The following is a 129068-nucleotide window of genomic DNA, read 5'->3' as shown; positions in this document are numbered from 1 at the left end:
GGTATGAATCACGTTCGTTCTCAGGAGTGCCTAATTAATAGCCAAATTTCCACCCTTTGTCACCTTCCATTCATATCCTAAGTCATTCCCGGAGTTGTAGATCGCATACCTGAGGGCTTTGTTGGATTCACGGGAGTCTCTCCCACGTGACATGAGTATAGAGGAACTCGTTCTGGTGGGGGGGGGGGGGGGGGGGGAGGGGCGGTTGCCGAACTACCCTGGTATAGTCAGTGATCCGCTCCTTACAATACGCGTCATGAGCTTTAAGCACATCGCTCTCCAAGAAACACGCCATTCCTTCTTTCCCCCTCCCCCCGCTTCCTCCCCCACTCTTCACACACCCACACACATACACACCATTTCTCTTCTGCTCTTTCCTTCTCTCCCCCTCCCTCTCACACACTGTCTCTGCCTCTCCCTTTCAATCTTTCTACTCACTGATCTTCCTTTTAGTCTTCATTCATTCAATCACATTATATTCACCTATTTTCGTTTGTAACAGTGTTTGATGAGTTAACAACATTTAACGTGGTTTATTAACGTCATTCAACCAATATCTGCGTATGTGTGATCATGTATTTCAATCTGACTACTTATATCTGAGTGTACAATAAAAAAAAACCCCTATGTGATTAAACTACAACGAATGAACAGTGTGAACGACAAAAGCACCAACTATGGTTGAATTGAGACAAATTGAGTGTAGTATAATGATATTCAGCAATCTGACATATCATTATGAATAGATATTTGGAGTGAAGCTTACAATTAATTATTTTACTGCAACCTAAATCTTATTCGACCAAAATCTCTTATTTCCTGAACTTGTGCTTCACTGTGTTACAAGGAAAAACAATCGGCTGGGTTAACCAACCAATATTATCTGGCAAGACACCAAAGATAGATCGCGTGTGGAAGTCCGGAAGAGTTGTAGAATCTCAATACACAATTCATCCATACAACTCTCTAACACAAAACACTTGAAAGCTTTCTTGCTCTTCTCTTTTTTCTTATTTTGCCAAGCATCCCTTAAAAAGAGCAAATGGCATTTTGCCCATAAGCCAGTGCGAAAGAAGGAAAATGTAGTACGAGATGAAATCTGAGATGCGCTCGAGTATGAATCCTTTATTCATAAGTTCCGTTTAGCACTAAAGACAAAAAAGGTATAAAAAAAGGAGGATTGTATTCAAGTGTTTGTCGGATCCGAGCTCTCCGGAGCAAATCGGAAAGCAAGAGGAAAAATACTCCACTATCCTGGCTATTGAATTTGCCGCCAATGCTGAAACCTACCGGTGTGAAAAAGGAGGACCCATTAAACCTTAGATTCGATATGCGAAGCTATCCGTCCCCTGTTCCCCGCCCCGCCCCCTTCTAGCTTTATTTTGTGATTACAAACCCTGTGAAATGTTAACCCACTCTACATCTCATGCGCGACAAATGAATTTAGATATATCCAAAAAAAAAAAATCTGGAAAACATACATTTCAGAATAATTAGACAAGTTATCAGTTTGACAAATGGCATCCTATATTTTCAAATCGTATTTTATGTTCTAAACAAGAATGACTCGCAGTAATGTCAGTCACTTGTGCCGGTAACTGAGTTTTCTGTGCTGGTTTCAGGCATGTTTGGAAGCGACATACAGACATACGAAACAAGACAAGGTGACATCTCAATTCAGCAGAAAATAATGTACGCTGTACATTGATGTGTCCTCCCCCCCCCCCCCCCCCCAATGTCTTATGTGATTATATGGCTGGAACAATGAATTTGACTGCATGAGCTAGAGTAAAGGCGTAAAATGTTCAGCTCTATAAGTAAATTGATGGTCATTAACAGTTGATGTTTTCATGTAGTTTAGAAGATTAGGAGGAAATTATATCTTTGAGTACACTATTTGCAATGATTTACCAGTGTTCGAACGTCACCTTTTCTCCATCGTTCCTGTGCTTTTGTCTGTTCATGCACAAAATAAAATGAAACTACGTCTCGTGGATGTCTGACCTGGAAATGATGATTTTGCAGAAATCAGAATGATGTACTTCTTCTAGAACTGAACAGGTGCTCTCTGATGCAGATATCAACACGCTGACAGTGCATGTGACGTGCTCGTAACAACACCGGGGGACGGCGGGCATCGGACATGGCTAGGAGCTGGAGAGGCGACAGGGGATGTCAGCTAGGATGATGGAAAAGAAGAACAGGGGTGTAATGACCCCATTTGGGCATCTTGATAGGTATCTTGATCAGGGATTGCGGGGGGGGGGGAGGAGGGAAGGAAGAGTTGTGAGAAAGTAGAGCGGGAAAAGAGGGAGCAGTTACTTTCATCACCTGGATCGCTAAAAATCGTGGACTTCTGCACCCCTCGATAAGTATCGCAGGGAAGATCAAGATAGCGTGCACTTTGTGATGTGGGGTGAAAGAGGTGTTACGAAAGAACGAGAGTAATATAGGTAAAAGGTCATCGTTTGACCCGTGGGGTCCTTTTAGCCAAAAGCAAGTGAGGTAGGACATGTGGATGGGGAGAGGAGTACTTTTGTATTCGAACATTTCTTGAACAAAATCTCTCCATTCAAATAAATTTGTGTTCATCCCCCAGTCAAACTCGTAGAAAGTGTAAATCTCCTAGTGTGCTCGAAAATTGTATTTATAATGTAGTTACTGTCGAGCTGAGACCCTTTCGTCTCCTAGGAAAACATGAAAAGATTTTTCTACTCTCTGTTTTCTCTTTTGACATTTTGTATCGTTTGCCTTTCTAATGATGTCGCATTGGCCATTGGTACGGGAATCTGGGTAAGTGCGTGAGTATGTGTGTTCATGAAAGCATGTGTATGTTCTCTTTTTCAGTGTTTCGTAAGGGATGGTAAAATTCATGCGAAAGAAGCAACTGAGAGAACAAAAAGTAATAAGGAGAAACCTAAATCGAATTCGGGTTTTGATAGGATGATATTGTTCTTCAGATCAGAGTACGTCATACAAACGATAACAGTGGTGTTGACGTCTATATCAAGGTCCATATTTTGGTGAAAGATTTCGTCTGCTCTAAAAGTGAATATTTTCGGGTGAGTAATTTTCGCGCTCGACCAGTCGAGATGAGTTTCGCGTGTTTTTATTCCGCGGAATAAAGACATGAACTACTGAAACATATAGCAAGCAAATAAACATTCGTATGCTTTTTGGGGTGGGTGGGAGCTGGTTTCTGGTCGTGGGACATGCGCAAAGATTTCAACACCGCGAAAATCTCCCCTTTTACAGTAAGCAGAAATGACAGGTTTGAGAAGATCGCTGTCTCCTATTCATGTTTGTCAACAGACATCATCGTGTGTCGGAGTCGTTTGCTCAGGCTCAGTACTAAAGCAACACGTTGTACTTGGTTCCAAGATGTGATGAATGGGGAAGATGGCATAGCATTACAGGATCTCGGAATTGAGACATATCCGGCACTTCTTGACACAATTTTCGTGTCCCGCTCGCTCTGCATTTAGCAGTGCGGCGGGCTGTTGTTATATGGCCCATGGTCCGGAAAGTACAGTGAAAGTAAGCTAATCTGCCGGCATGCATGCCGCGCTCTATATACCTTTCGAGAACAAGTTGTTTGGGTCCGTCTTCATTTACGATCTCCTCTCTCTCTCTCCCTATTTCTGTCCCTCACTCTCTCTTACTTTCATTCTGTTTATTTCTCTCTCCAATACGTCTGGCCTTTTAACTATATTGTGTGTTTGGACTAACCTTTTACTCCTTGCCCAACTCATTGCTGACGACAAAAAAAGGTCGTCTTTATCCAGGGTAGCCTCTTCAGTGTTGTCACTGCTCTGCCAGAGGGCCCTCCCATTATTATTACCCTAGCGTTGTCAGGTACCCATTTATATACCTGGGTCGAGAGGGACGTGGTGGGTAAAAACATCTTGTCCAAATACATAAGCAATGGGCGGGAATCGAACTCGGGTTCTCCGATAGGGAGTCGGGAGTCTTATCCACTACGGCACAGCGCCCCCACAAAACAAGACCTTGTTGCCTCTCTATGTCTTCTAGAGTTAACATTAATCACAGTGTTACTTTAGGTAAAACACAGCGATTAAAACTTTGTCTCTCCATGGACAGTATTTAAAAGAAATATTAGCATTATACGCTTTCATCGGCACGTTTCATGTGAAGAATATGTGCCCACACACAGACCCATACAGATACACACAGTGTATAATAATGTAAGTGGGATATGTGTAGACAATGAAAGAACATAATCGTGTGTACGTATGTGCGTTTGTATGTGTGTATGTATAGGAAGATAAGTATGGATATGGATAACGAACCAGGGTGAGCTAGGGTGAAAGAGAGAGAAAGCGGGCATAAAAATAATGAAAAATAATGTTGTTTTTTTTTCTTGATATACGACAAACATACATTTAGAAGAAACTTGGTATAATTCATAGGCATCATAAAAATACAAAGTGTCAATTACTACCCCAGATCACTCATCAAGTTTTAATTGACAGCTCAGACGTTTTCGTTTAAAGTATGACAGTTTGATGCTGAATTAATTTAGATGGATTGCCACGTGAGCAGAAAATGTTCTCATGAAACTGATGTCTTCATGTTGTAGTTCATCTTCTCTGACAGGTGAAATGACTTTGTACCATCTCTGAGAAGTGACGGGCCCGGAGGAGACGGGGTAGAGTTCCGGCCCTCGAGGTGGGGCACACAGTCATGATAAATGAATGAAAGATGTCATACCTGTGATTAAACGCTGTCTAGCATTACAATAAACCACTTAATCCTCAATTCTTCAGCGGGATTCCTTAACTAGGTGAAAGATATTTTATGCAAATGTTTTATAAAACAGATACTACATCACCACCTCATCACCCAGAAGGACCTCTACATGCGTGGCCTAGATTCGCACAAATTCATCTGACAAGCAGGTATTATGTGGAGTATTGTTGCTCATTCTGGAAGATTAAACGATGTCGTACAAAGACTTGCTGACCCATAGCCATGCATTTCTGGCTGAAACCCGACACGGGGATTCTTTGGTATGTATACACACCGGGGCTGTAAAGCTACTTGTAGGCGTGAAGTTAGGAGTGTCAGAGAGCCCGCCGCTTCGAGTACCCAGACAGCCTGGCGACAGTCGCCATGACAACCCATCATCCTGAGAAGAGCATTTTGCGCCTGAGCCTCCTCTTCCAGCTGCTTATGTGAAATATTGTATTATAAGATGTGCTAATTATGGAGAAAAATACACCTGGCTTTACCGTGATATGCGCCACAAGTGTTGAAGATGTTAGGTAGACGAGGACGCTCGTCAGTTCGCACTTTAAGTCAAGCCCGCCCCCGTGCGACGTGGCACACTTTGACAATCAGCGTGACAGGAGGGAATATGTTGCGTGATGATGAGTCCCAGCCCCAGTTTTGAGGAGGTGATAACTTACAACAGCTAGAGTAAAGACGCACATTAGGCGCTTTAGCCTACACGCACCAGGTAGGCTCGAGTGTAAGGCAAGAACTCGTCAGACATGCCGGAGCCAGCCGTTTCAACACGACCATCATGACTAACAGAACACCGCTCTGACGTAGAGTGGCGTGGAGAAGAGCCTGAAACATGCCTTGAACACTGCCTGATGTCACAGCGCATTGCGTCTCCCTACTCATCAGCCCATTTTCCACCGCCACTTCACGGCCGACTCCCAATAACTGCACCACTCATAAACCAAAAGCCGACACTTCCCTGCGGATTGATTGCGCGCGTAAATGTTGGTTCGTTTCTGACCAAGGCGATCGATTTCCTTAGCAAACACGAACGCGGTACGACATGCATCTACAAGAGATGTGATACATCTATTCATATTACAAAGAGAGAGTGAAAAAAAAATCGCAGCAGAACAAAACTAGAAAGGAGAGTTCTTCTGGCTGTGATGAGTATTATATTTCTGTTAATAGCATTTTAGCATGACGTTGGGAGTGTTCTGAATTCATCGATGAGTGTAAGACAATCATAATGCTCTATGCTTTAGATTATATTTCACCTACTAATGCATTCATCCATTTTTGTTCATCTATTCATTACTTTTTCTTCACACTAAATGCATGACATTTTCCCAAATATCTTCACTATCTCTAGAAAGACTCAAATCTTTCTCTGCCTCATTGCCTTTTGTCTCCCGAGGTGTCTGAAATCTGAGAGAGTTGTAATTCGAGAACACGCTTCGCCGATATTTCCACCTTTATTGGCCATTTAATTTCAGTGCTTATTGAGCTCAGCAAGTCCTACTTATGACATCATCACGCGCAAATAGTGATGGTTTCAAACCCCATCAGATGAATCCACCTGTTGATGCGCTGGTTTGACAAAGAGTTCCTTTTCCTGCATCCTTCGAACGTGTTGCATGTCTAGTGCTTCCAGGTAGGGCGGAATCGGTAAGAGACGACGGGGCAGATTTAGAAAACCAAAAATTAGATAGATGGAGAAGAAAAAAGCTGAAGAACAAAATTAGGAGAAAGGAGAAAAAATAAACATGACGAAGAAGTAGAAGAGGGAAATATAGCTAGTGAAAGTCTAGATGAAATATTTGTGAAAGTGAAAGCGTTAATAGAGGTAATTTAAGTGCAACTTTTGTAAACATTTATACTGCTGGCATAAGCCGTATTAGTCTTGAAATTGACATAAGAATCAATTGTACCAGCCTTTTTATTTAGAATATCCAAATGGCGGCAGTAGTTCTACCGATAACAATAACACGAAAGTTTACATCAAGGTTACAGCTCGTTATTCCGAAGGTTCGTTATTCCGAAGGCTCTTAAGTCCGAAGATTCGTTATTCCAAAGAGGTATGCAGCCAGTCTCGGATAGAAATTGTATTTTTATGCTAACAAAATACACACAGTTGAACGTCAACGGAACATTATTATAAGAACAATGGTGAGAGTGGTGTAACTCTCCCGATACAAGAAGTTTATAATTGACTGTGATGGATGAGCAGTAAGAACACGTGGCTGACGACGTCACGGGAATTCCCCGAGTCAGTCAGTTTCAACGGTTTCAACAGTATCCCACACAATATACGGCAAAAAAAACAACAACAAAACCATCAAACAAAGACAACAACACAAATGCGCAATAGTTGCTTCATCTCTCGTGTATGAGTGTTATCGTCTGAAATTACCAAATAAACCATGATGATTGACATTCCATCAATCGAAGTGATGTAATCTTTGCACATCTCCGCAAAGATGGTAACGATGTGTTTATTCTCTCATGGTTCAACGCTGCTGGAGTGGCCCGAACTAATAAGTGGTCATTTATTGTGGCAATTCGTTTAAAATAACATCGCTTAAATGAAATTTGTGACATCTTAGGAACCAAAATTGTTACTTTTTGTATTCATTTTTATACTTTGTGTGTTCTATGATAAATTCGAATTATAGCAGAGAACCATTGTGTCGTTTAGAAATTCTATTCAATTCTATAACAGATTATTGAATTCTGATAATTCTTGAATATATGGACAGAACGCAAGAGGACTATTTTCATTTTATTTACAAATAAAAAATAGTTAAAGTTAATGATTAATTTACCTAGTGACACAATCAAAAGTCTCAGTTCAAAATGATCGCAGAAATTTGTTCAGCAATATACATCGCAAAATCCTGTATCACATCATAATTATATTTTGTGTAACGATGTGTACCCATTATCTATATCATTGTTGTGGGTTTGTTAACTTTTCAACTTGGTCACTTCAAGTCGTGAGACGGCTTCGCAGATCATGTTATAACAACGCCCTCACTAGGCTAGGTTGGTGTAATGACGGAGACGTCTGACGTAATACTAGTAACATGCAAGTGTCTGATGTATTCATATCTAACGCTGATAGCACGTGATGTCAACCAGCAGCGTACAGTACTGAAGGGGGGCGCAGCAAGAAACCGGTGATAACAGATTCATCTTGTCCGTCAGCTCATCTCTAAACGTACAAATACAGATCGGTCAGACTCAGAGGTTAATAATTGGCCATACTAAGATGTGGGATTGTGTTTTATCTCCCACATAAGTCCAGGGACCTGTTTCATAAAGATTGAGCGTAAGTTGCGATCAATCGCAAATTGCGTTCCATAAACAACTTTGTGAGTGATCGCAAGTGACGCTCAATCTACTGAAAGTTATGCTTGATTTTTCTTGAAATCAAGAGTAAGTGTCTCTATGAAACCGGACTTACGCTCAATATCGAACTTACTCTCAATTCACTAAGTTACTCTCAGTAAATCGAGCGTAAGATGAATCGCAACTCTTTATGAAACAGGCCCCTGGTTAGGGTGGAGGCAGGGACACAGTTGGGCTACTTGGGTTTACTTTAGTTTTGTTTGTTAGGTCATGGTTCAAAGGAAGGAAGTAAAACTATCAATCGTTAAAATTTTCTGTATCTGCAAAAGCGTCAAATTGTTATTTCTATTCTAAAAGAGAACAATTGCCTTGCAACACACACACCACACACAAAGACATTGAACATGCACTCAATTGCCTGTAATTTCGTGAGGATTAAAGATAGAGCAATTCTACTAGATACTGCAAATGTAACTTTCAGATATTCTCTCCTCCTTTTTTTTTTAGCCCTGATTCTTTTTTGCCCAATTCTAAGGTGTCCTAATTTCAATTCTTTAATTGCAATCAATATGAAAAATTAGACTTTCATACATGTTCTGCAAAAAGGAGGAGTGAGTGATAGAATCGATGAGCCTTTGGAATTGCGTCCCACTGGCCGCAATAAACATTATAGGCTAGGCCCTAGAAAACCTAATAAACATTCTCTTTACCCCCTGTGGATACCATTATTTCCACCATTAAGTATGTTTATTACCGATATGCACACTGACTTTTTCCTACCGCTAATGTCATGATTTTTTTCCCACCACTTTGTTAACTCCTTCAGTGCAGGTTGTTTTTTATGTTTTTTGACAGTGTGTACAAAGCTGTGGGGTCTTCTGTACCATTCGGCACCCAAGGCGCACAAAGAGGTAACAACGACAAAGAGGGAAACACACTTACACAAAAACACACATATACACACAAACTCACTCAAACACACATACAGAGGAAATTTAGGAAACGCCATAACGTTGGTTGGCTTGATGGGCTCATTCTGTACCATCTGTGTCTGATAGGCAGTTCAATAAACTTGAGCCATAATGCTTGCTCCAGCACGTCAAGGCAAACATATTGGCTCCATAGCCACTAGAAATTCTCAAGTACCCGCTAGGTGTCTTACACCCACTTGATCTATTAAAAATCTCCGCCCCTCCCCCGACACACTCTCTCCCTTGTTTCTTCTTCACGTCAGCATAAAAAGCTTACACAAGATAATATGTTTGAACAACAGAGACAGAAAAGAAAAGGTGCCGGAAGAAGCGGTTGGAAAATACACAGGCATCTCTAAAGAGACGTTATCACGATGTTCCGAGTTAATCAACAATGTTACCATTGTCTCCGCTTCTGCAGATAAAACCAGTTTAAATCTTATCCAGCTCATAGAAAACAGCAAAGAGACAAAATTAATGATAATTTCCAAAGCTCAAGATCCTTACATTTATTTATCACAATATGATAATACCTTGCAAAATACGAGATAGCTGTTTCAGAATAGGTTTGTTGTTGTTTTAAAGAAGAAAGAGAAAGGGGAGAAAAATTGGGGCCCTATAATTCAGAATAGGAGGCCAAGATGAGGGGAACTTAGAAAAAAAGTTTCTTAAAGAAATCAATTGTCCTCCTTCGTTGTTTTGTACATTAGCGTTTTGTGAAACATTAACATAATACACTTACAACACTGATTGGTGGTGTTATAACACAACAGTGATGCTGATATAACCTGATCGATCATCTTCTACTTGTCTTCAGTTACTACAAACTGACCAGTACTGAAAAGAAAAATAACTGTCTGCCCCCAAAGCACACAACAACAACACAAAATGCAAACTTCCAGTGTTATCACGTCTCTACCTACTCCATCAGGAAATGAACCCCTCCCCATCTCCATCAGATTTGCCCTTTAACCCATTAAGTCGGGGGACCACTGGCGCCAAAAAATAACAGGCAGCCATTTGGATGCAATAACACAGGAGGACAAACATCGCACACACGCACACACTGAGTCTGATATCGCCCACAGAGATGCCAGCTAAAATGTGTACCTGGCTCGATAAAGTACAGGAGTGTTTGATGACCAGGGGGTGGGTTGTTGGACAACATCCGTTCGTCAATAGCCCCCTCTTAGGGAAGATGGGAGGGAAGAAACAGATTAACAGCCAGGGACGTTCAGCAACAGTGCTTCGGGAAAACGCAGTGAACGGCACCCATGGGAGTCCACACAGATATATAATGTTGGCCTCTCTATAGAGACATAAAAAAATCAAAATGCTCCTAAACAAGCTTAACCTACAAATTCAAGTAAACCAGATTTTCCGCTATGTATGTAAAGGAGGTATAGAACAAAAACTTGAGGTTCCCGCGCCCCAATTTGCAGACAGATATAGACGTAGAGTGTGAAGATTACAAGTCGATTGCAAATTCGTTGGTTACTCCGTTTTGCAGAAATATTCTGGTGCAAAAGGGACAACATCAAAAGAAATCTACTAAATTTTGAATAATCCGTCGTCATTGTGAGAAGTAAAGAAAACGGTTGATTGACAAACTGCTTTATTTTCAGTTTGATAGAACGGAAATCTGACATTCATGAAATGCGTTCTACAATTACGTTTTACTTTGAATCATTGCATAATACAAACTCATCCAAATAATCTAGTGCTCATTCTACACGACATCTTTTCATACTTATTTAATGATTCCCTTGAACTTATATTCCGTGCAGGCCAACCTATGACAATCTGTCGAAATACTATAAACTACATTGTAGAATATGGTAGGGATAACAGCACGCGTACAAGGACAGTAAATTCACCGATAACTTGCATTTTACTCAAACTATCACTCTCGGAATGTAGTCTGTGCTCACCCGAAAGTGTGCCCATAACTGCCCCCAACAAAAATACATTGACTAACAGCATCATGTAAATTCACACGAAAACTTGGAATGAATAGAGCTCCTGGAATTTATGATCTTACTTTTAGGGCTCTGTCGTTACTAATTCTTTCAAACAGTGACATGTATAAATCGAGTATTTCATGCACTGCAACAGCACACGTCTACAAACATAGTGTGAATGTGGATTTCTTTTACGAGAACAAAACAACTTCATGAATTCAAATTGGCAAATGGCATTTAGCGGGACACAGCAATACTGAAACCATTACGATGCTGTGATTCAAACTAAGGCCCAGGTAAAAACAGACGAAGGTAAGCGACCGCTGGAGGAGTGAATCCTTCACGACATGAGTGTGTGCTATCCTGAGGCGATAGGGGGCGGCAGACAGGGTTGATGTGCAATCCTCCACAGATTGACTTCACTTCAATTTCCGCTTAGAGGAATAGTATACCTGTTGTCCAAAAGAGGGGAAGTTTGGGGAAAATCGATCCCCTCCTAAGCTCCTCCCTCTCCTCCTCCATACTGGAAAATATCAGACACGATAAGCCTACCCCCATAAAAAATAAGAAAAAATCACAATCTGGAGTGAACATAGACAATATTACTTTAGTTTTGGAGAAAGGGTGCAATCAGAAACAAATGTTTTTAGCGATTGCTCGGCGCAAGTTAGATCGTCTGTTCAATATATATTCGATTAGGCCTAGACTTCCTTTGGCTTTAACAACAAGATCCTGCACTCTGTACGAATTCTTAGAATTTGAAGTTTCCATCAAATTTTCCCAATCATCTTTAAGAAGCATCATTAATAGTAAACAAAAGTAAGGAGGCTCGTGTTGCAGAAAACCTACTGCTTCGCCTTTGCCTTAACTATCTATAAAGATACAGATGCTTGATCCTAAAACGTTTCGATTTTGTTCGATAGCATGACTTGATTGGTTCACCATCAATTATAGTTAGAAGAACTTCACCTTGCTACAGTGGCGATGACATACACACTGTATATTTTTTTGTGTAAACATCCACAAACATTTCGCACATTACTTTCACTCGAACGTGAGTTGGCGGTGAGTTGGCTCAGTCGGTATATAGCGCGTCTGCCTCACGATCACGCGGCCCGGGTTCGAACCCGAGTCTGGACTGAGCAATGCTGTGTGTAAGCATACCGTCCCCTCTAGCAAGAGGCAAAACACTCTGTCTCTCGGATAGGACATAAATGGGAGGTCCCGTGTATGAGAGAGTAACAACTCATGTACGTAAAAGATCCCGCTTCATTCATTCATCGCAAAGAGCAGGGTGTTTAACCCGGTGAAGTGGTCCCACCTCACATCCAACTGGACCCCATGGAAGACCAGCTTAGCGTAGCTGAATATGGCCTATCCAGTCATCTTCTGAGATGGAAAATGAACAAACAAACAAACAAACAAACAAACAAACAAACAAACAAACAAACAACCTGACCATACGGAAACGCGTTCAGCGGCCATTACATCCTGATCACATCACGTCAAGTTGTTATGGTAACGGCATACTTACAGTTTATTCGCACTGATAGGAGATGAACTGTATATCTTATGCTTTCAATTCGAAGGTACACGGTTCGAGCTTAACTGCGCTAATTGTGACTTTTTAAAGTGAGGTCCACAAGACTATTATTCCCTACACAGGCGTAGAAAACAAGGGTAAAATTGGGTAGGGGTAAGATAATAAGCAAGTTAACAGTGTGAAGTTGTGAATTGGTATAGCCAGGCTGGTAAACCCTTCTCGTGGTGAAGATAGCGCCCTGTAGGGCAAATTTTGCAACAAATTGCAACGAATTGCAGCAACAAAACGAACTGCCTTTGATGAATCATCCTTGAAATAGCTGAAGTCAGAATATCAGAAAACCATTCGTTGTTTATGAAGCCTAAGATGTTAAGCAGGAAAAAAAAAACACGTATAATTTGAACAATTTAAACAGTGTCAAGGTGAGTGTAATACATTGTCAAGATATGCTTCACTCTCATTTTTTTTTTTTTTGTTACAGGCATATCATTTAATGTCGTAGTTGATTTCTATTTCATAACATTTTTGTCCCGCAGCAGTCAAGATGGAAGCTCGCTGTGGAATACATTCTATACGGCCCGACACCGAAAGGTCAAAAGGCAGCTAGGAGAATAAAATTTCACACGCCCTAGAAACCAAACATTTCGTGTTATCAGACAGGTACAGAGAAATATACACCTGATTTAATTCTTTGTATCTTCATCACTGAAATTTTGAAGAGATTAAAAACAAACAAATCAACAAAACGGAAAGCTCCCCTTTCAACGGGTAAATGGGGCCCCATCCATTTTCAGCCTAATCGCTTGCCATGGCGGTTTCCTGCATTTAGTCATCTCTCTTATTTCCTGAAAAAAAAAAAATTAATAAGTACCTCTTATCTTATTTTGAATAATTCTATGGCAATATATTTTTCTTTTTTTTTCATCTTAATTGTGTCATATTTTTCAAACATTGTAATCATTTCATTTCTCTTGGTTTGTATACTATTGTGACATTTGAGCTTGAATTTGTAGGCCCCTATAATATGTTTGAATGCAGAATAAACCAATCCAAACCAAACCAAATACTTTGACGCACAGAAAATAATGCCTCTACTTTTCTGATAACATGGTTTAGTCTCGATAGCTGATGATATTTGCCATTGTAGGCAATGTTTCCGGACAGATAGATTTAGAGAGACAACCACACACATTTTTTTCTTCCCCCGAAATTGCATTTTGAAAATCTTTCATCCCAATGCCATCTATGAACCTGAAAAACAACAACAACAAATAAATGAATAAAAACGCGGCATGTGCAAACTCTGATGATTTCAAGGGGAATCAGTTGTGTATATTGTAACCAGTGTATATACAAACCTATTTTATCATGACAGTGATTACCTATATTCATACAAAAAAAAAGAGGTAAACAATCTATTCAACTGACAAACAATAAAGATTAAGCTTAGATATACATGTCATTCTCATTACATGAATCAGATGTGGTCAACAAATTGAGTATAGTGAAAAAAAAAAGAATATTTAAAATGTAACTATCAAATGTTTCTGAACGTAGCAAGACAAATATGAGAACCTCAGAATCTTGCAGATCATTCTTACTCTCACGGGCAGTTTGTACACAGTCATAACAAGTCAATCATGTTTCACTTGTGCGTGCTGTTCGTCCGTGCAATCACATCTCATCAAAAAATAAATAGAATGAAAACAGATGACAAAACATGAAACGCAATAGCACAGCATTGCTTTAAACAGTTTCAATTTAGAGCCGCGGTAGCCCAGCCACGATGTCTATCTGAAGAAAGCAGATACTTAGAGGGTGCCTTCATTAGGGTTTAGGGACGTGTTGTTGTTGACTAGAGCGATGGAAATCGCACGCAATACCTCAAAATATCGGATGCCTTTCACTTTATCAAGGAGCCGGATCAAATGAAAGGAATCCTGCCCTAAAGTCCTCTAGCTGGTTCATTTTGAGGAGAAAAACAAGAAGGAAGTTGGAGTACCTTTGAAGAGAGCAAGCGGGAGAAGGAACAAATAGCCAGGCAGTCAACACTGGACTGAGAGCCATGCAGAATAGAACGTTTGAACATAACCTTATTTGACTTATATATGGTCATGATACAATGTAAATGAACGGTTTTTTTTTTTTTTTTTTTTTTGGCTTGCCACTCGTATAATGCTTCATCTATAGCTGAGACATAGAACCCCCCCCCCCCACTTTGTGAATCCTCGGATGATCATAGGTTTTGTCATATTTTTGTTTCCGAAGAGCCCAAAGTGTATGTGTGTGTGTGTGTGTGTGTGTGTGTGTGTGCGTGTGCGTGTGTGTGTGTGTGTGTGTGCATGCATGTTTTACCAGAAAATCGTTTACTCGTGTGTTAGCGCTTTATGCTCTGTAGCACTTCAGCATGTTAGCCGGTCTTGTACGGGTTAATCACTGAGTGGTAGTGTATTGGCCTAAAGAATGACATGCACGTCCCGTATTCCAAGTTCAACCTGCAGAGTGTGTTTACACCCAGTAATTAAGGGTCGTGCTGTATTAAGCCTATGGGTGTTTGGAATCCCAGAGATCGTGCCATGAATTTATGTAGAATGCGGTGAAATTTGGAAGTGTAAAGCTGTTTTTGGCAGCACCAAATGGATTCACATGGGAGCATAGGTATAATTAGGATGGTGTGGGTGCCAATAAAGGTTAAGCCGCAAGGAAACTATCTCAGCAGATCAGTTTCAGGCTAAATTCAGAAAAGCATTAGAATGCGTTCCTCGTATTGCCGAAAGCAGACAAACAATGAAATAAAATTCGTTAGAACCCGATAAAAAGCTTACCCGATAAAACCCCGATATGCGAGCAACTGAAGTCCCGAGAAGAAATCGACGCATTTTGGGTTAAGTTAGTGGCTCTTTGGTTTTAAAGACGGAGCATTAGTTAATGAAATCTTTATTTCCGTCTACGGTGTCCTTGGGACCATTGACGTTTAAAGCAAACTTCAGACATTAAAGAATAAGTTCACTCCACGTCATCCCCCCAAAAAACAAACAAACAAACACACACAAGTTGGGAAATGATTGTCAAACAATGTACGTTCCGTCCGAAAAAACAAACAAACAAACAAAAAGCACACACAAATAAAACTCTCAGTCTCCATGATATTTTGTCACACCATACAACTTTTCTTGAACGATACAATGATATTAAAACAACCTGTATTCCTCGCTTCCCATTTCGATCAACTAAAGACTCCTTCCCACATGGACGCGTCGATGCGGACTTATGTAAAAACAAAAGAGTTAGATTAGCACAATTAAACTGGAGGGGGGGGGGGTACGCTTTTCCTACCCCAGCTCAACCGAGACGCAGTGACAAGCACGAAATGACAAGTGAAGAGAGGCAGAGTTTCCACTTCGGAGATTGATGTTGATGAGACATGTAATTGATACAAGAACGGTTTTACGAGACCTTTGATAATGCAGGACCTGATAGAAAATGTGCTTTTATACCGTAGAAAATTGAGTATGAAACCAAAAAAAAAAAAAGAAAAAATAAGAGGCAATTTCGCGGCCTAGAGTACAAGTCACACCAGATGCATTTTAGGCGATTACTAGACAGGCATCTTCATTCACTATATTTGTGCAAAGACAGACTCATAATCGTGGGCATAGAGAGATGATAATCTTGACTTTTCCTTGGATTTGAAGGACCTATATATGCTATGCAAATGCATACTGACTTATTACACCCTGATCATCATCACTACGATGCGACAAGAAGAATATCTAAATATGTGTCATACATCTTATCATAATCTTTCGATTTTTTCCTCCAATCTATTAGACGATCCTACCTGGATCCCCCCCCCCCCCCCCAGAAACGTATAAGGAACAGAGACTACGAAATATCCAACTTGTTCCGTCTTTTTTGGTTGTTTAACAGCAGGGGCGGATCTAGCTTTTTGCAAAGGGGGGGGGGGGGGCGGGTGATTCGATGACGATGACCTTTTTTCTGCTAATAGTTTGAGCAATTTCACATGATATTAAAATTAAATGAGTGAATGAATGATGGCGGGCAATATGCCAGAAGTGTCACAAAAACGGGAAGTCAGATAAAGAATTAACGTGTTTGAAATTGGAAAGTTTTACATATTTTTACTGAATTGGTTTATTTTAATTCAGACTTTATAATGTCTTTTCATTAGTCTAATTTTAACCTATCGATTAAAAAAAAAAAACCCTTCAGCATGGATGATGTTGCAGTCATAATTTTTCATCCTGGTGCGGAAATAGTGAGAAAGGAAGGACTATAATTTAACTCTTCTTGTTGTGCAGAGCAATATGCAAAACTGCCTCGAACAGTGTTAGTACTCACACGGTTCGACGGGGTGTTTCTTTCTTTGCCGTGACTTCAACTGCGCAAGAGAGATCGATTACGCTATAAAAACGCCATTTAGAAGACAAGTGGTTGTCAATCACCCTCATGAAACCCTATCAATGGGACCAAGGCCTGTGGCTGTGAACTTAACGTTGAAAACTTCTGACCACAGCGGCCATTCCTGGGCCGGGGCAGGTCACTGCGCCATTTCGCTTGCTGTCTTGAGGCGTAACAACCTCACGTTGATTATTCAGATCTGTCGTCTTTCATTCTACTTAATGTTCAGGCTAACCGCAGCCCCAGCTCAAGCCCAACAACATTAATAATCCATTTGATCTTAAGTCCACATCGTCATCAAATGTATGCGTGATCGCACGCATACACAAATACCACATACACATACAAATACTCCAAAAGCAACCTGAAATATTTATTTATGGAAAGCGACTTCAGCTGAGGCAAAGAACAAAGTGTGCTATTTGCAGAAGTCTACATCTACTGAAGACAAGTATTACATAACTCTTGGTGCACAGCGGTTTAATGACGATAGACGTTAAAACCGAGGGGGTATGTACAGGAGTGGAATCTCTTCCGAATTGGTGCAAATTTATGCATCTAGGTTTTAAAGCCCGACAATGGTATGCCAAACATTCCTCTATAGTTCTGATGCTCAATGCTCCAAGCCACTCCTCCAGAAAGTTTTGATAAGGCGACTTAAGAAGTGGTTCTTAATTTTAATAACTTTAACCCCTAGGCCCCTTTTCAGAGGAAATATTTAAAATTCTGTATAAAATCTAATTTGTGGCAATATTGTACGGAACAAATCATTCTTTTTTTTCAGAAAATGAAATTGAATTTGTTATTTTGACAGTGAAGGTTTGTTTATCCAGAAATGAAATAAGGTTCGTTATTCCGAAGGTTCGTTTATTCGAAAACGAAATAAGGTTCGTAATTTCGAAGGTTCGTCAGTACACACCATCTTTTTATTTTCGGAATAACGATCTTTTGGAATAACGAACAATACCCGTTGTGATTTAGCAATTCTTTAACACCTACCATAGAGCGCATAACTTCTCCGCAGCAATGAGCATGGGTACACAGGAGAGATTCTTGTTTCTTTTCCTCCTTTAAAACCTCCCTGATTCTAGTATCACTTATAGCGTATTCCCATTAAGTTTTCGTTAAGGCAAAGATACCACGGAATTATCATAGAACGCACTTTGTGTTCAATCTCGGTGTTTGTTTTTTTTTTTTTTCACTTGCACTGTCCCTGACTTGTGAGGAAAGTAGTTAAGACAAAATAATAGAGAGAACAGAAGGAGAAGACAAAAACAGAAAGACCAGGAAGAACAAAATTAGTGAGTTGTCGTGAGAGAGTGAGTAAGTTGACAATTTACAGAGATATCCCAGAGAAGGAAATATGAGAGGGAGAGAGAGAGAGAGAGAGAGAGAGGGGGGGGGGGGAGAGAAGGTCGGGGTGGTGGGTGCGTTTTTTTAATGCATCGGACACGTTGCGACATTGTGACCGGAATGTATTTTTTAGACTTATCGTCTGTCTTATGTTGTTCTGTTTCGATTAAAGTTATTTCAGGACACAAGCAAAAGATCCATGAAGTTTTGAACGAAATGTGTCAAATTCTTGAAAGAAGCCATAACATTGCACGAGGCCTCCCGCCAAGAGACCTACCATGACGTCTGTAATAATTGGCACAGCGGGATTGTCGTGTAAGTCACGTGACTTCGATGCTGCCGAGGTCTCCTCTCTAAACAGCTATCAGTGATGTCTGATTGGTCAGTCTGCTACTTGACATCTTGTGTCCGCTTTTCGTGTTGCTGAAAACACACTTAAAATGGAGAAGTTTGTAGAAATTGCGCTTAAAATTGCATGAAATGCAAGATTGGATGACGATGTTACCGTCCTAACAATATCTCTTACTACTGGTTTACGTGGAGAAAAAAGAAAATAGCATGAGAATCGTTTTATGGTCGATACTTCACCAACTATAACGCCTTTCCCATTAAGATTATAATTGCAAATTTATCACACCTGTGTCGTGATGATTGACGATTTTGATGCCATAGATATGAAAAAAAAATTGTTTGTTTGTTTTTCTTTTAAATGCCAGTAAAAGAATTAGGGAAGGCTGTGTGCAGGTGAATGAGAGACTGTCCAAGCCGAATCATCATCACTTTTTTCCCCGATATGCTTATAATCATAACTGATGTGAAAATTTTGTGTGAACACTTGAATTTTTTAAATCTATTTTTGCTTTGAAATCTTACTTTATACATTCCAGCCTTTTCACTTGTAGTTCGCAGAAGTTCGCAGAACCCTTCACTGCTCTGATCGTTCCACTGAAGGTTCACATGTAGGCCACTATACGTGTATATGTCTATATACCGACGTGAAGCCGACACGTGGAGCCTGGGGGTTTGCCATTTAAGACAGATAACATTGATTAATTTTGATTAGATTTCATACTTCATAGAACGTTACCTTACGAGTCCCCCCCCCCCCCCCCAAAAAAAAAAAAAAAAGAAGAAAACTACCGACCTTCCACGAATGAATGTAGGGCCTAGATAAGCTGGCACCACGGTGAAGCAAACCGTATGGAATATGATTATTGATGTGGTTTATAGGGCATCAAAAGAAACATGCATGTTGAAAATGACCTTACTTGGTTATCGATTAAATCGATCAACTTCGGCACGGCTTGGAAGTGTGAATGAAACTTATCTCCGTATTACCTAAAGCGGCATTTAAATCCATAATGAACGACTCAAGTTTAAGCTTCTGTTTGTTGTTGTTTTTTTCCTTTCCAACTAAAACATAATTCGTGTAGGGCTAATTTTGCACGAAACTGTATCGATATAAGGGCCTATATACCGCATGTTCCTGTTCTTGCTCCTATATACATGGAATTATGTATGACGAAAAAAGAAAGAAGGAATGAAATAAATGAAATGAAATTGTTTCGATGTTAAACTTTAATGCGCAACTGACTGAGAAACTAACGGTGTTCCAGTTTTGAACGCGTGAACAGTTGCGCAAAGTGTAGACACACTACACAGAAAGTAGATACACTCGTTTCTATTTACACAAAGTGTAGAGTTTAGACGGGAGTTTAGACAAGGTGTAGATTTACACAGAGTGTAATGGCCTCAGGGGGCTGCTGCAGAAGAGAGCAAAGCTATCCCAATCACACGCCGCGTCTAGCCTGCCCCGCGGGGAGAGAGAGGGTCTGTGTTTGCTAGAAGGAGCCCGGGTGCCTGCGGGTCTGGAACGGCAAGAAATCCTAGAGCACAAACACAACAAGTTGAGAGCAGTATATTACATTGTCGCGAGCTGACGCCGTTTCGAGTGATAGTTACACAATTACGTCTGCATGTAGGAGAAACAAACAGAGCTAAAATTCGCCCTGCAGAGCAAAGAGCGACTAGCATTACACGTGTGTTCCTGGGTGATCGTGACAAGTGCGGGAGCGAGAATAACTTCCTGAAACAAGTGCTGTATGAGAATGGTATTACAGCCTCCCCGAAACCCTCGTGCGTGACATTTCGGTATTTACACTCCCTCCTGAAATAATTCTTTGAAGAATCTTGTCGTCTGCGCCGACGCTAGGGTGGAGGACACAGCTTTATCATTCGGCTCGATCTGAGGGGAACTTTCACTGATACACATGTTTGTTTTGTTTTGTTTTTGTTTTTTCATTTTTGTTCGCATGGATGAAAACATCTCATCCTTTCCGTTTCATTTGTATAGAAATTGTTATGGTTCATCCACCGAGTTCATTGCTTAAAGTCACAGTTACAAATGCCAGATTGCAGTCGTTATCGGGGTAAGATATGGCAGCATGAAATAAACTGCTTTTATGCAGAGTAAAACATGCAATTCAGGGGGTGACCTCCAAATAAAGGCAGTGTAAAAACAAAAAATATTTTGACAAATCATTTTGAAATTGTATAATTGATTGAATATCAGTATATAATAGATCTGAAGAGGATATAGTTGCGGAGACGTAGTTCAAAGAGATATGTATTCTTGCTTGCTTTGATGGCACTTTCATCATTTCATCATCATAATCAATGGATACAGACTTTTTAGATGACAGGCCTTCCATTATCAAGGTACATGTATATTATTCATACATACATACAAACATACACACAAACACAAACACAAAATCACATGCAAATTATGCACATGCCTGAGTTTATGGACTATCTGAGGGGTTCTTAACACCGTGTCGATGGTTTAACAAAGAGCTTTCCAAAATGCATGATAGAACCTAGTTCCCGCGAGTATTTTCCCTTCAAATGATACCGAGAGCGCATTTTCGCGCGATTTGCCAATAATTCCGAAAACCTAGTTCTTCTCGGTGATAAACTTATAGTTTATAGCAAAAAACCCCTCAGTTTACCAGTCGATAGAAAATGTAGGATGTGGATTAAGTTTGAACAAGACTTCATCTTCATTCAAAAATACTTCGTTCAGTGAGTTGTTACTTTACTTTGCACTGATACCTCAAGTTTAATCACGAACATCATACAATACCTTGTACATTCCGTAAACTTTATTATATTCTCGACATGCATTCTTGCATGTATCGTCAATTTGACATGGAAATATTGTACTAAAAGCATATATCTTTGGAACCTTTTTTTAGTAGGTTCCACATATTACACATCATTTTTCATATGTCCTTACGCATTTGTGCAATTTTGTTTCAGATTGACTGTTGTGTTTAACACATTTTTTTTTTCTGAAATCAAAAGGAATGTAAAACTTGTATGAAGTGTGGAATATGAAACATGAATGAAAAAAAAAATGAATCTTTAAAGTCTTAGTGCCCCCTACGGCTGGATGAGAAGGCTACTATAGCTCGAGGCATTACACCAAGACAATGATATTAAGAAGATATAAAGAGGATTTTCCCATTTCTTCCTACAAAAAAGTTTACGTTCCTTTGACATGCTGTCAGCATACAAGAACATTAAGATTAATAGTATTCCCTTGCTTTCTAAAAGAGGTAAGTCAACAGCACTTTCATTATGGTAGAAAATGAAATATTGTGAAACTCTCATTTACATCTTCTTTATATCTTTTATGTTTTGGTCTGATGTCAAAAGCTTATAGTAACCTTATCATTCAACAGTAACGACAATAAAACCGTATAATACTTTATAACTTTAGAAAGGATTGTCCGATTTCTCTCAAACTTTCATTGATGTGATCTTCTAATATCGCTGTCCTCACTCAAGCCAAGCGTAGCTTTGGGTAAAATTCCCCTCTAAGAAGGGCACATTGAGGACGTAGGTATACATTGTATATCTGTGAAAGGCGTGTATCTAGGAGTTCGGGGGGGGGGGTGGAGGGATGAATAGAAAATATAGTAGACCTTTGATTCCGGGGAAAAGGAAGTCACCGAGCGGGATAAAGTCTCGAAGGGGAATGGCCGTACGGACGAATGAGAGCAAACTTTGGGGTGAACATGCAAGCGATGAGGTGGGACGCCCTCTCGTGAGAGGAGATAATCACGCCACCACACATATGAAAAATCGTCTCCATACTAAGCGTTGATATTCAACGACCTGCTGCTTACTTTTGGCAAAATATAAAAAAAAAAAAAACACATTCACGATTGTAAAATGAAATGTTCATAGAGTTAATAAAAAAAAATATAGACAATAGTAATACATTGTGTATTGTGAAAATGTGTATGGTGCAAAAATCACAATATCGGTAGCCAACCAAAGAACCTTTAATCGTCACTCGACCAAAACTATCGGGATACTTGCGTTTCTCTGCAGTTTGGTTAGTTTCTTAGATCAACATCTTTGTTATGCAAGGGCTAGCTTCTCACCTGAAATAAGCAGGGGAAATAAAGTACGGACAAAAATACGCTACAGTAACACATTAGATAAAAATTTGAATTTTTAAATAGTCATAATGGAATCATTAGTATAATGGTATACGAGACGCACTTGTAGAATAAAATAATGAGGACATAATTATAATTATTATAGAGACAGCATTAAATGAACGTTTTTCTTTTTGGGGGTGGGGGGGGGGAGGTGGGGAGGGAATTGATATCTGATGATATCATTGATCATACCCAATACCATCCACTTAATCCATTACTTAGGTAAAGCGGACACACCACTCACACTAGTATCACTCCAGTGTGAAATGACAATGTATCGAAAGCAACGGGTTAATATAGGTCTAGTTGAACACGGTTGATGATAAAGCTAATTAATTTTTTCTCAGGCGGCATTTACTGAAGGAAAAGAATGCTGTTAAGTTTCAGTACTTTGGAATATATGGTGAATATTAAAAAAAATGAAGACTGTGAAAGCAGCTGTGACACATACATAACACAGGGAAAGGAAAGGAACTGTTGACTATTGAATGAAATCTAAAGATCAAATCCTTAATTATACTCACTATTTGGATATCTAGCTTTTCATTTTTTTTTTCCATCGAAAATTTTGAATTATCATGAGCAGATTATCATCCTGTAATTGCATTAAACAGGAAAGAGGTCATATGTGCTACCCATATATTTGTTTACATTTTTGACTACAGAAAAAAAAAAGCAAGACAGACAGACACCGTATGCACACGGACATGGAAAAAAAAAAGAAAGTAAAAAAAAAAAAGGAAAACAACTAAAATTATTACACAATCTTACAAAGTTGATGACAGCGGATATACAAAGTTGGTGTAACTATTCAAAATAAAATCAAGCGAGCAAAATATCTCACCTGTGGTGACACAACATAATTTCGTTTTCCAGCCGCTTTGGAGTCGGGCCCAAAATCGCCGAGCGCGAGCACGAACTTGGTAAATTGCTAAGAGCACACCATCAGATGCGTTTGAACAGCACGGAGGAAGTACAATGTACTAGGAATAAACCACTTGAAAAAGCACCGTTGTTATGTAAACAAAAATGTTACGAAGTTTCATTATTACGTCACAGATCCTGAAAACAGCTGTACGCGCACTGGGTTGATGAGGACAAACGCAACGCACATATTATTATTACGTCTCTGCGCATAGTAGGATGAAGTTCGCGTCATTACGCGCATGTGCATAAGTGACGCCCTGATATGCGCGTTGATCAGACAGTGCGTGACCATGGTAAAGACGTGTGTACGTACATTTGTGTACGTTCGTTCGTAACAAACAATTCAGCAGCGTACATTCTTTGTGCTTCTTTCGATCGAAAGTGTGTTATCACGAAAGCTCCCGAAGTTTTCCCACTTTTGCGACTTGAGAGACAGTAAATCGTATTTTGTCAGGTCAGTATTGATCATCTACAATCTTTTACATGAGTATTCCTAATTTTGTTCAATAATTTCAACGGATATCAAGGATTTACAACTACTTTTAAAAATACTTTGTACTGGCATTCGTCAAGGTCAAGTGAAGGTCATGCATTCAACCATATTAGGTCTATACATAATCAATAGGGGACGCTTCATACACTACCAAGAGGATAGGCCTTATCATTATCATTCAAAATCTTCAATCTTGCTTATATGCAGATATTGAGATCTAGTCTGACTCCGACGCCATGGAGGTGTATTCCAAATCCCAAATTCACGTCCCCGTGCCATGGGAGTTACAGAAGAGGCCACGGTGTTTCGATCCCTACTCTAGGGTCCGGGCCACAGCAGGGTTACCCGCGAACAGCTCGCCTAATGTAAGCAAGAACTATACTCCTCACATTCCCTTATTCTACATCGCATGTTTCAAATAAGCATGAAACATATCTATGAGATAAGAAAATATATATTCACACATTTTCAGAGTCATACTGTCTGGAAATTATACGAAAGACTGTTTGATTAAATGAATTGAAAGTGATGATAAGATCATAAGACCTATTGTGACCAACGTGACTATAGATTTTTGGTTTACTGTAGTCTACATGAGCTGTCGTACAGCTGCCCTACTGAGGTTGTGAAGAAGCATTGTCATATTCCTACACAGCAGTGTTTAAGTCTGTAGCATCATGTCAGATTTCCGTTAAAAAGCAACATCCTGATTCTTAAAGATTTGAAATCAGCACTGAGAACTATTAAAAAATGCAGTTTGCAAGTTGAAGACTAAGTGTTATGCAGCCACAGTAAATGGTGGACTTAGATGCAAAGTCAGATGTTTACATTACTAAAGTGAGTTTATTAAAACTTAGTAGCATTTTACAATCTCTTCATTTTTCATTGTGTGCCAAGCTGGTTGAGACAGCCCGTCGAATGCCATCGCCGCCAGTGTACCTGGCGGGTAATCTTCTTCTCCAACGGCTGAAACAGTCCCTTCAAAACGAGGAGCTGAAGGAACAACTTGGCGTACGTTAGAACTGTCCCTTTCTTTGTCGTTCAATCAAAAGATCCACATGAACACACGGTTCGCAATGTAGGCCTAGGCCTACGACCCGGGAATACGGTGAACTCACAGTTTTAAGAAATAGCTTTAGAAAATGAAGAAGTAAACACACAGACACCTCCCTCTCCCCCCCCCCCACACACACACGAACAAATCAAAAACAAAAAGAAAAGACACCATCCATGATCTTAGTGAAGACGAGAAACTATTCTACCAGTCTACTGAGGCATCAAACCGCCACTGACTCTAACGTTACAAGTGGTTATGACTTCAGTTGAAATGACCTGATGAAAGTGAATGGAAATTCTATATAATATGTACACGATGTTTATTTTTGTGCTATATGATACAATTATTATCGACAATAAGCTTGTTCTTTCTCCTCAATTCTAACAGGTTTTGTCCAGCAAAGTACACCTTGCCGAAAGAAAGGCAAAGCGAGCTGAGCGCACAGCCGGTCTCATCGGAGGCATGGCAAACTACTCCCTTCAGAAGGTGGCTCGCGCTCAGGAGAAGTCTCGAAGGGCCGAGGCTAGGGTAAGGCAGGAGGAAGAAAGGGCACGACAAGCAGAAGACCGTGCTTGTCGTGCCGAGGAAAGGGCAAATATCGCTGAGAAACGGTTGACAGTAATAGAGGAGGACATCAGAGGAGCCGAGGACAACGCGCGGCTGATCAGCCAGAAGGCAAAGGTTGCTGAAGAGATTGCGGCGAAAGCTCAGCAAAGGGCGATATCTGCAGAACAGAAACTAGCTCTGGCAGAAGAAGGCACTAACATCGCAGAGGAGAAATCTCGGCTCGCCGAGGAGAGAGCGAAACGAACCGAAGATAAGCTGAGCATCGCAGAGGAGAAATTTCGGCTTGCCGAGGAGAGAGCGAAACGAACCGAAGATAAGCTGAGCATCGCCGAGGAGAACGTGAGGCAGGCCGAAGAGAAGGCGATCATTGCCGAAGAACGAGCGAGGCGGGCCGAAATGAAGGCAACAATGGCCGAAGAGAGAGCGAGGAAGACTCAAGAGGAGGCCCTCATCGTCGGTAATAGGGCAAAGCAGGCTGAGGAGAAGACGAGACGGTTCATGGACAAGTATCTCGATGCAACATCACAGATCGAGATCTTGAAGATGGAGTTGGCTTTGGCCAAACATAAGAAAGATCCTTCGAAGGACCATCTTCAGGTAAGTAGGCCCTACTCTGATCGGGTGTTAGAAAAAAAAATACAAATGAGAAGATAAATCCGTGGATTATGAAAATCACTTGATAAAGATGACAACCCAGAATAGATTGAATGAAGTAACAGAGATTCAGATTATTACGATTAATCAAGTTTATTCAGAAATGATCACAAAAAAGCAAATAGACTACCTCTATTTCCATATCTCCATGAGCACCGAAAGGTGGACTTGTGCGCTATACAAATAACCACTATTTTTCTTCTTCTTTTTCTTCTTCTTATTATTATCATCATCATTATTATTATCATCATCATAATTAATCATCATTATCGTTATTATTATCATCATTATTTTCAATCTTCAGGTTGACGTGACTGCCTCCTCTTCGGGTGTTTCTATCTCCCCAACTCTGCCTGCATGGTGAGAAGACTTTGGATATTATTTTAGAATAATTTGAACGCAGTCTTTATAAATGGTTGATAGCCTTCAATCTGTAATAAGAGGACAGAATGTAAACTGCACAAATCACGGAAGATTGAATTAAAAAATTATATATCATAACCCTTTCAGTGTTTCATTCTTAAAAAAAAAAAACACACACACACGTTTAAACTTGTGCAATCGGTAACAATTTCATTTAAAGATAGATGTAGAGAAAAATGATATTGTCAAAACTTAATTCTATTATGCTCTTTGTAAATCAGTACGCCATATCAAGCCGCAGCCTCAGCACCTCCTAACACCCTCCGATCCCCATCCTCACACGGCTCGTCACCAATCAGTACCACTGGTCATTCGTCACCCAACACCTCTTCTGTTTCAAACTCCCAATCCCTTGTGTAAGATTATCTATTAGTGTTCCTTTTTCTTTTAAGTGTGATTTCTTTAAATAAAGGAATATAATGCACCATAACTATACGTTTTACTTGATAACCAGAACCATTTCACATGAGATGATAATTGTTTAACAGAACTTCCGCACTGAAATCATATGTATACATAGAGTCGCGATTGCAAATATATACCGCCAAGTTTTAACCTCAGTCCATGACAACAAAATTATTTTGATCCGTATAAAAAAAAAAATGATAACAAGCAAGTTAAGCGTCTTCTCTCACATTTTGGAAGGCTTTTCGCCAAGTGCGTACAAAAAGAAAAGGAATAGAGTTCTAATAGGACAATTACCCCAGACCCTTACACTAATCCTCTCCTGAATCTAATCCTAACCCCTACCCAAACTCTAACTCTAACCCTAACCCTAATCTTTACTCTTACCATATCACTAACCAGTATTTAGCCGGAGATGATTGTCCTGATACGATCCTACCGTATTCCCCTCCCCTCTCTCTCTTCTTCAAGACAGAAAGAAAAAGAATCATACCTTATCCCCCTCTCTCTTCTTCTTCTTCTTCCAGACATACGCCCCTTATATCCCCACTACCATCTTCCAGCCAGATGTCGGCAAGCCCCACTCCTAGGTAAGAACTACTAAATCATCAACTTAAGTAGAACGTATGGCATTTATGTTTGATGATTATACATTTTTAATCAACTTACAAAAGTAAAATTCTTTGATAATGGAAGGTTGACATTGATATTGTGCTTATGATGATAAAACATTTTAACTATGAGTCGTTAAGTATTAAGAACACAATATTACGACAGCGTGATTATTTTTGTATGATTGTAATTCTCCATGACAGGCCTACCAACACTCCATCTCAGGTAGGCACGACGACTGGTGGGGCAGCTGCCAAAAGCAACACCATGGCGAGAGCACCCAGCCCGCCTGGTGCTGCAGCTGCATCATCTTCATCATCCGCTCCAAGCTCATACGTTTGGACCATAACAGACCTTAAGGACTTCGACCCCGCCAGAGGTTCTATCGTCCTAGGACAGGGTTCCTATGGCACGGTGTACCTCTGTCGGCATCGCGTCACAGATCGACCCATTGCCCTGAAGACCTTCATGCTGCCTTCGTCTATTAACCAGATGACCACGAAGGTAACGTCTCATCCTTGTTTTACTGTTTATTTATATTGCATTAGAAGTGAATCATGCAAGGTTTCTTTACCGACTTTTTCTTCGTGAGGTCAAAAGTAAATAGTAAATTTTTTAATGACGATTTGTATGATATAATGACAATTACCTATAGAATCAAAATGATAGTTATGGACAGAGTGACTAGTAAACATGTTGGCATAGTAATGATAATGACGACGATAAGAATAAAAAAAAACAACAACCAAGGATCCAAGGCAAGGTGTGAACACTACTATTTATGCTCTTCATCCATCTCAACTTGCTTTACACTTTAGGTAGCTGAGATCCAGGAGGAAGCCGCCGTATTGGACTTATTTGGCAGAGAGGCGTGTTTCCCAACGTACCTTGGATGCCTTGAGGTCAGCACTGGGTGTATCGGCCTCGCAATGGAATTCATCGGTAAGTTGACTAATGTACCTAGGATACTTTGTCATTTCTCACACAAACAAATAAGTATTGAAGAAAACAAAACACATCACTTTGTGACAAAGAATATGACACTTGATCGACTGATGTTTGGAACTCAACTAACAGTCACTAGTTGTGACAGTGACGTATTATGTAGACGTATAAAAAAAAAAAAAATGCGTTGTGCTACCGATTCGTGGTTCTTAGCAGGTACATAGTCCTGCTGTTTTCAATGTATCTCACTGAAGAATCTATGAATTCGTATTGGTGAAATCTTAACTGAAAGCTTGAAACTTGTCAAGAAAGTATCTTCACAATATTTGTGTCATCTGAAAGACGAATTCCAGCTTAAAACTATTACCAGCGCTTATCTAATTGTTACCAGGTGACGCGATAACGGGAGAGACCGTGACTCTGGACAAGGCCATCCGGGGCGGGGTTCCTACCATCACCCACACCAACTGGCTCCAGCTTGCCTTGGATATCTGCAAGGGTCTTGACCTCATTCATCAGAGAGGATATCTGATGAATGATTTAAAAGAGGACAATGTCCTCTTAGACAAGTCCTCTTCAGGTGAGTTCAAGTTCGTCATACCCAAATACTTGCTAAACACTCTAGTTTTCCTTCTCCTCTTTCTATTACCTTTTTGAACAAAGAAAAGATATTCTAATCCATCTAGTAACACATATCTTACACATCGACAGATGTTTACTCAAATGAAAGCACTTTAAGATAATGCATTACACAAGTGAGGTCAAAGATTGTCTTTCATCTATTCATCTTTATATTTTTGAGCCTTTATTACCGTCCCACTAGAATTCATAGTACATGTATCTGTTTGTCATCCCTCCCTACCCTTCTATACACACGCAAAAACACATGGTATTTATTTTCATTTTGCCCATGTATGTTCATCAACAACAGGTCTATGGCAGGCCAGAGTAATAGATCTAGGCTTGGTCTCCAATCAGTCATGTTCAACCCACTACTACTTCACCCCCGACGAGAAGGCCCGATATCTTAGGGGCGAGTTATATCAACACATCGCCCCAGAGGTCGCCCTTCAGGATCAGGCTACTGACGTCCACAGCGATGTCTATCAGGTGGGTCGGCTGATGAACATGATGGGGCAAGCTGCTGGTGATGGGAGTCTAATGCTCATTGGTGCGCTCTGCGGTAATCCCAACCGAGCTTCCCGGCCAGCCCTAGGAGCTGTGGTCCAAGAGCTGGAAAGGATGATATAGGTGATGTGATGCATCGAAGCCCGAAAAGATATCAATATCTGTTTTTGGTCACAGCTAAATTTGAAATCAAACCCATATATTTTGCAAGCAAAAACGACAACAGTATCCTTTGGCGTACTCGGTTTACATATTGAAAATAACAAAACCAGAGATAACGAAGTTTTGTCAACTTTTTAATCTAGAACACCAAAAGCACCCTGATATCGAAAAGCTTACGAAGACAGAGTGTAGTCTCTGTCTCGAGCACCAAATCTTATCCTTTGAAAAAAAAAAAAGCTGAAATAAAAATATCTTTGAATCAACCGCGCTTGAACAGTGAGTTCAATCAAAATCCAAAGCTGGTTAGTTTACTGCTACAAAATATGTAATCTGAACCTGGCATTGCTCAAAACGTCTTTTCGGATTTCGATGCAAAGGTGAGTATATTTGTATATATTCCTATCATTTTCAAAGTTATTTTTAGGATTTGTTACTACCTTGCAGCAGTGATGGTGCCCAGCAAAAAGGAAAACAGTAGATAAATATGTAAATGTATAAAGGGTATGTGATACCAACCGTTGATGCTGCCTGGTAAAGTCTATATTGCCGAAAAACAAAGATGTTGTAGAGGGCTACTTGCTGGTAAAGAAGAAAAATACTCTAATGCTGGAACGAGCAAAAGATAATAATTCACTGATACAGTGGTTTCCGTCTTTATAAAAATGTGGGTAGTAAGCAAAAAGGACATTAAACCGACCAAAATTGTTTTTCACTCAAACAAGTGCAAATAGTCAATGTTTTGTGCGATGTCACAGCTTGATCAAATCAAATCGAATGACAATCGAAAGAAAATAGTATTGTCTCTTCAAGTTTACAACGTTTTCATTAGCATGCCCTGCAGTGCCGGTGTAATCTGACAAATATTGCATGATGGGAACGATGATGGAACGTGATCCAAGGTTGTCCATCACACCTATTGTGGGGCAAGGTGGTGCCTCTGTACAAGGTAACAACAATAAAACGACAGGTAAGTTGTACCATGGTTGTACGGAGCTGGGATACTAAGGGGCTGTCCATCACATACAGTCTCTCCAGCTGAGTGGGGGCTCTTCACAAACAACAACAATAGCAGTAGCAGCAACAACAGCAGCAGCAACGGCAACAACAAAACCCGACAGGTAAGTTGTAAGGAGATGGAATATTGAGGGGTTGTCCATCACAGTGTAGAGCGAGGTGGGGCTCTGCACAAAACTTCAACAGCAGCAACAGTAATAAAGGGTAAGGTATAAGGAGGTGGAATACTACGAGGTTGTCCATCACAGTGCAGAGCGAGGTGGGGCTCTGCACAGACAACAGTATTCAGCATCACAAACAACAGATTACCGAGAGGTTGTCCATCATAATGGGTTTCTTAAAGAACAGGCGATACTAAGGGGATGATCATTATAGTATATAGAGCGATGTGGGGATCGATGTACAAACAATATCAACAACACAAACAACAGTTTAAAGCTATATGAACATGATTGTGAATTACTAAGGGGATGTCCATCACAGAGTAGAGCGACCAGGGTTCATCACGAAATAGCAATATAGCGGCAAAACAAACCACAGGTGGGTCGTGCGGAGATGGAATATTAGTTTAAGGTGGGGCTCTTCACCAACATGGACTATAATAAAACCAACAACAACAACAACAACAGCAAAATGATAAGTCAGTTTTGAGGAGATAAAATACTGTGAGTCACCAAAATCAGCCCTCGTGGTGAATATTGGAAAGCTTAAGACGTATTTCACTCTCTGTCTTGAGCACCAAATCTTATCCTTTGAAAAAATGCTGCAATACAATATCATGGTTGACATCGAATCAACGCTTGAACAGTGAGTTCAATCAAAATCCAAAGCTGGTTAGTTTACCGCCATACACAAAATATGCAATCTCAACCTGGTATAGCTCATAATTTTTTTTTTTTCGGATTTCGATGCAGAGGTGAGTATATTTGTATATATTCCTATCATTTTCAAAGTCATTCTTCAAAGTTGAGACTGCATCGCAGCAATGATCGATGGTGGTCAGCAAAAAGACGGACAATAGATAATTATCGAAATAGATAAATGGAACATGATACCAAACTGTCCATGCTGCCTATAAGTAAAGTCTATAATTGTCGAAAACAAAGATGCTATGTACTGATATAATCATAAGTCTACTTGGTGGTAGGAGAGAAATGCTGTAATACTGGAACGAGTAGAATAAAATTTTATTGACACAGTCATTTCCATGGAAATGAAAACATTGAAAAATGTGGATAGTTAAAGCAAAAGGACTTTTAACCGACAGAAAATGATGTCGTTCTTTTTTTAGCTTTTTTTCTCTCTGACAAATGCAAATAGTCAAAGTTCATGTGCGATATAACAGCTTGATCAAATGAAATGACAATGATATTTTCTCTTCAAGTTGCATTGTTTTTCAGTAGAATGCCCTGGTGCCGTTGTAATCTCACAAATATTTCATGGTGGAAATGGAAATCGAACGTGATCCAAGGTTGTCCATCACAATGTAGGGCGAGGTGGTGCTTTGCACATGGTAACAACAATAAAACGACAGGTAAGTTGTACTAAGAGGCTGTCCATCACATTCTCTCGAGCTGGGTGGGGGTTCTTCACAAACGACAACAATAGCAACAACAACAACAACAACAACAGCAACAGCAAAACCCGACAGGTAAGTTGTAAGGAGATGGAATATTAACGGGTTGTCCATCACAGTGTAGAGCGAGGTGGGGATCCGCACAAAACTTCAACAGCAGCAACATTAATAAAGGGTAAGTTATAAGGAGGTGGAATACTACGAGGTTGTCCATCACAGTGTAGAGCGAGGTGGGGCTCTTCACAAAACTTCAACAGCAGCAATATTTTATAAAGGGGGAATGTCATAAGGAGATGGAATACTATATAAGGTTGTCCATCACAGTGTAGAGCGAGGTGGGGCTCTGCACAAACAACAGTATTCAACAACACAAACAACGATTTAAGATGTAAGGAGATCTGAGAGGCTATCCATTACAGTGGGTTTTTAAACCAATAATAACAGCAACACAAACAACCGGTAGTAAGGGGGTGACCATTATAGTGCACAGAGCGATGTGGGGCTTGTTTCTATTCATAAACAACAATATCAGCAACACAAACAGCGGTTTAAAGTTACATGTATATGGATATATGGATTACTAAGGGGATGTCCATCGCAGTGTAGAGCGACATGGGGCTCTTCGCGAAATAACAATTGGCAGCAGCACCAACCACAGGAAAGTTCATTCATTCATGTTTTTATTTTCATTTCCAATCAATATACATATGTAATACAAACGTCAAATGATAGCATATCTTGTAACATAAATCTTGTTTCCTAAAGGACTTGGTGGAAATGAAAATTGAGGGGCTGCTAATACGCGAACTTGTATAGTGCAGTCCCCTCACTTACTCACGTTACATTACTACAATACATTAATACATAGCTTACAAAACCATAATGTATGTATAAAGTATACACTTTTCATTACATCGATGGTAACATGAAGCATAGGCATTCACACACACACACACACACACACACACACACACTCACACGTACACACATATATACACACACAGAAGAGATGAGAGAGGAGAGAGGGGGAGTAGAGAGAACGAAGGGCAGGTCAGTATTCTCGATGCAGGGCGAAGAAAATAGAACAATTCCAAATCAGGCAAACCAATCATGGGGTACATATAAACTAATCAGATATTTCTTTAAATTACTAGAAAATTATTTCAAAACAAGTAGAATCTTTTATATTTTTCTCGAGGGAATTCCATAATTTTGGGCCACTGTAAATAAACGTAGATTTTGTAAAAAGAGTTCGAGTAAGGTACGTAATGATACTCATCTGTTTGACGAGTGGGGTATTTATGAATATTTTCATTCTTATTAAACATATTTTCAAAAACTAAAGGAAGTGAATTGATATGTAAACTATAAATGAATTGACCAGGATAATGATGATACAAATCCCTAACTTCCAAAACCTTATTCTCCAGAAATAAATCGTCAGTATGGGAAAATCTGGAGGTATTGCATATTACTCGAAGTGCTTTTTTGTAACAAAAATTGTAAGGAGATGGAATACTAGTTTACAGCGAGGTGGAGCTCTTCACAAACATCGATAATAATAAAACCAGCACCACCAACAACAACAGCAACAACAACAGCAGAACGATAAGTCAGTTGTGAAGATATGGAATACTGTGAGTTTAGAGGTTGTCCATCACAGTGTGAAGTTAAGTGGGCCTCGTCACAAAACAATAGGAACAAAACACACAATAGGGAAGTTGTATAAGGAGGTGGAATTTTGAGTACTTGAGTATTGTTATCAAAGCACAGTGCACAGCGAGATGGGGTTCTTCACAAGTGCAAAACAACAGCAGCAACAACAACAAAACACAATACGTAAGTTGTGGCGGTGGGGTAGAGATAATCGTTTGTATTCGTCCGCAGCAGCGAGTTAAATGTCGTACGAAATATATACTACCTGCCCTACGATTTCTGTGCGAGACATACAAGTATCTCTATCCTCTGCCATGAAATACAAAAAGGATAACGTTTTCAGAAACATTAAGTTGTATCAGTATGGAGATGGACATAGAAGGGTTGTCTGTCACAACGTAAAGAGCCAGGCAAGGCTCTGCACGAAACAGCAACAATTAGAATCTGCAAGCAAATTGTAAAACAAACAGCAATAAGCTGCAAGGAGATGGAATATTGTAGAGAGTGTCCATTACATTGGAGAGCAAAAAAAAAAAAAAAAAAAAAAAAAAAAAGTGGGCTTGTCCATCCAAAAAACTATCTACCGCTTGAATTTAGGCAAACTGGTCTCGGAATAAAAAAGAAAAAGAAAACAAATAAGATCGTTCATGCACCTTATGTCAAGGAGCAGATCATCTAAGCAGCAGTGATAATCGGTTATACACAATGTATTATCATGCATGCAGAGAAGCTATAAGGAGATTAGTGAGAGGAATCTATGGGAATAATATCATGGACAGATTCTCATATTGAAATGAATTTGATATTATAATGAAAACTCAGGCTGTCAGGAGTGGCATTTCTAAACAACAGTTTATGAAACATGCCGATTAAGATACAGGCTTAAGAGAAATCTGATGACGGAAAAAAAAAATGAAAAAAGAGCCATCTGATGAGATTTGATATCAAGAAGAAGCTGAATAAAATGAATAGTGTGTGTCATATCGCATGTAAGAGTTTACATCTATACCCAGCAAACACAGAACGTTTTCAGAACGTTTCATAACGTTTTTTTTTTTTTTTTTGAGGTTCCGTACAAATTACGTATAAAATGGACGTTTTTAAAACGTAAATACAACGTCAAATTGGGGACTTAGCATTTACCGCAAAGCACAGGTTTTTTGGAAAACGTTTTAGAAACGTCAATGGACGTTACAAAAGTTTTTTGTCGATTCCACCGGAGGTGTGGGGAGACTAAGGGATCACCTGCGGCGTCTGTCCGTCCGTCGTCCGTCCGTCCGTCGTCTGTCCGTAACGCTACAAAAACTTGAATAACTCTCTACTGAGGATTTCAATTTCAATCAAACTTGGAGGGAAGATTTGATATATAAAGTTACACATTTTACCAAACATGAAGGGCACCTCAAGGTCAAAGGTCACGGGCAGAGGTCAATGAACTTTAGGGCCCAATGAGTAAGTTTTTAGGGCGCGTTTCGTTTATTGCTCGTAACTTTTGATGTATCTGTCTGTTTGTGACCAAACTTAGATGGTAGATGTCTCTTGGGAAGTTGTAGGTTACCACAAGGTCAAAGGTCACAGACAGGGGTCAACGAACTTTTAGGGCCCAATGTTAAGTTTTTATGGCGTGTTTTGATTATGGCTCATAACTTTTGATCCCTTTGTCCGTTTGTGACCACACTTGGATGGTAGATGTCCCTAGGGAAGGTGAAGGTCATCACAAGGTCAAAGGTTACAGACAAGGGTCAACGAACTTTTAGGGCCCAATGTTAAGTTTTTAGGGCGCGTTTCGATTGTGGCTAATAACTTTTGATCCCTTTGTCCGTTTGTGACCAAACATGGATGGTAGATGTCCCTTGGGGAGGTGAAGGTCATCACAAGGTCAAAGGTCACAAAAAGGGGTCAACAAACTTTTAGGGCCCAATGTTAAGTTTTTATGGCGCGTTTCAATTGTGGCTCATAACTTTTGATCCCTAAGTCCGTTTCTGACCAAACTTGGACCGTACATGTCCCTTAGGGAATTAAAGGTCATCACAAGGTCAAAGGTCACAGAAAGGGGTCAACAATTCTTAGGGCCCATTGTTATGTTTTTATGGCGCGTTTCGATCATGGCTCAAAACTTTTGATCCCTTTGTCCATTTGTGACCATACTTGGATGGTAAATGTCCCTTGGGGAGTTGAAGGTCACAAGGTCAAAGGTCATAGGCGGGTCAATGAACTTCTGGGAGTTAGAAAAATATTAACCTCTTGTACGCGAATGGGCGAGACACAATTTTGCACTTGCCTTGTTATTATGTCTGCAATGTCTTCGTTTGTAAACGTCCACAAAACGTTTTTATTAGGTCTGCTACGTCGACTTCGTCTTTAATGAACGTTTAAAAAACGTTTTTATTTCGTCCTCTGTACGTCTCTTTATTATGAATATTCATGCTTAATTATGAATATTCAAATCAAGGTGTATGTGATCTAATTTTAGTAACCATGTCTTCATGCATCACAACATTTTGGTGGTATATAAACGAATGTGATACAGATTCATAAATTGGGAATAGGGTGTAGTATAGGTGGTAGGACATTAGGAATAGGTTAGGATAGGATTATAAAGGATTAGAATTAGGATACATTAATGTCAGAGTGCGTCTATATTCTCATAAGTATATATTTTTTTAAATACCTTATAAAAAATAAACAGACATTCTTAAAAGGGTTTCTGGACGTTCTAGACGGAAATGAAATGTTCTCTGAACGTTCTGGAAAGGGTCATACGACTTTTTAGACGTTCTTAAAACGTTTTTTGAACGTTCTAGACGGTTTTCAAAGGTTTTCTGGACGTCCGCAAAACGTCCACACAACGTTTTGAATATTTTCAAAAGGTTTCAATGACGTCCACAACGTTCAAAAGGTTTTCTGCTGGTCCTTAAAAATTCCGAAAGGTTTTTTTTTATTGGTTTTCTAAAAGTTTAAAGAAACGTTTTTATAACGTCCATTTGAAACGTTTGAAATACGTCGAAAAACTTCCACAAAAAGACGTTCTGAAAATGTTTTGACAAAACGTCCTTGTGTTAGCTGGGTAATGACTGAATGCTGAGACGTATAAAAATGATAATTTTTGGGAATTCGGGAAAAAGAAAAAGTATATATTGTTCATTATTGTAAATTACCTTTTTCAAAATCTAATAAACATTTGGTCTCCTACCAGGAATGCAATTTATATAGCTATAATGCCTCACTGGTTATGTGCAAATTATCTTTTTCATCATTGTTAAAACATTACCCAGCCCAATCCAATTAAACATACTTCAGGCTTCTCGGAGACGCACGTGGATTCGAGTCGACTAATATTATCTTAATTGATTTTTATGCCCTACTATATTTTGAAGTAGATGTCAAGCACTAATTACATTTAACGAGATTTGATGGTTTTTGCTAACTTTCTCACACTCAATATTATCTTGCTTTTATTTTACTAATTTCATCCACAGCTTCTTCCGTTTTTTTTTTTCTTTTTTGGAAAGTAACTGTGACCACAGAAACAGTGCTGTAAGTGAAATAGTTTATTAATTTCATACCAAAATCTACGTGACGAAAGAGGGTTGCAGATGGATGCGCATGAACATTCTCCATACATGTCGTCAAATTAAGGCCTGCGGGCGAGGATAATAATTGTCAATACGTTAACATGGGGGACAACAATCTACGTGGATATAAAATAGTAACATAAAGTTTAAAGATCGGATGACGATCACCTTCAGTTTCACCCATAGAGTTATCACTTCAGCTGTATGAATCAAAGACTGTAGAACAGGACCTATGATAACTGCTTTCATTTGTGATCATCACTGTTTGCAATAAACTCCACTATAATGGAAAGTCTCTCAAATCATAATATGCATCTGTCTCTGTGTGAAGTTCTTTCATTCCGCCATTTTGTGGTAGATTGTAGTCTTTGTGTTTAAAAGATAGAGAGCCATCGGTGAATGTCCGAAGGCATGTTTGTAGTTATCAATGATGACTCCACAGTTATGATGGAGTAATGATTATTATTCAAGGCAACAGCGAGAGAGAAGTATATACATTGAAGGAGGAAATTCATCAAATACTGAAGAGATGCTGAAGTCTAAAATGAAATGATATTTGGATTGTTATTATTTTATTACACAAACTTACAAAGTTGATGACATCGGCTGTACCGGGTTGGTGTAACGATTCAAAATATTATCAAACCAACAAATATCTCACCTGTGGTGGCACAAAATAATTTCCTTTGCCAGCCGCTTCGGAGTCGGGTCCAAAATTGCCGATCACGAACTTGGTAAATCCAGGCATTGCTAAGAGCACACCATCAGATGCGTATGAGCAAGGACCTTTAGGATCTTTGGTATGAACAGCACAGGAGAAATCACTAGGCATAAACCACTTGAAAAAGCACCGTTGTTATGTAAACAAAAATGTAACAAAGTTTCATTATTACGTCACAGATACTGAAAAGGGCTGTACGCGCAATGGGTTGATGAAGACAAACGCAACGCCCATATTCTTATTACGTCACTGCGCATATTAGGATGATGTTCGCGTCATTACGCGCATGTTATTGTGCACAAAGTGACGCCCTGATATGCGCGTTGATCAGGCAACGGGACCATGGTTACGTGTGTACTTACACGTTCGTACATAACAACAATTCAACAGTGTACTATCTCTGTGCTTCTTTCTATCGAAAGTGTGTTATCACGAAAGCTCCCGAAGTTTTCCCACTTTTGCGACTTGAGAGACAGTAAATCGTATTTTGTCAGGTCAGTATTGATTATCTACAATCTTTTACATGAGTATTCCTAATTTTGCTCATATATTTCAACGGATTTAAGGATTTATAATTACTTAAAAGATACTTTGTACAGTACTGGCATTCCTCAAGGTCAAGTGAAGGTCATTTATTCAACCAGAAGGTCTATACACAATCAATAGTGGGACACTTCATACAGTACCAATAGGCCTTATCATTATCATTCAAATCTTCAATCTTGCTTCTATGCAGATATAAAGATCTAGTCTGACTACGACGCTATGGAGGTGTATTCCAAATCCCCAATTCACGTCCCCGTGCCATGGGAGTTACAGAAGAGGTCACGGTGTGACGATCCGTACCCTTGGGTCCGGGCCACCGCAGGGTTACCCGCGAACAGCTCCCCTGATGTAAGCAAGAACTATACTCCCGACATTCTCTTATTCTATGTCGCATGTTTCAAATAAGCAGGAAAAACGTATATACGAGAAAATAAAATCACTATTATTATTATTATTATTATTATTATTATTATTGTTATTATTATTATTATTATCACAATAAAATGTATTATTATACACATTAATCAGAGTCATATTCACTGAAAATATACGAAAAAGTGTTTGATACAATAAAAGTGATAATAAGATTATAAGACCTATTGTGAACAATGTTACTACAGATAATGGGTTTGCCGTACAGTACATGAGCTGTCGTGCAGCTGCCCTACTGAGGTCGTGAAGAAGCATTATTATATTCCTACACAGCAGTGTTTAAGTCTGTAGCATCATATCAGATTTCCCTTAAAAAGCAGCAGCCTGATTCACTTTGAGAACTATTTTTAAAGATGTATTTGCAAGTTTTGTTGGTGATGAAAAAATGAATGAATGAAGACTAAGTGTTATGCAGCCACAGTAAATGGTGGAAATAGATGCAAAGTGAGATGTTTACATTACGAAGGTCAGATTATTGAATAAAAACTTAGTACCGATCCGAGGTACAGGTGTATTGCATTTTACAATCTCTTCATTTCTCATTTACCAAGCTTGCTGAGACAGCCCGTCGAATGCCATCGCCGCCAGTGTACCTGGCGGGTAATCTTCTTCTCCAACGGCTCCAAGAGTCCCTTCAAAACAAGGAGCTGAAGGAACAGATTGGTGTACGTTATAATGCCCCATTTCTTTGATAATCAATTAAGATCCACATGAACACAGGTGTAAGACCCGAGAATACGGTGAACTCACAGTTGTCATAAATATCTTTGGAAGACGATGAAAAAAACATAGAGAAGCCCCCACCCCCACAGACACAAACAAAACAGATATAAATAAAAACAAAAGACATTATCCATGATCTTAGTGAAGACGAGACACTATTCTATCATCGTGTAATGAAGCGTCAACCGGCCATTGACTCCACAAGTGTTTATGACTTCAACAAAATGACCTGATGGAATTGAATGTTCATTCTGTGTAATAATAATAATAATAATAATAATAATAATAATAATATTAATAATAATCCTCATCATAATGATAATGATAATGATAATGATAACAATAATAACAACAAATATACTAGTATTGATAATAATAATAATACAGTGTACTTATAATGCGCCAATTCAACATGACTAGCGTGCTCAAGGCGAAGTAGGAAAAGTGAATTTTTAGGTACAAAAATCATTACACACTCATGTACCTTAAAATGAATGAAACAATGATGAAAAAATACATAATATACAATGCTACTGTAAAGCGATTACGAACAATGAGTCTTGATATACTAAAAGTAATATACACGTAATCTTTATTTCTGTGCTATCTGGTACCACTATTATTGACAATAAGCTTGATCTTTCTTCTCAATTCTAACAGGTTTTGTCCAGCAAAGTACACCTTGCCGAAAGAAAGGCAAAGCGAGCTGAGCGCACAGCCGGTCTCATCGGAGGCATGGCAAACTACTCCCTTCAGAAGGTGGCTCGCGCTCAGGAGAAGTCTCGAAGGGCCGAGGCTAGGGTACGGCAGGAGGAAGAAAGGGCACGACAAGCAGAAGACCGTGCTTGTCGTGCAGAGGAAAGGGCGAACATCGCTGAGACACGGTTGACAGCAATAAAGGAAGACATCAGAGGAGCCGAGGACAACGCGCGGCTGATCAGCCAGAAGGTAAAGGTTGCTGAAGAGATTGCGGCGAAGGCTCAGCAAAGGGCGATATCTGCAGAACAGAAACTAGCATTGGCAGAAGAAGGCATTAACATCGCAGAGGAGAAATCTCGGCTCGTCGAGGAGAGAGCGAAACGAACCGAAGATAAGCTGAGCATCGCCGAGGAGAAATTTCGGCTTGCCGAGGAGAGAGCGAAACGAACCGAAGATAAGCTGAGCATCGCCGAGGAGAACGTGAGGCAGGCAGAAGAGAAGGCGATCATTGCCGAAGAACGAGCGAGGCAGGCGGAAATGAAGGCGACAATGGCCGAAGAGAGAGCGAGGAAAACTCAGGAGGAGGCCCTCATCGTCGGTGATAGGGCGAAGCAGGCTGAGGAGAAGACGAGACGGTTCATGGACAAGTATCTCGATGCAACATCACAGATCGAGATCTTGAAGATGGAGTTGGCTTTGGCCAAACATAAGAAAGATCCTTCGAAGGACCATCTTCAGGTAAGTAGGCCCTACTCTGATCGGGTGTTAGAAAAAAAAAATACAAATGAGAAGATAAATCCGTGGATTATGAAAATCACTTGATAAAGATGGCAACCCAGAATGAATTGAATGAAGTAACAGAGATTCAGATTATTACGATTAATCAGGTTTATTCAGAAATGATCACAAAAAAAGCAAATAAATTGCCTCTATTTCCATATCTCCATGAGCACCGAAAGGTGGACTTGTGCGCTATACAAATAACCACTATTCTTCTTCTTCTTTTTTTCTTCTTATTGTTATCATCATCATTATTATTATCATCATCATAATTAATCATCATTATCGTTATTACTATCATCATTATTTTCAATCTTCAGGTTGACGTGACTGCCTCCTCTTCGGGTGTTTCTATCTCCCCAACTCAGCCTGCATGGTGAGAAGACTTTGGATATCATTTTAGAATAATTTGAACGCAGTCTTTATAGATGGTTGATAGCCCTTCAATCTGTAATAAGAGGACAGAATGTAAACTGCACAAATCACGGAAGATTGAATTAAAAAATTATATATCATAACCCTTTCAGTGTTTCATTCTTAAAAAAAACACACACACACACGTTTAAACTTGTGCAATCGGTAACAATTTCATTTAAAGATAGATGTAGAGAAAAATGATATTGTCAAAACCTAATTCTATTATGCTCTTTGTAAATCAGCACGCCATATCAAGCCGCAGCCTCGGCACCTCCTAGCACCCTCCGATCCCCATCCTCACACGGCTCGTCACCAATCAGTACCACTGGTCATTCCTCACCAAACACCTCTGCTGTTTCAAACTCCCCATCCCCTGTGTAAGATTATCTATCAGTGTTCCTTTTTTCTTTTAAGTGTGATTTCTTTAAATAAAGGAATATAATGCACCATATATTCGATACGTTTTACTTGATAACCAGAACCATTTCACATGAGATGATAATTGTTTAACAGAACTTCCGCTCTGAAATCATATGTAAAGAGTCGCGATTGCAAATATATACCGCCAAGTTTTAACCTCAGTCCAAGACAACAAAATCATTTTGATCCGTATTTAAAAAAAAAAAAAAAGATAACAAGTAAGTTAAGCGTCTTCTCTCACATTTTTGAAGGCTTTTCGACAAGTGCGTACAAAAAGAAAAGGAATAGAATTCTAATTTTACAATTACCCCAGACCCTTACACTAATCCTCTCCTGAATCTAATCCTAACCCCTACCCAAACTCTAACCCTAACCCTAACACTAACCCTAATCTTTACTCTTACCATATCACTAACCAGTATTTAGCCGGAGATGATTGTCGTGATACGATCCTACCGTATTCCCCTCCCCTCTCTCTCTTCTTCAAGACAGAAAGAAAAAGAATCATACCTTATCCCCCTCTCTCTTCTTCTTCTTCTTCCAGACATACGCCCCTTATATCCCCACTACCATCTTCCAGCCAGATGTCGGCAAGCCCCACTCCTAGGTAAGAACTACTAAATCATCAACTTAAGTAGAACGTATGGCATTTATGTTTGATGATTATACATTTTTAATCAACTTACAAAAGTAAAATTCTTTGACAATTGAAGGTTGACATTGATGTTGTGCTTATGATGATAAAACATTTTATCCATAAACTATGAGTCGCATTAAGAACACAATATTACGACAGCGTGATTATTTTTATATGATTGTGATTCTCTATGACAGGCCTACCAACACTCCATCTCAGGTGGGCACGACGACTGGTGGGGCAGCTGCCAAAAGCAACACCATGGCGAGAGCACCCAGCCCGCCTGGTGCTGCAGCTGCATCATCTTCATCATCCGCTCCAAGCTCATACGTTTGGACCATAACAGACCTTAAGGACTTCGACCCCGCCAAAGGTTCTATCGTCCTAGGACAGGGGTCCTATGGCACGGTGTACCTCTGTCGGCATCGCGTCACAGATCGACCCATTGCCCTGAAGACCTTCATGCTGCCTTCGTCTATTAACCAGATGACCAAGAAGGTAACGTCTCATCCTTGTTTTACTGTTTATTTATATTGCATTAGAAGTGAATCATGCAAGGTTTCTTTACCGACTTTTTCTTCGTGAGGTCAAAAGTAAATAGTAAATTTTTTAGGACGATTTGTATGATATAATGACAATTACCTATAGAATCAAAATAATAGTTATGGACAGAGTGACTAGTAAACATGTTGGCATAGTAATGATAATGACGACGATAAGAATAAAAAAAAAACAACAACAACCAAGGATCCAAGGCAAGGAGTGAACACTACTATTTATGCTCTTCATCCATCTCAACTTACTTTACACTTTAGGTAGCTGAGATCCAGGAGGAAGCCGCCGTATTGGACTTATTTGGCAGAGAGGCGTGTTTCCCAACGTACCTTGGATGCCTTGAGGTCAGCACTGGGTGTATCGGCCTCGCAATGGAATTCATCGGTAAGTTGACTAATGTACCTAGGATACTTTGTCATTTCTCACACAAACAAATAAGTATTGAAGAAAACAAAACACATCATTTTGTGACAAGGAATATGACACTTCATCGACTGATGTTTGGAACTCAACTTACAGTCACTAGTTGTGACAGTGACGTATTATGTAGACGTATAAAAAAAAATGCGTTGTGCTACCGATTCGTGGTTCTTAGCAGGTACATAGTCCTGCTGTTTTCAATGCATCTCACTGAAGAATCTATGAATTCGTATTGGTGAAATCTTAACTGAAAGCTTGAAACTTGTCAAGAGAGTATCTTCACAATATTTGTGTCATGTGAAAGACGAATTCCAGCTTAAAACTATTACCAGCGCTTATCTAATTGTTACCAGGTGACGCGATAACGGGAGAGACCGTGACTCTGGACAAGGCCATCCGGGGCGGGGTTCCTACCATCACCCACACCAACTGGCTCCAGCTTGCCTTGGATATCTGCAAGGGTCTTGACCTCATTCATCAGAGAGGATATCTGATGAATGATTTAAAAGAGGACAATGTCCTCTTAGACAAGTCCTCTTCAGGTGAGTTCAAGTTCGTCATACCCAAATACTTGCTAAACACTCTAGTTTTCCTTCTCCTCTTTCTATTACCTTTTTGAACAAAGAAAAGATATTCTAATCCATCTAGTAACACATATCTTACACATCGACAGATGTTTACTCAAATGAAAGCACTTTAAGATAATGCATTACACAAGTGAGGTCAAAGATTGTCTTTCATCTATTCATCTTTATATTTTTGAGCCTTTATTACCGTCCCACTAGAATTCATAGTACATGTATCTGTTTGTCATCCCTCCCTACCCTTCTATACACACGCAAAAACACATGGTATTTATTTTCATTTTGCCCATGTATGTTCATCAACAACAGGTCTATGGCAGGCCAGAGTAATAGATCTAGGCTTGGTCTCCAATCAGTCATGTTCAACCCACTACTACTTCACCCCCGACGAGAAGGCCCGATATCTCAGGGGCGAGTTATATCAACACATCGCCCCAGAGGTCGCCCTTCAAGATCAGGCTACTGACGTCCATAGCGATGTCTATCAGGTGGGTCGGCTGATGAACATGATGGGGCAAGCTGCTGGTGATGGGAGTCTAATGCTCATTGGTGCGCTCTGCGGTAATCCCAACCGAGCTTCCCGGCCAGCCCTAGGAGCTGTGGTCCAAGAGCTGGAAAGGATGATATAGGTGATGTGATGCATCGAAGCCCGAAAAGATATCAATATCTGTTTTTGGTCACAGCTAAATTTGAAATCAAACCCATATATTTTGCAAGCAAAAACGACAACAGTATCCTTTGGCGTACTCGGTTTACATATTGAAAATAACAAAACCAGAGATAACGAAGTTTTGTCAACTTTTTAATCTAGAACACCAAAAGCACCCTAATATCGAAAAGCTTAAGAAGACAGAGTGTAGTCTCTGTCTTGAGCACCAAATCTTATCCTTTGAAAAAAAAAGAAGCTTGAAATAAAAATATCTTTGAATCAACCGCGCTTGAACAGTGAGTTCAATCAAAATCCAAAGCTGGTTAGTTTACTGCTACAAAATATGCAATCTGAACCTGGCATTGCTCAAAACGTCTTTTCGGATTTCGATGCAAAGGTGAGTATATTTGTATATATTCCTATCATTTTCAAAGTTATTTTTAAAATTTGTTACTACCTTGCAGCAGTGATGGTGCCCAGCAAAAAGGAAAACAGTAGATAAATATATAAATGTATAAAGGGTATGTGATACCAGCCGTTGATGCTGCCTAGTAAAGTCTATATTGCCGAAAAACAAAGATGTTGTATAGGGCTACTTGCTGGTAAAGAAGAAAAATACTCTAACGCTGGAACGAGCGAAAGATAATAATTCACTGATACAGTGGTTTCCGTCTTAATAAAAATGTGGGTAGTAAGCAAACAGGACATTAAACCGACCAAAATTGTTTTTCACTCAAACAAGTGCAAATAGTCAAAGTTTCGTGCGATGTCACAGCTTGATCAAATCAAATCGAATGACAATCGAATGAAAATAGTATTGTCTCTTCAAATTGACAACGTTTTCATTAGCATGCCCTGCAGTGCCGTTGTAATCTGACAAATATTGCATGATGGGAACGGAGATTGAACGTGATCCAAGGTTGTCCATCACACCTATTGTGGGGCAAGGTGGTGCATCTGTACAAGGTAACAACAATAAAACGACAGATAAGTTGTACCATTAGGTTGTACGGAGCTGGGATACTAAGAGGCTGTCCATCAGATACAGTCTCTCGAGCTGAGTGGGGGCTCTTCACAAACAACAACAATAGCAGTAGCAGCAACAACAGCAGCAGCAACAGCAACAACAAAACCCGACAGGTAAGTTGTAAGGAGATGGAATATTGAGGGGTTGTCCATCACAGTGCAGAGCGAGGTGGGGCTCTGCACAAAACTTCAACATAAGCAACATTAATAAAGGGTAAGGTATAAGGAGATGGAATACTACGAGGTTGTCCATCACAGTGTAGAGCGAGGTGGGGCTCTGCACAGACAACAGTATTCAGCAACACAAACAACAGGTGATACTAAGGGGATGACCATTATAGTGTATAGAGCGAGGTGGGAATCGACGCACAAACAATATCAACAACACAAACAACAGTTTAAAGTATATGGATATATGAATTACTAAGGGGATGTCCATCACAGAGTAGAGCGACACGGATTTCATCACGAAATAGCAATAGCGGCAAAACAAAGCACAGGTGAGTCGTACGGAGATGGAATACTAGTTTGAGGTGGGGCTCTTCACAAACATGGACAATTAAACCAACAATAACAACAACAGCAAAACGATAGGTTAGTTGTAAAGAGATCGAATGCATTGAGTCACCAAAATCAGCCCTCGAAAAACTTAAGACGTAGTTTACTTTCTGTCTTGAGCACCAAATCTTATGAATCCTTTGAAAAAAAATGCTGAAATAAAATATCATGGTTGACATCGAATCAACGCTTGAACTTGCTGGTAAATTTCGGTACGAGAAATGCTCTAATACTGGAACGAACAAAATAACTATTCACTGATACAGTAATTTCAATCGAAATGAAAACATTGGAAAATATGGGTATTGTAAAGACAAAAGGACATTTTGAGCGACAGAAAATTATGTCGTTTTTTCACTGTGACAAATGGAAATATCCAAAGTTTTGTGCGATGTCACAGCTTGATCACACGTAAAGTAAGTATATTTGTATATATTCTCATCGTTTTCAAAGTTATTCTTCAGATTTGTGACTACATCGCAGTAATGATGTGGCCAGCAAAAAAAAAAAAGAAAAAAAAAAGAGGAAAATAATAGATAAATATTCAAATAAACAAATAAAGGGTGCGTTATACTACCCGTCGATCCAGCCTAGTTAAGCCTCATATTTCCGAAAAACAGAGATGACATATCGGCTTATTCGCTGGTAAGGAGGAGAAATGGTGTAATACATGAACAAGCAAAAATTCTAGTCAACTCATACAGTGGTTTCCATCCTAATGAAAAAGTGGGTAGTAAAAAAAAATTACATTAAACCGACAGAAATTTATGTTTAAAAAAAATGCCAATGGAAATAGTTCTGTGCAGTGTCACAGCTTGATTAAATCGAATCGAATGACAATGGTATTGTCTCTTCAAGTTGACAACGTTTCATTAGCATGCCCTGCAGTGCCGGTGTAATCTGACAAATATTGCATGATGGGAACGGAGATGGAACGTGATCCAAGGTTGTCCATCACACCTATTGTGGGGCAAGGTGGTGCCTCCTGTACAAGGAAACAACAATAAAACGACAGATAATGTTGTACCATGGTTGTACGGAGCTGGGATACTAAAAGGCTGTCCATCGCATACAGTCTCTCGAGCTAAGTGGGGGCTCTTCACAAACAACAACAATAACAATAACAGCAACAGAAACAACGATAACAACAGCAACAGCAACAGCAACAACAAAACCCGACAGGTAAGTTGTAAGGAGATGGAATATTAACGGGTTGTCCATCACAGTGTAGAGCGATCGAGGTGGGGCTCTGCACAAAACTTTAACAGCAGCAACATTACATAGCGGGTAAGGTACAAGGAGGTGGAATACTACGAGGTTGTCCATCACAGTGCAGAGCGAGGTGGGGCTCTGAACAGATAATAGTATTTGGCAACACATACAACAGATTAAGTCAAGGAGATGGAATACTAAGAGGTTGTCCATCATAATGGGTTCTTAAACCAATAATAACATCAACACAAACAACAGGTGATACTATAAGGGGATTACCATTGTGTATAGACCGAGATGGGGATCGATGCACAAACTACAATATCAGCAATACGAACAACCTTGGATGTCCATCACAGTGTATAATAAGATCGACATTGGGCTCTTCATGAAATAGCAATAACGGCAAGACAAACCACAGGTAAGTTGTAAGGAAATAGAATACTGATTTACAGCAAGATGGGCTCTTCGCAGATCGGACAATAATAAAACCACCACCACCAACAACAACAACAAAACAATACGTCAGTTTTCAGGGGATAGAATGTTGTAAGTCATGAGGTTGTCCATTACAGTGTGAAGAGAAGTGGGACTCGTCACAAAACAATAGCAACAAAACGCACAATAGGTAAGTTGTAAGGAGATGGAATTCATAGTAGGGTTGTCCAGCCCAGTGCACGGCGAGATATAAGGTTCTTCACAAGTCAAAACAACTGCAGCAACAACAAAAACAATGTGTGAGTTGTGGCAGTGAGGTAGAGATAATAATTCGTCCGCAGCAGCGAGTAAAATGTCGTGCGCAATACTTGACCTACGATATCTTTGCGAGACAAACAATTATCTATACCCTCCACCATGGAATTCAACATTAAGTTTTATGTGGAGATGGATCTAAAACGGTTGTCTGTCAAACGGAAAGGGCAAGGCAGGGCTGTGCACGAAACAGCTGCAATCGGAAGCTGCAAGTAAATCGTAAAAAAAAACAAACAAAAAAAAAAAACCTCAGCAATTATTTGCAAGGAGATGGAATATTGTAAAAAGAGTCCATCACTTTGGAGAGCAAGAATGGGGTTGTTCATCGAACAAAATGGTCACCGCTTGAATTTAGGCAAATAGGTCTCAGAATAACAAAAAAAAAAAAAAAAGAGAGAGGGAGAGAGAGAAAAAATGAGATAGTTCACTTCATGACAAGGAGCAGGTCATTTAAACAGCAGCGATAATCGGTTGTACACAATGTATTACTAGTATCATGCATGCAGTGTAGCTAAGGAGATTGAATAGGGAGAGGAATCTCGATGATGTCTTGGACGGACTCTCATATCATGATAAAAACTCAGGCTGTCAGGAGTGATACTTTTAAAAGATAGCTTATGGAACATGTGGATGATACAACATTCTGAGAAATCTGATGACGTGAAAAAGGGAAAAAGGCTATCTGATCAAATATGATAATATCGAGATGAAACTTAATGAAATGAAAATTGTGTCGCATATCGCATGTAAGAAGTTGACATATAAAATGACTGAATACTGAGACGTAACAAAAATAATTTTGGGGAATTCGGGGGAAAAAGGTATTCTCCTTTATTGAAAATGATCCTTTTCAAAATCTAATTCTCAAGCGTCCATTTACTGTAGGAAAAATGTTGTTTAATTTCAGTGCTTTAGAATAATATGATGAATATGAAAATTGAAGACTGTGGCAACAGCAGGGACACATGTAGGGAGGGGGCAAGAACCTTTGAATATTTACTGAAAAACAACAGGTCAAATCCTGAATTATATTCACAATTCTGATATCCTGGAGACTCAACAGAGCCTCTTGCTTTTAAGTCCTTTTGCCATCGGAACCTGTAACACGAAAGAGAACGTATTTACTATCTTTGTGTATCGTTACATAACAAATAAATAGATAAAGAAAGCAAGCCAGAAAGAAGGAAAACGTCTACACAGGCACAGGAAATTCAAGTGAAAGAGAAAATAACTCAAATCACTACACGAATTTTATGACACTGGCTGCACGGGCTTGATGTAACGATTCAAAAGAAAACCAAAGAAACAGAGTATCTCACCTGTGACGACACAACACAGTTTCCTTACAGACTTTGCCAGACTCTTGCGGAGTCGGGCCCAAAATCGCCTACCACGAGATAACTTGCTAAATCTAGGCATTTTGATCGGAAGCTAAGAGCACACCATCAAACCTAATGCGTATGAAGAGCAAGGAGGAATTCATATGGAATGAACCACTGACAAGAATGTCGTTGTTATGTAAACAAAATTGTTGCAAAGTTTCATTATTACGACACAGATCTTGAAATGAGGTGTACGCGCAGCGCGTTGATGACGCCGCTTAGTTCGGTGGTTGATGAGGAGAAAGGCGAGGTGAACATTATTACGTCACGTCTACCATCTTGATATGCATTACAAGTACTGTATTATCTATTCTTGATGTTGTCTTTGTGGGTCTCTACAGAGTTTGAACTGTAGAATACACCACGTTCTACCTCTCTTCACTTTTATACAAAACTTGTACTTTGAAAGATTCTCATACCACAGTAATCAATAGCTCGAAGAGATGATAAGAATGAAAACATATCATTCCACCAATGAGCCGATGTCCTGTCGAGTACATAGTTTCGCATGGGGTAATTGAAATAATGACTTCATCAAGAAGGGCTCATCATCAAATATTACAACCGTTTAGCATTTAATGAATCAAAATGATCCTCACATTGTGTAAATGTGTATAACGAATGATTGTAGTGCCGACATACTGTCCACTGAAAGTTTCAGACGTTGATTTACTATTGTAATTACGTGTTTTATATGCATGTGTGGCTTTACTAGTTCGACGTTTTTTTGATTATGTCGATCAACAATGTAATTTGCAAAGTCCTTTTCAAGGTTGTTACCTCGAATGAGCAAGAGACACCAGGCTCAGACACACACACACACACACACACACACACACACAGCACACACACACTTTTTTTTTTCAATGATATTTTATTGATTTCATTCAAATCATTCATAAATCAACCCATTCTGGGTGTAACATGAACATAAAAACGGTACAAATGCCATTCAAAAGACAAATCCATTACCAACTTATACAACCCACTGCCACTCATTTCCCTTCAACATAACAAACACACACACACACACACACACAACCAGAGACGATTCCGTGATAAATTTCTTAAAACTGACCATTTTAAATTGGTCATATTACTTCATCATCTGTTTACTTGTGAAATAAATGGCTGGCAAATGGTATTCAACATTTTGTGCGTACTACAATCATGGTGAAAAATCAGAACTTTGGCAACCTATACCTACTATCTAAATTTGCCAATTGTGGCGTGAATTTTTCCTTTTGTACTAAAATCATTCTCACATCTAATACACGTATCAATGCGCATCAGGGGAAGGTTGTGGGGGTATCCTCCTTTACAAATGGCGGAGCTTTTGGATTTCTGGGTATTGAATTTCAACGATGTGATGAACACTTTGGGTGGGATATTTATGACATTTTCACTTGAAAAAGGAATATGATATGTCGATTGTATTTCATTTATGTTACAAAACACAAAAACCAACCCTGAACCAAAGTCAATCTGAATGGTTTAATTGTAGCATGAACTTCGTATTTTTAACCATCAGAATTATTATAAAAATCTACTCTCCGAGTCCGAGGGGAAAAAAAATGGTGAAAATATATTGGGGGGGGGGGGGGGGGGTGGACACCTGCATCCACCTGTCCCCGCTGCATACTGCCATGGAGAGGGGTTTATCTTTGATAATAAAGACCCAGTTTGTCCCAGGGAATGATGCCAACCAGCAAGAGGGTGGGGGGGGGGTCATCGACATCCCCTCTCCCCATAGTAATGGGCGGGATGTAAAAAGATGGCGGCAGTCTGCTCGTAAAAGAATTGACCAGTACAATTTGAAATGCTTTGAAAGATTAAATGGATGGTACAGTTCAGTAATGCTAACAAGAGAAGCGTTTCATGGATTTCTCTCATTACTCTTATCCTTACAGTCACGATTAATGCATGTCATTGCATTGTATCTTAATGATACTGATGCAAATTATATGCCACTTGTAGTAAAAAGATTTTGAATCTTCTCATACACTAAAGCAACCTGGAGCACCCTGTGCTATTGACCAATTTTGTTTCCAAGGGTCTCCATGTTCCTCTCCTCTAATCTATTAGAAAATTAGAAATCATCCTTCCTCTTTGTGGTTTAGAGGGGGGGGGGGGACAGATGAAACAAGCTCAATTTAGATGTACATGTCTCCATATTCACTGACTGAATGACAGACAATTACATTTGGGCATATTGTCAAAATCAAATTTTATTTCTTGTAAGATCTACAAAAGTACACACAAAAACACAAATACATGGAATAGCAAAAAGTGTCAAATTGCTGCTGAAAATAGGAGAAAATCTGAATAAAATAATACATCTTGACTTTTCTATCAATCTATATACATGTCACAATAATTTACAAAAGGAAAAATCACTGATTTATTTTCCACACAATTCTCTGAGATACAAAGTATGAAAATAGCATAGAATATTATGAACATGATAGACATCTTTGTGAAATTGAAAGACTTTGAAAGATAGCGAGTATGATTCTACCCGACTGCATAAACTTGCTGATAATTTACAATACAGTATCTTATCATATTCACATAAGATAAATTCTTCAAAAAATCACATAGAATCACATGAATTAAAAAAAAGAATGGATTGATATCATATTCACATAAAATAAATTCTTCAAAAAATCACATAGAATCACTCACATAAATAAAAAATGAACAGATTGAAAAAGCTGCAATTCAAGGTGATGTTTATCATCATATAATTGATTTCCTTTTCAAGATGTTGATAACGATTATATTTGTCCGATACCGAATTGGAAATACAAATGCATAGAATTAAGAATCAAGGCAGTATTCAAACATCAAGGTGAATGAATGGATGGAATATCATGTACTCTGTAAGGTATATGAACATGGCACATACAAGAAACTCTCCACTACAACAGAGTGACACAGTGGACGGACAGCGGTGCTCTGCCTTACAACAGTCAAAATGTAATACTTAACTTTCTATACACTGACTCCATGCTTCTAACTTGTGCACTTGTTACTTAATTTGATCATAATTGGCAGTAATGGATGGTACTTTGATTTTTTTTTCTTTTATCATATCTTTGTTTTATCTCACAATCTCCTTATCTCTCATGTGGAGGAAAGTTAACCATGATTAATGATGAATCAGTGTGTATGTTTTTGAACGTGATTTGCTGATTAATTGTACCATGCATAAACAATACATGAAATGAACTGAAATGAAATATCATTATTATTATGGTTGTAAAGTGCATATGGAACAATTCTGATATGCGCTTTCCACCGGTAAGCTTGAGGCAGCACTACCGTTGTTACTTGATATAAAAAGGCTACCTAAAGTAATAGGTTTTGTTTCACCAGGGTAAACTTTACAGATATTTAGGGCTTAGGAATATTCATGTATAGAGAATCAAAGTGTTCTTGGGTAAACTACATCAACAGCAAAAATGTGGACGGATCAGGAAAATTGGGTTAATATATGCTTAACGGACAAACAACACTTTCTCTTAAATTCCTGTAAAAACACAAAACTAACACACATTTATATGTACAAATACTTATTTTTATAAAGGCACATCTGCATGACGTATCTGCTTTACATCTAAAAAAAAAACATTCAACTGCAAAAAAACAAACAAACAACACAATTCTATGCTTTTCCCTACTTCAGGTGAGGATAATTCTTGCAAGGAGGAAGTCAGTTCTGACAATGCAGGAATAAATCCTGGCAGCAGAAAGAACAAAGAAGCACACCCAGACAATACTGTATATTCTACACATGTACAGAGACATATTTCAAATTTCCTTGATAAATTACATCATAATTTTACAAATTAAATACATCAAATCAGAATAAGAATTGATCGCAAACTCGAATTGACAATCACATATACATCTTGAGTACCTGTATAATGCATTATGGAGTTGCTCAGAAAACTATTTCCGTGGTCCAAAGTAGGTGCAAAACACTTTGGACAGTGATGCTGCAAAACATAATGCCACTGCTATGTTTTTAATTCAGCTGAAAACTAAAACAGTCATTAAATTCCTAATCTGTCACTACATTGTGTAAAACTACTTGGGCGTGATATATTTTTCATTTTGTTCTTGCGTCCGAGATGGGTTAACACTTAAGGGGCGCTCCATCGTGCGGGAGATGGGGGCGACAACATCACTTCTTGTCCTTGCGTCTGAGGATGGTCTGTAGCTGCTGCTGTCTCTCCTCCAAGAGCTGGGTGTAGGAGGTGATCTTCTGGGAGAGTGTCTCCCTCTTCATCCTCAGGTCGGTCAGGTTGTTCTGGGCGTCGCTAAGGAGCTTGGTGGTGTCCATCATCAGTTTCTCCTGGATTGGGGGGGGGGGGGGAATGCAAGACACAGATAGTGATTTAACCAGGAAAAGCCTGACATTGTGTACCCTTGTATTTTGTTTCTTTTGTTTGTTTATCTCTTTTCACTTGTACTGTCTTGCAAATGCCAAAAAAAAAAAAATGATGATGATGATGATGATGATGATGATGATAATAATAATAATGATAATAATAATAACAATAACAATAATAATAATAATAACAATAACAACAACAACAATAATAATAATAATAATAATAATAATAATAATAATAATGATAATAATAATAATAATAACAACAACAACAATAATAATGATAATAATAACAATAATAATAATTATAAACTGGTCCTAAATAGATCAATGTTTATCTTTTGCTTCTCTCACCTTTTCCTCGGACTTCTCTTCCTCTACGAGTGTCTTCTGGGAGTTGAGTTCCTCGTAGAGGGCGCTAATCCCCTCCTGCGTCCTGACGTACTCGGTGCTGAGCTCTGAGAAGGTTGCATTCATCCTGTCCAGCTTCTCCTCCAGTGATTTGACCTCATCCTACGGAGCGAAGGAAAACGAGGAGGGAAGACTGGTAAGCCCAGGAACAGATGGACCAGGCTACTTTTAACCCTTTACGTGATTTGAGTGCCGATTGGCACAGATAACCCTATAGCATTGAATACACTGTCTAACATGTCCCAGCAGAGAACGGGTTGAGCACAATCCAGTGATTAGGAATAATATTGAATTGAATTACTGAAACTCCACTGGTCTTACACTCGAGACACAGTGAACAGTTCCAGCGATTTATTTTTATAATTCACATCACATCTGTACATGTACTTAACAAAAAAGAAACAAAAATACACACAAGGAATTCAATCCATTCACTCTAACCCATGTATATATACATGTATATATCTATGCCTTTGGAATTATTATAAAAAAGATGTGCTAAGAGTAAAGGAAGTGCTAAGACCAACACTAACCTGGAGGAAGTGTTTCTGTAGGTCTTTATCCTTGGCCTTACTAGCCGCCAGCTTGATACGTCCTCCTTGGCTCTGCTTGGCTGATGATTCCTTGGCCACACTCTGCCATAACGCTGTGCCACTCAGCTCATCAGGGAGCTGCTCCATGGCACCTTTCATCTGGTGAGTCCAGAAAAACAAGAGTGTGCATTCCCCATTTATCACAAAATCTTTACTCATCAAATATTCATTACTCTCAGAAAAAAGCAGCATTAACACTACGGTATTGATGTTTGTTTAGAGTAGTGTGTCATAATGTAGAAGTGGAAATTTTCGCGGTGTTGAAATTTTTGCACATTTCGCACAACCAGAAACTAGAGCAAAAATAGGACACGAAAATTTTTGCTTGCTATATGCTCCAGTAGTTGATGTCTAGATTCCACGGGATTACAAACACGCGAAACTCATCTCATCCAGCTGAGCACAAGAATTACTCACATGAAAATATCCACTTTTACAGTATTCAATCAATAACTTTGAGTTGCTATTCTAAACTATATCCATTTCAAACCTCTTAAAGTGTCCTACACTAGACTGAAAATACCAGGCTGAAAAACAGGCATTCAATGTAAAAGAAGAAACTAATGTGCAATTAAAAATGTTTTTGCACTGAGATGATTACATTCAACTTCGCTTGTCTATATTTTTACAACTGAACATATTACATTTTGTACAATATTTCCCAAAAATTGATACATGTTTGGATTTTTCCTCCAAGTTAGCTGAGTGCAAAATGTAAAAAAAAAAAAATGTTGAGGCCGTGATTACATTACATTTGAACAGTACACCAGAGACACCTTAATAGAGGAAAGAAGCAAAAAATGGGCAGGACTTACCGAAGGGTGTGCCTTGGATGTGAAGGCTGTTCCTGTCATCTTGGTCAGTCTCTTGTCAACGTCGTCATGGCTGCCATGTTGCCGCGCCAACGCCACCTTGTCCTCCACGTTGCCAAGGAAGTGGCGCATCTTGTCGTTGAGGCTGAAGTTGCTATAGGAGCTCAGTCTGAGGAGAAAACAACAGGTCTTTAGCTTTCTCACAAAGATACGTCATCAAAACACTTCCTTATCAGTCAGACAATATCATACATTGTATAATCAAAATATACATTGGTTCACAAGTTCCATCCCTTATGAAATAAGGCACTATTTCTTAAATGAAGAACCACTTTTTGAAATGACCCTGGGATCATAAGCTTTAAACACTTAACTTTGATTTGACTCCACAAGCGTGAAGCAAAATTACAAATAGACAAATAGTTGGATTTTGAACTCTGCATGTTCACATATAACAATATACTTAGTTGTCACATATATTTCATCAGTGAATTTAAGACAGCTTGAAATCTTGTGACACATTTTAGCAAAACTTATTCCATATCTGGCACTTGCATACAGAAAAAAGCAAAACCAGAAACATCCTGTATGTATCTAGAGGAGAGACATGTGAGAACCAACTTGATAGCATTCAACTTTGATCCTGCTTTCCTGAAACAGAAAGAAATGAAAATACAAATGAAATAAGAGTCCGAGAGAGATCATAAGTGAATATAAGACACACCTCTCCTTGAGGATCTCCTTGTTGAAATGTACACCATCTCCATCGGTGCCGTGGAGGAGCTTGACGTCCAGCAGTCTCTCCACCGCATCCTCCTTCTCCGTCTCCAGCTGCTCGGTGCCAAACATGGCCTGGAGGAGGGCCTGTGACTGGCTGGGGTCCAGTGCCGGTTCCTCCACAGTGCTGCTGGTGGCGGTGGTGGTGCCGGCACCATTGGCGGCGTCTTGGTCGCCATCGGTGCCCTTGGGTGCGTTCTTACTGCGGTAGCGGGCGAAGAAGAGGTCGTTACAGACCACGGACAGGGCGAGGTGGAACTCCCGCATGAAGTCCACGTTGGTGTCATCTCGCATGTCACCTGAAGGAAGAGGATGAAGAGTACATGAGAACACCAATAAATGGGAATCTGATCCACCATGACACCAACAATGTATATCTCTCCAACACAACTGCCAGTGCTACAATAATTACTAATGGTTGTATCTATCACAAATACTACCACTTCTGCTGTTTCTATAAATTGTTACTACTACCACTACTACTAGCACTATTACTTCCACATCTTTTATTACTACCTCTAGTTATACTACTCCAACCACTTCTCAAGCTTCTAGTTGAGAGGGTAGGTCTTGGGTTTGTCTATTTCTAGAGGAGAGCCCAAAAATGTGTAACACCATTTAAGACTACTATCAGACTGCATATATCTTTTTTCTGTTTTTTTTTTTTTTTGGGGGGGGGGGGGAGAGGGGTTGGGAATCTCCTGGCAGGGAAGACTTGTAACAGAAATAGAGCAGTACATTTCATATCTAAAATGTTTACTACTTCAACTATGGATCAACTGATGCATGCAGGTCAAATAAACAGTTGTAGTCTTGCAAATAAATATGAAATATGTAATGTTATTGGCATACAAAACTGACACCATGTGCAATATATGACTAATAACTGTGTGTATTTCATAGAGATTCATACAGATTCATTAAAACATTGGTAATAAATTGGATTGCAGCCAAGTACAATGTATGTGTGCCAAGTTTAACTTGATTACTTGAGTAATGATATACTCTGTGTCCTGAATTGAGACTATCCACCTAATCATCATCTGAGCAGGATTGGGATACCAACCTGCTTTGATGTGAGCCAGGGCATGGATGAGAACCAGCATGAACTCTCCCACACTACTCAGCCTCTCCTGCCTCACGTAGAGGACGCGGTTGAGGTCGTCGTAGTGGAACGAGTTCCGGTAGGCATTGCGCACCAGCTTCTCGTTCACAGGGATCTTTTCAGCAACAAGGAGCGACACGGGGTCGTGGCCGCAGTGGGTGGCCACCAGCCGCACCACGAAGCAGCCGAAGCGGTATGCCACAAAGCTGCGCGGACTCAGCGTGTTCAGGTCTATGGGTACGAGCTTGTCGTCCTTGGTCCACTCGGCATCGCACTTGTCCAGGAAGATTTCTGGGTAAACGGAGAGGAAAGGAACATCATAGAGTGTTCTGTGAGGATCACATCATCACTGACACTGCAGCCTTATAGATACCATGGTAACATTGTAAGACCACAACCAACATTAACGAGAATGGTGGAAACGATTATAAGCACAGAATATCAAAAGCTTGTATGCCTCGAAATGGAAATAAATGAATGGATGAATGCAACACAGAGCTCTGAAGACACAACTAGAACTTCATAGCAGGTCACCGTCAAGATTTACAGAGCAACAAGCTGATCGTGACTGAGATTACAAATATCTTAAGGCAACTAACATTCACATATCAAAAATCAGGAAAGTTTCAAAGAGCAATCACAGAGACATTATGCATCTTAATAGCCAAAAACAATTTGCCAAATCTGGGAGGCTTTTTAATCTTCTTGTCAAGACAGGCTGATGATGATCCAAAAGGAGTGTTTCTGAAGATCTCCATCCTGCAGTATCATCAATTACAGACTTTAAAGGACTGCTATCTTTTGCCAATTTATCCTAAGCGTGTGTTCGAGCACTCTCCTAAGTGTACCCTACCCCGTCAGAGGAGCAGTCAGATGCTAGCACAGTGCACTGTACTGTACCATACTAAGCCAAAAGTGGACTATTTCCCAATGTGTTCCAACAGCGTACCATACTGTATCAGAAGTTTGCATGAGAAGAATGCGTGTAACACGCCCTCCATCATAACACTAACAGTTTATTTTCTTTGTCAGGGACACCTGTATGTAGCGTAGGCATGCGAGGTGAATGTGTTCATCCCTGCAAAATGTGTGATCCTTCTCACTCGAGTCCAAAATTAGCTCAGGAGGTACACTTTCCCCACAGAGCACTGAAAAGCTCCCAATCACATATGGTATGGTCCAGTAAAGTATGGTTTGGTTTGGTTCAATTTTATGCACTCAAACGTGGTTATGGATTCCATTTTACTGTCAAACGTCTCTCACCTTCGCCTCGCTTGCGTTGTGGCAGAGTGCCATCCTGCATGGTGCGTTTGATCTCCTCCAGCTTGCGATAGAGAGGAGACGCCATTAGCAGGTTGGCCAAGTCCTTGTCACTGAGGGCAGCAGCCATGGCGTAGTCTGCTGGGAAGGCCTGGCTCTGCTGGGCCGGGGCGTCTGACAGGAGGTACTCTGACTCCACGCTGTTTCGCAGCAAGATGACCTGGTACATGGCACAGAGCAAACATGAAAAAAAAAATGTCATATAAACAAAGAGGGAATTCACCTATAAAAGGTAGCAGAGAGAGTCGTTTTTATCAGTCTATGAATATAGGAAGACAATGTCAGATGTTACGATATAATTGAAAGATATCACATGACACCAATTAATCCTGATTCTATACTCGATGAAAATCAATGGAACAGTTTCTGAGGCATATGATGGGCTGCTGAAAAATGGCTGTCTCTAATAAGATACACTCGGAGCACCATTCATTAGTTTGTATACAGAGTGCTGCATAATGGTCATTTTTCTAAGATTAATGTGATATCAGATAATTCATACTACAAGAAAATATCTTTTTCTAAAAGGTTACAATATCAGTCAGAATTGTTGTGAATCTAACAGATCTGGAAGGCTCAATTACTTGCCACAATGTCCTCACTATAGAACAATGTTGTGCTCAATGGTACTATGATATCCTCTCTGAGGAATTAAAATGATTTGTGTACATTCCACGAACTATGGTGGAATTAAAATACTTACGTACATTCCACATTAATCTGCTGCCACCTACAATGTGGTAAATACACATGCACACACTGGAGCTAGATGAGGCATCCACGTCATCATTATCCCATTTCTCACCTCCTCAGCTTTCATCCTCTCCTCCTCAGACTTCAGCTCCTCTTCCTTCTCCCGGATGTTCTCCTCCACTGTAGCCTGCACCTGCTCAGTCTTGGCCTTGCGTCTCTCCTCCTTGCGCTTGCGGATGCGCTCCTGGAATGAAGATTCACAGATAGAAAGTGGAATATCAAATCGGAGAACAGATAAAGAGTGGCTTCCTTCACCAACCTTAGAAACCTTTCTCAATGGATCTCTCACAAACAGGCAACCTGCTGTAATGGCTAAGGAATGAGACTTGACCAGTCAAGAAATTCACCTTTGCCTGAAAACAACATATGTCTGCAAAGACCACCATTATGCACTCCTTTTGGAATAGCTTTAACCATGTATGCAGTGTTGGTTTATCTGACCTTTAATGAGTGGTGGCAAATCAAATATATAGCATGTTAGTGGTGCATTAGAATTTTATGACAGTCACACATCAGGTTCATTCCACAAATGGCTAACACTGGCGATACACCCTGGTTATAATAAGCACGCATGTAACATTACCTGACCTTCAGTAACATTTATACACTTTACACTGAGTCAAACAAACACTGATAGTACCATAAAAGACACTATCCCAGAGATGACTCCTCCTCTTCCTCCCTTCTCCCCTCCTCCTCACCCCCCCCCTCCATCCCCCTCCTCCTACCCCTCTGCAATTCCTCCTCCTCCTCCCATCTCACCTCCAGTTCACTCTGCATCCTCATCCTGTCTGCATCCATCTGGTTCTGTACCTTGGCCATGTCCTTCTCAAACTCAGCTATCAGTTTCTCCTGGTCCTCTTTACTGGCTCCTTGGTCCTTCAGGGCTGCCAGTTTCTCCTGCACAGTGGGTGAGCACAGAAGTTCACATGATTTGATTGACATCTTGTATAATGTTTGTATTTTTCCTCTTTTACCTAGCCTTTCTTTTTGACTATCATTACTACTACTACTACTACTACTACTACTACTGCTACTGCTACTGCTACTGCTACTACTGCTGCTGCTACTACTGCTACTGCTGCTGCTGCTACTGCTGCTGCTGCTACTGCTACTGCTGCTACTACTGCTGCTGCTACTGCTACTACTACTACTACCGCTACTACCGCTACTACCGCTACTACCGCTACTACCGCTGCCGCTGCCGCTGCCGCTGCCGCTGCCGCTGCCGCTGCCACTGCCACTACGACTACTGCTGCTACTGCTACTGCTACTTCTACTGCTACTGCTACTGCTGCTGCTGCTGCTGCTGCTGCTACTGCTGCTGCTGCTGCTGCTGCTGCTGCTGCTGCTGCTGCTGCTGCTGCTGCTGCTGCTGCTGCTACTGCTACTGCTACTGCTACTGCTACTGCTACTGCTACTGCTACTGCTACTGCTACTGCTACTGCTACTGCTACTGCTACTGCTACTGCTACTGCTACTGCTACTGCTACTGCTACTGCTACTGCTACTGCTACTGCTACTGCTACTGCTACTACTACTACTACTACTACTACTACTACTACTACTACTGCTACTACTACTACTACTACTACTACCACGGTGCACTCCCGTTATAACGAACACGGTCATAACGAAATTCCGGTTACAACGAAGTAAAAATTCAGGCCCCAACATCATCTTCTCCATGTTTTTTTATTGTTTATTTGTTCGCTTATAACGAAATTTCAATATAACGACAGAAAACTGCCGGTTCCGAGGACTTCGTTAAAACGAGAGTCCACTGTACTAGTACTAATAGCAATAATGCATGTGCTTCCATCACATCCTCCTTCACTCTTCTCTCACCTCTTGTTTCTTCTTCTTATCCTTGATCATGTCCTCTCTCCTCTTGTTGAGGGCAGCGATCCTCTTGTCGTTCTTCTCTCTGTCCTTCTTCTCCTCTTCCATCAGTTTGCGTTCGTAATCTGCCAACTCCTTCTCCATCTTCTTCTTTTCTTCACCTTCAAAGTCTGTGAAAAACAAACAAACATATAGAGAAAAACAAATTAAGTACAAACCTGAAAAGTAAATCTTCCATCAGTCACTAAATAAAAGCACTGCTAGAATATGAAAGGAGTGATCATCTTAGATGCAACAAATTGATAGAAACAACAAGCTCTGAATTCTGCTTTAAACCTATAGAGGGCCGGGCTTTTTTGGCTATGCTCAGACCGGGGGGATGGATTTTGCATGCATGAGACCCATGTCATAATCTACAAGATTGTGTCATAAGATTTTCTGAAACAATCAATTTCTAATTCTAATTAATTAATTATGCAAATTAAGCTCAAGATCATATTTTAGTCTAATTAAAAGCATTGAGAGACTTAATTTTTGATCTGTAACTCTGTTTTAGCATATTCAACAATTGTACATCACAAAAACTTCCAAAACTCATTTCAATTCTTATGTATTTTATTATTTCAGAATTTCTTATGTATTTCTTTGTTTTTCAACTGTTGTTTTTCATTGGAAATTGTCACTGACCACTTTTCTACCATAATTAGCACAAAATTAATCAATGAAAGTGATTAATTGTAAAAAATAATCAGGTTTGTATGACTTTCATGACAGAGCACAGTTTTCCATAGGAAATGTACACAAAATCACAAAATTGTGCCCGTTTTGGGGCGACATTCCGTTACAAAAATGGGCGTGGCTTCCCAAAAGTATGCGCGGACGTTGCAAATTTGGTCTCCAAAGTTGCGCAAGACTCGAACGAACAAAGTCAAGAAACCTCGCGATGAGGCCTTCTCGCGTTACAGAATTAAAGCGCGAAACGTCGAGGGGGCGGATTCCGCCCCCCCCCAAAAAAAACTAAGACAGTAATCTTGCTGATTTTTACTAGTAGGGTAGTTCAAATGATCAGTCTTTATGTCGAAATGATTGAGCTTGTTAGAAAAATGTTACACTTAGTTATTGAAAACATGGGCAAATATCACTGCCTTCAGACTGTAGTACATGACATAACAGAATGACAACAAGCCCCCTTGTTTGTCACTTTGACCTTTCACCATCATCCCCACTAGACTCACATTCTGCAGGTCATCAGTTCAGTGTTACAGAGAAATCTTTGTTCATAAAGTATCGTGTCCTTCTTGACACCATAGTGTACAAATAACTACAATAGTCACCATCCAGTGAGTAGGAATCCAACACTACACCACAACACCTGACACCTCATACTTACACCAGGATTGAGGTATAAGGGGTGGTAGTGCGCATCTGTTTAAGGAGTGTCTGTATATCACCTAAACTGTTCATATATCAATTCTCTACCCTGCTGGAGGACCAATTCTACTGGTGAACATTCACTGCAAGGGGATGAATACAAGAAGGAGACTTTGTCCCTTCGTACCTTCTCTCTCCTTCTTCAGTCTCTCCTCATTGGCTAGCCGCTCCTTCTCAAGTTTCTGTCTGACCTCTTCCAGCTCTTGGGCCGCCTTGGCTGCCTGCTCAGCATTCACCACCTGGTTGGCATCCTGCTCTGAGCTCAGCTCACGCAGGGCATCGGCATACTCCTACACAAACACCAGACGGAATACACAACAGTGTAACTAGGTTTTGATATGAGGTAGTTAAATGACAGATACCACAGATCAATGGCATACTCCTACACCAGATGGAAAACACAGTGCAGGTTTCAAATATCAGGTATCTAATGACACATACCACAGATCAACAACATATCCCTACACCCACACCAGACAGAAAACACAGTGTGTAAATATTAGGTATTTGATTATTATTATTATTCAATTACAGAGCAACAACATACTGCTATTACATATACACTAACACATAACACAGATTGTACACATGAAGACATAATAAGTTAATGACAAACACCATAGGGAGCTTCCTCATGGCACCAGCATACTCAATGGTTCTAATTGAGCTATTTTGAGCTATTGGTTTACTTCTTGGAAAACATCAAACAATAACTCAACATGAAGTAACAGCAGTGGCTGAAAGTTTGATTTGAAACTTTTTACAGCTGCCATAAACTTCATTCATCCTTGGGCAAAACTGAAGTTTGGTAGAGATGTAAGATATCTGGTTAGGGGCATATCAGCCCATTGTAGACAGGCTCATTTTGCTTCAACATTTCCCATAGACACTTGCCCGAGTATACTCGGGACTTGTCCTCAGCGGGTTAAGGGCAGGAAGGGATCCATGCCATGATATTCTTCTACGCCAAGCTCTGATTTCAGACATACCTGGTAGTGTCTCTCCTTCAGCTCAAGCTTGGCGCGGGCATAGCGCAGCTCCCAGTCACTGAGGGCGCCCTTCTCTATACCCTTCTTTTCCTCGGCTAGCTCCCTCTCCAGTTTGTTGAGTTCGATCTGCTGCTTGTTGAGCAGTGCTGCCCTGCGCTGCTGGCGCTGCTCGGCCGTCAGGTCCTCCTTGGCGAGGTCTGCCAGCTCCTTCTCGTGGCGCTGCAGCATCGAGTCGCGGCGGGCGTTGTACTTGTCGTGCAGCTTGGCCAGGGCTCCCTCTACGGCCACCTGGCGCTCAGCAGCAAACTGGGCATCGAGGTCTCTGGCTTCCTGGGCTTGTCGCTTGGCGAGTACCTGAATGAAAGGTTCAATGTTTGCTTGGTCAACTAGAAATAGCTGAAACTCACACTACTACTATGAGTGACTGAAGCATTATATAGATATATTAAATACATACCCTGTCCAGCACACTGCATGGCATATTTCCTTATCTAATTACCACCAATTTCCCATTCCTACAGTTATGCAGCTTTGAAACACTCTACTGAAAACTCATCTACAGACTGCACACAGAACAAGATTTAACATAGTGACAATATAAATACACATAGATTACAATGCATCTTCGTTCTAGCATTCCAAAGGCTTTATCAAATTTTTAAGGGCAATCATCTGTCCCTCCTTCAAAATGTTCACCAACACCATCTTCATCATCATCATCACCATCATCATCACCATAATCATCACCATCATCATCATCATCATCATCACCATCATCACCATCATCATCATCATCATCATCATCACCATCATCATCACCACAATTATCGCCATTAACATCATTGCTGTCACTATTGCTACCATCAACATTACCATCATCATTACCATCATCATTACCATCATCATCATTACCACCATCATCATCACCATCATCATCACTATCTACATCATCATTGTCACCAAATCATTGTCATCATCACTGCCATCAAGACCACCATATCTCCACTCACCTCCTTGATGACCTTGTCAGTGTTCTGGCTGCCAGCCTGCTGGATGCCCTCCACCATCTCCTTGCGCTCGGCCTCCTTCACCACCTTGCCGTGGACCTCCCTCAGCTCCTTTTTCTGCTCGATGGACTCCTTGGCCAGCTCCAGGCCCTGCTTCCTCTTCTGGTCCTCCAGGAGGCGCTTCTTGCGCTCCGCCAGCCGGTCCCGCAGTGACAGCTGCTGGCGGGTGCGCTCGCTCTCCAGCCGGTCCTCAATGTCCTCCAGCTCGCGGGCGTGTGTCATCAGGAGCTGGGGTGCAAGAATATGGGACAACAGCTTGGGTTTTATTACATTCTTGCACTTTGCACATTACATTTATCTCATGCACATTCTGGGGGGTGTTTCATCAACGTTTGTCAGCGCAAAAAGTTATCATCGCTGACAATCACCATAGTAACAGTCAGTGACCAGAGCATCCCAGCCAATCAAAACCAAGGATTTTACTGAAATTGTCAGCGCTGACAACTTGTCAGCGCTGACAAACGTTGATGAAACACCCCCCCCCCCAGATGTTCAAAGGGATAGAAATTTGTTGCTCTATTACACTCCAATTGTGAATGATATTGTGTTCATACTTCCCTTTGCAAAGAAAAAGGCACTAAACGACAGTAATCTTATCTTATTCCTAACAAAACACTACATCATGATGTAAAATGTGTCTAACACATTTGTAATGGGTGTCATCAACCAAAGATATAAGTATCTGGAGTCTGTGTGGGCTCATCTACATGATATATTTTAGCTGCACATTAAAAATGTGTGTACACTTGCTACATGAATGAACTCATATTACAAGCGCTTACACTTACTATAAGTGCAAGTCACAGCTTTGTAAAGCGTCCACCTTAAATTCTATTCACTGCGTTTTCCAGCTCTACATGCCTTCTCTAGATAATGATTTAACATACTAAACCATATTGGATGGTCTTATTTCATGGACTAACTGGGAATACTGCACTCATTAGCGGCAATATTCCCTGGGCCCTGTCTTATGAAGAGTTATAACTGATTATATAGTTGATTTCTATCACAAGTCTATGGCAACCTGTGTGGTAAGGAAATTTATAATTGATTGTATCTTTTGATAAAACGGGGCCCTGATTTCCATTCATTGCCATCTTCGACACATGCAATATTGGCCTACCCTTGTGCAATATTTCCTGTTATAAAATGGGTTCAAGAATGTAGCCAATAGGAAGCGCTGAAATGAGTCACGTGTGCTTCCTTTATTCTAGTCCCATTGCACTGCGTGTTAAACCCTATTGCCCATCGTCTGTGCGCGCGGCGGCTCCTTTGAATTGCATGCATACGCGCTGTCAATCCTGTAAACAACTTCTAGTTCGGGCTGCCGGCCGGCCGGCCTTTCTTCCCTTGTGCATCAGTGTGGCGTACGTATACTCTACTATGTACGTACACTTTGTACAGTACAGTACTAGTAGACCAAGCACTGTGGGACCGGACGCGTACATGGAGTCACTTTGAAGGGCAAATCCAACGATTTAGCAGGTTAATTCTCACGCCGTTTTCAGAGTATGTTGTCTAGTAGGCCTATATGAGGAGTCTATATCAAGTCTTTAAGGTAAAGGGTGCATATTCTATGTAAAATAAGTAAGTTTTCATGCGGGAACTTAAGTGTCCGGAAACCCAACCCCCCATCATACTTACTGTATGTGCGGGATTTCCGAGTGCGACGTGCGTAAATGTTTGGGACGAACATCTTTGGACGTCTTGACCCACAAAGGTACGTGAAAAACGCTGAAAAATGCTGTTAGTTTTCTAATTTTCGACCCATTTTATAAAACAAATGATGCACAGGATTATTTCGTGGCGTTAGTGGAGGCGTAGCTCACTCTCGGGTATTTACAATGTAGTGCAACATGCACTCGGCTTCGCCTCGTGCATGTTTCACAACTGTAAATACCCTCGAGTGCACTATACGCCTACACTAACGCACTCTATCCTGTGCATCATTTGTATATTATTCCACTCACTGCCGTGCAATAAGATATAAATGTTTTCTCACCTGTTTCATCTCCTCCTCAGAGAGATCCTGCCTGGCGGCCAGCTCGGCGGCATGCTTGTTCCTGGTCTCGGAGAGCACCTTGGACTTCTCCCGCTCCAGCCGCCGGACCTCGTCCTCCTCCTTGGTCTTGGCGTCCTCCGCCACCTTCTTGGCGAGGTCTTCCTTCTCCTCTTGGTGGCGCTGTTTCATCTCCTCCTGCACTCGCTGGTGCTCTCTCACCACAGCCTAGGGGTCAAGAGGTCATGGCATGCTTTTGTTAGCTTCATTTCACTCGAGGCCCAGTCGGGGATTTCCCACTCATAGACTAGAAACAAGTTTGAAACTAGTGTCTCACATATAAATGAAAGAATAAGCCTTCTCTCTAACTATGAGACTAGATGATTTCATACTCTGACTTGGGCCAGAGTTACATTCATATGCAACAATACTGGCTGTACAGATTATCTGAGACTTTCAAAAGACATCCATCATCAAATATTCATATAGGACTAATAACAATGTTAACATACATGCTAGCATGGTGACTGTTCATAAAAGAAGTCAACTGCATTTCGGACAGATACTGTAAAATATCCCTTTGACTTGGAGCAAATTCATAACTGTATTTTCTCAATTTAATTAATGTTGTGTAATGGAGGCAAATTTAATGTTTGATTTTCAAAAAGAGACGTATGTTTGTTTTGTGGTATTCTGCAATCATTCCATACCTTTATCAGTGTGTATACTCACAACAGCATGGGTTTCTTGATGAAACAAACAGAGACAATAAAAGGTGAGACCACAAAGGCATACAAACCTGTTCTTCCATGGAGAGTTCTGCCATGTTGATGGGCGTGTCCTCAGCCACACCCATGATGCTGAAACCTCCTCCATCGCCTGTCTCCTTGCCGACGGATTTCTCCTGCTCCTTCAGGATGCGCTGCGCGGCCGCCTCCTCCGCCACGCGCTGCATGTCCTGCTTGCGCTTGTTGCGGCGTGCGGCCAGCTTGGCGTTCATGTTAGAGGACTGCTGGTCGCGCTGGACGCTCAGCTCGTAGTCGATGTTCTCGTTGTCTCGCCGCAGCTGACCCATGAGACGCTGACGGGTGACCTGGTCCAAGTCGTTGGACTCAGACAACTAACAAAACAAAAGAGACGATTTATAAGATCTTGTTACTATTTCTCACCTTACTTCATCATAATCACTGTTAACATCATTACCATCATCACCAATATCAATATCATCTCCGGGTAGTATCGCTGCCCAGAAAGCAGTAGATGACAGGTTCGAGTTCCATGGTTCCTTTTTCCAACATGTCTGTTAAATTACAGATCAGCAGTACGAACTTATCAATTTAATTTGTAAAGGGCGACAAAAATTCACACCTCAACATCATCTTCATTGTCATTATCAATGTTTTTACCATCATCATAATCACTTTCATCGTTATGTCATTCGATTACGAAGCACAAAACAATGTGGCTCTACATAGAGTGGCCCCACCCAGTGTTGCCATGGCTACGGGATGCAGATGCCTACCTTCTCCAGGAGTTCCCTGTGTCCCTCCTTGAGCTCCCGGGCCATCTCATTCCCCATCTCCTTCTCAATGGCCTGGGCCAGACCGTTCTCCTCCGCATCCAGCCACTTCTCCATGGCCTCCATCCTCTTCTGGTGCCTCAGCTCAATCTCCTCCGCTTCCTCGCTGGAGTTTGCCTGAAGGGATAGAGGGCGGAAGACATTGGGAGCAATAAATTTGTGATTCAGCAAAATAAACCCTACAAAAACACAAACACTGCAATGTATTTTGCCACCAATGTTGCAAAATACATTGCAGTGAATACAATGCAAGGTTGCTGAACACTCTTAATTCCTTTGGAACAGCTGTTTAGATGTTGCTGCTACTACAGCTGTATCTGGATTATGATATTTCACCTGTGTGCATTGCCACTGCTTTAGGAATAATGATCAGGGTCAAGAAGAAGAACTTCAACTCTTTCATGAGTATCAGCACTTTTTGGTATGGTATGCAAGATTTTTTTTTTTTTTTTCTTGAGGCAAAACATTAATGCAATTCACCTCAGGTGGTAATTCTGTTTCACCACTATCATCATCACCATCATCATTACCAGCAATAACACCAACACCATTATTATCATCATCATCATCATCATCATCATCATCACCATCATCATCATCATCATCATAATTCGTCATCACCATCACCGCTTCCACCAACATTATCAACACCATTATCATCATCATCATCATCATCACCATCATCACCACCACCTCCATCACCACCATCATCATCATCATCATCACCATCACAACCATTACCATCCCCATCATCAACACCACTGCATATATCATTATCATTACCATCACCATCACTATCTTGATTGCCGACAGCATCCACAACACCCCCACCACTATCAAATCGCATTTAAGATCACGTTCTCCACCAGTATCATCACAATCTCCACCCCCATTCCAGTTAGACCTACCTTCTCCAGTTCTTTGTCATGCTTCTCCTGGAGTTTCTTCATCTTCTTGCGCCTCTTCTCCGCCATCTTGTTCTTCATGTTCTTGCTGAGGTCTGACTTCCTCTTGTCAATCTTGCGGGCCAGTCTATCCTCCATGTCGGCCAGTTCTCCCTTCAGCTCACTGACGTCGGACTCTGAGATGGTGCCATTGTCTCCAAGACTTGTCTGGAGAAACAGAGAAAGGTAGAAACTCAAAGTTAACAAACTAGCTGATGCAGTACACACATTAAACATTGCAGAAATGAATGATGTGCACCTTGATGTTGCAGGAACTCCTTGAATCCTTACTACAACTACAAAAACATTCTAATGCAAGCACCACTCCAACCAAAATAATAGTCACATTAAAGGGTGCACAGGAGTTTTGTAAATTCCAAAGTCATTAAATCATCATAAGAAAACATATACATGTACTACAGTGACAATTCTAACAATCTTCAACAGTAACGAGTAATTCAATCGCAATGATTAGTTATACATGCATTAAACCATCTTGCACGAAGGCTAACAGAATGTAAAATGGCACTTCCTTCAGGCTGCTGTCCTACAACACCCTACTACAAGCACCTGATACACAAACATCTCACTTCTAAATAAACAAAGCAGCATGTAGTATCATGCATCAATGGAAATGCCATAAGTGACAATGGATGTAAGACCAGGGCCCTGTTTCACAAACATAGGAAGTATATTGAGCCAAACAATGCACCTACAGATAGGACTGATTCAAATCAGATCAAGTTGGGAAGGATACATACATGTACATTGTAGACGTTTCAGATGTATCAGAGAATGTAACAAGGCTGCTGCCCGATACTGTTTCCAACTAACTTACACACTGTAGTGTAACATTTCTTAACGTGAGGACTGATTGATCCTAAAATTGTCGCTAAGACCAGTCAAATTAATCTTAGAGCTCTGTGAAACTGCCCCTTGATGATATCATGTGTCAATGGAAATGCCACAAGTGACTCTAAATGTAAGACCAGGCCCTCTTAGTCTCCTCACCAGAGTGTTGTTCATGTTGTCTGACATCATCCTCTGCTGCTCCTGGGCCAGATTCCGGTTCTGCTTGGCCATGTCCTTGGACCTGGCTGCCGCCTCCTCTGCTGACAGCATGTCCAGGTCCAAGCCCTGGTCCTGGAGGATGCCTTCTGGGTCCGTCTCACCAATGTCCTCAAGTTTCAGTCCCATCTCCTCAGCCTGACGTGGCAACGAAATATGCAGGAAATATGAAAATGTTTACAGGCAGGAAAATATTCAGACAAATCAAGATTGTTTTTACCATATGTAGACACCATGCCACTTTACAAGTGAATGCCATCATACTTGTATTATTTGCAAGTCATACATCTCAGAACACTGCACATTCAAGCAAATACAGTCAAACCTGCCTTAGCTGCCACTTGTCTATAGTGGCAATCTGCCGCATATAGCCACTAAAAGCAATTCTCTCAGGGAGTTAAGCCATGTTAATGACCCTGTCTATAGCAGCCACCTGTCTATAAGAGCCACTTTTATCATCTCCCTTGAGTGGCCACTATGGACAGGTTTGACTGTATGTGAGAATTATAACTTAGTACTGAACTAGATCACACGGATTTCACCAAGAAAAATATATACATTCCCTTCACAAACATAATAATTGATAAGGTCATATTCTAAATTCTTGCCGAGAAACCATTATGACATTTAACAGATGATATGATCGAGGAAACATCAAATTTGCTCACCTCTGCTTTGTGCTGTTTGCGAAGGGCGCCCTCTCTGTCCCGTCTCTTCTGGGCCAGGCGGCGGGTCAAGTCCTGCATCTGGTTGTTCTTCTGCTTGTCCAGTTTGTCCAGGGCTTCGGCCATCCTCAGCTCGTGGTCAGCCAGGATTTCGCTGACCTCCTCCTTGGACGAGGCTTGGTCAAGCTGGGCCTGGAGGTCCTCGGACAGCTGTCTGGTCAAGGTGTTCCGTTTACTCTCCTGTAAGAAATACAGCCACCATAAGTTAATAGGGCATGGTAATCTCTTGCAAGGAAAGCATGGCAAAATACATCCCAATGTTTGAATGACATATTTCCTTTCTCTCATTTTGTCATTCCACTTGTCTCCTTGATCAGTAGATGGAAAATAGACAGGTCAATTGGCAACTGCAAATTACCATCATGTTTCTTATGAAGAACCAGTTTGCATATAGGAATAATGGGGACAGCTTGATTATGAAAGTTTTTCCATTCCTTTCATTAGCATGAATTTTCAGCCTCAGTTCTTTGTTTCTTTCATTGCATTTTCCCATTTTTCTTTAGCAAAGAGAATACAGAATATTAATTGCCAGAATCCTCCTAAAAATGAAACCATAACCATTTTGTCATTCCACTTGTCTCCTTGATCAGTATATGGAAAATAGACAGGTCAATTGGCAACTGCAAATTACCATCATGTTTCTTATGAAGAACCAGTTTGCATATAGGAATAATGGGGACAGCTTGATTATGAAAGTTTTTCCATTCCTTTCATTAGCATGAATTTTCAGCCTCAGTTCTTTGTTTCTTTCATTGCATTTTCCCATTTTTCTTTAGCAAAGAGAATACAGAATATTAATTGCCAGAATCCTCCTAAAAATGAAACCATAACCAATCTTGTGTTTTAATACCTGAAACAATTAAGACAGCTTGATAACTATAGTTCACATGAGTAACAGCTTGACCCAAGAGAAATCAAATCTACACTTTCAACTGCAATCTTAGAACAGAATGACTGACATGGCATCGTTGAAAGATTGAATTTCTGTTAGTTTTGATAGTACTTAGAAATTGAGCGACTTACATAATCTGAGAGGAGCTTCTCCATCTCGTTCTCCGCCTCCTCTCTCAGCTCCTTGTCCAGGCTGATGCGCTCTGCCTTCTGCCTGGCCAGGAGTTTGTCCACGGCCGTGCCCTTCCCGGAGACCACGCCTCCTGCCCCGGCCCCGCCCGGGGCGAGACCGGCCTGCTGCAGCATCTCCTGGCTGATTGGGATCTTACCACTGTTGAGTTTCTCCAGCAGGAGCTGCAGAGCTTCCATGAGCTCCTGCTCCCTCCTTGAAGCTCCTGTGGGGGTGCAAAATTTGACTTTTTGACTCCCACATGCATCTTACTTTTCTTTCTAAGTTTTCAGAGTGCTGGGAAGAGATACTGGCATGACTCATTACACACAAGCTATTTGTTCGACAGCAAAATGAAAAATAGTCAAATACATAACTTGTGTATATTGGGCAAAAAGCAAAGCTTTCAAAAATCAGGATTCTAATTACTCCAAAATCATATCTTTGTAGATTTCCTGGAAATTGGTTGTAGACTTGTTGTAGACTTCCTGTAAAGTAGACTCTGAGATTATACCTCAGGAATAGTATGACATATTTCAATTATAGGTAAACTGACAGCAAATATCAGAACATAGCAACAATAGTACTGCTTGCATCATAGATTTGTCAAAACACTGCCTATCATTTGACATCATACTTGGCATATTTCACTTTCATTTCATTTTTTTTTTTTTCACTTGCTGCTGAAAAGCACAACGAATGCCTTTCAGCAGCAAAAATATTTTGGAATCAAAGAGGGTGGGGGTGTCATGTGCAATACCAGCCTCACTACAAACTGATATCCTCACTTCATTACAACAGAAGTAACATAAACTTTGAAATAATGTAGAAAAACTGCGGGAAAATCTCTTGTTTTAATACAACCATCTTGAGACACAGGTGTCACCACAGCTGAGATTGTAGCGATGGAGGACATAACACAAGAACTCTTGAGGAGTCCTACCTGAGAAGTTGAAGGTCCTGTGAGAGGTGTAGTTTGCTATCCTGACATCACTGCTGCTCCCATCATCACTGGAGCTACTGCTGCTTGACCGGCGACGCCCGGCTCTGGAGAGACGCTCCAGCTTGGCCGTATCCAGGCTGATGAGCAGGTCCTTTAGGATGGACACACATGGACAATGGTCAGTGCTCAGTCAGAAAGGACTTCCATTTATGTTTCATAGATAATGCTTTTAAAGACATCAAAGGCTTGTTATCTTTTTGGTATACGACATTTGGATATGAGAGCATTCAGACTCAGCACCCAATTATATGATAATCGTATGGGAGCATTCAGACCTAGCGCAAAAGTGATATTTCTTAAGTAGACGTGAATCTCTTCCATGCGCAGTACGTAATTTACGCAGGCTTTGCGCATAGTGTTTCGGCAGTTTGCTAGTTCGTGCCAGATAATTAATGAGGAATTGTTCATGCTGTCAAGTTCGATTACGTCACAATCAATCTGTCAGCCGCCTGTTATGAATCCACACTGTAGATAAATGAGTTGGGCGCGCTGCGAATAAGCCCCGCCTACTCATACGATGTATGGATATGAGAGCATTCAGACACAAATATACATCATATGGATACAGGATAATGATTTGAAACGACACTCAAACCATCATTTCAGTATACGACGTTTCAATATAAGAGCATTCAAACACATAACAACATCCTATATCCATACGTCCTATATATATATATATATATATATACTTCTACATCCATACGAGAACTCTCTAGTCTGAAAGGGGGATGGGTTACCTTGAGGCCGTCAGTCTGCTTGGACATGCGCTCATAGAATCCCTGGAGGTCCTCCTGCTGTTTGGCTAGCTGCTGAGAGAGGTAGAGGGACTGGTCCTCCAGCTTGTCATACAGGGTCCTCACACTGAAGTCTTCCAGGAGGGTGGGCTGGCTGCTGGCCACGCCCGACAACGCTACACCGCTGGCACCGGCTACTGTGGAGCCGGCTATCAGCTCCTCACTGTGAAGAACACAGAGGAGAGGGGAACAAGTTTTAAATCACCTTAAATTTTGCAAATTTACCAAAAGATTCTCAGTTATTAATCATTTTTGACTGCGAGAACAGTACCTACAGTTTATCACAATTTTATTTGAGTTTTGATCAATACTTACTTGTTATCTACCTGATCTTAACGGATATTGAAAACATGGTTATCTGCAGGATACCGACTTGGGCAGGCTCAGTTTACATGTACAATGTAGCTACCACATGCCAGGTTGACTATGAAGTACAAGTACAAAAAGTTATTTAAAAAGAATAATCATCTTTTCTAGGATAAATGCAGAAGTTAAAATATTGCATCAACACAGAAGGTAAAATTGGAGTGAAAACAAAGAAGAGGAAGACATTCTTACCGATCATGGTCCTTGTACTGCAGGTAGGCAGGAATCTTGGGTGGTGCACCAAGGGCTCGGTACTTCGGTTTCCAGGCCTTCATGGGGTAGATGCCTGCATCCTTGGGCCTCCAGACGATCACCGCAGCAACAAGCATCACAATGCAAGCCGCCAAGAATGCAAGCATACCTGTCAAGGAGCGCAAAATGGCGGACATATGTGAATCACTGCTAGAGCCTACTGGACAAAGTTTTCATATGGGTTTAAGGAGGTTCTAAAGCATTTCATGACTACAAAACACAAAGTTTCTTGCACTTTCCCTAGCAACCTTCCCTCAAATGCATAGTAAGTGCAAGACATCCTGAAGAATATTCTATTACAATTGTGACTAAATAGCTCGCATGCATGGGGCATTTTTTTTTCTGACTATACAACCTTAATTCTTTTTTTTGTACAGAGACTGTGAATTAAAAATGTGCAACAACCTAAATATATGATACATACACACCATTACAGTAGGACCGTACTAGGTGTTATCAAATGAATGAAACATAAACACACTTTAAAATCACAGTAGGTATACTAGGTGTTATCAAATGAATGACAATAGCTGAGAGTAATGTTTCTCACCGATGATGAGACCCCAGTCCGGTGCCTCGTTGATGTTGTTCTGTTTCCCGATGTCTTGCTCCACCAGATTGGCCGTGGAAGAGGGCGCCACCTGGATGGCGTCACATGACACATCCTGCTCCTGCACGGCGACGATGATCTCCCAGCTGGGCTCCTGGGCGTCAGCGAAGACGTAGCGTCCCGGCTCGGTGAAGACGTGCGCGAAGAACGTGATGGAGACGTTGGTGTTGATGACGTAGAAGCGCAGGTCGCGGAACTCGCTGTAGTCGAACGTCGGGTTAGTGTTGAAGAGATGGTCCTTGACGTAGACGGGGTAGTTGCTAAGGGAACGGTTGCTATGGTCGATGCTGACACGGAAGAGAAGCATGTCCTCCAGCTCCAGACAGAAGAGAGGGTTCTCGATACCACTCACACCTGTCGTCGACTGCACCGCCATGAGACGACGTCGGGACGACTGCGTCCCCATGGAGTAGTTCATCGTCGTGTAGGAATCCGATGTCGAGTAGTACGAAGCAGTTGTCACTTGGATGGTAGTAGCATCTACAACGTGCAAAGGAAATAAAGAAAGACGATCATTATCTTTGTCATTACTGTAGGTGTGGAGTGGTAGTGGCTGCAAATAAATGTAATCTGACTGTGATTAGCCACAAGACTGAACTGGTGATAATCATGGGTCAAATTACATCCACCACTAAACATACTAAGAAATCATAGATAAGTCTTCAGAACAACGTGAACCAGCAATTCTATCATAAAGCAAGAAAGCCCACACGTTTTTCTTTGTAGTTGCATCTGGTATCAAAATGAACAAGCAATAAAATAAGATATTAAAATCTCTGACTCACACATGTCATATGCAGGTGAGAACAATGAACACACCATGAAGATGTTCTATTTCAGTTTAGACTATATTTCATTCATCAGGATTGAGCAAATGATTTTCTTCATACTGCTCAAGTTCCCCGACTCCAATCAAGTAATGGATGAAGTTTACAAGATGTAGGGATGTCTGGAGATACATCGCTTGTTACAATAATCCCCTGCACAAAAACAACCAAATGAAAAGATGTTTTATACATGTTTACATCTGATGAGACCTTTCAACTACTGAATTGGGGGGAGTGTAGAAAATGTCCTGCACAAACCTGAAGTGAAAGAATCACAGTCCTCTACGCTGGTTGGCACGATGCCGGTAGCACCCGTGTCAGAGGTCTCGGCAAATTGTGATCTCTTGGCCCCCGAGGTGAAGGCACTCGGGCCGATGGAACCAGATATCGTCTGAAGAGAGAGAGAGAAAAAGAAGAAACGAATGCTGATTACGTCACAGTTTTCTCCATTATGTGCACATGATGTGCAAAAGTTGGTTCTGAAGTTAAACAAGAAGACATGTATATTGGATCCAATACCCACAAAGCTGGTTGTAAGGAACATTGATATTTTATTGCCAGTTCTTACAAAAATTATCAACCTGTCTCTGACAAGTGGACACTTTCACAGGAATTGGAAGTTGGCTATAGTTAGACCATTATTGAAAAAGCCCGGTGCAGATTTACAGTTTTCAAATTGTAGACCTGTTAGTAATTTGCAATATGTGTCCAAACTGGTTGAAGCAGCAGTAGCAGGTCAAATTCAGCAACATCTTGTAACCAATGATTTACTACCACCGATGCAGTCAGCATATAGACAAAACCACAGCACAGAAACAGCCCTATTAAAGGTGAAGAATGATTTGCTGTTAGCAATGAATAAGCAACAGGTGGTATTTTTAGTTCTACTGGACATGAGTGCAGCTTTTGATTTAATTAGACACGACATTCTTGTGAATATTCTCCAAACACATTTTGGAATAACTGACAGAGCATTGTCATGGTTTGAGTCCTATTTGAATGATAGGAGACAGAGGGTTCAGGTCGATTCCAGTATGTCCAAGGAGTTTGATGTACCCTGGGGTGTGCCCCAAGGCTCCTGCCTGGGTCCCCTTCTTTTTACTTTGTATGCTAGTAGGTTGTTCCATGAAATCCAACACAATTTCCCAGAAGTAATGTGTCATACCTATGCGGATGATACACAGCTGTACATATCTTTTTCACCTACTGCAGCAGATGAGAATTATACTGTGTCCATTGTAGAGCGATGTATTGTGCATCTTCACAAATGGTTATTATCCAACAATCTACTACTCAATGATAAGAAAACCGAATTTGTAATATGTGGCACTCAACAGCAAGTTTCAAAATTACGCACTGAAAGCCTGAAAGTGATTGATGTTGATATTTATCCTGTTGATTCTGCACGGAATCTGGGAGTGTGGTTTGATTCACGCCTAGCTTTTGACAGACATATCTCTGAAGTATGTAAAAATTCATTTTATCATTTGTTTAATATTGCACATATTCGGAAGCATTTGACACGGGAAAGTACTGAAAAAATCATCCATGCGTTTGTCACAAGCAGATTGGATTATTGTAACAGTTTATTTTATGGCTTACCTGATAATCAGTTAGGTAAACTACAAAGGGTGCAAAATGCATGTGCTAGATTAGTTTGTAATTCTCCTCGTTTTTCTCATTGTCGTCCATTACTACGTGCATTACATTGGTTGCCTGTAAAGCAGAGAATCATATTTAAAACTCTGCTAATTGTATATAGAGCCATTCATGGTACAGCACCAGTGTACATACAGGAACTTGTAGAGTTAAAAACATCACTTCAAACATTTTATCATCTTCGGAGTTCACGGGATCAAACATTATTGAAATATCCATCGGGGAAATCAAAAGTTACTCTTGGTGACAGGGCATTTTTGTACGCTGCACCAAAATTATGGAATAATCTCCCTTTGTTTGTCAGACAAGCAGTCACAATTAATGAGTTTAAGGCCAGGTTAAAAAGTCATCTCTTGAAGTAGTGTATTTTCTGTTTGAATTTCTTGTATGCATGTCATTTTGTAATGCGCAGTAGAGTATATTATTATAGTAGCTGCGCAATATAAATGTCCTTTCATTATCATTACCATTACGTCTAATTTCCCCAATGTATTCATAAGTCAAACTTCAGTATGCATCACAATCTTTATCATTAGGTCGTCCTTCACTGCACATTAAGCAAACATTAAGAAACATGTCTGACACTATAACTTTACCACGGTCATCATTACTGCATATCAAACACCAGTTATGTATTTATAACCACTTATGTTTTGTTTGTTTCTCTTTTGGTATATATTGCACCACATCAAGCAACACTTAATTAAGGTATCCCAACACAGCAAAGCTTTATATTAAGCTAATCAAATGGTTTGTCGCTGCTCGAAAAGGTAATATCCTGAAAAAGCATTGCAACCCCCCCCCCCAAAAAAAAAAACCCAAACAAACAAACAAACAAACAAACAAACTACATGTAGCACACAAATGCTAGTATTGTATACAAAGGCAGTTTAGACATTTATGTGACAATCAAATTTGCAACCTTGACAATACGTCGCACACAGTCACCTCTGGTCTTTCTGCAGTCTGTTATAGGCCAACTTAGCCAATCAAGTTGAAGAACCTATGCCCAATTCTACAACTTTTCTTGCACAAGTCACCATAGCAACTACATTCACTTCATTATTTCCCTCCTGCTCACCTTGCTCATGCTGTTGCCCGATGGATCCGTGCAGGTCAGGCTGAGGGCGCCATTGGCGTTGACAGAAATCATGGCGGTAGGTATCACCTGGCTGCAGTTATTTCCACAGATGCTCTCCACGGTGGTGTAGGTATTGCATTCACACCTGGACGTGAATGGAAACAGGACTGAGGTATTCATTTTCGGATCTAATTAATTGCTAAATATGTCATGACTTGGATGAATTTGTTACTGGGTCAATTCAATTCAATTCAATTCAAGTTTATTTCCAATCAATCAATGAGAATCAAGAAAAAAACATAGTACAAATTTCCAATCAACGAAAATCAAAACATAGTACAAAGTATACATGTCATGAAATGATATTGTTCAAACATTTGCAAAAGATTCATGTAGTATCCAAGATAAATTATATAACAACATATGTTTGAGGAACAATACATATATACTTCGTGGACGTGCGGAAAATAGATTCGATTGTGGAAAATAGTGATCCACTAAAAAGCAAAGCTTGTGGGACGTGGATCACTAGATAAGTAATGAGTAAATAATATATTATTCGAGGGTTTTTTATAGCTATTATATTTGATACAGATTATTCAAATCATTTGTAAAAAAGATATAAATGTAGTTATATTGAGATACGCAGGTCGGGAAAAAAATATATAAAATATCAATGCTACTGCCCGGACACTGTTCACTGACCTCGTGTACCGGGAAAATATGACAAGGACAACACACACGTACGCACATTACCCACACACATATAAGACGCGAGACAGTACCGAGAGGAGAGAAGACAGAAACAATAGGAGTCTACGAAGAACAAAAGACAGGAAAGGAAGAGGGGTCATATCTTCCTTTAGCGTCATTTTTGGTTGCCTGGTTGATATCGTATGCTTTCACTTCATTTAGTCACTTGTTAACTGCAGCTGTTTTGTAGAAGGATTTATATGCGAGGATATGTCTCAAGTATTCACACTGCCGAATGCACCACTTGGGGGCTCCGCTTAGACCAAGTATCATTGTTGTGCTGCTTAAGATCCCGCATATGGCAATGAATAAGCTGCTCAGATCTGAACAGCCCATCATGTTTATTGTCCACCCTGATTTCTGCACCAAAGGTTTGACAAGTATAGATAAATAAAACAAATGCACATGGACTTTAATTAGACAGCAGAGCAGGAGTACAGAGTGCCTTGTATTATCATGTGTTGAGCTCAGCAAGGTTTTACAGGATCCTCAGTGAATTTCGTTTTCAGTACGTAAATACTGTGTGCAGTATATCTCCTTAAGTTGGTAAATCCCCCCAAAACATCACATTTACATAAGGATATTGACAAGCGATTTTCCCCTCACCTTCCAACGTCGACGTTCCAGGAACCACCGTTGGTGCCGCACTGCGTGGTGCAGTCCACAGTCGACGGGTCGACGCACTCTCGGGTGCTGGCATCGCGGCTCTGGGAGAGTTCGCAGCGAGTGTCCACTCTGGGCTGGCAGTCTCCCTCACCATTGCCCTCGACCTGCTGCTGGTCAGTCTCGTCGTAGTACACATAGCCGGACTGGCACTCGCAGGACCCGTCTGAGATCTGGAATGACCGGTATGCGCCTGTGCAGGTACATGTTGGGCTTCCTGCAGGCACGACAGTGAAAGAGTTTCAGATTTAGTTTCAATTTAATGACATTTATTTCACGTAAATATTATCATATTACTAATGTATAATATAGTAGTACAGAGTTGTATGTGATACACAGAAATAAGATTCATCAAATGAAGTAGCACCTTCACAATATGTTAACAAAATAACTCTTAATCCACTGAGTACAAGCACTCTGTGTTTCCTTTACAAAGTCTAATAATAATGACAAATAATAGTGGCCTCTTATAAAATGCTACAGTATTTCAAAATTGATGCTCATGGCACTTTTGCACAACCAACATGTACAGTAAAAGTCCACTGAATTTAACCATTTTGCAGAAAATGGGTTAATATGGATGTAATTGCAAATGTGAATGGGGACTGAGACCCTTAACACTCACCCGGTTCCGAAGAGGATGCACTGCCACAGGGGCGGCAGGCCACCTGGCCCTCCAGGTTGTTGTAGGTGCCCGCCGGGCAGTCCACACACTGAGAAGCGGCCACGGCCAGGGCCTGGTTGCCGTAGGTACCAGCGGGGCATGGCGTGGGGGCGGAGGAGTTGGCAGGGCAGTAGTAGCCCTTCTCACAGGGGTAGTCCTGGGGGTTGCCAGTACCTATTAAGGTAATGCATGACACAATGGGAGGACAAGAGGTATAAGAGGAGAATGGAAGTGACTCTTCTTATACAAAAATAAGTTCAGGAGCCATCTCAAACAGAAATCATCGAAGTGTTGCTGAAATAGATTACAGAGGAGGTAAAGTGGTCAATTTTTGTTCATACCTACAAAGAGATTTTACATTGGGAAACTTAATCATTTTGCATAGAATTGGTATGTTCTTTGCATGCTAATGTCATTCCTGACTGATGGGCTTATTGCTAGATTTAGTAGGAATTCAAAATATGCTGGTCTGTCTTGGGCAATTTGACATGTAAATGGGTAAATTTTCCTTCATTTCTTTGTTCACTGACAGCCCTGTCTACTGGCCTATCTCTTTGCCAATTAGACTAAATGTTCAGAAAGTGATTATTCATGAACGGAATTCATTTTCCCAATAGTAAATATATCACAGTGACCTTCACATGGGACTATTGTATTGTTAAATTTCTGGCGTCCAGCTCAGATTTTTTAACATTGAGGGGAATTTTAAAGTGAGTGCCAATAGAACACCTCAGTCAAGTATGGCTAAATGGAAGGGCAAACATTTTCTTAATCTTTCTTAAAGAAGCATTTAGACAGAGAAAACAACAACTTCTTACCTTCTGGGCAATAGTATCCCTCGGGACAGTCTGCACAATAGAAGCGCTCGGTGTGGTTGCCATATGTACCAGCTGGGCAGATGAAACAGGAATCGGAGTCTGAGTCACGGAGCTGGTTGTGGTTGACAGCCCGGTAGCCAAGAGGGCAGGCCAGTGGGAACTCACTGCCTTCTGGACAGTACTTAGGGTAGAAACATCTGTGGACCGAACGGTACATCAGGAGACACCACAATCACAAAACAAGTCATTGTGTTTTAGTCAACCCCTTTAAATAAGACCTACTGCGATGAACTATTTTGCATGTGAACAAGAAAAAATGTGTTTGTATGCCTATAATCTAGCATTTCTTTTTCTTTCTTTTCTTAATCCTCTTAGTCTTTTCTTAGTCCTCTTTCAGACAGTACTCAAAATAGTAATTCCAAAGGTTGCTTGAATACAGCAACACAAATGCTTTTATATGGTCATGTGAAATAAGTGTAAAGACATCCATGTAGTTAAAATTTTCTTTCTCAAAAATTAGTGTTGCTCAAAATCATGATCACTGTAAGTGTTTAGTGATGCTCAGCTCATTCCAGACTGACCTTGTGGGGGTGAAGGAGCCGATAGGACAGTAGTAGCCCCCTGGACAGATGGGAGGTTCGCCTGTCACCCCCTCACAGTAGTGACCGGCTCTGCAGGTCACCTCAATAGATGCACCTGTCATGGAAAGGTAGAACAACATATTCCACAGTTACTATTAGAATGAAACCAGTGCACCGGGCTATCCCAAAGGAATGTAACATTTCACCCCAGAGACAGGCTTGAGATATACTTGGATCCAAGATAGATGAGGGCTTCCCAACTTTTAAAAATCTACATATTATGAAGAGTTTGATTGCAAAAAGAGTTAATTTCATTTTCATTCATTTGAGATATTTCAGATTGAAGCCATAAAAAACAAAGAAAATAATTAGAAAATATTGAATATTTGTAATTGTAACTTCAAGAATATGCCTCGTTATGTAACAGGTGAGGTATCACTAGAGAGACTTCATTTTGTTCTTTATGATGATTGACTTATTTAAAAAATAGCACATGACCCATTTTGTGACCAAACTCCTCATATACAACACCAAAGAATGCATGATCACACTGAAGACGCAAGACCAAAGAACTTTCCATTGGTCATCTCCATAGGAACAGCTTAAGTACTCTTTCATCAAGGACCACACAGTTTCCAAATTTATGTACATGTAGATGGAAGCCACTTATCCCTTGCTGTAACCTCTTCATGGTGGTATGAATAGGAATACTTACACATTGTACAATGTACTTTTGCAGTATTATTGGGGCAAATGCACACAGATGGATTTTCTTTCTTCTGTTGACATTGATCTAAAATAAATGAACTAAACATTTTCGTATCAACATAAATCTTTCCAATTTGCCTCACCTTCTGGGCACTCGTAGGTCGGGCGACACGGAATACCGTGGACATTGATGGTGTCGTTGGGGCAGTAGTAGCCCGGCGTACACAGAGGGCAGTCTTCATTGCTGACGCGCCCCTCTGTGGTGCTCATACGACCTCCGGTGCAGGGTACGGGTTCCGTGGTGGCCTCCTCGCAGTAGTGACCCACGGGACAGGGGTAGAACGTGGTGTTAGTCATGCCTGGTGGGGGAAGTCGGACAGAAGAAAGAAAGATTAGTACAATAGTATTGACTCATTCATCATATCAACACTCCAAGGACTATGACCTTACAATGCTACTAAAATATGCCAGCTTGGAGTAAGCTCATTTGCACATTGGTATCAATGACCTTTCTTCTTCGTCTTTTTTTTTTTTGTTTTCAAAGTGACATTATGCATAAGCTATGTCCTTTTACCATTGACCCTTCAAACTAGGGCTGGACAGCACTAACCTGTTTCATTGCAGAAATACCCTGGCTCGCAGTTGAAGCAGTCCTGCATGCTGGCAGCGCCCTCTACGTCCCGATAGTGGTAGAGAGGACACTCAATGGGGGCCTGTCCCTGGAGACAGTAGTGACCCAGCAGACAAGGGTACAAGGTGGGGTCACCTGAAGACAAAAATAATAAAGATGATGTAGATAAAGGGTGAAATGCTGTAGACACTGGTGCATATGATACCACAGCTTACAGAAACTAGCTGTGCTGAGGTCTTTGTGCAGAAATGCTTTTATCATTATACAGTCTCACTGCTGCTGTAAAACAATTCACAGATCTATGTCAAAGACCAATGGCTGTATCATTTACAATAGTAAATACAACATCAGTCATCGAAAGTCCTGGTCAAAATCTTGATTAGAAATATTCCTCTTTCGGTGGTACTACCTCAGTTACCACAAACATACATACCACAATGTTGTATTTCTGTTACTGCTGAACCCCAGTTAATGTTTGTACATCAAAAGTGAGCAACACCACTAAATACATACACAATTTAGTGGATATGCTGGGAGAGCGTGATGGAGACTTTAGATAGTCCTAATAATAACATCATTCCACAGTAAAACTTTATCATGCCGTGCATAGGAGATTTTTTTTTTTTTTTAAATTACAGAAACGCCATCACCTTGTCAACAATTGAGGGCAATCATTTGGGAAAATAGAAGAGTCAGCAAACACTGTCCTACCTTCCAGACAGTAGCTACCAGGTGGGCAGGGATAACAGTCCTCCTCCACACTGCCAAAGTACTCATCCCTATAGGTGTTGTTAGCACAGGGGATGGGGTCCGGGGTGCCCTCCGGACAGTAGTGACTACGTGGACAGGGGCCGGCACAGGTGGTGTTGTCCTCACACTGGGTCTTGTCCACGTCGAAGACGGGGAAGGACCCATTGGGGGTGTGCTCTGAGCTGCGGCTGAGGCACAGATAGCCCTGGGCACAGGCTCCCTGAAGCTGTCCTCCTCTGTGAATAAAAGGGACAAAGATATACTGAGACACTCACACATTGGACTTGACATGGACTTATGCAAGATCTTCCCCTCCAAGTATTCACTCTGTACATGGATACGTTTGCACAATCTAAAGTATATTTCAATTTTCTGATCCAACTTTTTTGATAGAAGACTAAACTAAGATGCTCTTATATTAAGCTCATTCATCCATGTTTGAAGACAGAAGATTCTAATGGTATACAAGCAGAAACATCTTTCACCTATCATGCATATATGTAATTTGTTGACATAAAAGCCAGCACAGCAGTACAAGAAAATTGTTACAATGTCATTAGGTAACCAGGTGTGTAATTTATGGTTGGTGTATAGAAGAGATCAACACCCAGTGTATCTCTGACATTACACCAAGACCTTTGGTGTTTTCCAGACGTGTTCGTACAGCCATTTGGGAAAGCTGAATGCTGCCATCTCATGTCAGAATGTTTGTACACATTGCAAAGTAAAACAAGGTGACACAATGTTGTAAAGCAAGTCTAGACATACCTGCAGTACTGGCCGGACAGGCAGGGCAGGCACTCAAACTGAGACTTGAGACCGGTGTCGTTGGGGTAGGTGAAGGTACCATCCGGGCAAGGGATTGGTGTTCGGGTAGCTGTGAGGAAAGCAAGACAAGGAAGGTACACAAAAGTGACAGTATGTTTGGTTGCTCTGACAATGGCTTGTCCGTGGCAAAATACAGACCTATATACCTTGCTATGTTTCTGTGTCGTCATTACTGCATCTCAGAGCCATACTCCATTCTCACACTTGCCATAAAAAGCTCAAGGATGCTAACCCTGTAAATGGCACTGGAGTATTCTGATGGCTGAAAATGTCTGTTTGGTGGAAAAACAGTATTTTCATCTTTCCTGCAATGAACGTGTGTCATAACAAAATTTCCATGAAACCTGCAGTATTTTGGGCAAACAACACTACTAAATACTACAAAAAGCAACAGTGACATCTGAAAGCTAGTCCGACATCAAAACGTCTTTGGGTGTACATCCTTTATTGATTTAATTTGTTTCACGACTTGACTACATTCATGGTAGAAATAGTAAGCCACATGTTGGAAGTGGCATCTAGCAGGAAGCACAGATGGAGGTCCAGTCTTACCTGCTGGACAGTAGTGGTAGGCTGGGCATGGCGTGGGGTCTGGGTAAAGGGAGCTCTCACAGTAGTATCCGGCCTGACACTGGATACAGCTGTCTCTGCCGACGTCCGGCTGGTAGTTCCCGACTCCGCAGGGCACGGGGGCTGGGGAGCCCACGGGGCAGTAGTGACCCACTGGACAACGGAAAGCCCCTGGGGACGGGGCGGTGATGGTCTCGTTGGCCGGACAGTAGTAGCCGGCTGAGCACTGGCCAGTGGCGTTGGTCTTGCCGGGAGTATCACAGTAGTAGCCGCCAGGACAGGGTAAACAGTCTTCTACACCAGCCGCTCCTAAAGCAGAGAGATGGAGAGAGAGAAATAGCAATTGTTGCATTGTCATATTGTACTACAGTACAATAAACTGAACTTGCTCCTTTTAAGATTTAAACAATGCCATGACTCCCATTTATTTGAAGCCAACATACAGAACACATCATACTTTGCACCCTTTAAGACACATTCATCAAGAACCCTTCAGATTCAATATACACCGTTGCATGTCTTCATGTTCCATTGATTTGTACTTTCCATACATTCAAACTTAAAAGCCTGAATACACCTATATGACATCAGATTCCAACTTCTTTACCAGATGCTACAATGATTTATACATAGTACATCAAGTAAACTAAAGGGATAAAAGATAATTTAAAATATTAAAAATAATCAAATATACCTGTATTACCTATCATTTAGAGAAAGAATAAAAAGACCTCAGTCACTATCTTGCCAAGAATAGGACATTAATGTATATGTTTGACGTCTGATATATTGGTTATCAACTGTAAGACATTTATGATCATGGTAGTGGTAATATTAACAATGATAATCATAACTATAACTGATAATGATAATAGCAATAATACATAGAATTTATACAGCACTAGCTACATTAACAATCCCAAGAGATTATTAATGAAAAACAAACAACATTACAATTATAACTAAATGCTTCGTACAACTACAGTGCTGTACCTAGCCACCTGACTCAGACAGACAGACAGACAGACAGACAGACAGACAGACAGACAGACAGACAGATGCTTGACTCACCTTCAGTGTATCTGATGGTACCAGCAGGACACTGCTCCGGTGCCGGTGTCCCCTCGTCACAGTAGTGGCCCACGGGGCACAGTCCATTGTTGGGGAACTCTGAGGTTGCTGTGGGAACCTGGTCTACGGCTCCTCCCTCACAGTAGTAGCCCGCAGTGCATGGTCCTGGATCATTTGACAGAGGAAAATGGGTGAGATTCTTTTCTGCAAATGCTTTTCCCTTGCTTTCAAAGGTCTGTGTGTGACCTTTGGTTTTAGCTATGACATCCAGGAATACAATAAAATGTTACGGGCCTATCTGACATCTCTGTGCCATTATTACAGCACATTTTCATGGATATTTGTTTGTTTGTTTGTTTGTTTGTTTCACACAAAGTAGATACACCATATCATGATGAATGAGTGTAATAAATTACTCTTGTATTAAATATATCAAACAGAATGTAACAAAATCTCAGCAAGTCAAAATGCACGAGAGATAAATTTCTGGTAAGAAAATTATTATCAAACTCCTACTTCACCCACAGTAGTGCTGGAATAAAATTTGGCAGAAAAAAAAAGGAAAGAAAAAGACAATGCCCTACATGCTACACTAGACATGGATTTAATAAGTCGAAGTAGATGGGATAGCGTGACTGACTTAACCCATTGTAGACTAGTCCCAAGTATACTCAGGCAGGTGTCCATGGGAAATGCGTGTTGTAGCAAAATCAGTCCGTCCTCAACAGGTTAAGGATATCAAGACTTTGTCTAATGCTGGAAAGTTTATATGAGAGATATTTTCTGGGAGGGGGGAGAGTTTGTTTTTACCTGATGGCCAGACGTTGCCATAGCCACTGCAGTACTGGCCAGACACACAGTAGGTACACTCCTCCTCGGCGCTGATGCCTGTGATGTTGTTAAAGCGGCCGGGCGGGCATGGGATGGGCAGCTGTTCTCCATACACGCAGTAGTGACCTGGAGATTGTGGGATATTGGATGAATGATAATATGGGAGTAAAGCAATGTACTCTTATACATTAGATACACATTTGACTTACTGTTCAGTGTAGTTGAGAGTATTCCAACAACATATGACACATGCGTCTCAGCTTTATATAGCATGAAATATGTACATGTACTACAAATGAAGATAATAATGAAATATAAGTCTACTTATCACAGTATATAAAATCTAGTAGCAAATTTAACCCGTTGAGGATGAGTCCCGAGTATACTTGGGCAGGTGTCTATGGGAAATGCATGTGGTAGCGAAATCAATCCATCCTCAACAAGCTAAGATATGCTTGACTAAGTGACATTTTCTTTTGCTTATCTCAACATAACAGTGAGATTATTTTTTTTTTTCATATTCTTTTCAAAAACCAACCACCACACTTTTTAAAGTGAAGAAGGAAAGCAAGATTGGAATATAGAGCAAAACCAAAGCTACCAGACATAAACCAAGAACTCAAAAGAAAGGATGGCAGTCTTTCATATGATTGCTTTCAGAAGAGAATAACTTGCTTATGGGTACCGTCCCTTAACCAGTTACCCCCCAGATATTGTGACTCCTACAGGGCTACAAAGGAGCCCATCTAGCTTCTACTTTAGTGGGGTAACTGACCTGATTTGCATGGCTCGGGTGTGGTCATGTTGACGTAGAGGCACATAAGTCCGTCCGGGCAAATGGTACAGTTGGCCTGGCCCTCGTCCGGCTGGTAGGTCCCGATGGGGCAGCCCAGCTCTACAGTCACCCCGGATGGACAGTAGTGGCCAGCGGGGCAGGGGTAGCCCATACCGCTGCCTTGGGCTGGTGCACCTGTGGTACTTCCTCCTGTGCACACATAGCTGTACAAAAAAAAAAAAAAAAATCATAAACATCATAATATATCCTTCATATCTCCACAGTTCTTCTGCAAAACTGCACTTTTGTTCTTCATCAGATTCAAGATTGTACTTTTTATGTAGAAGAACTTCTTGTGTCTGCATTTTCTGATCAAGACTGATTTCTTGTTTCTTCTCTCTCTTTTCTTACTTTACTAATTGTAAACATGGAATTGACTCAATTTCACCTGCAGTACTCTCTGTGTAATAGGAATTTTTAGCTGTCCAAATGTACTAAAATATACTTGTAATTCATGTCTATAATTTCAATCTTCTTTCAACTATGTTGTCAAGGAGATATATATACAATCATATTGACTATTGAAAAACAAAAAATCAAACTGTATTTGCACACACAAACCAGGTAAGTACATTGATAGAGAAATATACCTGCAAAAGAGTACAAAAATACCCATAATCCACATTATTATCCATACAGAGGATTTTTAGAGCCCAAATACAAGTGTTATTTTGTCGACGCACCTCATAACCTCCGACCCACTTAGAAAGTTTGTTGAACTCGACCAATATTTTTTGCCGAGGCGAGCAATATTTAAAATATTGGACGGCAAGAGGGGAATTCCCCAAAGTTGTTATAAACTGCACTGTGATTGGTTGAGATATACGAGATGACCCGAAATATCAAGTAAAAACGTCTGTGATTGGTCAATAACAAATTAACTAAAATATCATTTTTTCTGAAATTCTGTGCTTATACAAACAAATTTCATATATTAATTAGTTAATTCGACGTTGATCTAAGTTTCCTTTAGAATGTACATCAAAATACATAGATCACATAGATCTGGGAATGAAGTGGATTAACTTGCACTGAAGAGTGTACCATACCCCATGTCAGGATCAAGTACAGTAGGAGACCATACAGCACTCAGAGACAGAAAGGGTAAGTGAAAATATTCTTTGCTAAAATCCTCTGTAGGATAATAATAATATTGGATGTCCTATTTTCGGTCAATACAAGGAAATATTGGACTCGGTAAGCAAAATATTGGACTCGTCTTCGACTCGTCCAATATTTGTGCATAGCTCGTCCAATATTTCCTTGTATTAACCTGAAGGCCATCCAATATTATATAAATATCTGCTGGAAGTTCATCATGCACAATTCACTACAACAAAGATATGGGTCTGTTCACACAGGCCAGAGTAGCTTCTATGTCACTTACCCAGGATCGCAGTCGGGAGCTTCGTTGACACGGATGAACGCCTCCAGGTTGCAGTACTTGCCTGGTGGACAGGGGTCACAGTCCTCCTCCTGGGTCACACGAGTGTTGACCGAGAAGGTTCCGGGTGGGCACGGCTCGGGATAGTCTGTGCCGTTGGTGCAGTAATAGCCCTTTGGACACACATCGTTTCCTGTGAACGACGAGTTGTCTGGATCCACCTGAAGGGTTGATATTGGGTGACGACAAACATCAATCTCAGTATGTGGGACAACACCAACAATTTGCAGAAAATATTTATTTGGATATACACATTTCCATTTCTTCATGAAACTCTTGTTCTCTGCTTTTTAACAATTGGGCTGAAATTTAGTGTTGTTTATACATATAGGGAGTTTAACAATTTCTCATGCTTTACTCTGCCATGAGACACACATACTATAAGAGGTAGGTACCGATAGAATGCCATTACTTCTTATTCCAACAAAATGACAGGATATCATGTGCAAATGTATCACACAATGATAGTGTAACAGTATTTGACTGTTTCAATTACACCTACATCTTAACTACACTGTCGGCTGCTACCTTTATTCTCTGATCATTCCAAACACCTCCATTAAAAAAGCAGTCTGTGATAAGTGAATTTTACAACTCTGGTCTACAATGTGATGTCTAGATGCCATCTCCATTACATCTCCCTACTCTAATGTGGTTACACGAATGAAGAGAAAAATGTTGAAGGAGGACAGCGCATACCATGTCGTCATACGGTGTGGGAACTGAAGCGCCACCTGTGCAGTAGAAGCCTGCATAGCACTCTCCTGTGGGAGTCGACAGGGCTGGTTCCTCACAGTACCACCCGGCTGTACAGGAGACGCAGTCATCCAGATCGTCGTAGCCTTCGGCATCGCCAAACGTACCGGGCGGACAGGCGTTAGTCATGGCTGCTCCTGTGCCGGGAGGGCAGTAGTAGCCCTGTGGGCATTGCTGTGGGGTAATGACTGGACCCGCTGCAGAAAGCCACAAGTACATTATGTTAAAACAGATATGTCAGGTGACACAACACTTTATTGAGCTAAACAGCTCTAATGCAGCATTACACAACAGCTTTATGTGTACTAAATGACGATTTTCCTGACAAGGAAATGACTTGACTGAAATTGTTTTTTCTTCAATCTGTGTGATTGTAAATTTGTAACAGTTAGGGACCTGAAATTTTTCTCATCAGTCAAAGACTGGTTACGACATTCGCAACTATATGGTAAAGTTCATGAAACATGTATTTCTGTATCCTTAATGTTATATTATCATTGACACACACATAAATCTATTCTCTTTACATCTCTGATATCATCTACCATTGTAGACTATATCACTTGATTAGGCTAGATTAATCTTAATTCACTCAAAGCAAGCCTTAGATAGCAACTCTTGTCTGAAAAAAAAAGAACAAAAAAGTGGTCTATCCCCATGATACAAGAAGCCAGTGTATAGCTTGACTCAATCCTATCTATATCTAACCCTATCTGACGCCTTTGGTATGAAATAATTTAGGGCGATTGTGATATAGCATAATTGTTGCATCCGTGCCCAACTCATAGCAGCATTTCAGCAGTTACGATGGCAACTGCATTTATCATCTTGTTACATATTGGTATTACAGGTTGGTATCCTCTTACACTCGGTTGGGTCGCAGTAGTAGCTGCCAGGACAGATATCACAGGCCGCCTCCCTAGTGTTGGCCTGGTACGTTCCGTTCTCACACAGGATGGGATCATGTGATCCACCGGGACAGTAGAATCCAGCTGGACACTCCAGACCCACGGGGTTGGCCGATGTTTGACCTCCGGGGCAGTAGTAGCCGGGGTCACAGTCATCATCTGGCAAGGCATTGCCCTCTCCTGGTGTCAGTAAACAACAGTAAATAGGAAGTTAATTAGAAGTACACCGGAAGTAAACATGAAGTAATCACTGTAAGCAATAGGTCATTAAGAAGTAAACAGGAAGTAAACATAAAGTAAACATAAAGTAAACATGAAGTAAACACGAAGTAATCACTGTAAACAGGCAGTCATTAAGAAGAAAACACAAACTAAACACAAAGTACACATAAAGTAAACATGATGTAATCAATGGAAACAGATATTTATCAACAAGTTAATAGGAAATTAACAGGAAGTAAAAAATGTATTACATGGTGATTATTACGTACTGATCCAAATGATCATCAGTACGTTCACAATAATTTTACGAGGCATTAGAGCCAACTTGTCTGACAATGGTGTCATGAGGCGTATGTATAAGATATCAAAATCAAGCAAACAAAAGACTTCTCGATTTTATTGCAATTACATAATGACATCACAGATTATTGCATTGGCAAGAGCGTGTGTATGGGAAGAGAAAAAAATACAGAGCGGGTGGAATGAACTGAAGGAGCGGAGGAGGTTGGAGAATGAATGAAGAAGATACACCAGACAGAAGTATTTAGAAGGGTGGAATACTGTCAAAAGATCATCTTCACAAATTGAGACTGAAGGTGGAATTTTGTATCGGTTATCTCTTCACCTGCACAATACTGGCCAGCTGTACAGTTCAGGCAGTTGCCCAGCTCCACGTTACCCTCTGTGTAGCTGTAGCTGCCTGCTGGGCAAGCGAATGGGACACCTGTTCCCTCCGGGCAGTAGTAGCCGGCCGGACAGATGTACTGATCAGGCTCAAAGCTGGTATGGTTGCAGTAGTAGCCCGCAGAGCAGTTACCTATTCAGGGCAGACAGGAAAAGTGACTTTGTGTTAGAGTGCTATATAAATGATCCAATTGTATTGTATTGTATTTGAACATTCAGTAAAAAAGACAATTTTATCTTTTTACAAACTTAGCATTTTGTAGGTCATTGTACTTCCAGTAGATTGTTCTACATATTCTGCTACATAAAAGTGTAATTTACCTTTGCTTCTAATTACCACAGCACAACAACGAAATTAACTAGTGTATCTTATACACTTTACATGTACCATTCACTACTACAGTAGTCCATACTTCAATCACACATCAAAACTTTTTCTAACAAAGACCTTAATTATTAGTGAAAAGAGGGAAGGCACATAAAAATTTGCCGGAAGTCAAATTAAAAGTCACCTTCACAAGCATTGTTATCATAAATGTACATGAAATAATTAATTTCATACAATCAAAACACACTTATTTACAGATACACTGTGTCCTGTCAATGCACACTGAAGTCAACACACTGAAACTGACCAGTAGGAGAGGCGAGTCCAGGTGTCTCACAGTACATTCCGGCTGGACAGTTGAGGGCCTTGGCTGACCCCTGAGGGCAGTAGTAGCCAGGCCCACAGAGACCTCCAGTGCTGTTGATGTAGTCTGGGCAGACGCAGTCAAACTCAGGATGACAGGTGTCCATGGGGTACACATAGCTGTCGGATCAGAAGCACACATAGGATGGAGAAAGAGAACACAAAGGGAAAACTGTCAGTACTAACTCCAAGCAGCAATGATCATCCTGCCTTTATATCCAAATTTTAAAACAAGTTTTGGAATAGCTAAGATAGTGCCTTTGTCATGGGCCATGCATAATTAAAGAATTTGCATTGAATGCAATGTACACAAATGTCAACTCTTTCATGGCAAAAGTAATTTGCCTCCATGTGCACATTGCAGTAGTTCTTAGATATAATACAGATGGGTTGTGACACCTGCCAGTTAATCTAAACCTGCCATTCGTTTTGAATGAAACGGTGGACCTGGTTCTTTTGTATATTTGTTATTCTCACACTTTCTTGAACTTGAATAAAGTCATGATCAAACAACAATTGGTCCTGTACTAAAAGAGTGCAAGCAATTTATTCTTTTTTTTTTTCCATTTTTTTTTTGTGGTTATTTATTAATTAATTTATTTTTATTTTTTATTTGTTTATTTTTTATTTTTTTTCATTTTTTCACTTTTTTTATTTTTTTTTATTTATTTATTTTTTTTTTTTTTTGGGGGGGATTGGTTTTTGGCCTGAAAGGCATAGATTCTAAGGGTATATCCCACTGGTTCATCGCTTACACATCATTCCCATTGACTTTCATCTCACCTGTTGTTAACGAGCACACCGACATCAAACGGTCGCTTGGAGGGGGATGCTCCGGAGCAGTAGAATCCCTCGTCACACAGACCTGACGGGTAGTCCAGACCAGTCCCCTCACAGTACATCCCAGGTGGACAGTACAGGCAATCGGTCAAGTTGGTTTGACCTGGACAAAAAAAGTTACATACATGGAGTAATCTCTGGAATATGTATCACACATAAACAATAAAAAGGCTGATGGGTCATGCATTCTTATGAATTCTTATGAATGTCAAAGGGTTGCCAGCCAGTTAAAATGGCAGAAATGATATGGTATGAGGGACGGAGCTGTTTGAGGCCATATGTCCCGTTTGACAAGATTTAGAACTTATGTTACTAAATATGTACATCATTTTTTGGACAAACAAAAAACTGGCTCTAATCTACAACATAGCATGTAGTCATATCCGATGCTTATCACAAAATTTAATCAGTGCATGATTCTTGACGAGCCATAACAAGTGCTCACAGACACTAAAGTATCTACATGAGTTCCACAAAGAGAGCATCATTCTTCATTTAGATTATTCTATTCTTCGAATCTCCATATTCTTACAAATGAATAATTACATAACATTTTCATCATAATATAGAGTCCGAAAAATGTCTGCTAAATTCAGAGTGAATCACATAAAACCAGCCATGGCACAGAAAGTTTCCACACTGAAAGCAAAAGTTGAACTCTTCTGTCAACCAATCAAGCATGCAATATAGACCATTGTCCACATACCTGTAACATTATTGTATGTTCCTGCAGGGCAAGGGAACTGGTCACTGTATTCAGTTCCATCAGGACAGTAGTGACCAACCGGACACTCCAGTGGGACTACTGTGGCATTCTCACAGTATTTGCCTACAAAAACAAAATGTGTAACATACTGTAGCTACTTTGGCCATGGAAAATAGGGTGTTTTTCTTTTAAGGGGGGGGGGGGGGCTTGGGGGTAGTTTAAGTTTGTTTAATTTGGATGATCATATCATTCAGTTGTTGGTGAATTTTGATAACATATTGCAAAATATTTTTCAGCAATAGCTACAAATTCAAATACATGTACTTTTGAAATTATGTGAATCTGGCAAGTATCTTATTGTCTCCATGGTGTAAAATGATAAGAAGGGGGAGACTGTGATTCATTTAACAAACTTTGCTTGCAAACAAAATATCTGGATGTCAGTACAGTATTCAGTGAGTCTTATTCCGAACTGATCTTTATAAATGTAACATACACACAATAAAGCTTACAATAACTTAATGTGTATCCATTCATGCATACATTCTTTGAACACATATTTGCCGAATGATAGACATTTTTTTTTAAATATAAAAACATGAAATAATTGATGGTCTGAATTTTAGATTGACCTTTCATCTTACAAATATCTTCAAAATATTTCATCTAAGTATCCTTTTAATTCTTTGAATGGTTACAGAAGCATCTTCAACAAAACGTGATAATTGCTATGATTGATACAATTACTATGAGGATTAACAGGTACACTTACTGTGTCATTTACAAGAGTCATCACTAATTCAACTTTATCCTTTCATTACTACATGTACCAAAGTCACACAAAGACAGCAGAAGTCAAGACAGTAGTCCTACCTGCAGGACAGACATCACAGCTATCCCTCTGAGTGTAGCCGCTGTAGAAACCAGCCAGACAGGGTGTGGGGGCGGCCGATCCCTGGGGACACTCGTGGCCTGCGTAGCAGCTGCCTCCCACGCCGGTGTTGTTCATTCCGTTTGGAGCTCTCACATTCACACCTGTCAATGCACACATAAAGAGAAAGGGATATTAGCTTTCTCCTACATAGCATCTTGCATACTCAAGGTGATGGCAAGTGGACAAATCCATTTCAGTCTTGATATGGGACAAACAGTAACGCTCCATCATAAGGTTCTCACAAAATTTTTTAGAGCTCATTAAAAACAAAATTTCAATTCAATCACTTAATTATATTAAGGAAATGTTGCTTTCCAGAACCCCCAACCCTCAAAAAAAAAAGAAGATATAGTCACCTGGGAAATTTGAAAAAGAAGATGTATCCTCACAAAGTATGGTTATGATTTTTCATGAGTTGCAAATGGTATTAAGCAGCAACACCCCTAAAACAAACCCAATCTTCTGAAATCTCCCTTTGGTATTACCAATGAAAAATGTCAAAATTCAAATAAGAGAATGGCATGTGCTTGTTAGAAACCATGATTATTATTTTACAAATGTTGAGTGGAATTTGACTTTTTTATAGAGAAATCAAGTCACATATCAATGACTAAAAAAATTGTAAAATGAAAGTAAAACAAGTTCATGTGCTTCATCAATGTGAATATTATTTAATTAGCAACAAATTTAAGAGGGCTTACCAATGGTGCAGAAGAAACCTGGATCACACTCAGCTGTGGTTGACCCTTGACCTGGGCTCTCACAGTAGAATCCTCCAGGGCATTGGGTGCAGTCTCCGACCTCTGTAAGGCCCATACCATCCCCGTAGGTTCCTAGATAAAGACACAGATAGTCAAAATGTTATGTCACCTTTACTATACTCCATCTAACTTTACTTTTGGTACTAATTATTCTCTAGATTCCTGAGCAACTTAAAAATTTTATTGAAAAGTCAAAAAGTTAACAACACTGACTGTAAAATACAAACAAGATTTCACACACAACTTCACATTCTACAAACACTCCTCATTGACAAGTTTCTAGATGACAGCTAAGAGTCTTGAGACTTGTCCTATTGTGAACACACAAGCTCACACATCAGCAAGTTACAACATGACAGATACCACCTTACATGGGCTTGAACATTTTCTACCATATACAGGTAAATATTTAAGTGGTAACACCAAATGCCTCTGGAATTAATGGCCAAGTCAAACTTTTGAATATCAAATCTAATCTAATATTTTCTTAGGGAGGGGGTGGGGCTGAGCTTGGGAGATGTAGAAAGTTGGGAGATCACTTTAAAAGGTTACAGAGATTTTTCATTATAATAATAGCATTTACTCACAAGCCACTGAATTCTACACAAAATCTGGCAAATCATCATGAAATTGCAAACAATAAACCACTGGAATCAGAAAAAATATGTAAGTACAGCACTTAATGATTTATACCTGGACGGCTCATGAGAATGTTTGTTACAAAAATAGTATCTCCAGTTGATTTAACATTTGAGTTCGGATAGAAGCATAGACCATTTTCTTTTTGCTTCACGTCGAAAAAAGATAAGAATGTAAGAACAGTACCTGCTGGACATGGCTGAATGTCATAGCCAGTCCCACGAGGGCAGTAGTACCCTGATGGACAGCGGTCAGGCTCCGTGCCTCGGACACACATGAATCCCTCGGGACAGGTCAGGCATTCCGAGGCACCGGTGTCGTTCATGTAGGTGGCGTTGTTGCAGGGCAGTGGGTAGCTGCTCCCCTCTGGACAATAGTGACCGATTGGACATATATTGCCCGTCTGTCCATCTGCGGAAGCCAAATGAAGTAGAAACCATCTAAGTGTGAGTGACTGACCCGAATGATGGTCTCACTAGCTTGACAGGGCTGAACTATTTTTCAGCATGCTAGACAGGTGATCTCCAATAGTCAATACATCATACACACAAGAATTCATATCATTCATACATGTACCTGCTAGTTCGACAGACATTGCCGCAGCAGAAGAGAAGGCTCTATCCCCTTTCATTTTTAGGACACGGCTGAATGCCATAAAATACAAAAAGACTTACACCAACATTTGAGTTTATTCTGTGTTTATCACTATGCATATTCGAAATAAAATGAGAATTTGGAGCTTTCTGGAGGAAAGAGATGAAGTATTTGATTTTGGGCTGAAAACTATCTCTCATTCCATAACGGCTTTGATAGTGGTGAAATTGAAAATATACTGACTGCCTCCTTGGCAGGTGCAATGGATAACTAATGGATTGGGAGCAACATCATAGTGTACATTGTATATTGGCTCACTACAGGAGAGTAAAAATCCTTTGCTTCTACTAACCTTCAGGGTTGGGTACAGATGCATTTCCGCTGCAGTAGTAGCCCTCGATACACACTCCTGTGGTGTTAGACTGGCCCTCGTACTGACAGTAGGATCCTGGATCACAGCCTACACAGTCAGAGAGCATATCCTTGCCTGCAAAGGAACAGAACAATATATTCACGCAGCATGATTCATTTGTAATGTTCTCACAAATCTTTATGACAGAAATACCACATGGACATATGAGGAACAGCAATTCTCATACACACTTTTATTATTTGAGTCCAGGTTGATTGACATTACTGTGGGGGCATTCTGACTTATCTGATATTCCCCGTTTAATCTGGTGACAGCAGGGACTGTTTTTACTGGAGCACATCACATTGTGTTTGTTAAAAAACTAACATCAAAATGGTCTTAAAATTTCCAGTTTTTGTCTGGTGCCAGTCATATTCTTGATGCATTATAACCTTTTCCTTCACAGTTTTCATTCAAAATCATTCTCTCTAGCTGGTGTAAATTCTGTAAAGAAAAATATTTCACTTAAGTAGAAGGAATATAGCTGTAGGGATACTGACCATCTTCAGGATTGTATGTTCCAGCTGGACACTGGATGGGGACAGGTGTTCCCTGTGGACAGTAGTGACCGATGGGGCAGCGGTAGCCGGTGGTGTTGGTGGGGTTTGGACGCGTGGAGCCGAGCTCACAGTAGAACCCTGCCGAGCACTCTTCGTAGGGTGAAGACTGGCCCACGATGGGACAGTAGTAGCCTGGGTCACACAGGGGACACTCTGTGGCCTCCCGGAGACCGGTCTGGTTACCATAGCGACCGGCTGGACAGTTCTCGCCTATTACGAACAAGAGGAATTCACAAAAGTGTAATTGATAGCCACTCCCAAACGAAAAGATTTTTTTTTTTGGAAAGTATACAATGAATCGAGATAGTGACATTAGGCATACACTAGCAAGAGTGCTGGGACAAATGTTAAATAGCTGGCACTATCTTAGAGAAAAGAGAAAGAATGTGTATACTTGTAGTACAACCCAGCTTGACTAAGCATACATTAGAGAAGCTAAAAGATATTTGCCATTGCACTGCATGGCATCGAGCAACATGTGACCCAACTACAATGAAAGTTTTTGTCATTAGTACATGCACACAGAATCTCAGGGACAATTCAAAGTCACATTTACTATACACATGTTAATACTTTAATGACACACCTTGACAAGCTGGGATAAAATGAATCACAATGGATCACAATGGGGGATGGATTCCGCCCGCCCCCTGAGATCTCGGCCATTGGTGGTGTGATCGCAATGAAATTTTGCATGCGTGAGACCCGCGTCATAATCTACAAGACTGTGTCATAAGATCTTTTGAAACAATCAATTTCTAATTATAATTAATTAATTATGCAAATTAAGCTCAAAATCATATCTTAGCCTAATTAAAAGCATTGAGAGTCTAATTTTTGATCTGTAAATCTGTTTTAGCATATTCAATAACTGCACATCACAAAAACTTTCAAAACTCATTTAAATTCTTATGTATTTTATTGTTTTCACAATTTCTTATGTATTTCTTTGTTTTTCAACTTTTGTTTTTTCTTTGTTTTTCATTGGAAATTGTCACTGACCACTTTTCTACCATAATTAGCACAAAACTAATCAATGAAAGTGATTAATTGTAAAAATAATCAGGTTTTTATGACTTTCATGACAGAGCACTGTTTTCCATAGGAAATGTACATAAAATCACAAAATTGTGCCGTTTTGGGGCGACATTCTGTTACAAAAATGGGCGTGGCTTCGCAAAAGTATGCGCGGACGTCGCAAATTTGGTCTCAAAAGTTGCGCGAGACTTGAACAAACAAAGTCAAGAAGCCTCGCGATAGGCCTTCTCGTGTTACAGAATTATAGCGCGAAACGTTTGTGGGGGGCGGATTCTGCCCCCCCGGCCCTTTTAGGGTTAAGGTAGGATATTAGAAAATACATTGAAATAGACTTGGGATAATAAACTAAATCATAATCATTTTTTTTTCCTACCCGTGACAGAGCCCTCTACACAGAACATGCCGATAGGGCAGATATTGCCCGTGCTTCCGTCTTCCGGTGCTGGCTCGCTGGATCCCAGGGTGCAGAAGTAACCTGCCTGGCACTGGGCCTTGGGTGCCATCAGTCCGGCCTCGTCACAGTACCAACCAGCATCGCACGGGGTGCACTCACCTGGAGGAGGGCGGGGGGTTTGAGAGATTCAGAAATATTTTGAGTTTGTCTTTCACAGGGGTTTACTCTTCCATGTGTGAAATCTTGTGGGTACACAATTAACTCCATCACAACATATGCAACCTCCCTCTACAATATGTCTATAGCAGTTTGAAATGGAGGTGGTGGTGCTACCAAGGTTAAATGGGAAAATAACACTGCAGTGTATTTTAACACACCTGTATCAAATGTTTCCAGTCTATACATATCTGAAATACATTTGAAGCCATGCTGGACTAGTATTATATTGTAAACAGAAATTATATCATTTTGCATAATGTATTTCTACACATGCTTTGGACATAAAACTGAACACGCTACACAATTCTCTAAGATAAGAAAATTACTAATAACACTAGACACTTATCAGTTCTGGCACATAAAGCTACATAATATGTTGCGGTACTATGACATTTTTAACCTCAAACTATACATTTAAATGTGTATTGTACAAGTTCACAGTAAAGTGTCGGTGAAACAGTCTAAAATCTGCTGAGACCTACCGATGCTGGCCAGGTTAGTCTTGTTGGAGTAGGTGCCCGGTGGACACTTGTTCTGTTCAGCGTACTCCGTCCGGTTGGGGCAGTAGTGACCACTGATGCAGTCCTGTGGCACGATGACCCCGGTCACGTTGTTCAGCTCGTAGGGGTCACAGTACGAGCCCTCGGGGCAGATGTCACATGATCCCTGCTCGTCCTCCGATTGGTAGAAACCTGTGTAGTGGGAAGGAAAATTAGGGAATTTTATACACTGGCTGCTTTATTCCACTTTCCAACTTGTGATGTACAGGCTCAGGAAATCACATTTGCAACACAACATGTCTTGCTCTTTTAAATTTTGAGTTGTGTGTTATACTACCTACACTTATTCAAGTAGCTTTACAACTAAAAAATACTTTTTAAATCTTGTTCACAGCATACATGACCATTCAACAAATATCTTAATGAAATTTTCTTTGTGCTAAAGACAAGTGACACACATGCAATCTATTCAGCAAGTATATACACATGCACATCTCACTATGCATAATTATGTATATCAGTATTTATTGGAGACTAACTTCCATGCACTTAGGTGTAAGAAATGTAATATAAAGACATATGCAACAAGTGGCATATACAGTGTACCCTCTACATTTCTTCAAAGGTGTGTGACGAGTGCAAAAGTACGTATTACAGTGTACATGTGTATATATACATTATGTCGATGTAGATTTTGATTCATCCAGGTAGTATGATAAAAAGAGTATAAATTAAATCCATTCATCCATCACGGCTGAATGTTCGCCAGCCAGCCAGAGCTGAAGAAGTGGCTCAGATGAGTCACGAAACTGTTCTCTCTGTGATTTTTAACTAGTAAGTCCAGTCAGCCGGATTCAATGTACATATTTTTACATTAATATGACGGATTTCTGCAATAGTTCTTTATCTTTACCTCTTGGACAGAGCTCAGGCTGAGAGCTGCCCAGAGGACAGGCAAAGCCAGCCGGACAGATAAAGCTGACTGGATACTTGGTGGACTGTCCGCCTGGACAGTAGTAGCCAACAGCACAGGGACCGGACGGCGTGGAGAGATGTTCCCCGGCACAGAAGTAGCCTGGTGAGACAGATACAAGTTAGATGGAGTCAGAGTTATCTTTTATTTTAGGTAAATCTTCACAATATTCTAAAAAAAAACACAAAACTTCACATAAAGGTTAAGGGTATCGAATAATGTCATTCAAATATTGGACCAAACTCACATGTATTTTATAAGACAATGGAAAATGACACATGTTTCACCAGTTTTCTTGTATTTTTTTTTTTTTTGACTGCTACAGGTTTGGCCAAGTCACTTTAGTAAAGAAAGAAAAAAAGAAAAACAAGAGACATCTGAATCACAATATGCATACCACTCCTATTTGGTTTCTTGATTGTTGTTGCTGTTGTTTTTTGTTCTTGCTTTTTTTGTTGTTGTTTCCTCCATTCATATCAACCCCACTCATTAGCTCGCAATGGCTACTGAAGTCAATCATAAGCTTGATGAACTTGTGACTCACAGAAAGAGGGGTATGCTACAATGTATGCTAAACAGTGGATAGGTTGCACTGTATTAACTTATCTAACACTAGGAGGTAAATGTCATTACTGTAGCCACGGCAGCTTGAGAACGCTATAGGGGAGCTCAGGTTCTTCACTTTAATAAAACACACTGCTGTGCAAATACACCACAGGCTATAAAGGGTCTACGGCCCATCCACTCTTCCCTCCACCCCCCCCCCCCCCCCCGCCAAAAAAAAAAAAAAATGGTTTGATCCACTTACCTGGAGTACATGGTTCACAGTTGGGTGCCTCAGTGTTCCCTGTGGTATTTGAGAATGTTCCATTAGCACAGGGGGTTGGGTAGGCAGAGCCACGCTCACAGTAGTGACCAGCAAGGCACTCAAATCCGTCGGGGGTCGGGTCATCATTGCCTCCGGGGCAGTAGTACCCAGGATGGCATTGATCTTAGAGCAAAGACAAGAAATAAATGAATGAGATCAGCACTAACTTACAAGCCTCTTTGTTTACAAAATTATTCCTCACCTGGCACCATCTTTTTGGCGAATGGGATGTATGATGAATGCAAACACTCTTATTTGGCAGGACAAGGGTGAATGAGGGGTTCGTTCGTTCGTCTGTTCGTTCACTCACTCACTCATTCATTCATTCATTCATTTTCACTTAATAAAACATGCATACACAGAGCTGTGACAACAATTTGAACAAATAAGACATGACAATGTGACAGATAAAACACTTATTATTGAGTGAAGGGGTTAATGAGAAGGCAATGAAGCCTTATTCACACTGATACCAGGGAAAAATGTAAATGTTGGGAAAACTATCGGGGATTAGACTGCAGAGACTGCCCTCACCTGTTGGGGAGTCCAGCTCATAGTCATCGCAGTAGAAGCCTGGGTCACAGTCGATGGGTCTGGAGGAACCAGAGGGGCAGTAGGTACCCGGAGGACACCGATTCCCGGTGTAGTTCACTGACAGACAGGTGCAGTCTGAGATGACCGATGCATTGCCTACGGTCAGAGCAATCATGAGACATGGTCAGTGACTGGCTATGCTGCTCAGAGTTCAGTTGTTAGGAGACAATAGCATATAGGACACACTGAAGTAGCCATTTATATTGGGGCATAAACAAAATAGTGCCTTGTAAATTTCAAGTGAGAAGGTGTTTTCAAGAAGGATATTTTGGCATGTTCATACATGTAATTTCTCTACATTATCTCAGTTATTTTTACACTTGGTATACTGCACAGTTTGGCATCAAGAAATTAAATAAGATATGTGATTTGAACACCAAGATATTAAGAAAAATGCATATGCTTTGAAAACTGCTAATCTCTCTGTAAATACAATAACCCTTCGACAATACCGACAATAATCTCATTTAAAATATTGAATTGGTACTTGACTCTAACTAACCTCTCTCTTGGCCCAAAGTTTTGAACTGTAGATTAAACGATTGGGTTTTTTTTTCATGTCTGAAAACACTAGTAATTAAAACACCATAAAGACACAAAATGAATAGTATTTGGCAATAACAAAATCAAATTTATTTTTCTTTGTGTGCTTACATACTTGTATCTTTCAATGTAAACAGCACAATGTACACTTGTACAAGAATGCCATATAATCAGATGAAATACAAAATTAGTGTTGTTTTCTCTCCTGTCAACATATTTCCTGAAATGGGCGTGTCATACCAGGCGGTAGCGGGGTGGAGCTGGAGGATCCACCGGTGCAGAACCAGCCGGCCGAGCAGTTTCCAGAAGGCATGGGTAGACCCTCTCCCTCACAGTACATGCCTGGGGGACACAGCTCGCAGGAGGCACTGGTCTGCTGGGTGCTCAGCCCGTTGTACGTCCCCTCCGGGCAGGCGTACTCCGTGGAGTAGCCGGTCCCCAGGGGGCAGTAGTAGCCCTCGGGGCAGGGGAAGAGGGTGGGGTCACTGGTGTTGGATGGGCAGTAGTAGCCAGCCTGACACTGGGCACATGAGGCTTGCTCTGTGCAGAGAAACATGTTGGTGGACTTATTAATATTCTTAGAGGGGATGCTTCACCAAAAAAAGAGGGCAAAGTAAGATCATGTTAACTGGAGTCACAATGATCCAGGTCCCCCTTATATTTAATGAAATTTCTGAAAATTAAACTATGCACACACCACTTGTTGCTTTGAAATGTATTTTACATCTTCTAAATACTCATATACTTGCAGTATTCTTATTGGAAGGCAGTATATAACTTGCTTTTGGTAATGCTTTTACCCTTTCGCTTCATATACCTATTTCTTTTCCTATTCATCATCCATACTAAAAAAAAAAAAACATGTCAGAACTTGCCTGGTATGATTATCTTACCAGCATTCCTTGAAACTTGGACTTAATTACAACTGAACTTGGACTTTAAATCAACTAAAGATAAGAATCCACATCTTTTTCTTTCTCATCTGAAGCTTCTGTCCATATCCTACCTGGGCTGCTGGTATAAGTCCCTGCATCACACTCTTTGGGGATGACCGATCCCTCTGGGCAGTAGCTTCCCTGGGGGCAGACCCCGCCCACACCGGTCTGGCTACCAGAGGGCGTGGCAACGTCCACACCGTATTCACAGTAGAAGCCGGCCGAACACTGACCATCCTCGCGTCCAAGACCTGGTGTGCTGCAGTAGTAGCCACCTGTCACGGCAACAAGCATTCAGTTTGAAACTTCACAACTTTTCTGGTTTCTCATTACACTTTGAATGGATTTACTACTATGAGACTAAATGCCTTGTGCATCATCTGAAGCAAATATTTTTACTCTTGCATATTATGACACTAAACAGCTTGAATTGAGAAAGCTTTTCAAGAAGAGAAAATAATAAACACAAATATTTTACAACGCAGACTGGCAATAAAATGTCATATACTATATGAAGTGTATCAATGAACTGCCACAGTCAGAAAGTTGCATTAGGTATATGAAAATACAAGATTTACGCATAATTGCAATCTTACTGTAAGATTGGTATTCAGATTTGAAGAACATTTTTCATCGAAATCACATTGGCTTTCAATCGTCAGAATATATTCTCATGTAAGAAGCTATGATCAGAAGTTGACCATAAAATCAAGGCCAGTCTATATGGCAAGATCTGTGAATATCATTCAGTTTCAAGAAATAAAACAGTTATCTTAGTAAGATGGAAGACCAGACACATGTAGAATTAATATCCATCAACAGATATCACAACTGTCATCTAAAATGACCCAAGGTATAAACTCACCTGTACATGGGGTGCATTCTGACTCCTGGGCGAGTCCAGTGGTGTTGCCAAAGTAGCCTGCGGGGCAAGCGACCACATCGTAGCCAGTGCCCTCTGGGCAGTAGTAGCCCTGAGGACAGGGGTCAGCAGTGTCGCCATGGATACACTGTCGGCCGGCTGGGCAGACGTAGCAGGACTCCGCCCCGGTGTGGTTGACGTAGGTTCCATTGGGGCATGGGACGGGCGCCACTGACCCCAGCTCACAGTAGTGACCAACTGGACAAATGTCCCCTGATAGAAGCAAAAGGGTTGAACAGCTTTTAAGTGTGTGGACAAAACACAATCCAGATTCCTAATATGAAGAAGGCTTTAACTCCCACAACGAAGTAGAGTTTCAATGGCCTTGTGCTGCTAAACTGAATGGATGTACCATGCTTCATTCATATCACACCAAGATACACGATTGAAAATAGATATTTTAGAAAACAGGACCAAATTGTTGAAACTGGTCAATCATAACATGAATCCTTTCTATGATTATTCATCCTGTCTTGCAGTTACTTCCACTTTTTTTGTTTACAAACTTCACTCCTTGCATCAGAACCAAGTTGAGAACTGAGCTGGCATTTCATCTCTAACCAGAAAAAAGTCTATCATAAATGCATACAGAGAACGGCATGATGCGGAAGGATTGTCATTACCTGTCATTCTATCAGACGGGTTGCTGGTGTCAGCTCCTCTGGTGCAGTAGAAACCTTCGGCGCACTGTGCTGTTACATTGGTCTTGCCCTGTGTCTCACAATAGTAGCCTGGTCATTGGGAGAGGTAATAAGAAAAGGGAACATGTCATTGCAGTGATGATTTCTTGGATGTAAACTCAGAAGGATGGCATTGCACAAAAAAGAAACAGTAATGAATCCTTAAAGGCATAATTTACCATTTGCAGATGAAACAAAAACCCAGCATTTGTGCTTTAATGTAGTTCTAAAATGTGAGTTAGGGATAGAAACAACCACTTTAAAAATTGAATTTGTATTATCGATGTTAAGTATTGTTAAATACACAAAATGTGAACAATAGTTATAAAAAAAAAGTTTCCTGACTAAACCATCTACAGTTATGGTTTATTAAGAAAAATAATGATATCTCCTTATATTTTAGGCTTTATTACAAAAATTTTATATGGTAGGATGTTTTGTGATACAACAGACCTACACATATGCATGCATCAAATGTGATATCTTGAATTTTTGTCAAATCACTGCTCCCAAACGTAAACTGGACCTTTAAGAAAATGGCTGCCAAGTCACCACACATAAACATCAGCACGCCTGACAGTCTCTGCAGATTTAAAAACATATTGATGCATAACAAAATACATACATGTAACTAGTACTGTAAAAGAGGATATTTTCGTGTGAGTAGTTTTCAGCGCTCGGGAGGGTAAGATGAGTTTCGCCTGTTTTTAATTCCACAGAATCAAGACATCAAGTAAAAGAACATATCGCATGCAAACACACATACTTTGGTGCTTTTATTTTCACGCCAGTTTCTGGTAGTGCAAAATGCGCGAAACTTTAAGCATTGCGAAAACATCCACTTTTACAGTATGCAAAAATCATATTTGGTATGAAAATGGAGAAATGCACATAATACGTACGGTCAACTGAATTTCAGTTTAAACATTAGTACAAATGTAAATATTGTACATAACATATATGATAGTAGCTATGCATCATACTGTAAAACACAAAACCAGACAATTTTCATGCTCATGAAAATGTCTAGTTTTACAGTACATTCCAAACATTCTAACCTGCACTGCACTGGATGCAGTCGTCACGCTCTGCTGCTCCGGACGAATCCAGGAAGGTGCCCTCTGGACACGGTATGGGCGCGTAGGTCCCGTTGGGACAGTAGTGGCCCGGGGTGCACACATCACCATAAGTCTTGCCCACTGGGGCAACCTCCTCTGACGAACCAAGGCAGTAGAAACCTGTGTGGAGATACAAACGTAAGGTAAGCTTCTGCTTACAGAATCCATTTCTGAGAGGATGAATATTACATAAAACACTAGCACATTTCTTGAGGAGTTTATTGATCTATATAAGAAAAGACTGAGGTATATTCACTTTTTAAATTACTGAAATAAAGAGTGCAATTTCAATCTGTGATGAAATACACACAACTCAATCAAAACCATTGCATGACTTGTATCAGTGATATAATCATTCAAACCAATTACACTTGTCTGCCTTTCCTTCAAATAAATATTTTCCTGATATCTTGCACATCATTAAGTTCCTTCTTTAGAAGTCACAAGTCACTTTAAAGACTTTTATCAACAGTTTGCTGTGAAAATATTTTGGAAGGATATATGAAAATATTGGATGAAATGGGCGTCTCCTCAAAACAAAAGAAACTGATGTTTTTGTCATCATTACATATGTATAAACATTTTTTTAATTTATTTACCTTTTTTATTTTATTTATTTATTTTTTTTTTTTTTTTTTTTTGGGGGGGGGGAGAGGGTTAGAGGAAAAAAGGGCTAAACTCTCACCTGCTGAACAAGGCCCAGACACAGCGGTCAGCCCTGTCCGGCCACAGTAGTAGCCAGCTGTGCAGTTCCAGCACTGGTCAGCAGCCATGAGGCCGGTCTGGTTACTGAAGGTTCCCTTGGGGCAGCCCACGCCGGTGATACTCCCCGTCTCACAGTACTTGCCCGCTGGACAGATGTCACCGGTCACTCCATCGTCGGGCGTGGCACTGGCAGCACTCTGGGTACAGTAGTGTCCGGGGGCGCAGGAATCATAGGGGGCGGTGTTTCCTAGTGGTTGAAACGTAACATAATGTAGTCGTGACATTGAACTCAACAACGAAAGAGTGACCATGACAAATTTTTGAAAACAACAAACATCACATGATAGATGCATCTTTCACGTAATCTACACATTTCAGCATATTTCTCTTTACATGGCCTCTTACTCATCACTTGACATAACTCTTATGCTGCACTGTTAGTGTGAAATGTCTTCCCAATTAATACCAGTCCATTTCCTTCAATTAAAGAACAGATAGCCTATTGGCTACATATGATTTAAAGACATTAAAAAACACACTTTTCAATGAGATTTACATATATTAATCATTAGAGAAAAAACAGCAATGAACGTTGTGCTTAACTGCTTCTTTTTTGAGACACTCAATGGGAGGAAAAAATGAAATCTCCTCAAATAAAAGTTAATGAAAAATGTATGTGATGGAGAACAACTCTCACAACTAACTTCCTTCATCATTAACTTCGTCATTACCACTGCACAATTAGTATATTGTGCAAACAGACATCAATAGCTTTATTTTTTAAACCTAGACACTGAAAGGGTTAATCAAGCAGAGTTATGGAAAGAAGAATGAGTTTTTGGCCACCATGGCCTTCCATACCTTCACCAGGGCAGTACATGCCAGGCTCACAGGGGGTGCACTGCGTGTCATTGTACAGGCCGGTCTGGTTGCTGAATGTCCCCTCAGGGCAGAGGTACTGGGTGCCGAACTCCGTCCCCTCAGGGCAGTAGGAGCCTCCGGGGCAGATCGTTGGCACGGCAACGCCACGGTAGCTACGGTAGCGCCCACTGAAGTTGCCCGATTCAGTGATGTTCTCCTCATCAAGGATCTCATAGTCACCTGGATACGTGATTCGTAGGAAATGGAATGATTGATAATATGCTCATCACAGATAAACTACAGCTTGGTTCATGTGTAATCATACCGTTACCACTACTACCGAGACAAAACGTTCTACTGTAAAAGTGGATATTTCGAGCGACTAATTTTTCGCACTCGGCGGGGTAAGAAGAGTTTCGCATGTTTTTAATTCCGCAGAATCAAGTCATCAACTGCTGGAACACATGGCAAACAAAAATATTTGCGTGCTTTTATTTTTGCGCTAGTTTCGGGTTGCGCGAAATGCGCGAAAATTTTAACACCGCGAAAATTTCCACTTTCACAGTATCCCTTGGACAGGACATCAAATGAAGGTCCTGTGTGTGGATAACTCATGACTCACATATGTAAAAGAAACCACTTCATTCATTCATTACAAAGAGCAGGGATGGGTGCTAATCCAGCGAATTGGTCTACCTACCTACCTACCTACACAAGAAAAATGGGCAAATGCTGCCGACCCCTCATGGTTCACTATTACCAGTGTCAACAAGGCACATTGTGCAATTCAAAAAGAAGAAGAAGATCTTGGTTCATTTGTTATTTTGTCTTCCTTGTTTTCTCTTATTTTCACTTTACATGTGATTTACAACTACTAACTTGGATGCCTCATAAATCTGGGACACACGGGATAAAGCTTTCAAATATGACTTGTCATGCAAATCTTATGATGCCACGACAAAGAAACATGTGCATGGTCAACTGAGAATTGGATTGTAAACACTGCCAAGTAAGACATGATATTATGTACATTAATAATATGATTCCACACCTCAAGTCATTGAGTGCACACACCCACGTACTGAGATCCATGTATGGTACATTGCAGGACTTAGTCAACTGTGAATGGATAGACCTCACTCACCAAACGCCTTGCAGTAGGAGCCCTCGGGGCAGATGTCGCAGTCACTCTGCTTCCAGTGAGGCTGGAAGTAGCCCGAGGGGCAACCGGTCTCGTTCCAGCTGCCCTGCTGGCAGAAGTGGCCTGGGCTGCAGGCCAGGTGGGTCGGCTGCGAGGTGTTCTGGCCTCCGGGACAGAAGTATCCGGCGGCGCACTCAGCTGTGGGGCTGGCCAGGCCGTAGTCCTCGCAGTACATCCCAGCAGTACATTGCAGACAGTCACTGATGTTGGAATTCTGGGTGTATGCTGTATCATAATAACAGGAGGAGGAACATCTTATGAACAAAACATTAGACTCCTTCACTTGTGTAGAAATCCTGACTCATGTGGCAAACCTTGAAGTTGGGCGACTATCAGTCATAAAGTGTGTGACATTTTAACTTCTTACTCAACACTATTTTTTCCAGTAACTCATTCAACAAATAAACTCATGCCAAGTAACAGATCTTCCTTTTTTTTTTACAACCAGTCACTGCAAATACATTTCCTACCTTAAATGCAATCTGTTTTTGTTTGTTTGTTTTTTTAACTTACAATTGGTGTTAAGGATCCTCTCATAGAATACAAGTAACACACATCTGATCAATCACTTTGAAAAATATATCATATCACAACACTAAATTCCAAATAACATCATTGAAGGGACAAGAGGCACAATAGATTGATATTAATGGTACACAGCATAAGGTGACTTAATAGGTTGGGGCTTGAACCACAAAACTTATGAACAAGAGGCAAATACTTGACCACTAGACCCCAAATTTAACCTATATGCCAAATTGTTCTCCTTACGTGAGAAGGTCCCTGGTGGACAAGGTTGTTCAATGGTGGTCCCCTCTGGACAGTAGTAGCCAGGGGAGCAGGGCTGGCTGTCCCGCACCACGGCGCTCCCATTGCAGAAGAAGCCGGCAAGGCAGTCTCCGTCGGGGATCTCGTTGGCGTAGTCCTCACAGTACTGGCCAGGCGGACACTGAAGTGGCTGGTCAGAGCCCACTGGACAGTAGGTACCTGGGTGGATGGATGGAAATCAATTGAGTCTTTGAGTTCAAGGGTCATGTCACAGCCAGTCTTTCACAATGGATTTGGAAGGTTAGGATAAGATATACTCTAAATGAATTCATACAGTTGAACTCAACCACACTGCTCTTTCACACACCCTCTCCTGCAGGCTCTACCATAAAAGTCAACTGGTATAGTGCTTACTTGCACTAGAAATACTTCATACTTCATTGAACCCTGATGAATGCTCTGTCTACACTCAATTTCTGGGCTTTATTGCACTCCCTGCAACTACTTGACAAATCCATCATCTCAGTATAACTTCTCAAAATGAGCTGCTAGACGGACTACTCAATAAAGTATTATTAGACTATACAACACTTCTGAACCTCACTCCTTCTATTGTCATGAAAGATAAAACGTTATACTTTGACTAATCATCTAGTTTTTAGGTTCTAGGATGATTACTCCCTGGATAATTACCCTAGACCCTTCCCCTGACTCTAACTCTAATCTTAATCCAAAACCTAATCCTATCACTAACCCATATTTAGCCAGACAGTAATTGTCCTGATATGATACAAGTTTTTACCCTCTCCTACACAGACAATTTAATTTGATCACTTGTGATGCCTTCTGTAATGCACAGCAGTTCCCTTTAATTAGTCTATCATAATATCATCATCAATACGATAAGAATAAATGAGTAACTGCTCCACCACTACAATCTGATACCCTCCCTATCGCCATGACTACCAGTGCTTTCTCACCTGGAGGGCAGATATCTCCCGTGTTGTTCAGGGAGTATATCGGGCACTCGATGGATGCGTTCAGGAGGGAGGAGTCATTGACGCTGGGCTGCGGCTTAGGGCTGTACGCGCCACGGCTGCAATACCAACCAGCCGCGCAGTCATCTGTTGGCACGTCATTCCCATCACCATCACAGTACTTGCCAGCTGAAATGAAGATAACATAATACGTAAAATCATTTTTTTAAGTGTATCAAGATAACAGGATCACTGATAATACTATCTGATTTGAGACTATGGCTTTAACAGCGGAGAATCGCAGGAATCATGATGCTGAAATTAGTGTTCTAGCAAACACTTGTTTATTTGTGCTATACTTTGATTCAAAACACTTTTACAATCCCATTTCTCTTTGTACTTTTCTTTCGTCTCTTTCTTCTCTTTTTCTGTACTCTTCTTTTTCTTCATTCCTTTTCCACCTCGGGTCTTGTCATACATTCTTTTAGCCTTTCATTCCTTTTTGTCAGTTTATGTTTTTTTTTATCATTGTGTCTTCCTTCCTTCTCCATTTCTTCCTTTCCTCTCTTCTCTTTTGATTTCTCTTCCTTCCTTCCTTCAATCGATACATACCTGTACAAGGCATACAGTCAAAAACGTCATCAGCCCTGGTCCTGTTGTTGTATGTTCCTGCAGGGCAGGCATACTGTGTGGAGTACTCTGTCCCAGTGGGGCAGTAGAAACCTGGAGAATGAATAGAGACACAGAGTACATACCACTTAAAGCTTCTGGGATATCATCATCACCTCTGTCATTTCTTATGACAAAGACTTCTGCAAATATAGCAAACTGATGGCATATGAGCTGACTTAACATTTCATGAGAGACTATTCCATACCAATCAAAGGGTGGGGACTCTTAGAGCCCTCCTGCTGAGAAAATATGAATCTATACCAATTTGATGAGTGGTAGTGCCATAAAGATCAAACAAATACAGCAGATTTTAAATTAATGGGACAACACAATGAAAACATTGGGAAGTTTTGAAAGTGTACGAAATTCAAGTCAATAGAGAATAATTATATCCTTGAATTTACATCTTTCAGTAACAGGACCTCAAAACTGTTCTTTGAATATGTACTTATTTTCCTAAGTTGTTTCTCAATGGAAGAAAAACTGCTCTCTAATATGGATATATTGCACAGTACCTGTGACCATTCATGACTTTTGAATGTTCAGTTGAGCTGTTTCTTTTTCTACAAGGGTCACATGCTACACTTTGCTGAAACATGGAAATAATGAATATTTACAAGAAAATGATGATTGTGAACATTCATTAGAGCTGTGATTGATTTCCCTAGTGACCAACTAATGTTGGCAATTCTCTCCATACCTTTGGGGCAAGGTGTGTCCATGTAGGTGGTGGCATTGGCCAGGCAGTAATAGCCGGCCTGACAGTCCAAGCACTCCGCCTGGGTGGTCAGTGAGTTGTAGGTGCCCGCCGCACACGGGATGGGCTCTGGGGTGGCCCCTGGACAGTAGGTACCTTCCTGACATGGTCCTATGGATGGCGGTCAAGACACAGAGAAAATAATTATTCACTGACTGCATAGTAGGCCTATACCCTGGGTACAATAGTATCAAAACTTTACACACTAACATTATTTTTCAACCATGGGTAAACACTGTTGAGCATTGATTGAATACAGCAATTGAGAGTGAGCAAGGTTTTTTTTTTTATTACTTCCTAATTTCATTAACGTTCATTAACGTCTTAGCCTTCAACAGTATATGCCATCACACAAGAGTAGGAGAGTTCATAGTAAATGTCAACAAGCACAAGGAGTTTCACTCATTTATTACTGTACACTGTATGTTAATAATTTTGAAAACATATAGTCCCATTCATCTTTACTTTTAAGAGATTAAATGATGACAGTACCAGAGTCATGCTATGAGAAACAAGAATGTATGACCACATGGATTGAATATATTCCAACAGTATTTCTTCTTTGGAGGATCATTGCTCTAATGCCATATGATCATACAGAAATTTGTTAATGTACATGTAATATACACATTTCTCCCCCTGTACAGATTCATTTATGTGATATCTTGTATTGAGCAGAGATTAGTATGAAAGGAGAAGGACTAATTACATTAGGTCAAATTTTAAGTCAAGTACTAGATAAGTGTCAGAACAAATTCAAATAAAACGAGTGTATTCAAAGCTCAATAGGAAATATGGTATACACCTAGTATTTAACTTCAAATTTGAAGTCAAACATACCTCCATAGCCAGTGTTGTTGTTATTGGGTGCTGGTGTGTTCACACCAAGCTCACAGTAGTAGCCCGGAGCGCAGGGTCCGGTGACGTTCACCCTGCCTGGGGTGTCGCAGTAGTAGCCCGGATCGCACTGGGTACACTCCAAAGCAGTGGCCAGGAGTAGATCTGGACCGTAGGTACCTGGTCAAGTAAAAGGTTCAGGAAAAAAACAAGATGATCATAAGGTATTGATGACACTGACCATATCACTTGACATCAAACATCAGTAGGGTATGCAACTTGAAAATTATGTTGGCTGTAAAACGTATAAGCAAAGCCACTGAAGACATCAATGGTTAGCCACACTGCAGTATTTAGTTTCCGAACAATGTAAGAAATTAGGAGACCTTCTCCATGCTACGAATAAATTTCTTAAGACGTAGTCTCATGCTGGTTCATAGGAAGTGCAATTGCTGTCACAAACAGAAAGTGGCTCATATGAACAGAGCTCTGTGGTGGTCATCAAGATGAATAGAACCCAAACGATGATGAGGAGGTAACCCATATCTTGGTTTTTAATTCCTACATCAGAATATGTAACAAATCCAAAATGAGTTAGGCCCAACTTTCTCTAGGAAGGAAATGTTTGTGACATCAAAATGAAATAGAATTGCAAGGCAAGAAGAATCTGAATTCCTGGAAGGCCGCCTATTCTACAGTGTATCTTTCACAGCATGGTGTACTGGCAGTTAGAGCCAAGGCTTGGCCCACTTTATTGCAAACAGAATATCTCCTTGCAATGAATTTGGGTGAAACTTTGCTCAAAGGTTGCTTTCAAGGCTTGATGGTGAATGACATGTTGTGACTTACCAATGGGGCACATGTCATCTGGAAGGGCTGTTCCAATGGGACAGAAGTATCCCATGGGGCACGGCAGGGGGTTGACCTTGTTGGAGTAGCAGTAGTAACGGGCGGGGCAGATGTAGCATGCATCGGCACGGGTGTGGTTCATGTAGTCACCTTTTGGAGGCAGATAGAGACCAAAAACTTTAGTAGTATCAATATCCTACATAAATGAGCATCTACAGATGTTAACCATCAAACATACTGGGTGTATCTTCTTTGTGCATGCTAACATTGTTTACAGAGACAGAACAATGAGGCGAAGACCAAACCCAAATTATGGTCAGAGCAACATCTATGTTAATGAGCCATCAGTGTCTCAAGGATGGAATATTGTAAACATTTTGCCGAAACAAATTTCCCAAACTGCTACTTTATTAGTGCAGAGCACTGTTAGTGTCATATGAGCATACCATCAGCACAAGGGGTGAATTCGCTGCTCCCCTGCACACAGTAGGCTCCTGTGGGGCACTCGTCTCCCGTGACACCATCCGTTGGGGTTGGGTTGTCTGCTCCACTCACACAGTAGTATCCAGGGTCGCATTCACCTGGAAGAAACCATGACCATGAGATTTGCTGAATACACATCTAGGTCCTCTCTAAAGCCTTTTGAATAATTTCATTGATAAAATCTTGCTCTACAAAATACTTCCACTAATATCATATCATCTGAATTTAAGTGCTCATCTTCTTTTTTTTTCCTATCAGTCATTTTTACTGTACGTATAAATGCCTGGCTGTTTTGTATACATGATTCTTTGCTAATGTCATTATCCCCTGATTTAGACAAAAAACAATTATATAATAAATGTCATACATTAAGTTTATGAATCAGAGAAGAGCCTGAGACAAAAGAAAACACATATATCAGGAGGATTGTTATGTTTCCTTTTATTTCGGACCACCAAAATATCAAATGTAATGCCAGCGGGGCTCAGGCCCCCCTCACTTTTTTCTTTTCTTTTTATAATACATAGGAATACATAGGGTCTAACCACTTGGGCCCTCCACCTTTTTTTTTTCCCAGAAGTGGCAAAAGCAAAAAAAAAAAAAAATGTGGTTAAGCTTTTTTTGTTTTGCTTGTTAGTCGATGTCAATTGGAAGCTGATGCCAGCTGATGAAACCTGGAAGTGGCAGTGGGTAAAGTCTTTTCTTTTTTTCTTTTGCTTGTCAGCTGAAGAAACCCAAGAGTGGCACCAGAAAATTGCACTGAAGTCCTTTTTCTTTCTTTCTTTTTAACTGATGAAACCCGGAAGTGACACCAGATATGATAAACTGGCCCTCCCCTTCCCCCCTTCCCCCACTTTTAGAAATGTGGCGCTGGCCGCGTAATATGACCCCCATACAGAGTATGGGACCTAACCCACACTGTCTACAACCCTGCAAACACTGTCTCGTCTCACCTGTATAGTTAGTCTGTCCCAGCTGATCACAATACTTGCCGCCTGGACAAGGCAGGCATTCGGTCACATTAGCCCTGTTAGTCAGCGGGTTGTACGTCCCAACGGGGCAGGCAGTGGGCTCCCAACTGCCCACTGGGCAGTAGGATCCGGCGGGACAGTCATCCCCATAGCTCTCGCCTGATGGATTCGGGTTGATGGCACCCAGGCTGCAATAGTGACCCTCGTAGCAATCGCCACTTGGCTCAGTCAATCCTGTGAGTTAAAAATTTTTTCAATAAGTATAATCACAGCATCAAAATCAAAGAACTCGATGCAAGAATTTCATCAATTTGAATAATCACAGCATGTTAACCATTTGCTGCACTTCCTTCCTTCTTAGCAACTGCCAACTCAACTGGTGTTCAGGTTGTGATGTGACAATCAACATTGCTCTATGAATGCAGTACACGAATATCAAATACAAAATAATTTTTGAACAACGTTCTATAAGGCACTGATACCTCTGTAAAATTGAGACTTTAGGCCTTTATACAGAATACTGTAGCAGATCAAGCAAATATATGTTGAGTCCTTCTACAACATTCCACGTATCATTTACATATGTAGCTTTGGTTAACATATTTCTATGGAATTGAAATAGAAAACATTTAATCTCATAATTCATTCAAAGGTCAATGGTCAAATATACAATGCACGGGAGGAGAGAAGCAAGCATGGAATCTAATATACAAATGATGCACAGGATAGAGTGCGTTAGTGGAGATGTAGCACACTCGAGGGTATTTACAATTGTGAAACATGCACGAGGCGAAGCCGAGTGCATGTTGCACTACATTGTAAATACCCGAGAGTGAGCTGCATCTCCACTAACGCCACGAAATAATCCTGTGCATCATTTGTTTTATAAAATGGGTCGAAAACTAACAGCATTTTTCACGTAACTTTGTGGATCAAGATGTCCGAAGATGTTCGTCCCAAACATTTACGCACGTCGCACTCGTAAATCCCGCACACATATAAGTACTGTAAGTATAAGAGTATACGTACGCCACACATGTTATGCAAACAAGAAAGGCCGGCCGGCAGCCCGAACTAGGAGTTGTTTACAGGATTGACAGCGCGTATAGTAGCGTGCGACGCACTTGTAACAACTGATTGAATGCGCACTGCTAGTGCAAACATTGTGACGTCGGCCGTGCATGTTAGTGAGAATTTAATACAAGCACACGTGACTCATTTCAGCGCTTCCAATTGGCTACATTCTTGAATCCATTTTATAACAGAACTTAACCCATTGTGGACAAGCTGATTTTGCTCCAAGATGCATTTCTATAAGACACCTGCCCAAGTATAGATGCGACTAGTCTTCAACGGGTTAAAGATAATTCCTCAATGACAAACCTTCCACTAAGCAGAAACTGCCTGGGGTGCAAAGTTCGCACTCCGTCACATTCTCGAGGCCAGTGGCATTGCTGAAGGTCCCCTGCGGACACTTGACCCCCTGGTACGAGCCTCTTGGACAGTAGTAGCCAGGCAGACACTCGTAGCCGGTCACTCCGTCCGTGGGGCGCGAGTTGTTGGCGGCAGACACACAGACATATCCGGCATCGCAGAGGTCCTTGTACTGGGTGAGTCCTGTGGGCACAAGGGTTAAAGGTCAAGGAGAAAAGGGTTTGTCATGAAGTGGATTTGAGTGAATTCTCACTAAAAGTGTGATCCTAAGAAGACTAAGCAATATTGCTATAGAATGAGGGTGAGCTGTCTGGCTAGGACCTATTTGGGGATAACATTTGTCAGAAGCCCACTAAAAATGCACATCCCATGACAATGCGTGCTAGGAGGGGGGGGGGTGAAGATCCATGGGTTCACATTTCTAAACACTGTACATCTGACAAATTGATCTCACTTATTCACTGGATTTAATTCATAACCTCAGTTTGAGTCTTACCTTAATTGGTAATAAAGGTCATTCATTCTAGTAAGTCAGACCAGGCCATGAACATAGCACATATCAACCAATAAACATGAATAAAACAATACTACCAGGAAGTAAGATAACTAAATCTTATTGGCCTACATTAAACCAACTTCACCCAGTTCAACTTTAGAATAAGATTGACTTTGTCTCTACTTGGATGTGGTCACTGACAGAGTCTACTTCAAATGTTGTGTGTATTTGGCTTATATCAGATACAAGGATTATGAAGAATGGTAGAGACATAACCTAGCATTTCACATCCGTGCAGACTATAATTGCCCAGTGACACTTCCAGAACGGCAGTGATTGAAATTAACCCGTTCTGAGGTACAGACTTTGGACAGTGTGTACAATGCTATGGAGTTTTCTGTGTGTCAATCAGTCCTCAAAGCATCTGAAGGGTTAAATCTGTGCTTGCAAAAGGTGCACTTCTGTATTATTGATAGATGAGATCTTATAAAAAGGCAATTTGGGTGGCCAGCAGTTATGGTCTCCAAGGAGATGCCCAATTAGTGATGATAAAGATGAGATGCTCACCGAGATCATCACAGAAGGTTCCTCCAGGGCACGCCTGGCAATCATCCTCGCTGTCCAGCTGGGTCCTGTTGCTATAGTAACCGTACGGGCAGAGGTACTCGGTGGCGTACTCAGTTCTGGACGGACAGTACGAGCCCTCGGGGCAGATGGTTGGCATGACGACGCCGTGGGAAGCTACACCGTAGTAGGTGGCGGCTTCATTGGCATCACAGTAGCTGTAATTATGGCACAATGTGGCAGTTAGTAAACGTTGTCTTTTCTCTTGAACAAGCAATACAAGAAACGACAGAAAAAAAAAGCAACACAATGAAATACAACATTATGAAATAGCTGATACAGCTACAGACTACGGACAAGTCACACACCAGCACTGCTTCTACAAATAATATATGAAACTTCATGTGAGATTAAATTACGCATGATTGACAAGTACCATGGGATGTGAGGATGATAATGGAATGGCCAATTGGCAATTATCTGCTTCATGTGAAGAACCTAAAACATTTGTTAATTTCATGGATTTCATTTCATCCCACTCTATTTATTTGCACAATAAGAAAAAAAAAAAACCACACATACAAAAAAACACTTACAGCTCTACTTATTTTCAATGAGATATTTCTATTTGCAATCTGCTGATTCATTTAAATCTCCAAAGTCCAGAAAATAATAATGCATGTACTCAAGTCTTGTCACTCACTATCCAGGGCTACAGTCCTTGCAAGCCCAGCTGCCCACTTCATCCTGATACTCTCCAGATGGGCAAGGAGTCGGGTCTGGGCTGCCCCTCACACAGAAGTGACCAATGGTGCAGTTGAACTCCTCCGGGGCCGCAGTGTCCTGGCCGGCTGGACAGTAGTAGCCTCGGTCGCAGTCGTCCGTGGGAGCGGTCAGGGCGTTGCCGGCGCAGTATCGGCCCGGCGTGCAGGCACGGCAGTCATTCAACTCAACGTTGCCTGACGTGACAAATGAAGAGTTGTAGTGCAATGGTCAGTACCTCCAGATGCAGTGATAATTCACAGAACAGCTGACCACACAGAGTGAGCCATTGTTATGAATCATTGAAATATTAAACTATTATACATGCAGTGTATTATATACATGTTACACTATGCTGACTTAGATTAATCCTTATTACTTGCTGCATTTCCCCAAGGAATTCACATTAAATACATTGATGCAAGATGTATTCTGTGAAAAACCTTATCAGTATAGCGCCCTCAGTGGTGAGAAGTATGATTGTGTATCAAATTATATAAAAAATTTGTTAGGGCATTTCAAGGACATTCCTGGTTGTTACTACACAAAGGAAAATATCAAAAGCTACCTTTAAGCTATATCAATTCTTCTTTTATCTTGACATGAATAATAAGAAAAAAAAGAAACACACAAATAAGCCTTGAAAACTTATCGCAGTTGTCACTGACGCCACTGACCTGATGTGTTGGAGAAAGTGCCGGATGGACAAGGCTCCGGAGTGGCCGATCCCTCGATGCAGTAGTAGCCCTCTGGACACAGGCCGTAGTCTGGGTCAGGCTCGGAGGCACTGCCATTGCAATAGTAACCTTGGATATAGACAAGACACAATAGTTGATGGTGTAACATTTCAACTTACATGGCAATACAATTGCACTATTGTGTCATTGCAGCATTCTTCCAATGCACCACCCAGGACAACTTACAAATAAGATATGCAATCACAGGCATAAGAAAACAAACGATGGTTTTGTCAACCCACCTAGACTGTCAAAATTTCACTGGACAGACAGCTCACATATTTTCCACTTAATTTCCAAAGAAGTAAAAAAACACAAGCTCTTTAGTGACAAGAAATGGACGTGGGAAGACAGATTTGGTCAAATAAGATATTAACACAGCTTGTCATGAAATCTTCAATGTTGTGTTTCTACTGGAAAAATGTTACACAGAGTTTTGATATACTGAAACCCTTCGATCATATTTTTTAAACTGCTTATATTGATTTTCAACTTAAAATTAGTGCGCGTATGAAAACCTCAAAAATGCGCAGCTTGATCTCCTAAGTTCATTGACCCTACCTCAAAAAATATTGAAAATCCTTCATAAAATCCATAAAAATTTCTGGATCACTACCAAAATTTATTCATCTGTTCCTTGTGTCATTCTCAATCTTTCCTGCAAGTTTCATCCAAATCCGTGCACAACTTTTTGAGTTATTTTGCACACGGACAAACAATCTTATAAAAGATTGTAGTACCTGCATCACAGAGTGCCTGCGGCAGGGCCAGTCCATAGTTCATACAGAAATAGCCAGGGTCGCAGGGCACCGGGTAGTAGCTACCGCTGGGGCAGTACGTTCCGGGCCAGCACTTGCCGCCGGTGTAGTTGGAGAGTGGGCAGGAGCACTCGGAGAGGTCAGTGGCATTGTCCGACTGGAGAGGCATGGCCATGTAGGAGCCTCCTGTGCAGTACCAGCCAGCGCTGCAGTTACCTGAAGGCTCACTCAGGCCATCAGCTGCAAAAATAAAAAATAAATGATTCATAAAATGGTGAAATCATTGTAATCATCATAATCCTGACTCTAAATGTCATTATCATAAGCTGTTTTTGTGAACTATTTTGCAAAGTTTGTACAAAGAAAAAGGTTTGTTATAGATTTAGTTATTCAGACCATTTAGAATCAAGTTCCTTCAAAATCCCCTTTTCAATGAAAGAATGCTGCCATTCACAAATATGAAGGTTGGTTGAAGACTCTTCCTCCATTTCAATTCACGCTGGATTATGGTGCATGTATGACAGCCATATACATAGCTTGTCAGAACAGACAACATCCAATGTCAAAGGTCAGAGTTCACATCCCAGAATATGTAGAAATCAAGCAAAATTAAACACTTTGTTGCACTCTTTGAATAGTGAAAATTACATTTTTGTTCAGTGAAATATACTTCTCACTTTACGTGATAAACATTGAAGGCAAAAATTTGTCAAAGAAGTATTTCTTTGAAATATTATTTCAAAGTCATTTATTAAATGACTGTAACTTGCTTGTTTTCTCTATGAACCAAAAGCCCTTTAACAGTGAGATTGTGTTCATGAAAGCACAGGGTATGATACACTGATGATTTCTGGCCAAACGTTGAATTGTTGAGAGCAGAAAATGAATTAGAATGTGGAGAGTATTTTACGAGAAGAGGACGACTCACTTTCACAGTACTGTCCTGGTGGGCATGAGAGGCAGTCTTCAAGGCTGTTACTCCCGTTGACTGGGTTGTAGGACCCCCTCGGGCACGGGTTCTCGTAGTGGCTGCTGGTGCCAGGTGGGCAATAATAACCTGCAGAGATACACAGAGCAGAATTTAGATGACTCACGCCTGAAGGTTTGCAGGGATTTGTAGCTGCAAGTTTGTACAAATCCTTGATACTTTAAAATGTCTTATTCATATCCATTTTATCTATTGCTCTTAATTTGGATGTGCATTGTAATACCATAAACATCTTTTCACTGAAGAACATAAGGCGCTTGTGGAGATTTGTTCGTTAAGCTGGGGGCACTGAATCCTGGCAGTGACCACCTTTAACAAAGCTTTCTAGTCATGTTCAGGAAATAAACCTCTGAGACAACTACAATTTGTGCGATGAGTGTACTGGAATAACATTTTCAAGTAAGTGTTGTTGTTTTTTTCAATCATTTACATAAAAATCGCACATGAAACACACCATCATTTTAACTAGTACACGTGAAGGAATATAAAGTTAATGCTTAATATTTTTCACCATCTTCCCATATTTAGTGATAATAGCACGCAAGAGAACACTTGGAATGCCTGGACTGTGCCCAGTTGAAGAGAGAAATATAGATAAAGGAAATTAGCACAAAAATTCAATTTGCTCCCTTAAGGTATGATGGTACTACTACACATACATTGTAATATGGTGGCTCCAATCCAATGTGCTGATTTGTCGTTGACTATGTTTAAAAACATTGAATAACATCATTTTTGTCTTTACTGCAGAACGTCAGTCCTATTGAGACCTGTTCGGAACAGCAAAACATCAGTCTTTTTGAGATCTGTTTGGAACACACACATCACACGATATTCTTTTCAATTCCACATGACCATCTCTTATCTCAAGTATTATAAAAAGCCTTAAAAATGTCAAAGCTTTAACGCATTGAGGACAGGCTGATTTTGGTAAAACACACATTTCCCATAGAAGACTGCCAGCGTGTGCTTGGGACTAGTCTCCAACGGGTTAATGCTAGGGAGCGAGAGGGGTGCAAATACCCACCAGGGGGGCAGATGGTGTCCTCATAAGTGGTAGCATTCTGCAGGCAGTAGAATCCTTCTGGACACTCGGTGCACTCATCCTGGTTGGACAGTGATGTGTAGTAGCCAGCTGGACACCCAAGGGGCACCACACTACCCTCTGGGCAGTAGTGACCCGGTGGGCACACACCCCCTACCCCTGTGTTTCCTATACCAGTCGGCTCGGGCATGTCCACACCTGGAATTGTATACAGGAAAAAGTGCATATGCTCAATAAGCATAACTTTAAATTAGGTATTTCCATTTTTTATGTGTGCGATTGCAACAAGAACAAACTAAATCAGTTTTTTTTTTTCTTTTCTTTTTAGTCTGGGGTCCAAAGGCATTCATTGACTCTGGCCAGAATGCATATACTAGTACCTCGTAATTGCATTTTCTTGAGCTATGTTTGGTTAATGCAAAATGATAATTCCCATTTGGGAATTCGGGTCCGTGTTATTCTCTTCATCTAGGGATTGTCCTGTTATTCTTGCAAATGATTCAGTAACCAACAAAATCAAGGAGCAGTTTTGTCAATGTTGTTCAATTACACATCATTTTGATGCTTCAGTTTCTCAACCTCTGTGCAAGTATGTAACTGCACTTTGACTGCAAGAGCCAAAATACTTTCTGTATAAGTAGCATGATGTCATTCCTTAAAATGCGCATAATTTAGATTGACTGAGATGTTATTTGCCTCCCCAACAAACAGCATGTTGCATTAATCGCACATAATGATCTCGCCTAAGAGCCGTGAGGGAACAAAGCGTCAGTTTCTGAATATTACACCATATGCTGTCACGTTGCCACAGTAACTACAAACATGCATAATGCTCATCGCAGACAAAAAGATCATACTGTGCAAAGGTGGCATCATCTTTTATCAAAGAATTACAACTACAATATTCTTGACTAAATGCCTATAGAGCATGAAGTACTACTGGTAATTTTCTTCACTGCCATTACATGCTGACATTTTTTTGGACACATTGGTATCAACTGCATACAGGCATGGTAGCAATCAGTGTACAATAAGCCAGTTCACAGTTAGCTTTTGGGGACATTGGTACAAATGACCTCTCTTTTTTCTCAATTGGTTAGGCACTTCACTTGTTTTAAAAGCAACATGATGCATAAGCATGCTCACAATTAATGGAATTCACATTCAAACAAAGAATGATCTTGCGCAGAGCAGAAGACAAGAATGGTCTGTCAATTGACACTTCGACATGCATTCATCTGGGTAGTCATTGTTTTGTGTTGAATGCGTTCTACCAAAATTGCTACATACCAACTTTCTACCAAAATTGCTAAATAAATAACATTGCTAAATTGCTGTCAGTTGGATGTGCTCGTACCCACCATTTACAAGGGTTTGGCCTACATGAAAAATCATTACATCAGGGATGCTTATCTCAGTGAATTCAAAAACAGACATGCCTGATTGTACAAATGACCCTTTTCTGTTCGTGCGCAAAGTGGAACTGCAAACTGGCTTAGAGAAGGTCACGCTTCCCAACCTACCATATTCACAGTAGTAGCCGGCCGTACAGTTGCCTGAGACCTGAGACAGGCCGGCCTCCTGGCAGAACTTCCCTCCGTCACACTGCTGGCATTGGCTCTCATCATACAGACCCATCTGGGGGTTGTAGGTACCCTGCGGGCACTTTTGCAGGTCGGCGCCGGTCTTGGCTGGACAGTAGTGACCGGTGATGCAGGGGTCAGCACGGTCACGATTCACACAGTAGAACCCTGGGGTTGTACACATGTGGGGGTGGGGGGGGGAAGGGGAAAGGGCAGAGCAGGAGGATTTAAAACAGTGTAAAGATTTACTTTAATTCGAGACAGTACATGGAGAACTGCTAAATCTTGATTCAAACTTGGCTGCATGCTTGATCATTTACAGTATCTGCATTTGATGCAGTATTTGGTACCCTGGGGTACCAAATGAAAATTCGCCATTTTGTTGAATTAATTATTTTTTTTCAGCGCTGTACCCTGGCTTACCAAAAAATGTGTCAAAATATTTTTTAGTATTATTATGCACAAAAATGTTTTTTTATTTGTGATTATGCATCAATTAATGCATGCAAGTGTACTTCGAAAAACACCTATATGGTGCTAGTTCATTGCGACGACTTTGCCGTATCCGAATTCAGAATCGGCGTGTCTGAATTCGGATACGCATTATAAATAATGGGCATGAGATGGCGCTATACAACGCGGTACCCCGGGTTACAACGGTACCCTGGTGTACGGTGTGCCGAATCATTTGAGAAATTGGGTTATACACAACCAGACGGTATCTTTGATCCAAAACCATATAAATATTACTGCACACAAAACCTGGGAGAAAATACAACAAACAAGAAATATCCCAACACTGGTTGGGAAAATCTGATAAAACATTAGGATCTGTAGCCCAACTCTATGAACTGATATGTTTCAAACCTTTAAAATGGCTAACAATCCTTTGCAGTATATAATAATCTTAATGGTGGTGAAATAGTGTCTGAGTAAATATAAGATAAGATATAATGTACAGAAGATTAGGAAAATGAAACAGAACTGGAGTAATACAATGCAGAACAGAATAATAATATCAGAGGTAGGAAATGAGGAAAGATGAATGGGAATTAAGACACAATATTCTACAAACTGGCAAAGTGCAAACATAAAATCAGAGGATGACTACCAGAATGAACCATTTTCTTTTTCTTTTTTCTTTTTTCAAAACAAAACTTGCAAAGGTAGCAAGGTTTGATGCTATGGGGTCTTCAAGACAAACAGAAAAATGAAATGTACAAAAACTTGTACAAAGTATTTTATGTCAGAAAATAAATCTAGACTGTATTCACGAAAGTGAAATTTTGTCCCACCTGCAGGGCAATCGTCACAGGCCGAAGCTCCAGTGTAGTTGGTGTAAGTGCCATTGTTGCAGTAGACGTGTGCTGGTGAGCCCTGCTCACAGTAGGAACCCGCTGGACATATGTCACCGGTCACTCCGTCTCTGGGGGCTGGGGAGCTGGCCCCACCCGTACAGTAGAAACCAGCATAGCAATCACCTGGGGATTGTGGGGGGGGGGGGGGGTGGAGGAACAAAGCATATAAAACACCAGCCATTCATTACCCATTCATGATTAATTTTCTAATAACAAAGATCCTAACTGCATAATCTAATGATGTGACACTTTATTATTGCAAGTCAGGCTAACTCACAGAAAAGTTCATATAATGCACCTTCTTCACCAACTGTGTCTAATATGATTACTTCTGGAATGATGTGCTTTCTAAGAATGAAAGGAATTTTCTTATTTTTCTTTAAATTTCTGATGTGGTTTCTTTATACACAACGGTTGGGGCTCTCCGACACATGACATTATGCTATCTGATGGAAAAAATTGCCTAGCCTTATTTGTGCTTACAAAGCTCTCACATACATATGTACAATATTTGAAAGTCACACATCTCCACTGGAAATGAACCTAGGGAATTTCAATGTATAATGCAGCGATGCTTTTTCATTCAGCAACATTGCCTTGCTATCAATATCCATGACTTCTTTGTTGGCAAATTTGACTTCTCACGTAATGTACTTTTTAAATAAGTCATTCAATAGATATTTTCTGTTGTTGGAATATACTAATGGTTTCAAATATTCCATGGGTTGAGGGTTTTAACTTTGTTTTGTGGTGTTTTTTTTTTGTTTTTTTTTTTAAATGAGAGACTCTAAATACAATGTGTCAATATTCAAACATAGCAAAGTAGCTGATACAAGATTTAACAAGAAAGCCTTGGTGATAAATGAGAAGATAACACTTTTCCTTTATCAATTTAAACACTAACTCATGACAAATCCCACACTTTCAAAGTGATCATGTGGTCAAACCTGACCAGCAGGAGAAAGAGAGGGCAGCCTTACCAGACTCTGCCGCCTGTCCAGTGGTGTTACAGTACATGCCCGGTGTGCAGGGCAGGCAGGCCGATTCATTTGTCATCATGTTGTGAGGCTGGTATGTCCCCGCCTCGCAGGGCGTCGGGGCGTAGCTTCCCTCTGGACAGTAGTGACCGACTGGACACACGTCCCCATAAGACTGGCTGGTGGGGTTGGGCTCGATGGCCGCTAGCTCGCAGTAGAATCCTAACGAGGTACAAAGGGATATCGCAGAAAGAGCTTGTATGGCACCAATACATGATCAGCTTTAAATGCCACTTATCTAAGACTTGCTTTCTTAGATCTCCTGAAGAAACAGCTTAATGATAGACTTGCTAAGAATTGGAGTCCTGTGCCTCTGCATGTCTCATTCTCTTTTGCTTCTTAAAGACAAAGTAACATGGGGAATACTATCAACAATCATTATGTCTGATCTTTAGCAATTGTGAATGAAGGATCAAACAAACCAGTTAGGAACCAAACAATATACAAAGTAGCAAAAATTAAAGACCACAACAGAATACATCCCTCAACTTATCTGCGGATCAATGAAATTGTGAAAATAATCAAACAAAAGTAATAAATATTACAAAA

General features: G+C 40.6%; 4 protein-coding genes across 4 annotated transcripts; 2 read left to right on the top strand and 2 right to left on the bottom strand.

The window, feature by feature from the left end:
• Positions 1-26417: 26417 nt before the first annotated feature.
• LOC140229558 (uncharacterized) lies at positions 26418-30032 on the top strand. Its single transcript, XM_072309805.1, has 8 exons — positions 26418-26502; positions 26864-26919; positions 27915-27977; positions 28203-28503; positions 28818-28941; positions 29336-29524; positions 29876-29977; positions 30019-30032. The coding sequence occupies exons 3-8, from the start codon at positions 27955-27957 to the stop codon at positions 30030-30032; spliced, it is 753 nt and encodes a 250-aa protein (XP_072165906.1). The 5' UTR covers positions 26418-26502; positions 26864-26919; positions 27915-27954.
• Positions 30033-39541: 9509 nt separating this feature from the next.
• Positions 39542-49925, top strand: LOC140229556 (uncharacterized). The gene is made up of 11 exons (XM_072309804.1): positions 39542-39670; positions 40306-40419; positions 41138-41914; positions 42277-42332; positions 42616-42750; positions 43338-43400; positions 43628-43928; positions 44246-44369; positions 44759-44947; positions 45299-45618; positions 48111-49925. Exons 1-10 carry the CDS (start codon positions 39542-39544, stop codon positions 45616-45618), a joined length of 2208 nt encoding a protein of 735 aa, XP_072165905.1. The 3' UTR covers positions 48111-49925.
• Positions 49926-54535: 4610 nt separating this feature from the next.
• LOC140229555 (uncharacterized) lies at positions 54536-116316 on the bottom strand. Its single transcript, XM_072309803.1, has 69 exons — positions 116304-116316; positions 115458-115634; positions 114561-114728; positions 113801-113911; positions 113192-113377; positions 112215-112430; positions 111387-111668; positions 110243-110482; positions 109362-109628; positions 108617-108796; positions 107502-107609; positions 106822-107091; positions 106028-106231; positions 105262-105561; positions 104419-104574; positions 103825-104007; positions 102957-103118; positions 102026-102235; positions 101304-101483; positions 99833-100102; positions 99273-99407; positions 98513-98737; positions 97628-97759; positions 96866-97027; positions 95993-96115; positions 95230-95389; positions 94391-94566; positions 93697-93888; positions 92808-93029; positions 91885-92138; positions 91129-91346; positions 89682-89905; positions 88886-89032; positions 88076-88240; positions 86987-87313; positions 86375-86483; positions 85568-85842; positions 84836-84991; positions 84369-84584; positions 83518-83632; positions 82937-83133; positions 82080-82292; positions 81398-81671; positions 80039-80183; positions 77557-77689; positions 76412-76951; positions 75802-75970; positions 75187-75406; positions 74387-74537; positions 73407-73669; positions 72327-72563; positions 71602-71796; positions 70555-70758; positions 69590-69763; positions 68867-69187; positions 68071-68295; positions 66012-66296; positions 65002-65355; positions 64140-64302; positions 62588-62751; positions 61502-61639; positions 60792-60923; positions 59930-60146; positions 58628-58957; positions 57509-57860; positions 56779-56953; positions 55913-56071; positions 55323-55481; positions 54536-54929 (listed from the first exon to the last, which is right to left on the bottom strand). The coding sequence occupies exons 1-69, from the start codon at positions 116314-116316 to the stop codon at positions 54759-54761; spliced, it is 14076 nt and encodes a 4691-aa protein (XP_072165904.1). The 3' UTR covers positions 54536-54758.
• Positions 116317-120201: 3885 nt separating this feature from the next.
• On the bottom strand, positions 120202-121859 carry LOC140229554 (cysteine repeat modular protein A-like). Its single transcript, XM_072309802.1, has 3 exons — positions 121691-121859; positions 120955-121210; positions 120202-120469 (listed from the first exon to the last, which is right to left on the bottom strand). The coding sequence occupies exons 1-3, from the start codon at positions 121857-121859 to the stop codon at positions 120202-120204; spliced, it is 693 nt and encodes a 230-aa protein (XP_072165903.1).
• Positions 121860-129068: the final 7209 nt, after the last annotated feature.

Source organism: Diadema setosum, chromosome 6, assembly GCF_964275005.1.
Source record: "Diadema setosum chromosome 6, eeDiaSeto1, whole genome shotgun sequence".
Taxonomy (NCBI): domain Eukaryota; kingdom Metazoa; phylum Echinodermata; class Echinoidea; order Diadematoida; family Diadematidae; genus Diadema; species Diadema setosum.
Note: the sequence above shows the minus strand (reverse complement) of the source record. Positions and strands in the feature narration are given on the sequence as shown.

Excerpts from the sequence above, each read along its gene's own strand:
- LOC140229558 (XM_072309805.1), top strand. The coding sequence starts at position 27,955 with ATGTCGGCAAGCCCCACTCCTAG. Across the intron at positions 27,978-28,202 it reads TCGGCAAGCCCCACTCCTAG|GCCTACCAACACTCCATCTC; the intron begins GTAAGAACTACT and ends TCTCCATGACAG. Across the intron at positions 28,504-28,817 it reads TTAACCAGATGACCACGAAG|GTAGCTGAGATCCAGGAGGA; the intron begins GTAACGTCTCAT and ends TTTACACTTTAG.
- LOC140229556 (XM_072309804.1), top strand. The coding sequence starts at position 39,542 with ATGGAGGTGTATTCCAAATCCCCAATTCACGTCCCCGTGCCATGGGAG. Across the intron at positions 43,929-44,245 it reads TTAACCAGATGACCAAGAAG|GTAGCTGAGATCCAGGAGGA; the intron begins GTAACGTCTCAT and ends TTTACACTTTAG. Across the intron at positions 44,370-44,758 it reads CCTCGCAATGGAATTCATCG|GTGACGCGATAACGGGAGAG; the intron begins GTAAGTTGACTA and ends AATTGTTACCAG.
- LOC140229554 (XM_072309802.1), bottom strand. The coding sequence starts at position 121,859 with ATGTTACACCATCAACTATTGTGTCTTGTCTATATCCAAGGTTACTAT. Across the intron at positions 121,211-121,690 it reads CACTTTCTCCAACACATCAG|GCAACGTTGAGTTGAATGAC; the intron begins GTCAGTGGCGTC and ends TTGTCACGTCAG. Across the intron at positions 120,470-120,954 it reads AAGGACTGTAGCCCTGGATA|CTACTGTGATGCCAATGAAG; the intron begins GTGAGTGACAAG and ends CCATAATTACAG.
- LOC140229555 (XM_072309803.1), bottom strand. Across the intron at positions 75,971-76,411 it reads GGACTGGGGTCTCATCATCG|GTATGCTTGCATTCTTGGCG; the intron begins GTGAGAAACATT and ends GCTCCTTGACAG. Across the intron at positions 62,752-64,139 it reads ACTGAAGAAGGAGAGAGAAG|ACTTTGAAGGTGAAGAAAAG; the intron begins GTACGAAGGGAC and ends TGTTTTTCACAG.